Source organism: Bufo gargarizans, chromosome 10 (assembly GCF_014858855.1).
Source record: "Bufo gargarizans isolate SCDJY-AF-19 chromosome 10, ASM1485885v1, whole genome shotgun sequence".
Lineage (NCBI taxonomy): Eukaryota > Metazoa > Chordata > Amphibia > Anura > Bufonidae > Bufo > Bufo gargarizans.
In genome coordinates, this window is record NC_058089.1 from 24,548,850 (window position 1) to 24,683,412 (window position 134,563).

Sequence of the window (134,563 nt, forward strand, 5' to 3'; positions counted from 1 at the left end):
ATTTATCTTCATACTGTCGAATATTTAAACATCGAATTACCAGCGAATCATCATCGATTTTCTTGTATAACCAGGACATACCTTTTCATTCAAAGTCAGATATATTATGCTCTTGTAAGCCAACGCTACTGAACCATTTATGTGTGTATTTTTATAGAGTATTTTTACTGTATATTCAGTTTTATTGTAATTTCGTTTGAATTTTAGATCTATATATTGGTGTAATAAATATAATAATTTTTGAACAGTTTCTGTGTGGTCCATTGGGAGAGTGCTCAGCCTCTCTACATATTATAATTGTCAAACAACAGTCGGAAGTCTTTTATCTCTTCTGTCTGGGCATCTTAAAGTTGGATTTAGAGGAACCAATAATCGTCAAGATTATCAGGAACCACCATTCCTGTGAACAGTCATTCTCAATAATCTGCCCATCTAAATGTGCCGCCGATCACCCGATGAACGAGCAAAACACTTGTTCATGGGAGGATCCTGTCGTTCGTGCAGGCACCACCGATCATCGTTCCTGGGCAGCAGATCGTGTAACCGACACACAAACTCAGAGGGCTACAAGCAATGAGAAGGTGCCTGAGTGTGTAGTGACAATACTTAACCATGAGACCTGAAAATAGGATTGTTAACTAATCTTCATGTGTATATTATTGAAGGTATAGGATCTGAAAAATGGTGGGTGAGATTTTCCCAGGAAACATAGTTTCAGTCATTGCAGAGATCTGGTAATGTCTGCCCTTTTGATAACCAGTGTTGAAGAACTATAGCAACCTAGGTCAGATTGGGCTTGATTGACCCATCTATCACCTTTTTGTACGTCTCCACCAATCAGTGTGTGCTGGTGTGACCACTCTCCAATACAGACAACAAATGCACACTGCCACCAAATATCAGTAAAACGTTTCATCATTATTAAAATAGAAATATAATAGATTGACACATTTTCCACGCAATAGGTGCCATACTGAAGTCATACTTGCGATTCAGCACAGGGCAAGCGAGAGCATCGGAGCATGCCTCCATGGGGCTGGCCGGGTGAAGAAGGGGATATATCCAGGTTCAGCTTTGAATCTTTTCTACACCATGGAACCCAAAAAATTTGGGAGAATTTGCATGTTCTTCTATAAAATGTTTGTCTACTCCTGATGCCTTATTTTTCCCTTTACATACAGTATATCGGACAAATGTTCTGCTATTCTTGTTTTTAACTTCCTAGTGGGGCAGCGCACATTGGATTTTTTTTACATTCTATAGACAACATGTTCGTTCTCACAATTTAGAAAGCTTTTTATTGTAAAAGTATTGTTTTCATTGCCAATAGAAAATGCTGCAGTTTTATTTGCATATTTGCGAAATGTACACCTAGCACCATCACATTTGAAAAAAACTTACTGGTTAAACCAAAACTTAGAATTTTTATTATTAGTTTGAAAAAAAAAAACTAGGTAACAAAATGTCCCCAACCTTGACATTGGAAGAAATAATATTGCTTAATATTTCATCTATATGTAGAATTGGTAGATATTCATAGAAAATGTTTTTATTTCATCCAAGTTTTTGCTATATTCAGTGGAAAACAGTAAAGGGGTACTGTGTAGCCGTGCGGTTCTATGATCATGCATTAGCGCATGGTGTGTTTTACATTCTACTTTCTCGTTAGTTGCCATTTTTTATATCCTCTTTTTTTTTAAACACTTGTTAATATCTGCACACGCCTTCACATATTTTTTTGCTCTTGTGTATTCACCGACTGGAATTGATTTAAAGGAAATGTGTCATTAGAGAATGACCTATTGTTAAATCATGTTTTTATGTTTAACATATTTAAAGAATTTTTGATGATGTAATTTTTTATTTTCCACGTCAATATCTATATTTAAACAAAAACCATAAAATCCTGCAGTTTTCGCAGTGGCCACTATGTCTAATAATCGGTTCTACTTCTTGGTCTGTACAGATCACTTTACTGCAGTAATCTTCTTATTTGTTGTTCTAATCCTGTCTGTACTGATATCACCTCTGTGTACAGATAAGACAGGATCCACCATTCACAATAGGTAATTGTCAGAGCTCATCTATTCGTTCCTTGTATAGTCATCTCTGCACAGGTCACAGAGCATTCCCATGAAACTCTCCCATAGAAGTCAATAAGATCCCTTCGGGACCACTGTGTCTATGGAACATGGGGCTGCCGTAAAGCAATTTTCCTAATGATTTCTAAATGCTGTTAAGAACAACTCAGGCAAGATGGTGCCCCATAATTTTCAGGAGATAGAATAAAAAAAATCTGTAATCAGAAAATAAAAACAGATTAGAAAAAAACATGTGTCACTATGTGGCTTTAACTGGAAGAGAAAAGTTTTGGTGACACATTTCCTTTAAGCCCGTAAATTTGGGCCTTACTGGCCAAGCAATTTTTTTTTCAATTTTTTCATCGTCGCCTTCCAAGAGCTATAACTTTTTTTTTCATATATGTAGCCATATATGTAGTTTTTAATGGTGCCATTGTGGGGTACACATAACTTACTGATTAACTTTTTTAACTCTTTCTGGGAGGGGGATAGGAAAAATAGCAATACTGCCAATGAAGTTTTCCGTTCTAAATTTTGTGGCACTTGTTTTTTGGCACATATAACATAATTAATTAATTCTCTGTCAGTGCTATACTGAAATTGGCCAGAGAGGCCTGCTGTGAAATGCTGGAGGCAGGCCTGAGGCCTACACTAGGCCCTGGCCTGCCTACACTGGCATCAGCACCCCACAATCTCATTTATAGAGTGCCGACGAGATATAAAGGGAGTCTGCTCCCTCTGTAACCGCTTACATGTGGCAGGAGCCATTGCCCGTGGCATGTAAGGGGTCCTGCTCTCCTGCCAGTCCTGTGAAATACAAGTCTCCATTTTGACCCGTGCAGCACTGAGACTGGGCTGCCATGAAAAGGTGGTGACCCAATTTAAGGCCCCTTAGTGACCGCCCCTCAAAGGCGTATTGGTTAAAGGGACACTTCAATCTAAAATGCATCATCACATTGACAGCCTATATGTTAATATTCAAAGTAATTTAAAAAAAGTGGGTTTGCTTTTCTAGATATAATTTTTTAAAGTCACTCCATGTAATCCACTTCCTGTCCTTGCTCTTTAACCTCCTGTTTTATTCGACTTTTAGCACAGCAAGCAGCATTGCTTAACTTTTTCCATGAGACCATCATTACGACCAGAGAGAGTCATTTTTAGTGGCTCAATTAGAGCATCACACAAATAAGATGATCTTCTGTGGGCATCTTTATCTAGTCATAAAGAGAGAAAAATAATAGAGCTGCCATGAAACTACCAGTTGGGGCAGTTGAGTTTTTACGTTATAAATTTTGCGGCAGTCATTTTTTGGCATGAATAACATGATAACTTTGTTCTCTGGGTCAATATGATTACAGTGATACCAAGTATATATATTTTTTTACATATTTCTACTTTTGCACAATAAAATCTCTTTTTTAATAAGAAAATGTTTTTGCATCGCTGCATCCCAAGACTCATAACTTTTTGACGCAATTCTGGCATTTTGTTTATGCCATTCACCATGCATGTCGTTACCGATGCGTCAATACCAAATATGTGGAGGAGATTTAATTTTTGCTATTTTTTCCATTGAAAACAGTTTTTTCTATGAAAAAAAGCATATCTTTATTGGGATTTTTTTTATTTGATAAATTTTTTATTTTATTTTTTATCCATTTAATAGTCCCACAAGGGGACTATAACAGGTGATATTTTGATCACTTCTAAAATATATTGCACTATTCGTAAAAAAATAGAATATGTAAAAAACAAATAAAAGCAGCCAAACTACAGACCGAGAGATTAATTGCCAAAGACAGCAAAACTAACCCTAAAATGTTTTTCAATTATATAAATTTGTAAAAAGTATAAATCTGAAGGTGTCGGCCCTCTACAGAGTAATGAGGGGGGAGTTTCAGAGAGCGATATGGAGAAAGCAAAGCTTTGGGCAGCTATCTTTGAACGCGTGAGAAGCATACCCACTAGCGGCACCAGAGGACGGCGGGCTGGGAACTGGCCCGCACTTGCGCACTGCTCTGCCCATTATGGGCAGCGGAACATCCTTTCATATTGCGCATGCGCCGGCCGGCTGTCTTTAGTTGGCCGGCGCATGCGCAATATGAAAAGCTGTTCATCTGCCCATAATGGGCAGAGCAGTGCGCAGGTGCGGGCCAGTTCCCAGCCCGCCGTCCTCTGGTGCCGCTCATGACGTCCGCCGGCTGGAGGTGTGTTTTTCTGGGCACATCGCCCAGTAACGCCGCCCCTGGGCACCTTCAGAAGGTAATTTGCATAAGTTTAAAAAGTGTTATTTTCATTATCTGGGCGAGGGACACATAAGAGAAAGGTATCATCGTAATGAGGGTTAAAGAGTCTATAACCTGATCTGAGCGGTCTAAAACGCTCAGATTAGGTGAAAGACTCCCTTTAATATTGTAATCCAATCAGTCAGTGAGTTGTAACTGGGAAACGGCGACATCTAGTGGCTAAACAACAAAATAACAGTCTTGAACTTAAATTACGCAGTGTTCATGCAATGAGAGCTGCTTCTCAATCTCACACGGTATTTATCACTACGTCACATCCTCTCACTTTTTATCTCATTGCAAAAAATGTCCTTATAACATTTCCTCGTTATTATGGGCCTGTTTTCAGTATTGCTCAATCATTTAAATACTCATATGCATATATGCAACACACTCATAAATAAAATAAAATAGAACAACAATCAAAACTTTCTCTTCCATTACATGTTCACCTAACTACATTCAAAAATAGCAGTTCCGTGCGAAGCGATACTCCTGAACGGATCAATACCCACATAATTGCCCCACATGGGCTACACATGAATTCCTGGATACTAAGTATCCTGTAGGAAAAATTAACACTGATATAGGCTACATCAATTCTATCAATGCGATCAATTCCAGGAGAGAGTAAACTTGTTGCCTCCTAAAGATGTTTGTTTGCCACCTGTTTGCATTGACTGAAACTGTCAAATTAGCTAGATGCCTGCTCTGAGTTTCCTGTAACGACTTAGGCTGTTTCATCTAGTGTGAAAGTGTAACTATCAAGCGTATTGGGCCACATGAGTACATTAAAAGCTTGCTTTCCTTCCTCCATCCTTATTTGGGGAGCGATATATGCCTCTCACAGTCCAAAATGATCCTATCTGAAAGGCAGGGGGGTACCTACCATAGTGGCAGACTGCTATGGGGCCCAGGTCAAGAGGGGGCTCAGTTGGGATCATCTCCTCTTCTACTGGGGTGAAAACTTGGTTAGGACTCTACCCTCTAAAGCAGGGGTGGCCAACCTTACAGACACAAAGAGCCAAAAAAAAAATCTTATGACTGCCAGGAGCCACGAGCTATCCGTTTACACAAATATGCGTGCACACGACAGTATTACTGCAATTGAGTTATCAAACATTTAAAAGTGCATTTAAACCACCTTTCCTACCTGTAATGTAGACAGCTTTAGTGAGACTTCTGGCAATCTTTGTTTTTCACAATGTGTTTCAAGATTTCTCGGATGACACCCTCATGCTCAGATGACCGCCCATGCTCAGGTGACCGCCTTATGCTCAGATGACCGCCTTATGCTCAGATGACCGCCTTATGCTCAGATGACGCCCCATGCTCAGATGACGCCCCATGCTCAGATGACGCCCCATGCTCAGATGACGCCCCATGCTCAGATGACGCCCCATGCTCAGATGACAGCCCCATGCTCAGATTACCCCCCATGCTCAGATGACCACCCATGCTCAGATGACCACCCATGCTCAGATGACCGCCCCATGCTCAGATGACCGCCCCATGCTTAGATGACCGCCCCATGCTCAGATGACCCCCCCATGCTCAGATGACTGCCTTATTATCAGATGACCGCCCCATGCTCAGATGACCACCCCATGCTCAGATGACCCCCCCATGCTCAGATGACCGCCTTATTATCAGATGACCGCCCCATGCTCAGATGACCGCCCCATGCTCAGATGACCGCCTTATTATCAGATGACACCCCATGCTCAGATGACACCCCATGCTCAGATGACCGCCCCATGCTCAGATGACCGCCCCATGCTCAGATGACCGCCCCATGCTCAGATGACCGCCCCATGCTCAGATGACCCCCCATGCTCAGATGACCGCCTTATTATCAGATGACACCCCATGCTCAGATGACACCCCATGCTCAGATGACCGCCCCATGCTCAGATGACCGCCCCATGCTCAGATGACCGCCCCATGCTCAGATGACCGCCCCATGCTCAGATGACCGCCCCATGCTCAGATGCTCAGGGGTGATTTGACATAGGGGAGATGTGAGCATGGGGTGTCTTATGTGAGCACTGGAGAGGCTTATTTTGTGGGTCTGATGAGGATTTGGGGGTCTTATCTGAGCTCATACTACCCCCATGTCAGATAAGACCCCCAGATCAGTACTTTAATAAAATAAAACTGTGGCTTATCCTACCTCTGCTACCACTGCTCTGAAGACTGTGGCGACCTCTCCATAGTGACCTGACATGCAGGTCAGAGCGCGGGCCTGCATGGTATTAAGGGGGGTGGGCACTACGCCACCAATGAAAACCTTTAATACAGATACAGGGGGCGGGTGCCGGCAGAATCTCATAGCCGACACCTGGCCTCTATGCTGCGTTCCCCAGTGTAAACAGCCCCTCCCCTCCTCTTCCCCTCTTAATTCTCATTGGTGGCAGCGGCAGCAGCACAGGGAGGAGGAGGGGACTGCTTTCTTCTTCCTTCTCCCGTGCTGCTAATATTTTTAAAACCGGCGATATCCCTGGCCCGCTCCCCTGCGAGCCGCATATGTAGATGAGACCGCGGTCCTCTGAGAGCCGCAAGTGAAGGTCCGAGGAGCCGCATGCGGCTCGCGAGCCGCGGGTTGGCCACCCCTGCTCTAAAGGAACAAATTTTAGCAAACGAGGCAGTGGAAAAAAGGATCATTGAAAGGGGTTTAGGTAGAAACCCTTCTGTATTGTGTGGGGGGCCTGGTTTGATCCTTGCTATGAGGCCCTTCTCTATGTACGCCATTGCTGAAAGGTCTGACCCTCCTACACGCAGGCCTAGGCCTTTCATTATATCAACACAAATCAAAAGAAAATGGAGACATTTTTTGCACACAAATTGCCGTTAATAAAGATTTTATGCTGTAAAGAGAAATAAATTGAGGATGGTGGTGGACCAGACAGGAAAAGAAAGTGAAGAAGTTAAGGAATATACACACAGTCCCAGCGAGATATGACCGAGTCACTTTAACCAGGAGTAAGAAATAGAGGGATAGGCAGACACCAGGTGAGCAAGACGGTTCTAACGATAGGAGCGATGTTTTTGGTCCTGCTTGTCAAGCTGCTGGGCAGTGTACCATAGAGAGAAAGGTGGGAGCCTCCACTGGGGAGTATACATGTTTGCCTTCTCATCTACCTGCACCCTCAGGCCTCCAGTCAAAGGTAGCAGGACATTTTTCTAATGCATTGTTGCCTCCAGTGACGGAAAAACATTAAGTTGTGCAAATAAAGAGTCAAATGTGTTATTGGCAGAGAATAATAATAATAGGCGTGTGTGGAGAAGTGCAGGCTACAAAATTGTTTACAAATTCATAAAAATGTGCATCATGGAAAATCCTGCCAGACTGAAACCCACACCGTATTACAAACTACACCATGATGAGCCCATGTCCTGTCTACTATGTAACTATTTATAACAGCCTGTGGTACATCCAATAGCAGCAATTCCAAAGTGCAGTTTCTGGCACCAGTTGAGGAGGTATGGTGGCAGGTTGGATGACTATATATTGGCATTTGTAGGTATAGGTGTCCACTGTAAGGTTTAACCTCAAACTTTATCTGACCTAGAAGTAGTATAGGTGATGAGTGTCTAATCCGTAGTCCCTCACCTTGCAGCAATGTCTGTAAAGCAGTATTTTTCTGATCACTCTGATGTCTTGTCTCTTAGGTGCCTTTTTTAATTTTGTTGGTCTCTCTGAAGAATCTTGTTCCAAGGTTCTTCCTCTCTCTAGCTTCTCACAAACTCCCCCTCCTTGCAGGAAGTAGAACCAGACCACTCCTACCAAGAAGAAAGGAACAGGGTAGTTCCTGCCAACCAATGACAACCATACCGCTTCTTTCTGGTGCACACAGCTACATAAAAAACACATAACATTACATCATATAACTATTTACAATTGCAGATACCCCCAGGTCTGGGGTACTGCATCAACTATGACGTGGGTACATATTACAGGTCCAGATGACATAGTGCATGAGACCTGAAGGAAGTGTAGGAGCCATGAGACCGGCAGCTTGACCCTTTGAGTCCGATGGTCCGATGGTCTGCTGTAAAGCAGGATCTTCTTGTTATAATGTGACCTTGAAATAGTAATTTAATATGAGACTGACATAGGTGAAAAAAATGCAGTCTGTTAATTAAACCAATATTAATGGTAATTATTATCACACATGTATGTCATGTATCTGTTCTAGATAATTCCTTCCTTGTCAGTTTTACCTCCCCTCACTTGATACATGTCACTATAAAAAGGTAGACATGGTAACATAGGTGGATGAATAGGTTGATCAATTATATAACATTAATTATAACTCTCTATGCAATTTCCTACTAGATAAATGTCTAGCTTCTAGAAGATCAGAGGTTCCTCAGGTTCTGATACAACAATGAAGACAGTCCACCAGTGATGTGGTAGAGATGGGGCCTTTTAGCAAAGCTTAACCTTCCCCCATTAGGTGTCTATTTTTTCTGCATGAAGTTTCTGAAGGGTCTAGAGGGGCAATGTATCATGAGTGCATATTAGAAAACTGGCATACAAAATATGCAACTGTTTGTTGTTCTACACCACTCCTGCCATACTTGGGAAAGTGGGCAAAAGGTTTAAAGATGCAATATTGTGCAAGTTTTGATAAATTTGACCCTTTTCCAATGCAATTGCAAAGCAAAAATGTCTTCAAAACATCCCATCATGATACACCCCACCTGCCCCCGTAGAAATTCATCTTTTCACTAACTTCAGTTGGGTTTGTCTTCTGCTGGACTTCATGGGGTCTTTGTGGATTGTAAAGGAATACCTTCCATAAAGACCAGCTGGCTACTATGTGGCTCTTGGAGATAGGGAACTAGCCCCAGTTTTTCCATCCTTTTTGCCACTGGGTGTCGAGAACCTTTACATGAGAATCTACTATGTATGAAACAAGAGATTGTAAAAGCTCATGGAAAGGGCTTGAATGGGAGAAATGTATCATCATGGGACTTTTTGAAGTCAGCGTTGATTTTAAGTAAGAGAAAGGTGCACCAAATTTATCAAAAGTCACACAATGCATGTTTAATTTGGCTCATATTTTGTCTAGAAATGCTGATCCAATTTTCCAATCCCCCCCACACACACACTTTAAATACACTTTTCAAAAGTGGCGAAGATGGTGTAAAATAGCAAAACCTCACAAATTATGGTGCAAAACTGACCCTTTTTTAGCACAGCTTGACAGAAAGGGGTACAAAGCTTGGCAGTTATGACAGTTAAGGTCTCTAAAAGGGCAGGATGTGCAGTCTTGAAATTAAAGTGTTTATTAACAAAGAAATGGCAGACGTACATATAATACCTTTGTCAGCCAAACTTAATGAAAACAGTGGGCACAAGCTTCCAAGTCTCCCCAACATCACCAGGATTAGGCGACTGAACTGTCTGCCCCCTCCCCCTAGCATACATAGACATGAGCCAAACATGTATGTGAATGAGAAAGCCGGGAGAGAGACAGGAAAGATATCTGTCTAAATGGGTATACGGCTTGGCAGTTATAGTCTCTAAAGGGGCACACAGCTTGGCAGTTATAGTCTCTAAAGGGGCACACAGCTTGGCAGTTATAGTCTCTAAAGGGGCACACAGCTAGGCAGTTATAGTCTCTAAAGGGGCACACAGCTTGGCAGTTATACTCTCTAAAGGGGCACACAGCTAGGCAGTTATAGTCTCTAAAGGGGCACACAGCTTGGCAGTTATACTCTCTAAAGGGGCACACAGCTTGGCAGTTATAGTCTCTAAAGAAGCACACAGCTAGGCAGTTATACTCTCTAAAGGGGCACACAGCTAGGCAGTTATAGTCTCTAAAGGGGCACACAGCTAGGCAGTTATAGTCACTAAAGGGGCACACAGCTAGGCAGTTATAGTCTCTAAAGGGGCACACAGCTAGGCAGTTATACTCTCTAAAGGGGCACACAGCTAGGCAGTTATACTCTCTAAAGGGGCACACAGCTAGGCAGTTATAGTCTCTAAAGGGGCACACAGCTTGGCAGTTATAGTCTCTAAAGGGGCACACAGCTAGGCAGTTATAGTCTCTAAAGGGGCACACAGCTAGGCAGTTATACTCTCTAAAGGGGCACACAGCTAGGCAGTTATACTCTCTAAAGGGCACACAGCTAGGCAGTTATAGTCTCTAAAGGGGCACACAGCTTGGCAGTTATAGTCTCTAAAGAAGCACACAGCTAGGCAGTTATACTCTCTAAAGGGGCACACAGCTAGGCAGTTATAGTCTCTAAAGGGGCACACAGCTAGGCAGTTATAGTCTCTAAAGGGGCACACAGCTTGGCAGTTATAGTCTCTAAAGGGGCACACAGCTTGACAATTATAGTCTCTAGGGGGCACACAGCTTGGCAGTTATAGTCTCTAAGAAGGCATACAGCTTGGTGGTTCAATCTCAGTTTAGCTTACAGAGCAACTCAAGATTATCATGGGCTCAGTGCTTTTTCACTCTCAGTTTCTGGTCACTGTTAGGCTACTTTCACACTGGCTTTCCGTTTCTGAGTTCCGTCATGGGCTCTCACAAGCAGTCCAAAACGGATCAGTTTTGCCCTAATGCATTCTGAATAGAAAAGGATCCGCTCAGAATGCATCAGTTTGCTTCGTTCCATCTCCATTCCGCTTTGGTGGCGGACACAAAAACGCTGCTTGCAGCGTTTTGGTGTCCGTCTGACGAGACTGAGCCAAACAGATCTGTTCTGACACACAATGTAAGTCATTGGGGATGGTTAATGACAATGTAAGTCAATGACACAATCTGGCACAATAGAAAACGGATCCGTCCTCCATTGACTTTCAATGGTGTTCAAGACGGATCCGTCTTGGCTATGTTAAAGGGGTTCTGCACTTTGTTTAAACTGATGATCTATCCTCTGGATAGATCATCAGCTTCTGATCGGCCGGGGTCCGACACCCGGGACCCCGGCCGATCAGCTGTTTGAGAAGGCAGCGGCGCTCCAGCAGCGCCGCGGCCTTCTCTCTGTTTACCGCTGGCCAAGTGACGTCACGACTTGTATCAACTAGCCTGGGCGGGGCTAAGCTCCATTCAAGGGAACAGAGCTTAGCCACGCCCAGGCCAGTGATACTAGTCGTGACGTCACTGGGCCTGCGGTAAACAGTGAGAAGGCCGTGGCACTGCTGGAGCGCCGCTGCCTTTTTAAACAGCTGATCAGTGGGGGTCCCGGGTGTCTGACCCCGGCCGTTCAGAAGCTGATGATCTATCCAGAGGATAGATCATCAGTTTAAACAAAGTGCAGAACCCCTTTAAAGATAATACAAACGGATCCGTTCTGAACAGATGAAGACGGTTGTATTATCTGAACGGATCCGTCTATGCAGATCCATGACGGATCCACACCAAACGCGAGTGTGAAAGTAGCCTTACAGCAAAGGGTGACCACTGGCAAAGGAGAATGATTGAAGGGCAAAAGTGCCTTCACATGTGATAAAAATCCACCCAAAAATATGCTGCATGAACATTTCCCCCATGCTATCATATGTTGTCGACAAGTGTCAATCCCTGCTCTGTGTTTCACTGTGGAATAACATTCTGCTGCAGAAATAATGATGTGATAAAGAATATGTCCATAATTCAATGAGGGATGTAATCCGCACAGAAATCTGCAGCAAAATACGTTCCTTGGAGAGAAAAAAAGCAAAAACAAATAAACATCTGTGTATTTTCTGCAACGTGCGAAGGAACCATCGAAAATTAGTATTTCAGCAACTGCAAATACTACACGTGCATAAAAGCAAACGTAAAAAGTGGCTATGCTACAAGTGCCAAGAGTAGTGTAACTGCGCCATCTAGTGGCTAAGGAGTAGAAAGCAATGACTATCTCATTTTTTTTATGTACAGGCAAAGAAAGTCCTATTTTTACTAACTGCCCATGAGTATACAGGCAGTGACAACCATTGAAATTGTCATGTTTGGTGATGTGTTATCACTTGGTGATATGTGTTTTTTTGGGGTAAATTAATAGTCCTACTCCAATATAGTTTTAAATGTTTGTCAATTTGTTTGCATTTTTGCAGTTTTGCAAATTCTCCCATTAAATCAAAAAGGAAAAAATGCTTCCAAAATTGCACGCCGTACAAATATAAGATCCAGTCAAAACAAAAGGTCAGTATAGAACGCCTAAATTCCTTTGGCATTACTCAGAGATTTCTGCTACTGGATACCTGAAACATATTCTAAGCAATACCAGATTTATGTTGGTGCCATGTGAAAGGCTGAAAGATTTTTGGGCATTAATACAACCTTTTTTTGTTAGACCACACCCCAGGGGCGGACTGGGAACTTAAAGTGGCCCTGGAAAAAAACTAAAAGTGGCCCCATGTTGTAGGCAGGTCCAAACTGCCAGAAGGCAGGGCCAATATAAGTAGGCGGGCTAGAGATACAGTAGTGCAGTACAAAATACTGCCCCAGCAGAACCAAATACAGTTGAATGCAGGGGACACTTTCTTCTGCCAGACATCTGAGTAGCAGATTCTCCTACCTTTATTAATGCTAAGAGAATCAGATCGCTATGTACCCAACTGGCGGCCATGAAGAGGGCTTGGATGGCCCCCTGAGCATTTGCCCACTGGGAGATTTTTCCCTGTAAGATCTATGGCCAGGGCGTCCCTGTCACACCCTATTGCCTCTGCCCCACACACCCTTTCAAACGTCTGCATGTGCCCTTTGGCGGACCCATCCCCTCAATAGACATCCAGCCAAAAGGGATGCGTCTTATGAAATTGCATTCTGGCACCACATAACATTGAATTAGGCCCAGTGCACATGAATGCATTGTTGGTCCACATCCGATCCCCATTTTTTGCTGGTCAGATGAAGACCCATTCATTTCAATGGGGCCACAAAAGATGTGGACTGCACATTGTGCGCTGCCCGCATCCGTATGTCTGTTCTGCTGCACCGCAAAAAAAATAAAAAATAGAACATGTACTAGTCTTGTCCGTTTTGCGACAGAAATAGTCATGTCTAGCATAGAGGTGCAGAAGGTGAAAATGCAGGATGCATACGGCTGGTATTCCCCATGGCCATTGTCACTCTCCAGTCCCCGCTTGTAAACCTGGCACGTGACCCAGTGAAGTGCCGCCTGGGTTTCACAAGACCGGCTGCAGTGGCACCCCCCACCCCCCCATCCACTGGACATTTACATGCAGGACCGAAGCTTAGCACTGGCAGCAGGGGACTGAAGGAGCCGGATACGGGAGGCAGGAGCAGGTAAGTATGCTTCCCTCTGAAGGTACCGTGGTGGTGTGGGGGGGGATTCAGCTTAAGGCTCCATTCACACATCCGCAATTCCATTCCGCATTTAGTATTACTGGTAGACTGCTGTTTTACACTTTGAGCAATAGTGCCTTTACTCAAGATAGCCAATACTGTGTGGAATGGGAACCATCTTTTTTCCTGTTTGGGCCTATATCAGTCCATGTGGTTTATAAAAACATTGACTTTGACTTGTTCCAGTCTCCTGCCCCCTGAGAACTATCTTTATCAGACTGTTCTTACTCCTTGTTGAATTTCTACTTTACCTCATCTCCTTGTCTAGCAGTTCTGCTGAGGACATCTCCCATCTGTTCTCCACTGTGCTCTGCTCATTCCTTCTGCCCTGGATTCTAGTAGTGCTCACCAGAATCGACTGTGCAAGGCGCAGCTTTTTTTAATTAGATCATTAAAAATTGATTGTCAATGGCATGCTTATTATAAATGGTGGTTTTGTAGATTTATATGCCTATGCAGGGTTTTGTAGGTTTATTCTCCAGATGGTGCCCACCAGCGTAGGAAAGTTTTATGCAAAAGCAGCTGGCAGTAAGTGGAGGCATACTTCAATTAAGACTTATTATGACCCTAATGTTAATAAATCAGTGGCAGTAGTCCATCGGCTCGTTTTGTTGGGGCACTCAGAAGGTGCTGTTCAGGAGCACAGTTTTTGGGGGTGCAGCAGTAGCTGTTGTACCCATACCTTGTTGTTTGAGGAAGCGCAAAGGCCCTTCTGCCAAACGAGAGTTTACCAATATTATTTAGGACAGAGGTGGGGGACCTGCAGGGGAGGGCTGGCAGCCTTAGTCCTGGGGGGCAAATCCAGTCAAGTGGCCGATTATTATTTTGTAGACTTTTATTTTCTTTTATACAGGAACACATTGCATTTACTGCCCCCCAATGTGGCACAAGTAGCACACTGCGCCAATTATTTTGCCCGCCGATTTTTCAAAGCCCCCTTAACATTTAAAAATGCGGCACGCATTTGCCATTTCTGGCCATTTCAAATTTTTTAGCTCCGCCCATTATTAAAAGCCCCTCCTACATATAATAGGCCACTCCCAACAAACACTGTACAGCTGAAATTCTATTGTTGAGGCCTGTCTCTACACATCATACGGAGAGGGAAGGCTACAGCCAGGAAGCTCCTCCGCTCTCCTCCCTCCCCGATGCTGCTCAAGGCCTGTGGTTCCCCCCACCATCTGCCACCCGCCCGTGGCATGCTGCCCCCTTTTGGCCGTCCTCACCCAGCTCTGAATCCTCCTTCTGCAGATGGCAGGGGATGGAGCCGGAGCATCTCCTCTCCTACATAGCGCTACTTACCTCTTACATCCAGTGATGTCACCTTTGTTGTAGACATTCTCTTTCCTCATCTTCTCCATTCAGACCAGACCGCCATGATGATTTTTCAGCCATCTCCCATCTCTGCAGAGATTGACAAACAGACATTAGTTTCCCACATTTCCATCATCTTTGCATCTTCTGAACACCCTTTACTGCCACCCCCAATACTATACTGCAGAAACGGTCCCCCTGGAAATACTACTACCACACAGATAGTGCCCCCAATACTGTGCCCGCTGTGCCCCCAATACTATACTGCAGAAACAGTACCCCTGGGAATACTACTACCACACAGATAGTGCCCCCTTCAACAGTTATTGGCACACAGTGCTCTAAAAAACAACTGCACCCAGACACTAATAGTATAAAGATAATGTCCCCAAAAATAATTGTGCTAAGCTGATACTATGCCAGGTTGCCCCCCAAAGTAACAGTCCTCTCCAATATCCCACCAATAGAAATAATTCTCTGCCAGAGCCCACTTAGTAGTAATAATGCCCCTATAGTGCCCATACTAGTAATCATGTTCCTCATAGCCCCCCAGGAGTAGTAAAGCTCTGCATAATACCCCCTAGTTGTAATAATTCTCCCTATAATATGACAGTACATAAAATACCCCCGCTTATGGCCCGCAGTTGAGCTAATGTCCCCATAATGTATGCCAGTAAAAAATACCCCTATATAGTGCCCCAGTAAATGCCACCAGATGCCCCAATAGTGCTCCACTCCCCCATAGTGCCCCAAATAATGCCCCATAGTGCCGCTCTCCCCTATAGTGCCTCCCATAATGTGCCAGTAAAAAAGGCCCCCTTAGTGCCACCAGATGCCATAGTCCCCCCCATAATGTACTAATAAAAAAAGGCCCCTTTAGAGCCCCCACTTCCCCATAGTGCCCCCAAATAATGCCCCTAAAGTGCCAACAGATGACCCATAGTGCCGCTCTCCCCTAACGTGCCCCCCATTGTGTGCCAATAAAAAAAAGCCCCTTTAGAGCTCCCAGATTCCCCCATAGTGCTCCTCTCCTCCATGGTGCCCCCCCCATAATGTGCCAGTAACAAATGCCCCCATAGTGCCCCCCAAAATGGCCAAGAAATAAATGCCCCCAGAGTGCCACCCCAAAAAAAATGGGGCTGTAAGAATTGCCAGATGCCCCCATAGTGCCAGCTCCCACCGCAAATAGAAAATAACAAAATACACTAATACTTACCTCCATCAGCAGTGATGCGATGCAGGCCTCTTCCGGCCTGTGTCCCTGCTGTGTGCTGCCCGGCTCAGGCGGCGCGATGATAATGATGTCATTGCGCTGCCTGAGCCGGCCTCTGATAGGCTGCAGGCATTAGTGCCTATCAGAAGAACAGGGAAGGGAGACACCTCTCCCTCCCCTGCCCCGCCGCAGCACAGCCATCTATATCGCTGTCCTGAGGACGGCGATATAGATGAATATGGAGATGAGCGCTTCCACAATGGAAGAGCTCATCTCCTATTGCCCCACCGACGCCGGCAACTAGAACCAGGGCCGCGCCGCCTGTGGTGATCGGCAGTGCGGCCCTGAGGAATAAAAAATAAAATAAAAAATATTCTTTAACCGCCTCCGGACCACCTAACGCAGGATCGCGGTCCGGAGGCGGCTGTCTCAGGCAGAGTGATGCATCGGTGCGTCATCTCGCGAGACGCGAGACTTCCTGTGAACGCGCGGCAAACAGGCGAGCGCGTTCACAGGAACTGCAGGTAAGCGAGCTGATCTACAGCCTGCCAGCGGCGATCGTTCGCTGGCAGGCTGTAGATGCGATTTTTTTAACCCCTAACAGGTATATTAGACGCTGTTTTGATAACAGCGTCTAATATACCTGCTACCTGGTCCTCTGGTGGTCCCTTTTGCTTGAATCGACCACCAGAGGACACAGGCAGCTCTGTAAAGGGGCACCAAGCACCACACTACACTACACCCCCCCCTGTCACTTATTAACCCCTTATTAACCCTTGATCACCCCATATAGACTCCCTGATCACCCCCCTGTAAGGCTCCATTCAGACGTCCGTATGTGTTTTACGGATCCACGGATCGGATCCGCAAAACACATACGGATGTCTGAATGGAGCCTTACAGGGGGGTGATCAATGACAGGGGGGTGATCAATGACTGGGGGTGATCAGGGAGTCTATATGGGGTGATCACCCGCCTGTCATTGATCACCCCCCTGTAAGGCTCCATTCAGACGTCCGTATGTGTTTTGCGGATCCGATCCATGGATCCGTAAAACACATACGGACGTCTGAATGTAGCCTTACAGGGGGGTGATCAGGGAGTCTATATGGGATGATCACCCCCCTGTAAGGCTCCATTCAGACGTCCGTATGTGTTTTACGGATCCACGGATCTATGGATCGGATCCGTAAAACACATACGGACGTCTGAATGGAGCCTTACAGGGGGGTGATCAATGACAGGGGGGTGATCACCCCATATAGACTCCCTGATCACCCCCCTGTCATTGATCACCCCCCTGTAAGGCTCCATTCAGACGTCCGTATGTGTTTTATGGATCCACGGATCCATGGCTCGGATCCGCAAAACACATACGGACGTCTGAATGGAGCCTTACAGGGGGGTGATCAATGACAGGGGGGTGATCACCCCATATAGACTCCCTGATCACCCCCCTGTCATTGATCACCCCCCTGTAAGGCTCCATTTAGACGTCCGTATGTGTTTTGCGGATCCGATCCATGGATCCGTGGATCCGCAAAACACATACGGACCTCTGAATGGAGTCTTACAGGGGGGTGATCAATGACAGGGGGGTGATCAGGGAGTCTATATGGGGTGATCACCCCCCTGTCATTGATCACCCCCCTGTAAGGCTCCATCCAGACGTTCATATGTGTTTTGCGGATCCGTGGATCCGCAAAACACGGACACCGCGGATCTGCAAAACACATACGGTCGTCTGAATGGAGCCTTACATGGGGGTGATCAATGACAGGGTGGTAATCACCCCATATAGACTCCCTGATCACCCCCCTGTCATTGATCACCCCCCTGTAAGGCTCCATTTAGACATTTTTTTAGAACGACAAGTTAGCGGAAATTATTTTTTTTTTGTTTCGTTTTTTCTTACAAAGTCTCATATTCCACTAACTTGTGTCAAAAAATAAAACCATACCCCTCACGGAATCCAAATGCGTAAAAAATTTTAGACATTTATATTCCAGACTTCTTCTCACCTGATAGGGCCCCTAAAATGCCAGGGCAATATAAATACCCCACATGTGACCCCATTTCGGAAAGAAGACACCCCAAAGTATTCGCTGAGGGGCATATTGAGTCCATGAAAGATTTAACTTTTTGTCCTAAGTTAGCGGAAAGGGAGACTTTGTGAGAAAAAAAAAAAAACTATTTCCGCTAACTTGTGCCCAAAAAAAAATCCTCTATGAACTCGCTATGCCCCTCATTGAATACCTTGGGGTGTCTTCTTTCCAAAATGGGGTCACATGTGGGGTATTTATACTGCCCTGGCATTTTAGGGGCCCTAAAGCGTGAGAAGAAGTCTGGAATCCAAATGTCTAAAAATGCCCTCCTAAAAGGAATTTGGGCCCCTTTGCGCATGTAGGCTGCAAAAAAGTGTCACACATGTGGTATCGCCGTACTCAGAAGAAGTAGGGCAATGTGTTTTGGGGTGTCTTTTTACATATACCCATGCTGGGTGAGATAAATATCTTGGTCAAATGCCAACTTTGTATAAAAAAATTTGGAAAAGTTGTCTTTTGCCGAGATATTTCTCTCACCCAGCATGGGTATATGTAAAAAGATACCCCAAAACACATTGCCCAACTTCTCCTGAGTACGTCGATACCACAAGTGTGACACTTTTTTGCAGCCTATGTGGGCAAAGGGGCCCACATTCCAAAGAGCCCCTTTAGGATTTCACAGGGCATTTTTTACACATTTTGATTTCAAACTACTTCTCACGCATTAGGGACCCTAAAATGCCAGGGCAGTATAACTACCCCACAAGTGACCCCATTTTGGAAAGAAGACACCCCAAGGTATTCCATGAGGGGCATGGTGAGTTCCTAGAATTTTTAATTTTTTGTCACAAGTTAGTGGAAAATTTAGATTTTTTTTTTTCTACAAAGTTTAATATTCCACTAACTTGTGACAAAAAATAAGAAATATCTCGGCAAAAGAACTTTTCCCATTTTTTTAAACAAAGTTGGCATTTGACCGAGATATTTATCTCACCCAGCATGGGTATATGTAAAATGACACCCCAAAACACATTGCCCAACTTCTCCTGAGTACGGCGATACCACATGTGTGACACTTTTTTGTAGCCTGGGTGGGCAAAGGGGCCCACATTCCAAAGAGCACCTTTAGGATTTCACAGGGCATTTTTTACACATTTTGATTTCAAACTACTTCTCACACATTAGGGCCCTTAAAATGCCAGGGCAGTATAACTACCCCACAAGTGACCCTATTTTGGAAAGAAGACACCCCAAGGTATTTCGTGATGGGCACAGTGAGTTCATGGAAGTTTTTATTTTTTGTCACAAGTTAGTGGAATATGAGACTTTGTAAGGAAAAAAAAATAAATCATCATTTTCCGCTAACTTGTGACAAACAATAAAAAGTTCTATAAACTCACTATGCCCATCAGCGAATACCTTAGGGTGTCTACTTTCCGAAATGGGGTCATTTGTGGGGGTTTTCTACTGTCTGCGCATTGTAGAACCTCAGGAAATATGACAGGTGCTCAGAAAGTCAGAGCTGCTTCAAAAAGCGGAAATTCAAATTTTTGTACCATAGTTTGTATCGCTATAACTTTTACCCAAACCATTTTTTTTCTACCCAAACATTTTTTTTTATCAAAGACATGTAGAACAATAAATTTAGAGAAAAATGTATATATAGATGTCGTTTTTAAAAAAAAAATTTACAACTGAAAGTGAAAAATGTCATTTTTTTGCAAAAATTTCAGTAAATTTCGATTAATAACAAAAAAAGTTAAAATGTCAGCAGCAATGAAATACCACCAAATGAAAGCTCTATTAGTGAGAAGAAAAGGAGGTAAAATTCATTTGGGTGGTAAGTTGCATGACCGAGCAATAAACGGTGAAAGTAGTGTAGTGCAGAATTGTAAAAAGTGGTCTGGTCATTAAGGTTGTTTAAGCTAGGGGGGCTGAGGTGGTTAAAGATGGCCCAGCGGCCATTTTTAACATGCTTTAGGGCGGCCAGGGGGGCAATTGCCTCTCTGCCCACGTCCCAGCACGCCCCTGGGGACCTGATCTTGACAGAAGTGGGGGACCTGCTCATAACAGAGATAGGGGGATCTGGTCATGACAGAAGTGGGGGATGGGGTTCCTGGTCATGACAGAGGTGGGAGGTCTGGTCATGACAGAGGTGGTGGATCTGGTCATGAGAGAGATGGGGGACTTGGTCATGAAAGAGCTGAGGGACTTGGTCATGACAGAGGTCAAGTAGCTGGTAATGACAGGGGAGGGGCACCTGGTCATTATAGAGGTGGGCAACCTGGTCATTATAGAGGTGGCGACGTGGTCATGACAAAGGTCGTGGACCTGGCCATGACAGAGGTGGCGGGTCTGGTCATAACAGAGGTGGTGGGGTCTGGTCATGACAGAGGTGGGGGATCTGGTCATGACAGAGGTGGTGGACCTGGTCATGAAAGAGGTGGGGGGCCTGGTCATGACAGAGGTGGGGACCTATTCATAACAGAGGTGGGGGACCTGGTCATGACAAAGGTGCGGGCCTTTTCATGACAGTGGTGGGGGGTTTGGTCATGACAGAGGTGGGGGACCTGGTCATTATATAGGTGGGGACGTGGTCATGACAGAGGTCGTGGGTCTGGTCATAACAGAGATGGTGGGGTCTTGTAATGACAGAGGGGGGGGGCCTGGTCATGACAGAGGTGGAGAACATGGTCATAACAGAGGTGGGCATTACAGAGATGACGCATCTGGCCATGACAGAGATGGGAGACCTGGTCATTAAAGAGATGAGGGATCTGGTCATTACAGAGGTGAGAAGTCTGGTCATGACAGAGGTGGGGGACTTGGTCATGACAGTGGGGAGGGAACTGGTCAGGGTCATGACAAAGGTGGGAGACCTGGTCATGACAGAGGTGGGGGGCCTGGTCATGAAAGAGGTAGTGGACCTCCTCTTGACAAAGGTGGAGGGCCTGGTCATGACAGAGGTGAGGGACCTGGTCATGACACAAGTGGGCTACCTGGTCATAACTGAGGTGGGGGACCTGGTCATAACAGAGGTGGGCATTACAGAGATGACGGATCTGGCCATGACAGAGGTGGGAGACCTGGTCATTACAGAGGTGAGGGGTCTGGTCATGACAGAGGTGGGGGGTTTGGTCATGACAGAGATGGGGGACCTGGTCATGACAGAGGTGGGTGATCTGGTCATTACAGAGGTGGGGACGTGGTCATGACAAAGGTCATGGACCTGGTCATGACAGAGGTCGTGGGTCTGGTCATGACAGAGGTGGTGGGGTCTGGTCACGACAGAGGTGGGGGACCTGGTATGATAGAGGTTTTGGACTTGGTCATGAAAGAGGTGGGGAGCCTGGTCATGACAGTGGTGGGGGACCTGGTCATGACAAAGGTGGGGGACTTAGTCATGACAGAGGTGGAGGACATGGTCATGACAGAGGTGGGCATTACAGAGATGACGCATCTGGCCATGACAGAGATGGGAGACCTGGTCATTAAAGAGGTGAGGGGTCTGGTCATTACAGAGGTGAGAAGTCTGGTCATGACAGAGGTGGGGGACCTGGTCATGACAGTGGGGAGGGAACTGGTCATGACAAAGGTGGAAGACCGGGTCATGACAGAGGTGGGGGGCCTGGTCATGAAAGAGGTGGTGGACCTCCTCTTGACAAAGGTGGAGGGCCTGGTCATGACAGAGGTGAGGGACCTGGTCATGACACGAGTGGGCTACCTGGTCATAACAGAGGTGGGGGACCTGGTCATGGCAGAGGTGGGGGACCAGGTCATGGCTGAGGTTGGGGGCCTAGTTATGACAGAGGTGGGGGGGGGGCCTGCTCATGACAGAGGTGGGGGGGGGGGCCTGGTCATGAAAGAGGTAGTGGACCTGGTAATGCCAGGGGTGGTGGCTGCATCAAAGATAATAGATTGAAATATTTTTTGGCATTATGGTAGTGTCTCTAGACTTTTTCTGGGAACCTCCAGATCAGTGCTAAACTACAAACTTCAAAACTTCTTAAAGTTTCACACAGAAACTGAACGACTTCTACATTTTAATGATAGTGGAGTTTCTACTCACATGTAGAAAGGGAATAATAGGCAGCGACTCGAGTTATTTAGGTCCAGCTGTTTCTCCAACCCTTAGTATTACTTATGCTAATTCTATACTCTATGGACCCACCTTCATTACATAGATAGACCTCTCTCAGAAGACCACCACTCCTTCTGACACCATTGAGATGTTGATTTGGAGAGCATAAGAGTTAATGCAAGTGAGATCTGTTGAATGAAAGGCATACACACTCTTTTGTCATCTTCTAAATAGTGACTTAACCCCATAGGGAGCGGGCTCATTTTCACCTTAAGGACCAGGCCATTTTTTGCAAATCTGACCAGTGTCACTTTATGTGGTGATAACTTTAAAACGCTTTGACGTATCCAGGCCATTCTGAGATAGTTTTTTCGTCACATATTGTACTTTACGACATTGGTAAAATTAAGTAAAAAAAAAATCATTTTTATTTATAAATTTATACCAAAATTTGGGAAAAATTAGCAAATTTCCAAGTTTCAATTTCTCTACTTCTATAATACATAGTAATACCTACAAAAATAGTTATTACTTTACATTCCCCATATGTCTACTTCATGTTTGGATCATTTTGGGAATGCCATTTTAGTTTTTGGGGACGTTACAAAGCTTAGAAGTTTAGAAGCAAATCTTGAAATTGTTCAGAAATTTTCAAAAATCCAATTTTTAGGGACCAGTTCAGGTCTGAAGTCACTTTGTGGGGCTTACATAATAGAAACCACCCAAAAATGACCACATTCTAGAAACTACATCCCTCAAGGTATTCAAAACTGATTTTTACAAACGTCGTTAACCCTTTAGGTGTTCCACAAGAGTTAATGGCAAATGGAGATGAAATTTCAGAATTTAGATTTTTTGGCAAAATTTCCATTTTAATCCATTTTTTCTAGTTACAAAGCAAGGGTTAACAGCCAAACAAAATGCTATATTTATTGCCCCGATTATGTAGTTTGCAGAAACACCCCATATGTGGCCGTAAACTACTGTACGGGTACACAGTAGGGCTTAGAGGGAAAGGTGCGCAGTGTGGTTTTGGGAAGGCAGATTTTGCTGGACTGGTTTATTTACACCATGTCCCATTTGAAGCCCTCCTGATGCACCCCTAGAGTAGAAACTCCATTAAAGTGACCCCATTTTGGTAACTACGGGATAAGGTGGCAGTTTTGTTGTGACTATTTTTAGGGTACATATGATTTTTGGTTTATCTATATTTACATTTTTGTGAGGCAAGGTTACCAAAAATATAAATTCTGAAATTTCATCTCCATTTGCCATAAACTGTTGAGGAACACCTAAAGGGTTAATAAAGTTTGTAAAATCTGTTTTGAATACCTTGAGGGGTGTAGTTTCTTAGATGGGGTCTCTTTTATGGAGTTTCTACTCTAGGGGTGCATCAGGGAGGCTTCAAATGGGACATGGTGCCCCCCCAAAAAGGCCATCAAAATCTGCCTTCCAGAAACCATACAGCGTTTCTTTCCTTCTGCGTCCTGCCATTTGGTCATACAACAGTTTACGACCACATATGGGGTGTTTCTGTAAACTGCAGAATCAGGGTAATAAATATTAAGTTTTGTTTGGCTGTTAACCCTTGCTTTGTTACTGGAAAAAAACTGATTAAAATTGAAAATTTGCCCAAAAATAGCTGTTTTGGCACCGTTTTTATAAAAAATTTTGGACCGTGTTCATCTGAGGGGTTAGGTCATGGGGTATTTTTTTAGAGCAGATTATTACGGATGCGGCGATACCTAATATGTCTACTTTTTAAAATGTATTTATGTTTTACACTATATTATCTTTTTATAAACCAAAAAAAACCATTTTAGTATCTTCATAGTCTAAGAGTCCGTTTTTTTTCTTCGTTTTTAGCCTATTATCTTAGGTAGGGGCTCATTTTTTGCAGGATGAGAGGACGGTTTTATTGGCACTATTTTGGGGGGCATATGACTTTTTGATCGCTTGCTATTACAATTTTTGTGATGTAACGTGACAAAAAAAAAACTTTTTTTGCACCGTTTTTATTTTATTTTTTTGACCGTGTTCATCTGAGGGGTTAGGTCATGGGGTATTTTTATAGAGAAGATTCTTACGGACGCGGCGATACCTAATATGTCTACGTTTATTTATTTATGTTTTACACTATATTATCTTTTTATAAACAAAAACATTTTAGTATCTCCATAGTCTAAGAGTCAGTTTTTTTTGTTTTTAGCCGATTACCTTAGGTAGGGGCTCATTTATTTTTTGCGAGATGAGAGGACGGTTTTATTGGCACTATTTTGGGGGGCATATGACTTTTTGATCGCTTGCTATTACAATTTTTGTGATGTAAGATAACAAAAAAATACATTTTTATTTTATTTTTTTGATCGTGTTCATCTGAGGGGCTAGATCATGGGGTATTTTTATAGAGCAGATTCTTACGGACGTGACGATACCTAATATGTCTACTTTTTTTAATTATTTTAGTTTTACTAAATAATATTTTCGAATTTTTTATTTTTTTGTTTTAGTGTCTCAAGTCTGAGAAGCATAGTTTTTTTATCCGATTGTCAGTGGCTAAATTGGGGAAGGGGAATATAAATGTTGTACTCCATGGAAGTGTGGTACTCCCTGAAGCAACGTCAATGCAGAGGCCCGGATGATCGGGGCACGTGTCGCATTGAGTAGTGGTGTCCTTCCATATCCCCCTCCTGTGACACACTCTGCACTTTTTTGGGGTCCGTCCCTTCTTTCCAGTATGGGGGACCACACCTGGAAAGAGTTGGCCAGGGACGATCCGGGCGCCTCCAGTTCCCGAGGTACTCCGGCCTGCCCTTGCCCGGTCAGAAAAGATCAGGGCCTTGAGGTCTGCCTCATAGAACTGAAGGAATGTCCCTGTGTTGCCAGCGCTCCGGGACAGCACAAAAGGACAGCCCGGGTTCTGCGCATGGCATTATATGGCTTGAGGACTTGATCAGAGAGATCAACTCCTTCCATATACCGATTGTAGTCGACGATACAATCGGGCTTGAGGACCGTTGCCACGGTACCTCGCACAGGGACAGGGGTGATGCCGTTACTGTGAATTGTGGACAGTACAAGGACATCCCTCTTGTCCTTATATCAGACCAGCAGCAGGTTTCCAGTGGTAAGGGCACGGGTCGCACCCCTGGGGATAGGTACCTGGAGGGGGTGGGTAGGATGGCCGCGTTGATTTTTCTGCACGGTCCCACAAGCGGACGTGGATCTGGAGGCGAGGGACTGGAACAAGGGGATACTAGTATAAAAGTTATCCACGTACAGGTGGTAACCCTTATCTAGCAGTGGGTGCATAAGGTCCCACCCAAGTTTCCCGCTAACACCCAGAATGGGGGGACATTCTGGGTGTTGAATACGGGAATCTCGCCCCTCATACACACGAAACTTGTAAATGTACCCTGAGGTACTCTCACAAAGTTTCACACTATACCTCGCCCGCTTTGAGGGAACATACTGGCGGAAAATGAGTCTCCCCTTAAAAGCAATGAGAGACTCAACCGCGACCTCCCTTTCAGGTACATAGGCCTGCACAAATTTGGCCCCAAAGTGATCGATGACCGGCCTGATTTTGTACAGGCGCTCATAGGCAGGATCACCTTGGGAAGACATGCTGCATTATCTGCATAATGCAGGCATTTCCGGATGGCCTCAAACCGGGTATGTGTCATGGCCGTACTGTAAAGTGGGGTCTGGTAGAGGACGTCCCCACTCCAGTAATGCCTGACACTAGGTTTTTGACTAGGCCCATGTGCAGCACGAGGCCCTAAAACGTCCTCATGTCGGCTGCACTGACCGGAGTCCAACCTCCGGCCCTAGCCAAAAGGAACGAACTGTTGGGCGTACAGGTTCATCTGCTCCACCATCAAATTTACAAAGTGGTCACTGAAAAAAAGACTAAAATAGTCATATTGAGTGAAGCCCACTGTGGAAATCTAGATTCCTGGTTGGCCCTACAAAATCAGGAATCGCGGGCTAAAAATGCTCTGGGGTACACCAGACAAGTTTACCGGCAGGGGGCTCAGGGGGACTGATCTGGTGGGCTGGAAAACTAGTACGAGCCCCAGAGCTTCTCGTACTAGTGTGGGCCACAGGGTCCCTAGCATGGCGGTCCCCTTGCTCCGCCGCCTTGGGGGGCTCTAACAGTGGCCGGACGCTAAGAGTGCCGGCCACAGTCAGTGTACGCAGAAAAAAAAAAACTGCTTGCGCTCCCAAACAAATTTGGGGGGGGGGGGGGCGGGGGGCAAGCTGCAGCACCACAGGGGGGGGGGGTCTAGGGTCACACAGCTGTGCTATGGACCCCAGACACCCAATTTAGGGTGATGCAATCAAAAACAGTTTTGTTTTTTTCCCCACTAACTTTCCCTTAATATCCCTGCCTAACCTAACCTGTCCCTAAATACCTTGGTGAAGGTGCACAGATGGGGGTGCTGGGCACAAATAGGGGTGCTGGGGCACAGATGGGGGTGCTGGCTGATGATTCCTGCAGCTCTGGAGATCCACGTGCAGCGATCCTCTCTCCTCGGCTCCCGGACACAAAAGGAGGAAGAGAGGAGCACTGCAGTAATTAGAATGGCCTGTCCACCCCCAGCCGACTAATCATAGCCGATCCTGAGAGGTAATGTCACACCACCAATCACCATCCTGTTCTGGGTTATCGGGTTCCCAGAGACCCGAATAACCCGGAAACGCAGCAAACCTGCGATCGCTAACACGGGGGTCACAGGACCCCCCGGCACATTGTCCCAGGGTGCCTGCTCAATGGTTTGAGCAGGCACCCAGTTCCGATCACCGCTCGCCGCGCGGCGGTGATCGGAACTACTCAGGACGTGTAGGTACGCCCTGTGTCCTTAAGTACCAGGACATCAGGGCGTACCTGTACGCCCTATGTCCAGAACAGGTTAAAGGGGTTGTCTAGGATATTAATCTCTTACTGACCAGCCTGTCTTGGGCCTTAGCAATCAAGCAATTTTTTCATTGTTTTCAAATTTCTGATTGTCGCCTTCCAAGAGCTATACCTTTTTTATTCTTCCATTGGTATAGCCATATGAGAGCTTGCTTTTTGCCGGACAAGTTGTAGTTTTTAATGGCACCATTTTGGTGTTACATATAACTCACTGATTAACGTTTATCAGCTTCCTGGAGAGGGAAGGGGGGGGCAATGGGAAAAAAACAGCCATTGAGTTTTTACATTGTAAATTTTGGTCAGTTCATTTTTTGGCATAAATAACATAATAACTTTATTCTCTGGGTCAGTATGATTACAGCTATACAAAACATATATCGTTTTTTAAGCTTTACTACTTTTTCACAATAAAAACCCTTTTTAAAAAAAAGAAAATGTTTTTGTATTGCCACATCCCAAAACCTGTAACTTTTTTTTTCTACAGAGCTGTGTGAAGGCTTGGTTTTTGCAGGACAAATTGTAGTTTTTATTGTTACCATTATGGGGTCTATAACACTTTTTGATTGCTTTTTATAGTTTTTTTGGTGTGGCAAATAAGCACAAAAAAAAAGCTATTCTGGCATTGGTTCTTTGTTTTTTACGGCATTCACCGTGTGTGATACATTACATGAGTGCAGTAAGGACGTGTGCAGTCCGTGTTCTCCACTGACAGCACATGTACCCATGGATTTGAACATGTTTATTCACACATCTGTGATATCAGACTGGCTGCGGGACATGAGCTATTTTAGACCAAAAAACGTCCATTGAAGTCTATGGGGTTTACGAAAACCACTGACACAACATAGAAGGCATACGTGTTCTGTCAGTGGCTTTCACAGACCATTGGTAGGAGATGCTCTGGAATATAATTTTCAGCCTAGCAGTGTTCATAGAATACGGATGACACACAGAGAGCAAAAATTGACACATGGACCAAACATGGATTCTATTCTTGCATTTTTGAGTTCGCTATTGTTGTACGCAATGATCTGCTACTTTAATTTGGGGCTTGTTTTGGGGAATTCTGCTTTCTTGTGAAGGAAGTCATTAATAATAGTTTTTCACCAATGTTTGAACAATTTCTAGTAGATGTCAATACTCAGAAACCTAAAAAGACAGATCTACATGAGATGACGACATTGAAAACCAACCATTGTCCAATGAAGTTTCCCCCGAAACTTTCAAAACTATTGACAAGACAATTGTTGGTTGTCTTATGTAGTATGCTGTGAGTATACAAAAGAAAACCTGTAGGAAAACTGAAAGAATCCTATTATGCAGCACACTAAAGCTCAAGTAACATGCACATATTGCCAAATGTTTTCCTCCAGGACCACTACACAGCAATTTACATCAGAATGGGATCTCACTGAGACGTCTCCAGAGGGGAGGAGATACTATTATGTCCATATTCTATGCCGAAGACCTACCGTCCATATAAAGAGAGCTCTGGACTTTCATATCTTACTTGAGTCCACAAGGAGAATCACAATGCACCTTACTGTCCTACTCACCCTCATCATCTGCGGCTTCAGTCAGATCTTCTCATCTCCAGGTAAGTCCTGCCTACATTGTTGAAGTATACTTTTTTTATTCAACACAATTTTTTACATAAACTATAACTTTTTATTGTATACTCTGTATCACATAATGTAAGTCTGTTTTTTGTTGTAATCTTGGGATCAGCAACCACTGGCATTCCAACTGTGGTGAAACTACAACTCCCAGCATACACACTTGCTTGGCTGTTCTCAGAACTCCAATGGAAGTGAATGGGACATTCTGAGAGTTGCAGTTTCACAACAGCTGGAGTGGCGGAGGTTGCTGAACCCCTGTTCTAGGATTTCTTTTAATGCCAGTTTTTAGGGTAGTGATTCCCAATCTTATTATCTCCCTAATCGCAGGCATCCTCAAACTGCGGCCCTCCAGCTGTTGCAAAACTACAACTCCCAGCATGCCCGAACAGCCTACAGCAGGGCATTGTGGGAGTTTTAGTTTTACAACAGCTGGAGGGCCGCAGTTTGAGGATGCCTGCCCTAATGTCATACCTACCTCAAAAGAAAAATGGGGGTAATACTATTCCACAATTTTTGTCCAATGCTGTAATATGGCTCCGTTGCAAAGTAAAATATCTGAGCAGCTGAAATCCATTTGCCTTCCCCATGATAAAAGGGGCAGGTCTCGTTTTTACTTTTTTTCTCAGAAACTTCTGATCAGGGGTCATGGAATCCCGGGTGACCCTGGTTGGAAAGCATTGCTTTAGTTGTGAAACTTGTGCAGATGGACTATATAGGGCACATGCGCCACAGAGGTCTTGGCAGCTGAGGTTTGTGACTTCCATGAATTTCAATATTAAAGGGGCTGTCCAGGTTCAGAGCTGAACCCGGACATACCTCCATTCCCCCCTCCCCTGGCAGCCCCCCTGACTTGAGCATCAGAGCAGTTCATGCTCCGATGCTCTTCTTTGCCCTGCTCCAAATCGTGCAGGGCAAAGGCATTTTCTGGAGATCCTGTGATGTACCGGGGCTCCCCATGGGGCTGCCAGGAAGCCCGGTGACATCACCGGCACTGATGGGCGGGATTTAGCATTGCCCTAGCATGTAAAACGGCTAGGGCAGCGCTAAAGCCCACCCATCAGAGCCGGTGATGTCACCGAACACACTGCCGGGCAGAAGTTTCCGTCCGGCAGTGTGTTATGAGAAACAAAAGAGCCCTTGCCCTGCGCAATCTAGCGCAGGACAAGGGAGCGCATCGGAGCATGAGATGCTCCGATGCTAGCCTCAGGGGGGCTGCCTGGGTGAAAATAAGAGAGGGTATGTCTGGGTTCAGCTCTGAACCCGGACAACCCCTTCAATGATATAACAGTTTATTCAGACATTGAATGACATGGTTATATTAGATTATTTTAATGGGGTTTTCCCATCTCAGACAATGGGGGGCATATTGCTAGGATATGCCCCCTTGTCTTATAGGTGCTAGCACTCGGCTATTTTCAGCGGTCACATAGAAATGAATGGAGGGCAGGTGCGCATGCGCAGTGCGCCCTCCACTACTTTCAGGCCTCCGTTCTCGGGTCCCACCTCCTAGCTATATGCCCCTATCCTCTGAGATGAGACAACCCCTTTAAGTCAAAGTATCTTAGTATTATTTGAGCACTGTATGGTGATATTGTATCTGTGGCACTGCTGCATAGGCACAATACAGAGTATTCAGCAAAGATTATGCAAGTTTTATTTGACCAATGTATAGTACTATTATTAAAGGGGTTGTGCAGTGCCGGTATATTAAATAGCTGATCGGTGGTGGTGTCGGACCCAGGGATGTACCTAGCCTTTCTGCTGCCTGAGGTGAAAACTGAAACGGCGCCCCCTACCCAATGCCAACTTCTTAACTTTACCCCTTCCCTTCAGACAATAGCCCTTCGGCTGCCCTTACCTGGTGCTGCCTGAAGCTATCGCCTCTCCTAGCCTCATTGGTGGTACACCGCTGGCCGGACCCCTACTGATCAGATATTGATGATCTATCCTGAGGATGGGTCATTAATATAACAGTGCTGCACAACCCCTTTAAAGGGGTATCTCATGAAGACTATCCCGTCCATACACCCAATCCATCTCCCCATTTGTGGGCGCCTTAAGTCCTTGTATTACATGGACATCCATTCATTTAAATTCCCACCATATAATATAATACTAGTGGGCACTGCAGGAGAAATGCTTGGCTGGCCATAAGCTCCACAAGATATGCCATGAATGTTTTATAGATGCAGGTCCCCGTTTGAGGTCGGCACCTATGTGGAGAATGAACTGCACCAACCTGCATGATGATACAGCTGCTGACTGTCGCATCCAGGTGGAGATGGAATGGAGAGTTGACCATCCATGTGCTCAATCCTCTCCATTCGCTTCTGTGGGAAGTTACAGAATGGCTCTTCTTTTCAGGCTCAAAGATGAAGGTCCCTATATGCTCTTCATGAGACAATCTATTAAGGCACCAGGGGAACGGCCAGATTCTAACATACAGGAAAATATCCCTTTAATTGGGTTGTCCTACAAATAAATATTTTACATTTTTCAAACCAGCACCTGGATCTGAATACTTTTGTAATTGCATGTAATTAAAAATTTAGCATAGCCACTGACTTATTCAATAAAACTAGTCTGTACAGCGCCACCTGCTGTTTATACTTTTCCTTGTTTCCCTGTCCATCTCACCGATATGATCGCACATGCTCAGTTCCATCCTTCAACTGCCACCAGTTAGATCTTGTTATAAGGAGAAAAGGGCATGCCCCCGGAGATGCCATAATAAAAAACATTTAGAAGAGCAATGAATGAGGAGATCTCTGGATCCATGTGTGGTACCGGGCTGGTTCTAGCTTTGTTAGATAGAGATTGTTGATTGATTTTTATTTTTTACATTAATTGTGGGATAACCCCATTAAGTACATTTTTCCCACACTACGGATACTAATCATTTTCTTTTTCTTTCCTGTTTAGTGCCATCTGAAGACCCTACATGTCTTTGTAAATGGACTCAGTGGTATAACGTTGACCACCCAAGCCAAGATCCAAATGGTGGAGACTGGGAGACACTGGCTAACATCACCACTCATGGATTTGATGTGTGTCCAGCACCTAAGGACATTCACTGCCGCTCTATGCGATTTCCTTATGTCCCCTTTAATATACTGCCGTACAAAACGGTGTGTGACCGGAGCAGAGGGTTGATCTGCCTCAACGAGAACAATGAGCGTGGGTGTACAGACTTTGAGGTGAAATTCCTCTGTTGTCCTTGTAATACCACCGCGGAGATGCCAGCACCGACCTCCCAGATAACGACAGGTAAGAAATTAGGCATTGATTTACAATTTACAGGTTTCTGGGATTTTGATATTGATAATCGATCCTCAGGATAGGTCATCAATATCAGACGGACATAGGTCCAACACCTGTTACCCGCACCGATCACCTGTTTGAAGCAAAGAGAACGCAGCAACCTCTTCCCAGGCATGTGACGTCATGTTCATCGCTTAGGCGCAACTCAATCCCATTAATGTGAACGGGGCTGAGCTGTAATAGCTAGCACAGCCACTATCCAAGGTACGGCGCTGTGCTTGGTAGTCTCTGAGGAGGCTGTGGCGCTTATTGGACCTCCACGCTCCTCAAACAGCTGATTGATAGGGGGCTCCCGGGAGTCAGGCATCAATATCAGAAGCTCAGGAAATTCCTTTAAGGGCTCATGCACATGAATGTATTTTCTTTCCGTGTCCGTTTTTTTTTGCACACCGTATGCGGAACCATTCATTTTTATGGATCTGCAAAAAACACAGAAGTTACTCTGTGTGCATTTCATTTCTGTATGTCCGTTCCGCAAAATAATAGAATATGTCCTATTATTGTCCGCATTACTGAGACGGATAGGACTGTTCTATTAGGGATCAGCTGTTCCGTTCCGCAAAATACGGAATGCCCTAAGTCCCTTTTACATAGACCCATAATTGGCTGGACACTTGTCCCATGCAAACAAAAACTCATTAGTCCTTGAGCGCATCTTTCACCCCTTCAGTTGTATGACATTCGCATTCTCGTTACATATTTACCAACAACGCGGTTAGAGACAACTAAACCCCGCCCTGGTAACACCCCAAAACCAGATGGGACCACCCATTTGTGGGTGGAGTTTACATAAACCATTTTGAGCCCCTGGAACGTACGTGCTCTTCTTCTTGCTTGGGTTAGATCTTTAGCCACAAACAGGAATTTTCTTTGCAGACACTATGTTGGAGCCGCTTGAATTTTGGCATAATTTGCGCAAAAATTTGGTACGCTGTTGGCTCAATTTGGCAAAGCTTATTTTAGAATGGCGTGATTAGTTGACATTCAGTATTGTATTCACTGTACTTTTTTTTTTTTCAGAGACCCCAACTACGTGCCCCAATGCCCAATGTACCTGGTCAGGCTGGTTTAACACTCACCGTCCCACTCCTGGCCCTAATGGCGGAGACTTTGAAAACGTCACAGCAGTTATTAAGCAGGGTCATCCCATATGTACCGATCCACAAGCCGCGGAGTGCCGCTTAGTCAGGTTCCCCTATGTACCGATAGACCAGCTGCGCTCTACGCAGGAGTGCAGTGCGGACCGTGGACTCGTGTGCCACAACAAGAACCAAAATGGACAAGACTGTCTGGATTACGAAGCCCGCTTCTTGTGCTGTACTTGTGACGTCACTGACAAGAGCACCATGGAAGAAACGACCGATCAAACGTCTGACGTGTGCTACGACTAACCCTGTAGACGTGGAAGGCTGGATGCACACGTGTCATTTTACATCGCAGACAAATGTGGCACCAAATGTTTTATGTGAGGGACTCCCATACAAATTTGTCGCTGACTTGCATTTTTTTGCATTGCAATACAAAGGGCGAAATCAGCATCAAAATCTTGCAGCGGATTCGTCTGTAGCATTCCAGCTCGAAAGGAAAAACCTTTTCCCTGGACGCCACATGGTGAAAAAAATAATAGAACTTATACTTATGCCGTTCATCACCTGCCACTGCCAGGGTCTCCGCTGCGCTCCACTTCCTTTATCGACACGAGGAAACGGCTGGGCAATTCCCTGCTGTGTTGGGATGCCAGCTGGAAGTGGAGAGCAGCAGGGTCCCTGGCAGAGGACGGGGGGAGTATAAGTATAAGTTCTGTTTCTTTGAGCTGGAATACCCCTTTAAAGGAAATCTGTCAGCAGCGACCTCCCTATCTAACCACATAGACACATAGCTGGGCTTTACCTGATTAAAACGCTGTTTTTATTTTGTTGATCCGAGGATCTGTTCCCTTGTTTTGATACTTTTACTTAATATGCAAATGAGGGCTTTGGTGCAATAAGAGCATCGCCGTTGCTCTTGTTGCACCCAAGCTCCGCTCCTTTCTGTGGCCAGCCCCTCCCTGGCTACTTTGCCACTGCCTGTTTTTCTTGTCAATCAAAGCAGCCAGGGAGAGGCTGACCACAGAAAGGAATTGGAGCATGGATACAACAAGAGCAATAGTGACGCCATCATTGCACCAAAGACCTAATTTGCATATTAGGAAAAGGTATCATAACTCGGGAATAAAGCCTCGTTTCCCATGTAATAATAATTTTGCACAGTTATTCTTATAACGCTATGTTGTGCCAGCCCTCTATTATTCCTGTTGGAAGGTACAACGGGATGTTTCCAGTTAATGGCGTGTTCCTGCACCATCTGACACGGTCCAATCAGTGCTGCCAGTGTCCTGTCCAGAAACACACCTCCCAAAGGGAACACCCAGATGGACTTTTATACATAAATTGCTAACAGGAATAATAGGGGACTGGCACAACATAAAGATATAGGAAATGATGCTTAAGAATTGTGATTACATGGGGAATGCAATTCGCTACTAAAACACGTCAGGAGAGGTGACAGATCTTCTTCAATATAATCTCAGATGAAAACATTGTTGTGCCGAATCCTCTAATGCGAGACCCTCGGCTCCCTACTCTAGAGAGAACGTCCCGAATGTGGGACCTCCCCCCGTAACTTTCATATCCACGGACATGCGTTGCTCTATTTGGACGACCCTTTCTTAATCAGCATTTGTCTTTTTTATGTTTATAAATAAGGTGAAAAGAATTAAACTTTATATCAAATTCATTGTCCGGGGATTGATTATCCATTATTACATAGTCCTGCTGGTAACAATTCTGAAGCATTAGGTACAGGTATGCGCTGTATCCTCCCGTTCTCTACCTCCATCTGTATCTAGTCCTTACATCTTCGACATAGGGCTCATCCACACAAACGTTTCCGTTCCGTATTTTTTATTTTTTTTGCGGCCCATATGTGAAACCATTCACTTTAATGGGGCCACAAAAAATGGAAATGATTCTGTGTGAATTCTGTGTCCGTGTGTCTGCATGGCCGTTCCGCAAAAATGTCCTATTATTGTTTGAATTACGGACAAGGATAGGGCTGTTCTATTAGGGGCCAGCTGTTCCGTTTTGCAAAATGCAGAATGCACTCGCCCGGTATCTGTGTTTTGTGGATCTGCAATTTGCGGACCACAAAACATTCAACGGTCGTGTGCATGAGCCCATACACATAGTAACACCATGCGTAAGGCTGGAAAGAGACATCCGTCCCTCTAGGTCATTAGGACCCTTTCATATGTCAGTGAACCAAGGACGGCTCACGTATCCACACATCAGTTCTTTTCCACGGACTGTGGGTCTGTGGTGAAACCACTGAAGCGTGCACTATTTTGTCAGGGATTACGGATCCCTAACACACATTAAAGTGTATGGGCCCATGAAAACCAAAGCATCTCCTACCATTGGTCCGTGAAAACCATTGACTAAGGCCTCATGCACACGACCGTTGTGTGCATCCGTGGCCGTTGTGCCGTTTTCCGTTTTTTTTCGCGGACCCATTGACTTTCAATGGGTCCGTGGAAAAATCGGAAAATGCACCGTTTTGTAGCCGAGGCCGTGATCCGTGTATCCTGTCCGTCAAAAAAATATGACCTGTCCTATTTTTTTGACGGACAACGGTTCACGGACCCATTCAAGTCAATGGGTCCGTGAAAGAACACGGATGCACACAAGATTGGCATCCGTGTCCGTGGCCGTAGGTTGCTTTCATACAGACGGATCCGAAGATCCGTCTGCATAAAAGCTTTTTCTGATCTAAGTTTTCACTTCGTGAAAACTTATATCCGACAGTATATTCTAACACAGAAGCGTTCCCATGGTGATGGGGACGCTTCTAGTTAGAATACACTGCAAACTTTGTACAAGACTGCCCCCTGCTGCCTGGCACCACCCGATCTCTTACAGGGGGATATGATAGCACAATTAACCCCTTCATGGTGATGGGGACGCTTCAAGTTAAAATATACCATCGGATTGGAGAAAACTCCAATCCGATGGTATAAAAGAACTCCAGACTTTACATTGAAAGTCAATGGGGACGGATCCGTTTGAAATGGCACCATATTGTGTCAACATCAAACGGATCCGTCCCCATTGACTTGCATTGTAATTCAGGACGGATCCGTTTGGCTCCGCACGGCCAGGCGGACACCAAAACGACTTTTTTTTCATGTCCGTGGATCCTCCAAAAATCAAGGAAGACCCACGGACGAAAAAACGGTCACGGATCACGGACCCCGTTTTTGCGGACCGTGAAAAAAAACTGTCGTGTGCATGAGGCCTAAACATGGATGGCATCAGTGTTTGGTCAGTGGTTTTCACAGACCACTGGTAGGTAGGAGATGCTCTGGAAATTATTTTTCAGCCTAGATGTGTCCGTGGAATACGGATGGGCAATACAAGGACCAAACACAGATGTTTCACAGCCATCTTGTCACCAGTGTCATCGGGGAGGCCATGACGTAGAAGCCAATTTTCCTAATTTTCCGGAAAAAAAAAACATTCCCGACTCCAATCAGAGAATTTATAATAATCTATAACATGTCATATAAACTATAACTTACAACCAGTAAACTATAAAGTAATCTTATTATACTTCCCATTTGAATTCATCCACATTTCCGTTTTCCCCTGACCTTCTGTCCGCCTTTTCCACGGACAGCACACGTACCCATTGATTTTAATATGAGACATTCACTACTTTGGTCTGTGATGCGGACCAACTCACCCATTGAAGTTTACGGGTCTGTGAAATTCTGGGGCACAACAAGCATGGCATCTGTGTTCCGTCTGTTTTTCACGGAGGACTGATTGGAGATGCTTTGGGAACAAATTTTTTACAGTCGGTGGATTACGGATGACACACGGAGCAAACACGGATCCTAAACGTACATCTTAACAGATGAAAAACATGGATGCTTTTTTTCGCAGATGTAAAACGGACACGGAAATGTGGACGAGGCCAACGTTTAGGTCATGGAAAGTTTCTTCTGCATGTAATACCGTAATTGTCCTGAGACCGCTAGATCGAGGAGAGAAAATAGCTCACATCTCTCCTTGCTGCAGAGGAAAGTCGAGATGGGCCCATAGACTTCTACTGAGCCAGTATGCAAGTGCTTCTCTCTCCTCGTTTTAGCGATCGGTGCTCTGACCCCCACCGATCAAAACCTTTGATATATTTCTCTATGACATAAAAGTTTTCTAAAAACTCAGTGACCCTTTAAGTGTCTTAGTGGGTTGACCATCGCCACCTCCTCTGGCAGACAGCTCCATAGTTCCACAAGGGAACCCCGTCATCAGTTTCATTCTGCTCGAAGCACGTACAGCGTGAAATCCAAGTCATGCTCTTAAAGGGGTTGTGCCATGATTGAAGTAAAAAAATTAAAATCAGACACCATATAGCACATGACAAAGCTAGAACCAGCCCTGTACCTCACATGGATCCAGAGATCTCCTCATTCATTGCGTCAGTTGCTCTGCTAAACTCTCTTCAGGCTGGTCGCTCAGGAGGGGTGTGTGCTTTCTGCTGTAGCTTTTCCCCTGTAACTGCCACAGCTTCTAACAGAAGCTATGACTGGTGTCAGTTGAAGATTTAAACTGAGCACATGCGGCCACCTCAGTGAAGTGGACAAGAAATAAGGAAAAGAGCAGACAGCAGGTGGCGCTATGCAAATACAGTTTATTGAATAACTCGGTGGCTATACTAAATTTGTAATCACACGCACTTACAAAAGTATTCAGTAGAATATATTTAGTGGCACAACCCCTTTGATATATAAAAGGAATGCTGAAAGGGTTAATGTCGAGTATAATCATCCATTTATTACCTTGGACAGCTAATTAAAATGACGGACAGACATGAACAGCACAGTGTGAATCCATTGACAACTAGAAAAGTAAATGCAAATGGTCAAAATTAGGTTTTACAACTTTATGCACGTTACAGATATATATATATAGGCACCACAGAACACCCCAAAGTACACAGCGGACTGCGGACGGCAGTATACATACAGAGCAGAGGCCATGGTGCAGAGTATACAGCGGATAAACACAAGAGACCCTGCAGATTACTGACCAGCCTTGTATCTACCAAACCATTGGGAGCAATGAATGATGAGAGTGCACGGCACCGGCCTGGTTCTTTGCGGCTTTCTCCAACCGGATGGACTGTGAATGGAACAATTTCCATAAATTGACAAAATTCCTATTCCGTAATACAGTCATAAGGCATAAACCGGAAAGAGTGTGCACCCGAAGGCAAACTCTGGCTTCACGAGTACACGTCAGGTAAGGGTTCCTCCACGCGTGGCTGAAATATTGTGGATTTTACGCAATGGGTTTCCCAGCGGTCAGTCCGCAGGATTTTACAGTAGCAGCACAGTGGATGAGACTTTCAAAGATTTACATAAACGGAATCCGTACATGACTTGACATGCGGTGCAAAAGGTAAAAATCAGCGTCAAACCCACAGCATTTAAGCTACGAGTGCGGCAAAAAATATGCTCCGTGTTATGATTCATTTGCTACTGTGGAATTCGAGCACATACATGGGGGATTTGTAGGTGGACGTACCCTAAAAGTGTTGCCCAGGACTAGAAAAAGAAGGACCTGCATTTTTTTTTTAACCCAGAAACAGTGCTGTCGGGACCCCCGACAATCATGAGAACAGAGAATCGTGGTGCAGGCATGTGTGTCCACCACTCCGTTCAATCTATAGGACTAAGATAGAGACAGTCCCCTATAACTGCCTGCTCATCGGAGTAGGTGAGAGCTGCAGTTACATGCAGCAGTCATCTACGATGTACAGGTCCTTCTAAAAAAATTAGCATATTGTGATAAAGTTCATTATTTTCAGTAAAGTACTGATAAACATTAGACTTTCATATATTTTAGATTCATTACACACAACTGAAGTAGTCCAAGCCTTTTATTGTTTTAATATTGATGATTTTGGCATACAGCTCATGAAAACCCAAAATTCCTATCTCAAAAAATTAGCATATCATGAAAAGGTTCTCTAAACGAGCTATTAACCTAATCATCTGAATCAACTAATTAACTCTAAACACCTGCAAAAGATTCCTGAGGCTTTTAAAAACTCCCAGCCTGGTTCATTACTCAAAACCGCAATCATGGGTAAGACTGCCGACCTGACTGCTGTCCAGAAGGCCATCATTGACACCCTCAAGCAAGAGGGTAAGACACAGAAAGAAATTTCTGAAGGAACAGGCTGTTCCCAGAGTGCTGTATCAGGGCACCTCAGTGGGAAGTCTGTGGGAAGGAAAAAGTGTGGCAGAAAACGCTGCACAACGAGAAGAGGTGACCGGACCCTGAGAAAGATTTTGGAGAAGGACCGATTCCAGACCTTGGGGGACCTGCGGAAGCAGTGGACTGAGTCTGGAGTAGAAACATCCAGAGCCACCGTGTACAGGCGTGTGCAGGAAATGGGCTACAGGTGCCGCATTCCCCAGGTCAAGCCACTTTTGAACCAGAAACAGCGGCAGAAGCGCCTGACCTGGGCTACAGAGAAGCAGCACTGGACTGTTGCATGTCATTCGGAAATCAAGGTGCCAGAGTCTGGAGGAAGACTGGGGAGAGGGAAATGCCAAAATGCCTGAAGTCCAGTGTCAAGTACCCACAGTCAGTGATGGTCTGGGGTGCCATGTCAGGTGCTGGTGTTGGTCCACTGTGTTTTATCAAGGGCAGGGTCAATGCAGCTAGCCATCAGGAGATTGTGGAGCACTTCATGCTTCCATCTGCTGAAAAGCTTTATGGAGATGAAGATTTCATTTTTCAGCACGACCTGGCACCTGCTCACAGTGCCAAAACCACTGGTAAATGGTTTACTGACCATGGTATTACTGTGCTCAATTGGCCTGCCAACTCTCCTGACCTGAACCCCATAGAGAATCTGTGGGATATTGGGAAGAGAAAGTTGAGAGACGCAAGACCCAACACTCTGGATGAGCTTAAGGCCGCTATTGAAGCATCCTGGGCCTCCATAACACCTCAGCAGTGCCACAGGCTGATGGCCTCCATGCCACGCCGCATTGAAGCTGTCATTTCTGCAAAAGGATTCCCGACCAAGTATTGAGTGCAGAACTGAACATAATTATTTGAAGGTTGACTTTTTTTTGTATTAAAAACACTTTTCTTTTATTGGTCGGATGAAATATGCAAACTTTTTTAGATAGGAATTTTGGGTTTTCATGAGCTGTATGCCAAAATCATCAATATTAAAACAATAAAAGGCTTGAACTACTTCAGTTGTGTGTAATGAATCTAAAATATATGAAAGTCTAATGTTTATCAGTACATTACAGAAAATAATGAACTTTATCACAATATGCTAATTTTTTTAGAAGGACCTGTATAGTGGGGATTTGCAATCGTTACAGCGATCGTTCCTTCCCATAGAGCAGGCATGTCCAAACTGCGGCCCTCCAGCTGTTGCAAAACTACAACTCCCAGCATGCCATAATAGCTGTAAGCTATCCAGGCATGCTGGGAGTTGCAGTTTTGCAACAGCTGGAGGGCCGCAGTTTGGACATGCCTGCCATAGAGGATCACTTATTCTAAGCAGATCCCAGCTCATGCAGAACTATAACAACTAGGACCCCCAATGATCATCCGTTTGAGAAGGCACTGGCGCTTACAGCAGCGCCACGTCCTTCTCCAGCTATTCCTAGGCCATGTGATTTCACGTTCATTGGTCACATGGCCTAGGCGCACCTCAGCCCGATTGAAGTGAATCAATACCAAGCATAGCCAATGTACAATGAATGGCGTTGTGTGTGAGCGCCGATAACTTCTCAGACAGCTGACTGGTAAGGGGTCCCAAGTGTTGACCCCAACGAATCAGATACTGATGACCTATCCTAAGGATGGGTCATCAGTTAAAATAAATCCCAGAAAACCCCTTTAAGGCTCTTTTAAACCTGGGCAATTACTGGAAAGTCATTTTTATACTAATGATTATTCACAACTTTGGAACATTTGGACATCCGATTTACACGAGGGAACATTATGCTGACAAAAACACAATTTTTAGGTTTTCATAAAAGAAGCGATCATCCAGAAACAAATGATCATTCCGTGTTCGATCACTTGGGCTTGGCTTCACTTGAATGGGACTGAGCTGAACAAAGGCAATGTGACTGATGGACGCGATGTCACAGGCTGAGAACAGTTGATCACCAAGGGTGCCAGGAGTTGGACCTTCACCGAGAAAATCCCAATCCATTCAAAGCCACCCTTCGATACATCAGCATGCATCAACCTATTAAGAGGTATTACCACCGCTGTCGTGAGGATAAGGTCTTATGCCACAAGACACCTCTCCTCCGAACAAGTCTCCTCCTGACAACCAAGCACTAATCGGGGCTGTCATACCTAAAATGGTCCACGTAGCAAAACCGGAAAGAACATTTTTTGTCAACGAGATCCACGTTCATCAACATTATCATTAGTCCAGAAGACCTCCTCAGTCCTGATGAAGGTGGACTCCATTCCCACCAACATGTAGATTGTACCATCTCACTACTACGGCAATAGCTGGCACTTGCCAGTTTCACGCAAATAGAAATACAGCCGTGTGACGCTGGTCATCGGGTGACTGGTGTAGCCCCCCACCTTTTCCTGATCTTCCGGTAATCTGTAAATCTTCTAGCATTCCACCGTCTTACCATAATTATTAGCACTTACAATAACTAATACTGTCCTAAGGTTAAGATTACTGGATACATTACAATATATTCACTGTTATCACTTCCCCTTTTTAAAGCAATGAATGTGCATCCCAATATACAATATCTTAAAGGGGAACTCTTTATATACAAATTCCTTGCACAAAATAGTCCCTGCAATTAACCAGTGGCAAAAGAACCGAGCGACCATTGGCAAATCCCCTGCCAGGAACCAGCGACAATGTAGTAAAGCTTTGTAAAGAACAATAAATATATTAATAAAATTCTAAATTAATTTTTTTTTGTTATAATAAATCGATTGCCATTATTCCTGTCTCACAGCCTGGCACCCCGGCGTCGCTGCACAGATGAGTAAACCCTCAAAGAACATTGGTTCTATTAAAGGACATCTGTCTGACCTGTTACATGTGCGCTTGGCAGCTGGAGACATCTGTGTTGGTCTCATGTTCATATGTGCCTGCATTGCTGAGAAAAATATGTGCAAATGAGCCTCTAGGCGCAATGGAGGCATTGCCATTACACCTAGAGGCCCTGCTCTCTCTGCAACTGCACTTTGATTGACAGGAACAAGCTGTGTAAAACATGCTGGCCTGGGCTTGTCAATCACAGAACGTGGCAGTTGCAGAGAGAGCAGAGCCTCTAGGTGTAACAGCCACGCCTCCATTGCTCCTAGAGGCTCATTTGCATATATTAAAATCATTTTTCTCAGCAATGCGGGCACATATGAAGATGGGACCAACACAGATGCCTTCAGCTGCCAAGCGCACATGCAACAGGTCAGCCAGTTTCACAGGTACAAAACTGCTGACAGATGCCCTTGAATACTAATCACAGTAGAAACTTAAAAATAAATAAAAACATTTAAAATACATCGGCAAAACAATGCTTGCTTGGACAACATCATCATCACTGCCACCCGTTTTAATTTCTGGGATAACGCCTTGCCAGATCTTTAAAATCATGGATAATTACCAACAATGCCAAACAGATGCCACTGATGAGAAGAATACGCTGCGTGCAGGTTATTCCACACATCAAATCTCACAGGGTTTGCAACTTCCAGAGTAAATTGAAACAGACCCTAAAGGGTTGAATTAAGCAACAGCAGCCGGCTTATGGGCAGCTTGGCGGGACTACATCACAACGTTCTTCACCTCTTACTGCATGGATTTAGATGGAGAACCTAGGTCACAACATTGGATGGCACCTCCTACTAAGCACAATGTAATGGCACATTTACACATACCAAATGTCACCCAAAAACAGGGGTAAGCAAAACAAAGTGTGACCATACCACTAGCGATCAGTCAAATGACCATGACTTATGCATGAGAATTTAGGTCCATAGCGAAAAAATGACTAGATTGGTAAAAGAGGTTTCCAGGAGTTTGATATCGATGAACCATCTTCCGGATAGGTTATCAATATCCGATTGGCGGAGGTGCTGGGAGTTGGGTCTCTACCAATCTTCAAATTTGAAGAGGCCATGGTGTTCCTGTGAGCGCCAAGGCCCCTCCTCACAGATTACCAAGCACAGTGCCATACATTGTACAGTGGCTGTGCTTGGTACTGCAGTCCATATGAATAGGACAGTGCTACACATAGGCCATTTGAGTGATGAACGTGATGACACTGGCCTAGGAAGAGTCTGCAGCACTCACCGAGCAGCATGGCCTCATCAAATAGCTGTTAGGCCCAGATATTGATGACATCTTGAGCAGAGGACATCAATATTCTACTCTCGGAAACCCCCTTTGTTTGTCATTTCCAGAGGCCAACAGTTGGCATGATTGTTTAAAAGGTGCAGTGCAACCCAGACCAGAGGAATAATAAAGATCCAGCATCTCATGGCAAAGTAACGCTGCATACCCTGATCTGGCTGCTGTGTTCGTACTACCCCAAGAAGAACATGTCAACAGTCCTTTTTTGCCAGGACAAAATCACAAGAAATGGACGGCAAAAGGGGCGGAGTTTAAGCAAAGCCTGGCCCAAAATGGGGGGTGAGGCTTAAACATCCCAAATTTTGCAACTCAAATGTTGGCAAGTATGGAGATCTCATAGTCTAGCTAGGCTGTGCTTTATTCAACTTCGGTACGGGTCATTACAAGAAAGAAATGCAGAATAACTGCATTTAAGGTTTCACGCACACGAACGTATTTTCTTTCCGTGTCTGTTCAGTTTTTTGCGGACCTTACGTGGAACCATTCATTTCAATGGGTGCGGAAACCCCCCCCCCCCCCCCCAAGAATTGGACTGTTCTATTAGGGGCCAGCTGCTCCGTTCTGCAAAATGCAGACGGACATCATCCGTATTTTTTGCGGATCCGTATTTCGCGGACTGCAAAATACATACGGTTGTGTGCATGTGCCATTATAAAATGGCTGCCTCAAAAACACAAACCAGCGATAAGCTGTTACGGACGGGGAAGCCACGTTTCTGCTGAAGTGTGTTGATGTATCGCTTGAATGGACTGGGTCCGCTAGTGTGAGAGCGGCCGTGCAGCGTGGCTCACAGTTCTGCCTTATAGAGAAACCCCATTTATAAAAGCCCTTTTACAGTAGCCAATGATCAGGACAATTATTAGGAAGGAGCATTCCTAGGAACGCTCCTTCCCAATAACAGTGCAGTGTAAAGGTGCTGTCAATTACCCGATGAATGAAAAAATGTTTGCTCATCAGGTGAAAGCAGCGCTGGTGCAGTGACCCAAATCATTATTTCTGGGCAGCAGATCGGTGCTGTGTAAACAAGCAGGCAATTATAGGGAACGGAAAAAAAATCATTCCCCATAATTGCCTGCTGTGTCAGCCCATGTAAAGAGGCCCTAAAACAACCCCTTTAAGTGGATGTATTACCCAAGACAATGCAATAAGCTATACTGTCAATAGCAAATAATAATAAGAGTTAAGCTGGCTATACACATTAGATCCATGTCGACCAAACCCACCTACTTCAGCATGTCCTCCCGATGGCTGATGTTGGGAAAGATAAGAATTGGGCATGCTGGATTTCAACTGCTCGATCCTTTTCCTCTCTCCTTACATATGCATGTTCGGCTGAGCAGAGCATGCATATGTATGGGAGGACGGGGCGAGAGGGCTGTCGGCTGAAAAGCTGTCTCTTGTGTATGGCCAGCTTTATTCTCATAAGGGCTGGGTCAACTAATAAAAAAGGTGGTCAAACCTGAAAACAGACAGCATGGGGGTCTTCTGAGACCAATAAGCATTACATTGTCAGCAGATTATGCCTCCACACCCACCTCTCCTGGGTATTCTGGTTGTGGAAAATAATGACTGTGACCGTGGCCAATGTTTGGGCTTTTTCAAGCAGCAAAATTCTTACCAAAGACGGGAACTAATCCTGGACCCCCCCTGAACACGTGCATTCAGCTTATCCACGCACATATTTCAATAGCTGATGGCGATGAGACGCAGACAAACATTTCCAGCCATGTTTATATCTGGAATTGTCTGGAGGCCAGCCTGAAGTTTAGATTGTCAACCAGAATCTAATGGAGCTTTGCTTCGGCAAGCTTGGGCTCCACTTTGATATCTGGGTTTTGCACGGTGACATGTTCAGCCTGTTGTGTAGACTCATGGCATAGGGTTCTCCTGCTAGAAGGAAGATTGGTAAGGTGTGTAGGACAGCCCCACAAATACTTGATAACCTTGAATAAAAACCTAGACTTTATGCATTTTCTTAAACGTTCACCGAGCCCATAGATGGGTGAGAGTACACGAGGTCCTCTGGCAGGTTTCAGCCATATTATATTCATTTTGACTACGGCACAATACAGATCACATTCCACATAGGACAAATCTTCTCAAGAGTCCCAATACCAATATCTTTACACTTTTGAACATTCGTTCCCATTTTAAGTAGGCAGCTGTATAATACGCTCAGGAGCTGACGTAATGACAGTAGGGTAGGGTCAATTATAATGTAAAGGAATCCATAAATCTCTAAGTGGTGGAGAAGATTGACAGAGCTCACAATGAACAGCCAAACATAACAATTCGAGTCAAAGAAGAATAAAATAAAAAAAATTAAGATTAAAAAGAGATTCCAACTTGGCAAGTTAAATAGGACAGTGGCAGGGATGGGAGGGGGGAACCGCTGGGCGAGATTGTCACTAAGAGTCTTCGACCATCTGGAGTAGGGAGTTGACTGCAGCTTCTCTGTTGCCTCGATGTCCCTCCAGAACAGATTTAATGACTTCTTGGTCAATGCCTGGAAACATATCTATGAGGTCTTTTAGGTCTTCTTCTCGTGGTTGGTGCTGTGGATTTACGGCAGGTTGCGGTAAAGTCACTGGCATTCCGGGGTTGTAAACAGAAGGCATACCTATAGGAGGAAGAAAGAAGTCTTGGTTATTATTCCCCATTATTTATTCCCTTTAAAGATAAGACTTGAACGAACTATCACAAAATTCAACTTTAGTTGGATTCAGATGTGTCAAAAGGATCACAAAAACAGCAACTTTTATTCTATAGAGGTTTCCAGAAAAACATAAAATGATGCATAAAAGTAAGGTTCCTTATTAGCTGTGACAGTCCTCAAACTCCTAACGAAAAAGAACAAAGCACCTTCTTCAAACGGGTCACTCCTGGAGGAGGCTTTGTACGGTGCACTATCGCGGCGGAGGCATTAGAAGCTGAATGAGTGAACAGGCTCTGAAGAAAAAAAATATATATAAAAATGAGAGAAATCTGAACCTATGGATGCAGAGGGGACCTAGTAAGCTTTATATACGCAAAATTCTTGCAAGATAAGTCTTAAAAATAAATAAATAAATCAGTCTATGTCCTTAAAATGTTATTCCCAAAGGTAAAGTCTATCTGTCTTCTCCTCGGACAGCCCCCCTTTCCTGTTCTACAGATGACCCCTGGAGAAGCACGTGAAATGATCCTGTCCATCAGCACCTCCCATTAAAATGCACTAATCTGGGGTAGTGGCCTGGACAGTCTGTGCAGATGGCGGCGTGAGCACTGAGCTCCACCGCCTTTCCATAAAAGCAGTGCATCCCATGGGGAAGAAATTGATCCTCAAGAAGACCAGGAGCCCTCTGATCCCAGGTTTGGCCTACCATACGCTGGATTCATACCTTTAAAAAAAAAAAAAAAAAAAAAAAAAAGGGCCCAGCATCCGTGCCTTCCGTCTGCGGCCTATGTCCACCTCCGGCCCCTGTAAAGTTTGGAGGCGTGGCGGCTCCGGCGCTCCTTCAGCCGCGAGGAGCTGAAATTTCCTCACTACGTCAGGATTTTAAGCAGATGACTGCCCGCATTGACCCCATAGAATCGGATCATGACGATACACGTCGTTATATAGCCCACTTACAGTCTATTATTACTAGTCACTCTCAGTCCGTTAAAGATTATTCCTGCCACTTGGAAGATTTAGACAACAGAGGGCGGAGGAATAATATCAGAGTTAGAGGACTGCCAGAATCTGAGTCAGAAGAGACCTTAAACGACCTATTGGGAGAACTTTTTAATATGATGTTGGGTTCTCAGCCGTCAATGACTATTAAACTGGATCGAGCACACAGAGCATTGCGCCCCAAGGGCTTCTCCACAATACCACGTGATGTGATTTGCTGTTTGCATGACTTTCAGCTTAAAGAAACCATCATGACTATCATGGGTTATTTATTTTAGAAAAAAAAGACGACTGAGGGGAGATAAAATTACTATGTATAAATATATCAGGGGTCAGTACAGAGATCTATCCCATCATCGATTTATCCCCAGGACTGTAACGAGGGGACATTCTTTACTGTAAGAGCAGTGAGACTGTGGAACTCTCTGCCTGAGGAGGTGGTGATGGTGAGTACAATAAAGGAATTCAAGAGGGGCCTGGATGTATTTCTGGAGTGTAGTAATATTACAGGATATAGCTACTAGAGGGGGGTCGTTGATCCAGGGAGTTATTCTGATGCCCGATTGGAGTCGGGAAGGAATTTTTTATTCCCCTAAAGTGAGGAAATTGGCTTTTACCTCACAGTTTTTATTTTTTTGCCTTCCTCTAGATCAACTTGCAGGATGACAGGCCGAACTGGATGGACAAATGTCTTTTTTCGGCCTTATGTACTATGTTTTTATGACTAAGGCCCGTTCCCTGCGCTGCATCTAATTTCAGGGCACAGTTGTGCAGCTCTACCAAGATCTGTCCCGACTAACACTTTAGAAAAGGAGAGCTCTGCAACCCCTACTAGCATGTCTCCACAACAAGAAAATACAGCACCGTTGGGGATTTCCATTCGCTTTAATGGCCTCTAAGAATGGCAAAACGTCTACCCTACGGACCCATGCAGACCTGCAGACTTTTTGTTCAGCCTTGGGCATTTCTGCACCATCCATTGGTGATTGGAGATTCCAGAGTCAACACCTGACCCAGCTCCAGTGCGGCACACTGTCCGTCAGAAACAACACCGTTCCCTGCCACAACATGACCTGTCTAGGCTTGGGAACCGGGATGCACCTCCATGAAAATGACAAATTATGGGCTTACACCCACTACAAGTCCCCCGCTTGAAGCTCTACTAATGAGCAGCATCTACAACACCTGAAGAAACTGTAGAGTTATTTTAGTTATTTGCTATATCATTGTCTTTTTTTTTCTTTTTCTTCTCTTTTTTTCCCACTGTACCCCTAGTCTCTATGGGCGTGAAGTCACACCCCAACAGACGGGGCTCCTGCTCCGGCCCCTCCTCCTCCACCTGTGACATTGATGGATGGGGAGAGATTTCAGGGTTGTTTTTTTATACCCTTCCGACCCCAACTGGGTGTGTATATATAGCCAACGATAGTAAAGCTATCTGGATTATGTTATGTGTTCAGTATTGTGCGTCTCCCCATTTCCCTTTTGTGTCTCTTGTTGCCGTTCTCAAAAAGCGGACGTGGTTTTCCTTCAGCAGACTCATTTTGATCAAAATGGCTCCTTTAAATTTGCAACTGGGTCGTACGTACCCTCAAATATACTCTGCATGAAATGACAAATAAAAAGCGGGAGTAGCTATCCTATCTACAAACTGCCCCTACAAGTTGAATCTTCAGTTTTGGATGTAAATGGCAGATATGTCATACTCAAAACTACTCCTCATATTATGTAACATTTATGCCCCTAATTCGGGCCAAATACCCTTTCTGAATAAAGTGCTACTGAAGCGCTCTCGTTGCCTCCCTGCTGCACTGATCATAGGGGGAGATTTTAATATCTACTTCTTGGAACACATGGATAGAAATTCCCTTAGCGGGGTTACACCTTTGCATTCCCAGCGCAGACTTTCACGCCTATTTAGACGGTTGATCCGAAGGTTTGCATTATATAACCCATGGAGAATAAACTGCCCCACAGCCAGAACATATACTTTTTATTCCCATCCGCATCGCACACATACCCGTATTGATTACTTTTTTGGTAATATCCCAACCCTTAGGCTCCATTCACACGTCCGCAGAATGTGTCCGCATCCGTTCCGCAATTTTGCGCAACAGGTGCGGACCCATTTATTCTCTATGGGGACGGAATGGATGCGGACAGCACACAGTGTGCTGTCCACATTTGCGGCCCCGATCTTTAGGTCCGCAACTCCGCAAAAAGATAGAGCATGTCCTATTCTTGTCCGCAGCTTGCGGACAAGAATAGGCATTTCTATGGGGGTGACGGGCTGGTGTGTTGCGGACACGCAATTTGCGGGTCCGCAACACACCACGGACGTGTGAATGCAGCCTTAGACTACTTAATAATGCAGAAATAGGCGATATCACGTGGTCAGATCATGCCCCAATCTCTGTCTCCATTAAAACATCTGCTGTGCCTACTAGGGTGTGTCGCTGGAGGTTAAATTAGACTCTACTCACTACCCAAACAAGAACTTCAAACCGCTCTTGCTGATTACTTTTCTCTTAACCACCTCCCGTCTCGCTAACGCCGATCGGCATCAATGCTGCGGCTCTGCCAGGTCACACTAACGCCGAACGGGAACCGGAGGTAAACTAGCTGATCTACAGCCTGCCAGCGGCGATCGTTCGCTGGCAGGCTGTAGATGCGATTTTTTTTAACCCCTAACAGGTATATTAGACGCTGTTTTGATAACAGCGTCTAATATACCTGCTACCTGGTCCTCTAGTGGTCCCTTTTGCTTGGATCGACCACCAGAGCAGACACAGGCAGCTCAGTAAAAAGTAGCACCAAGCACCACACTACACTACACTACACTACACTACACTACACTACACTACACTACCCCCCCCCCGTCACTTATTAACCCCTTATGAACCCCTGATCACCCCATATAGACTCCCTGATCACCCCCCTGTAAGGCTCCATTCAGATGTCTGTATGTGTTTTTCGGATCCGCAAAACACATACGGACATCTGAATGGAGCCTTACAGGGGGGTGATCACCCCATATAGACTCCCTGATCACCCCCTGTAAGGCTCCATTCAGATGTCTGTATGCGTTTTACGCATCCATGGATCGGATCCACAAAACACATACGGATGTCTGAATGGAGCCTTACAGGGGGGTGATCACCCCATATAGACTCCCTGATAACCCCCCTGTCATTGATCACCCACCTGTAAGGCTCCATGCAGACATTTTTTGGGCACAAGTTAGCGGAAATTTTTTATTTATTTTTTTTTTCTTACAAAGTCTCATATTCCACTAACTTGTGTCAAAAAAATAAAATCTCACATGAACTCACCATACCCCTCACGGAATCCAAATGTGCAAAATTTTTTAGACATTTATATTCCAGACTTCTTCTCACGCTTTAGGGCTCCTAAAATGCCAGGGCAGTATAAATACCCCACATGTGACCCCATTTCGGAAAGAAGACACCCCAAGGTATTCCGTGAGGGGCATATTGAGTCCATGAAAGATTGACATTTTTGTCCCAAGTTAGCGGAAAGGGAGACTTTGTGAGAAAAAATAAATAAAAAAATAATCAATTTCCGCTAACTTGTGGCAAAAAAAATAAAATAAAAATTCTATGAACTCGCCATGCCCCTCATTGAATACCTTGGGATGTCTTCTTTCCAAAATGGGGTATTTATACTGCCCTGGCATTTTAGGGGCTCTAAAGCGTGAGAAGAAGTCTGGGATCCAAATGTCTAAAAATGCCCTCCTAAAAGGAATTTGGGCCCCTTTGCGCATCTAGGCTGCAAATAAGTGTCACCCATGTGGTATCGCCGTACTCAGGAGAAGTTGGGCAATGTGTTTTGGGGTGTCATTTTACATATACCCATGCTGGGTGAGATAAATATCTTGGTCAAATGCCAACTTTGTATGAAAAAAAAAAAAATGGGAAAAGTTGTCTTTTGCCGAGATATTTCTCTCACCCAGCATGGGTATATGTAAAATGACACCCCAAAACACATTGCCAAACTTCTCCTGAGTACGGCGATACCACATGGGTGACACTTTTTTGCAGCCTAGGTGGGCAAAGGGGCCCACATTCCAAAGAGCACCTTTCGGATTTCACCGGCCATTTTTTACAGATTTTGATTTCAAACTACTTCGCACACATTAGGGCCCCTAAAATGCCAGGGCAGTACAACTACCCCACAAGTGATCCCATTTTGGAATGAAGACACCCCAAGGTATTTCATGATGGGCATAGTGAGTTCATGGAAGTTTTTATTTTTTGTCACAAGTTAGTGGAATATGAGACTTTATAAGGGAAAAATATAAAATATTTTACGCTAACTTGTGACAAAAAATAAAAAGTTCTATCAACTCACTATGCCCATCAGCGAATACCTTAGGGCAGTGATGGCAAACCTATGGCACGGGTGCCAGAGGCGGCACTCAGAGCCCTCTATGTGGGCACCCAAGCCCTTGAAAAAGTCTATGGCATAGCAATATGCTTTAGACTTTTCCTTCTATTCATCATCCCCAGGACACACTATGAACAGCACAGGCAGCGCATTAAATGTAGGCTATTAATCTATTATAGATAAATGATAAAGGACATGAAAGATATATTATATTGGTATCTAGGTTAAATTGCCGTGTCGGCACTTTGCTATAAATAAGTGGGTATTTGGTTGCAGTTTTGGGCACTTGGTCTCTAAAAGGTTCACCATCACTGCCTTAGGGGGTCTACTTTCCGAAATGGGGTCATTTGTGGGGTTTTTCTACTGTCTGGGCATTGTAGAACCTCAGGAAACATGACAGGTGCTCAGAAAGTCAGAGCTGCTTCAAAAAAGCGAAAATTCACATTTTTGTACCATAGTTTGTAAACGCTATAACTTTTACCCAAACAATTTTTATTTACTCAAACATTTTTTTTTTTATCAAAGACATGTGGAACAATAAATTTAGAGAAAAATTTATATATAGATGTCGTTTTTTTAGAACAATTTTACAACTGAAAGTGAAAAATTGCATTTTTTTGCAAAAATTTCGTTAAATTTCGATTAATAACAAAAAAAGTAAAAATGTCAGCAGCAAGGAAATACCACCAAATGAAAGCTCTATTAGCGAGAAGAAAAGGAGGTAAAATTCATTTGGGTGGTAAGTTGCATGACTGAGCAATAAACAGTTAAAGTTGTGGAGTGCCGATTTGTAAAAAAGGGCCTGGTCACTAGGGGGGTATAAACCTGTGGTCCTTAAGTGGTTAATCAATCTTCTGTCTCCTCTATCTCTACACTGTGGGAGGCGCATAAAGCGGTGTTTAGAGGCAGCTGTATTACTCTGGGCTCAAGACTGAAAAGGGATCGTGCTCTACTTCAAGATACTATTAAGACTCAGTTGAAGGAGTTGGAGTCCCAGTTGGAGACACAACGCTCTTATCATTTGTTACGTCGAATAGTGCTCCTACGAGCTAGACTGCGTGAAATAGCCTTTGCAAAAACAGAAAAGCTCTTACTATATTCAAGGCAGAGTTTCTATGCTTGGGGTAATAAACCTCACACTATGTTAGCAAGAAAACTTCGGGACTCTAACCTCTCAGGATCTTCTACAGTCCTGATGGAACTAAGATATATGATCCCAGTGCAATCTCGGACCTTTTCCAGGATTTTTATGCTTCTTTATACCCCTTCCCACAGCAAGTATCATCTGACCAGGTGGAGATCCGAAATCTATTCACCTCCTTCCGGAATCAATGCAATCTGCCGAAGTTATCAAGAGAAGCATTATCATCACTCAATGCTCAGATAACGGCGGAGGCGATTCAGGGGATGATTAGTCAGTTACCTAATAATAAATCCCCTGGGCCAGATGGTTTACCCGATCTCTATTATAAGACTTTTTCTTCTATCCTCCTTCCACATATGTTACCGCTTTTCAACTCTTTCCTACAGGGTTCGCCAATTTCTACGTCTATTCTGCATTCATATATTACCCTCATCCCAAACCCTGGTAAAGACCCGTTGGACTGTTCAAACTACTGACCTATAGCTCTCAACTCAGATTTAAAAATCTTCACCAAAATCCTGGCCAATAGACTTGCGTATGGTCTACCACAACTAGTGCATAAAGACCAAGTGGGATTTGTGATGGGTTTCTAGGGTGGAGACAATACGAGGAGAACTATAGATCCGATAGATGTTGTTAAACAAAATCACCAGGCTCTATTGTTAAGCCTCGACGTTGAAAAGGCGTTTGATCGCCTGAGTTAGCCTTTTAGGTTCTCCACACTGGGAGCCTTTGGTATTGCAGGGCCTTTTGTCACAGCTCTCTGCGCACTTTACACGCAGCCAACGGCTACCATTAAAATGCCTCATGTCCAATCTAAACCATTTTCCATCTTTAACCCCCTTAAGGGCACAGCCTTATTTCCCTAGAACCAGGCAATTTTTTGCAAATCTGACCAGTGTCACTTTAAAGTTGTGATTATTGTTTATTCGTCACATATTGCACTTCATGACACTGGAAAAATAAGGTCAAAAAAATTAATTTTGATTTATATATAAAAAAAAAAAAAAATTGTAAAAAATGGCAAATTTCAATTTATCTACTTCTATAATAATACATAGTAATGCCTCCAAAAATAGTTATTACTTTACATTCCCCATATGTCTACTTCATGTTTGGATTATTTTGGGAATTATATATATTTTTTTGGGGATGTTACAGGGCTTGGAAGTTTAGAAGCAAATCTTGAAATTTTTAAAAACCCAATTTTTAGGGACCAGTTCAGGTCTGAAGTCACTTTGCGAGGCTTACAGATTAGAAACCACCCAAAAATGACCCCATTCTAGAAACTAAACCCCTCAAGGTATTCAAAACTAATTTTACAAACTTTGTTAACCCTTTAGGTCTTCCACAAGAATTAATAGAAAATAGAGATACCATTTCAAAATTTAACTTTTTGGGCAGATTTTCCATTTTAATATTTTTTTTCCAGGTACAAAGCAAGGGTTAACAGCCAAACAAAAAGCTATATTTATTGCCCGGATTCTGTAGTTTACAGAAACACCTCATATGTGGCCGTAAACTGCTGTCTGGGCACACAGCAAGGCGCAGAAGGAATGGAGTGCCATACGGTTTTTGGAAGGCAGATTTTGCTGGACTGTTTTTTTTTTTTTTTTTTACACCATGTCCCATTTGAAGCCCCCTTGATGCACCCCTAGAGTAGAAACTCTAAAAAAGTGACCCCATTTTAAAAACTACGGGATAGGGTGGAAGTTTTGTTGGTACTAGTTTAGGGTACATATGATTTTTGGTTGCTCTATATTACACTTTTTGTGAGGCAAGGTAACAAGAAATAGCTGTTTTGGCACAGTTTTTATTTTTGTTATTTACAACATTCATCTGACAGGTTAGATCATGTGGTATTTTTATAGACCAGGTTGTCACTGACACGGCGATACCCAATATGTATACTGTTTTTTTATTAATGTAAGTTTTACACTATGATTTCTTTTTTGGAACAAAAATAAATAAATATTTTAGTGTTTCCATAGTCTGAGCGCCATTTATTGGCACTATTTTGGGGTGCGTGTGACTTTTTGATCGCTTGCTATTACACTTTAAAATGGTTTATTTAGCACATTTTTTATTTTAAATTTTTTACGGTGTTCATCTGAGGGGTTAGCTCATGTGATATTTTTATAGAGCCGGTCGATACGGATGCGGCGATACCCAATATGTATACTTTATTTTTTACAGCTTTTTTAAAACAAAAAAATATATATATATAAAAAATTATGACGTTTTAGTGTCTCCATATTCTGAACCATATTATTTTTTTGGGGCCGATTGTCTCAGGTAGGGGCTACTTTTTTGCGGGATGATGCAACTGTTAGATTGGTACTATTTTGGTGGGCAAACGCCTTTTTGATCGCTTACTGTTGTACTTTTTGTGATGTAAGGTGACAAAAAAATTGTTTATTTACGGTGTTCATCTGAGGGGTTAGGTCATACATATTAGGCATCGCCGCATCCGTGACAACCTGGTCTATAAAAATATCACATGATCTAACTTGTCAGATGAATGTTGTAAATAACTAAAAATAAAAACTGTGCCAAAACAGCTATTTCTTGTTATTTTGCCTCACAAAAAGTGTAATATAGAGCAACCAAAAATCATTTGTACCCTAAACTAGTACCAACAATACTGCCACCCTATCCCGTAGTTTCTAAAATGGGGCAATTTTTTGGGAGTTTCTACTCTAGGGGTGCATCAGGGGGGCTTCAAATGGGACATGGTGTCAAAAAAAACAGTCCTGCAAAATCTGCCTTCCAAAAACCATATGGCATTCCTTTCCTTCTGCGCCCTGCCGTGTGCCCATACAGAAACATATGGGGTGTTTCTGTAAACTACAGAATCAGGGCCCTAAATATTGAGTTTGGTTTGGCTGTTAACCCTTGCTGTGTAACTGGAAAAAAATATATATTAAAATGGAAAATGTCAAAAAAGTGAAATTTTGAAATTGTATCTCTATTTTCCATTAATTCTCGTGGAACACCTAAAGGGTTAACGACGTTTGTAAAATCAGTTTTGAATACCTTGAGGGGTGTAGTTTATAGAATGGGGTAATTTTCGGGTGGCTTCTATTATGTAAGCCTCGCAAAGTGACTTCAGACCTGAACTGGTCCCTAAAAATTGGGTTTTTGTAAATTTCTTTGCTTCTAAACGTCTAAGCCTTGTAACATCCCCAAAAAATAAAATGTAATTCCCATAATGATCCAAACATGAAGTAGACATATGGGGAATGTAACGTAATAACTATTTTTGCAACTTGGAAATTTGCCATTTAAAAAAAAAAAAATTGGTAAATTTGGTATTTTTTTATAAATAAAAATGATTTTTATTTTTTTACTTCATTTTACCACGTCACGAAATACAATATGTGACGAAAAAAACTATCTCAGAATAGCCTGGATAAGTCAAAGCGTTTTAAAGTTGTCAGCACTTAAAGTGACAGTGGTCAGATTTGCAAAAAATGGCCAAGTCCGTAAGGTGAAATAGGGCCGAGTCCTTAAGGGGTTAAACCATGGTTCTCTAGTAAGTTATTTAGATTTGCTGATGTGGTAGATTATAGAAACTTGCAAATTTTACCATTCGAAACACTTAAAGCCTCATTTCAACTACCGGATTCTGCCAATTACCAGTATTTGCAAATACGACCCCTTCTCCCTAGCCTATTCGGTTCCTCACAGGTTTCCACACCGACAGCATTTGAGAAACTATGCAAACTTTCGGATTCAACTAGAGGACTCATCTCTGAGATTTGTGTTATACTTTTTACCTCCTCTCCCTCCACAAACACTAAACACTCATATGTCTAGGTGGGAGTCGATTTTACATTGTCCCATTTCCTTGAAAGACTGGGGGCTGATTTGGAAGAGAGCAGCACTATCTTCCACTTATACTACCCATAAAGAGAATTCTTATAAGATACTGATGTTTTGGTATCATACCCCACAATTGCTTAGGCATCTCAATCCCAATATCTTGGATAGGTGCTTGAGATGTGGAACAGGGGTGGGATCCCACATACATATTTTTGGGGAATTCACATTACTGGTTCCATTTTGGAAATAGACTCAAAATCTCCTCCTCCAACTACTAGATATTAGAACAAAGGGTCTAGACTCAGGAAACCCATCTATTAAACATGCCTCCTACACCTTTGAAAAAACAGGTCTTCATTTTGATTCTACACATATTGACGGCAGCTAGCAGTCTTGTAGCTAGATTCTGGAAGAGGACGGGCACACCTACCCACTTAGACTTATTGGCTGGTGTATTGGAGGTCAGAGGTATGGAATACCTCACAGCCACCATAACTAATCAGATTGACAGATTTAACCGAATATAGCAACCCTGGGATGACTATCCCGATACACATATCTAGAGTTTTTCTTACCCCTCTCCCTAACGGTCTATCCCTTCTGTGTTTAGTCCTGTCCTCGTCTGTTGATTTAATAGGCGATTCCCTCAATTTTGTCGCTTGTTCTACATCTCTATTGGTTTATTATTGTCACTATAGCAAGACCTCTTACATAATGGTCTATGGGTTTTGATGTAATATTGTGTTATACCAGAGAATTTTATGTTTATCCGTCAAATCTGTTGTTAATGTTTGGATGACATTACTACTAGTAACATAGTACATAAGGCTGAAAAAAGACATGTCCATCCAGTTCGGCCTGTCATCCTGCAAGTTGATCCAGAGGAAGGCAAGAAAACCCTGTGAGGTAGAAGCCAATTGTCCCCACTTTAGGGGAATAAAAATTCCTTCCCGACTCCAATCAGGCAATCAGAATAACTCCCTGGATCAACGACCCCTCTCTAGTAGCTATAGCCTGTAATATTATTACACTCCAGAAATACATCCAGGCCCCTCTTGAATTCCTTTATTGTACTCACCATCACCACCTCCTCAGGCAGAGAGTTCCATAGTCTCACTGCTCTTACCGTAAAGAATCCTCTTCTATGTCTGTGTACAAACCTTCTTTCCTCCAGACGCAGAGGATGTCCCCTCGTCACAGTCACAGTCCTGGGGATAAATAGATGATGGGAGAGATCTCTGTACTGACCCCTGATATATTTATACATAGTAATTAGATCTCCCCTCAGTCATCTTTTTTTCTAAAGTGAATTACCCTAATTTTGATAATCTTTCAGGGTACTCTAGTTGCCCCATTCCAGTTGTTACTTTAGTTACCCTCCTCTGGACCCTCTCCAGATTTACAGTTCTTACTTAGTGCACTGTTACTTACTTCAAAAGAAATAAGAAAACAAGCATGATGACACTATTGTATTATGTTTTGCAAAAGTACTTTAATAAAAAAGACAATTATAAAAAAAATATATAATTATAGTGCACTGATACGGCATCCAGCAAACTGTCACAGTGTTTCAATAGGACTGCTGATATAAAAGAACAAGGCGCCACAAAGCGCAGTAAACCCAAAAAGCAGTAGTAGCTGCTGATATTAGAGCCACCCATACAAGTTGTGCATATTCCAGACACACTCTGAGGGCTTGGAAGATGGAAGAATTTTCTCCCCGCTGCTGCACCTTTAGCCTAGGTGGTTAGTGGATACGTCTGCTGTCAATGTAAGTAATATGGGGAAAAATGGGCAAATGCACGGGCACTGCTGGCAAAAATAATAAAAAAAAAAAAAATAAAAATGGGCAAGAAGTTCAGGAAGAATGGACAGGATTTTTTTTTTTGCAATACATTGCGACTCCGATTTGGCATCTTGTGCAATGGGAGCTGCTAATGGACAAGGTGACATCAAGCGCCTCTTCATCTGAGGGATGTCCATGGGTGTAGTTTAAAAAAAAAAAAAAAGGGAGAAAAACGGGCAGGATTTCTGAAGACTATGAGTATGATGCCAAATTCTCTAGCCAGAACATGCCATGACTTTATGACTAGGGAGAATATGACATCTGGGACCACCACCGATCCTGACAACGAAGGCTTGGAGTGCTGATTCAGCCCTGCGTCCCCTTCACTGTGCTTCCCTGCAAGGCAGTGCTCCTGGGGACCCAAGCTGTGCAAGGAACCCCAGTCAGCTCAATTCACTTCATTGGTGGGGGGTTCCAGAAGTTAAGTGCCCAACAATCAGGAAATTACTGCATATCCTAACAATATGCCATCGCTGCCTGGGACGGGTACAACACTTTAATGCAAACTTATTAAAAAATCTTTATGATTACAGAGCACTAGTTAAAAATACTGGACAGAAACTCAGAAAAAAAAAAATATTATATACACACACACACACACACACGTGTATATTGGGTAATAAACTGAGCTTACGCATTTCAATCAGACATTCTGCTCTTAATCATAGGAGCTATAAATTATAAAAAAAAGCGCAGTGTCCGCTCGTAGTATGCAAAAGGTAAATTTTTTCCCTGATTTTTCTATTTCTGAGGTTTTTATATATTGCACGTTAATCAAGAAAATTTACAATTCAAAGTGCAGTCAATCTAATAGGTTTCTGTGCTGTATTCAGCCTTAGGAGTGTTGCCAGGAACACAACCTCCGGAGCGGGGAGGCAAGATGGCTATTTGCTCTTTGCTTTTATACCAGGGACAGCCCAAGTCTTTTTATAAGTATACCAAGTTCACATCTCCAGTAACCTGATCTGGCACGTTGTTACGGCCTGCTGGAGTTCACCGGATCTGGCATCGTCTCATACTGCCGTTCACCACCGGACCTCAGACTATAATGGGATCCAGCAGGGATCCGTCCGCTTTCTGGCATGAGTGCCAGGTTTTAGCCGGATAAAAAAAACGTTACATGCACATCCCATTATAATCTATGGGATCCAGCAGTGAACGGCAGTATCGTCTGGCAGTAGCCTCTGCTGGATCAGGTTACCGGAAATGCGGACTTAGCCGTACTTAGAAATAGTATATAATGGTCTCCAGAGCTCAAATGTGTGGAAGATCAGTTAGGACTGCAGCTGCCAGGAGGTCTACAGCATCAAGACTACACAGGGATTCTTTTGTAGTCTGTCCCCATGGAGACACACAGCTATGTGTAGGTGCTGTATGTACACAATGTACTGTCCTACAACAGGGGGCAAAGAACTATCAGCCATCTCAGCTAAGTTCCACACCTAAGACACCAGTCAGCCAAGATGGTAGAGATCAGAAGAAAATGAGTGCCTGTGTTTTCTACAATACAGTTCCTGCACATGGAGAAAATCCTCAGCTTGACAACTGTGGGGTGCTGTTACCTTTATCTTCCGATTATTTTATTAGCTGCCCTTAAAAGGTGCCGATATGGACAGTTGCGTTCAAAATGTCAAATTTGGGAATCTAATCTAGATTTTATTTTATATTTTCAATCTTATGTCTGTCAGAATACTAAAAGGGATCTGGCAGGTTGGATACATGTTCACATCCCCTAATCCTGTCATGGCCAACCTCCGGCACTCTAGCTGTGGTAAAACTACAACTCCCAAGATGCACACTTGCTTGGCTGCTCTCAGAACTACAGTCGTGGCCAAAAGTTTTGAGAATTACATAAATATTGGAAAAGTTGCTGCTTAAGTTTTTATAATCGCAATTTGCATATACTCCAGAATGTTATGAAGAGTGATCAGATGAATTGCATAGTCCTTCTTTGCCATGAAAATTAACTTAATCCCCAAAAAAACTTTCCACTGCATTTCATTACTGTCATTAAAGGACCTGCTGAGATCATTTCAGTAATCGTCTTGTTAACTCAGGTGAGAATATTGCCCTCTTTCCGATTGTTTGGGGCATCAGGAAAAAGGCTTGTCCGGAGAAGAAAAGGTGAGCGCTACCATCAGTCCTGTGTCATGCCAACAGTAAAGCATCCTGAGACCATTCATGTGTGGGGTTGCTTCTCATCCAAGGGAGAGGGCTCACTCACAATTTTGCCCAAAAACACAGCCATGAATAAAGAATGGAACCAAAACACCCTCCAACAGCAACTTCTTCCAACAATCCAACAACAGTTTGGTGAAGAACAATGCATTTTCCAGCACGATGGATCACCGTGCCATGAGGCAAAAGTGATCACTAAGTGGCTCGGAGACCAAAACATTGACATTTTGGGTCCATGGCCTGGAAACTCCCCAGATCTTAATCCTATGAGAACTTGTGGTCAATCCTCAAGAGGCGGGTGGACAAACAAAAACCCACTAATTCTGACAAACTCCAAGAAGTGATTATGAAAGAATGGGTTCCTATCAGTCAGGAATTGGCCCAGAAGTTGATTGAGAGCATGCCCAGTCGAATTGCAAAGGTCCTGAAAAAGAAGGGCCAACACTGCAAATACTGACTATTTGCATATATGTCATGTAATTGTCGATAAAAGCCTTTGAAACGTATGAAGTGCATGTAATTATATTTCACTACATCACAGAAACAACTGAAACAAAGATCTAAAAGCAGTTTAGCAGCAAACTTTGTGAAAACTAATATTTGTGTCATTCTCAAAACTTTTGGCCACGACTATACACAGAAATGAATAGAGCATGCTAGGAGTCGTAGTTTCATCACAGCAGGAGTGCCGGAGGTTAGCCATCACTGCCCTAATCTAACTCTTCTCCATTCACCGCCCCTTCAGCATCATTCTTCTGAACCTGGTCCAGAGTCAAACATCTACACCCCATGCACTCAGAAGCACTCCAGATACTGGCCGCTGGCTGGCTCATGCAGCCTTATATACACTGCCCTATTTTAATACAGCTGCATCATTGTACAATATAATGACTTACTTGTTTGTTGCTACGTAATTTATGGCTCTGGTTGGACGTGAACCCCCTTATTGTAAAGCACAGCAGAATATGTTGGCGCTATATAATAAGATCATAGACATGACCAGCTTTTTGGCTTGTTCCGTCATTTTAGAACCTAAAATATTCGGGATGGATCAATATAAAAAAATAAATGAATATTAGGACAGAGAATATATTTTAAAAGCGTGTAGGTACAGATCTCATTCATTAGGTAACCAGACAGAAAACATACACTAATGTAGAGGATGATGGCAGAAACAAAAACTGGGCTGGTAGCCCGCTTATCACACCACACAGATGCCTGGGGCCAAACGGAATATTTTGCCAGCCGAGGAGGGTGACGCGCTGGCAGCCAGCATTCAGATTAAACACAACTAGGACAAATTCTGCCTTTTAAGTTGGATCCATTATCCAAGCGGTATATGTGACTTTCACGATTAGGACAGTAATGTCTGCATCGATATACGTCCGACACACAAACACCATTGCTTTATGGTTAATAAGACAGGATCATGCAACGAGCTATACAGACTTACCCAGAGACAAGTAATCAAGTCCTGGGTGGGTATGTATGCAATAGAGATAGAAATGAGCAAGTCAAACAATGTTATATACATTACAAGCTGAACATGCACTTCTAGGATACTCAACATAAAAAAAGACAAGCCAGAATCGGACAAACCAGTATGCCTGAAAATAACCACATGGTGAATGGGCACGCTGGTTCGTGCTCCCAGGAGATGGCTGTAGATCACCCCCATCAGCTTCTGAGTGTTTTCTGGTTCAACAGTTAGGGCTCTTTCACACTTGCGTTCTTGTCTTCCGGCATAGAGTTCCGTCGTCGGGGCTCTATGCCGGAAGAATCCTGATCAGTTTTATCCTAATGCATTCCGAATGGAGAGAAATCCGTTCAGGATGTCTTCAGTTCCGGAACGGAAAGTTTTTTGGCCGGAGAAAATACCGCAGCATGCTGCGCTTTTTGCTCCGGCAAAAAATCCTGAAGACTTGCCGCAAGGCCGGATCCGGAATTAATGCCCATTGAAAGGCATTCATCCGGATCCGGCCTTAAGCTAAACGTCGTTTCGGCGCATTGCCGGATCCGACGTTTAGCGTCCCGGCAGCCATGGTAACCATTCAGAAAAAGCTAAAGTCCTGGCAGCCATGGTAACGTGTAGCGGGGAGCAGCATACTTACCGTCCGTGCGGCTCCCGGGGCGCTCCAGAGTGACGTCAGGGCGCCCCACGCACATGGATGACGTGATCGCATGGCACGTCATCCATGCGCATGGGGCGCTCTGACGTCACTCTGGAGCGCCCCGGGAGCCGCGCGGACTGTAGGTATACTGCTCCCCCGCTCCTACTATGGCAACCAGGACTTTAATAGCGTCCTGGCTGCCATAGTAACACTGAACGCATTTTAAAGACGGATCAGTCTTCAAATGCTTTCAGTACACTTGCGTTTTTCCGGATCCGGCGTGTAATTCCGGCAAGTGGAGTACACGACGGATCCGGACAACGCAAGTGTGAAAGAGGCCTTAAGATGTGTGTCCACAAGATGCTTAGGCACAAATAGTTGTATCTGGCAATAACACTATGAACACCGTCTATCTCCGTATTGGAGATATGCTTTACAGCAGTCACATGGACCGTAGCACAATAGACAGGAGATCACTCACTGACTTCTGTGGCATACTGTTGTGTGCATGCTCGGTGAACAGTGCTGTACAGAGGTTATTGAGCAGGGAGGAGGAGTAGATAAGTTGCAATGACGGCTGAGAAGTAATCTCTAACAGAAGAAGTATTATTGTATTATTAGTCTTAGGCTACTTTCACACTGGTGTTTTGGCTTTCCGTTTGTGAGATCCATTCAGGGCTCTCACAGGCGGTCCAAAACTGATTAGTTTGCATTCTAATGCATTCTGAATGGAAAAGGATCCGCTCAGAAAGTATCAGTTTGCATCAGTTCAGTCTCCATTCCGCTTTGGAGACGGACACCTAAACGCTGTTTGCAGCGTTTTGGTGTCGGTCTGATGAAACTGAGCCAAATGGATCCGTCCTGGCACACAATGTAAGTCAATGGGGACGGATCCGTTGTTTACGGACACCATCTGGCACAATAGAAAACGGATCCGTCCTCCATTAACTTTCAATGGTGTTCAAGACGGACTCATCTTGGCTATGTTAAAGATAATACAAACGGATCCGCACAAAGCGCGAGTGTGAAAGTAGCCTTAGTGTGAAACTGCACAATTTTAAGACTTTTTTTATAACACGATAGTAAAATGGGAAAACCTCTAAAAATTATGTTTAAAGATTATTTGTCAGCAAGATCAACGCTATAAAATCACGCATAATGCCTGGTATGGCTGATCCCGCTAACTAATAGCACACCTATACTGTGCAAATCCATTGTGGCGTTCTGTAAAAAAGTGCGTTTTTTATTTTTATGCAGAGAGGGGGGAAACCCTAGCCCCTTGGTGCATCCCATCTCTTTCATTTTCAAGCTCTGCCTACTTCCTCTCCGCTTAATCTACAGTACTGGACGTCCTCATGCCTGGCCCCCGAACTCCATGCCACTATTTCGGAGCAGCATAAAAATGGGGCTTGACAAAACCTCTATTGACTTGCACTGCCGGGGAGCTTGTAGTGAATTTTTGGGAGTGGATTTACCAAAAAGTTAGGATACATTCACATCTATGCTGGCAGGCTGTTCTGGCCTCCAGCACTGTATGCAGCACTGACGGACACTGCCGTTCACTGCCAGATCTCCATTGTCTATAATAGGGTCTGGTCTCTTTACGCCATAAATGCCAGGTCTCGGCCGGACAAATACCACTGCGTGCATTGGTTTTTGACAGGCTGACATTTATGCCGGTATAGGCTACCAGAACGGACTGACTGATATCCAAACGCTGCTGTGAATGAAGCCCAACTTGTGAATTAAGTCTAAACCTGCCCATACATTTGCAATTTTTACGACCGCTGGTTTCCAAACAACCTGTCGGTCACGGCTGATCTGTGAAGGCTGTTGTCTTGGATGACAATTCCATCCGTTAAAACGACAAAATCGGACCACGCGACCGCTGCTGTGATCTGTGGTCTGGGCTTCTATTGATGGGATACCGACCTATTGTTTGACATAACCGACTTTACCAGACAAATCCATCACATCATAAAGTATATCTGCCAACAATTGGCAGAAAATGGTCTAATTTCGGTATTTTTGTATGGCCAGCTTTAAGGCTAAGCTCACATCTCTGGTTGCTGGACTTTTTTTTTTTTTAAATCACTCATCATTCTGGTTTGACAGGTCTGACCATAGAGAGTATCAATGCTGGCTCTTAAATTTTGGAGTTGGCCAAATGTTTGAGTATGGTCACTTTCTAGTGGACAATATTCCCTAATGAAGACCGTAAACCCTACTGATTTCTAGTGTCAAGCAATGTGTTCCCAAACACAAGCGCCTCCTGAAGCCCATGATCGCTGTAACAATACTCACCCGCGATGGGTACATAGCCGACGCCTTGCTGGAAAACTGTAGGCATTAACACCACCGGCTGAGGCTGCATCATCATTGTGGCAGGCATCGACTGCAAGAGAAACCAATGGAAGGTGAAGTCATGAGTAGGTTTGGATAAGGTCATGGATCATGGCTGTTGGCTATTAAGCTCCTTCCAGAAGGATACCATTGGTTCAGTTTTTAAAGATCTATGACCGATCCCATCGGCCTATAATGGGTCCATCAATTTATTTATTTATTTTTTTCAGTGGGCATAATAATGGTACAGCAAAGTACAGTATTCTGCCCGCCATTACAAAAAAAAAAACAAATAAAAAAAAACTGATGGAACAGAACCATAATGCCAGGGTGAAGAGAGCCTGTGTCATCTATACTATAGTAACCCCAAATGGCCATAATTGCTGATTTTTATAAAACATACACAAGCCTCGAGGAAATCCAGAATCGATGAAAGCTCATTGAGTAGAGAACATGCAGCCCACTCATAAGCAGAAAGTATCTAATACACAACATGGCATTTGAAAAGGGGTGACCACTTGCTTGAATTAATGTGCCCGGCTGTATGTTTTATAAGCGCGTTTCCAGCCTTATGAAAGATTCTACGCAACAGAGTGAAAAAGGCAGAATCTGACAGAAAATAAAGGACTGTCCTCAGTTTTTGGCACACACCATGATATACAATGGTATGCACCGCAGACAATGTATGCCCTGCGCCATATAGTCTGTGAATGTATAGTTAGTGCATCGGTCAGCTGTGCCATGTCTCAACACGACATTCCGAACATCACCGCCTTAGGCTACTTTCACACTGGCGTTTTGGTTTCAGTTTGTGAGATCCGTTTCAGGGCTCTCACAAGCGGTCCAAAACGGATCAGTTTTGCCCCTAATGCATTCTGAATGGATAAGGATCCGTACAGAATGCATCAGTTTGGCTCAGTTCCGCCTCCATTGTGCTCTGGAGGCGGACACCAAAACGCTGCGTTTTGCTGTCCGCCTGACGATGCGGAGGCAAACGGATCCGTCCTGACACACAATGTAAGTCAATGGGGATGAATCCGTTTGACTGACACAATAAAAAACGGATCCGCCCCCCCATTGACTTTCAATGGTGTTCAAGACGGACCCGTTTGGCCAATGTTAAAGATAATACAAACGGATCCGTTCTGAACGGATGCATGCGGTTGCGTTATCGGTGCGGATCTGTATGTGCAGATACATGACGGATACGCATCAAACGCAAGTGTGAAAGTAGCCTCATCTATTGAATGACATCTGCTCTCACCGTGTAGGACATCACCAAGTTAATCATGCCTTCCTTGTCATCGCCTTGTCTTCCGCTCAAACTGAACCACTCATCCACCACCTTGCCCTCCTTCAGCGTTTCTGGGATAGTGATGTGAGTCCACGCTATACGATCATCCATGGAGAAGGCTCTCTGTGAAGAGGTAAGCAGAGGGGCAGAGGGTAAGTCAGTGTACAGTCAGTTAAGGAGGAGTTCTGCTACAAATGACCACTGAGCTGTATAAGAGAATATACTTGGAATTTGTCAATGTGCTAACATATCTGTCTGAACCTCTTATGGTGGCCACACACATTAGGTGGACCCTGTCATTTCAGTGGGACTAGTTCACCAGTAATGGCGTCACAACAGATGGAGATAAAAAAGGTCCAGCATTTCGAATTTCAACATGCCTGATCCTTTGCTCTCATGGTAGATAAACTGCTGTCTGGCCACCAATAATTCCACTCTCCCTATTGAGAACACGAGCGCTCAGTTTGTCCGTGGGGCTCAAAGGAATAGCCGAGGAGTCTCAGTCCAGCAGAGGTGCCAAGATGGCTAGGTTTAGGCATTTGCCCACCTCAGACATGTTCTCAGCATAAACATGAAGGAATTTCCCATGAATATGCTGAACCTGTCACCTATACCATGCTGCCCTCGCGGAGGTTTCTTTCCTATGCGCAACAGGAGAGAAGCCTTCCAGTCATGGGCAGGAGGTGCGGGGCACAAGTCTAATAGGACTCCAGCCTGTCGCTACTGTAGAAAGTACTGAATGCTAGCCTAGAAGTGACAGCCCGCTGAAATCAGTGGGTCTGTCACTATACTATGCGGCCCTTCATTATTCCTACTATAAGTTTATGAATGAATTGCCAGCAGTCTGCAGTAAGGATCCAACTCTGTGTTACCAGTTACAACCAGTGCCGCCAGTGTCAGATAATGCAATGACAACCCCCGCCCAAACTGGTAACACCAAGTTAGACCATTTATTACTAACTCTGCTGGCAATGTTTTCATAAACTTACAGTATGTGTAACAGAGGAAAGAGACAACATACAATTATAAGAATAGATGCTCCAGCATTGTCAATACATTGAGAATGCAGGTAGTTACTATAACAGGCTATCCTTCATATAAGGCCATCCTTCATATAAGATAGAGCCAGGGACTATCCATAGTATTCAGTATATTGGGCAGACTAGATGGGCCAAATGGTTCTTATCTGCCGACACATTCTATGTTTCTATGTAACAGACATGAGGAGCGGTGACAGCTGCTCTTTAAAGGGGTTTTCCTTGACCTAAACATGGATGACCTTGTGGCCTGTGATGTCCAGTCCATCGTGGAGCAATACCAGGCAGAGTCACTCTACAACGTATGGTACTGTGCTCCGTATAGTATGAAGAGGCTGCAGAGCTCGGACAGGCACTGCGACCTCTCCAAACAGCCAATCATTGGGGAAGACAGGGGTCCAAATCCCAAAATCGGAGGTCATCAATCTCCAGGAACAACCCCTCTAATGAGTGCTGCACGTCTTTGGGGCATGCAATCGGCAGTGAATGCAGAAGCTCCCACTGGGTCCTCTCCATTCACAAGTCTCACAGATGCGCCATGTTAATGGAGACATAAGAGCGCAGGTCATGACGTCAGTAGAACAATTCAAAGCGTCTTCCCGCTTACTGACCTCATCAAAAATTTCCAGGTAAAAAGAATCCACCCCTGGCGGGATGGTGCACTGGATCACTTTGTTCCATCGAGGATTTTTGGCTCCATTATGAGCCGTGGGAGTCTCATATACTGCATATCCCAAACGTATCCGGCAGTAAGGATCCATTCGGGTCATGCCATAATTCTTGGCTAGCTTGGCCTGGAAAGAAAATGGGAACAGATTAACCAAGAGCAAAATATTTGCATAGATCACCACCAAGTGAATACTGTCATGAAGCTGGATTCATCGACCACACAGTTTTTTTTGTGTGTTTTTTTTTCTTTTTGCTTCAACAATTTTCACAGTTCTCACCAACTAAACACCTACTATTAAGTATGAAAGGGGCCTACGGCAGGCATGATGTTCCTGTAGTGAGCCAGCAGGTAGGGACTGTTCACATATAAATTGTAGGCTCTGTCACAGATTCTGCAGTTTGACAAAAAAATTGGGTCCGTCAGGAGCTGCTGGAGTAAACCCTCTAGGGCAGGGGTGCACAACCCGTGGCCCCCAGAGCCAAGGTTTGCGGCCCCCGTCCTCCTGGACAGAAACACAGATGGTGTGATCAGCTGCGTTTCTGCTCCGAGCACCACAGAGCATTACAGCTCCTGCTCCCGCACTGTAGCAGGACTGGTCCTCCGCTGTCAGTGACAGCACGACACCCGGGGAGAGGGCAGAAGCAGTGTATCAGCGCTTCTGCCTTCTCCTCGGATAGGCGAGCGCTGTGCAGGGTGGACCCGGCTTGGGGGCAGAGGAGCGCAGAGCTGCAGGGTCAGGAGACACTGATCAGCTCCGCCTTGTACAATGCCCCCACAGCATGCTGGTTTAGCCTGTAACTGGGGCTACTTTGGATGTCCCAGTTTTTTTTTTTTTTCAGTTATACGGTTCACCCTATGGGATACATATTTTAATAGTGATAGCTTTTTTTAGAAAGCAGCGGTGCCAAAGATCATTTATATTTATTTTTATCTTTACTTTGAGGAAAAAGGGGTGATTTTAATATTTAAAAAAGCCCTCCTTATTTAAAAGCCCTCCTAGGGGATCTGAACATGCGATCCTTAGACTGCTTTTCCTATAGACTGCTGTGAATTAGCATTTGCAGTCTAAGGGCTCATGCGCACAAGCGTGGGTGCCCCATGCCTGTATTGCGAACAGCAAACATCCCATTGACGTGACTGGGTCCACAATCCGTAAGAGCGGAGGCACGGATCAAAAGGCCACAGAAGCACTACAAAGTGCTTCCAAAAGGGTTTTGGTCTGTGACTCTGCACCGCAAAAAAATATTTTTGCAGTGTGGAAGGTATCTTGCGGATCGCAGACCCATTGAAGTGAATGGGCCCACATCTGCAAACTGCCTGCACTTGGCTGGTACCTGTGCATTGTGGACCACTATTTGTGGCGCAGTACTCTTGGGGAAAACCACCTCAGATGCCGTGGTTACAAAAGACCATGGCATCTGAGGATTAAAGGGGTTCTCCGGGAATTAGGAAAATGAAAATAAATTTTATATTACTTTATTATAAAATTTATTCCCAAATTCTTTTCAGTAATTATAATGGCTTGTTTAGTCTCTAGATAAATCATTAGGAGAAGTAAAATGGCCGCCGTCCTATTAATGCACACAAAACCGGTCCTAATAACACAGCAGGACAAGTTACTCCAGAGCAGCGAGCTAAAGAGCTGCCTCAGCCTCCTCTCTGCTCTGCTTGTCAGGGATTAAGTTTCTAAATACAGATAAGATCTTCAGCTGAATCTCTGTAGGAATGGAGTTCATGAGGAGACATGAAGTACAAAGATAAGGGTGAGGTGTGGCTAATGAGCAGCAGCACTTGTATGCAGTCTCCATTACCACAGTCTGTCCTCTGTATACTTCATGTCTCCTCATGAACTCCATTACTACAGAGATTCAGCTGAAGATCTTATCTGTATTCAGGATCATAATCCCTGACAAGTAGAGCAGAGAGGAGGCTGAGGCAGCTCTTTAGCAAAGTGTTATGAAGTAACTTGTCCTCCTGTGTGATTAGGACAGATTTTGTGTGTACTAATAGGACGGCGGCCATTTTATTTCTCCTAATGATTGCTCCCCAGACAAAATGAGCCATTATGACTACTGAAACGTATTTGGGAATAGATTTCTTAATTCCCGGAGAACCCGTCTAATGTCTGCGATCGGTATTATGGTCAATCCGTGTACAGGGAGAAGCAGCAGCGGCAGTCACCATTTTCTGACCCCCCATAAACTTTTTTTAAAGTTATGTCTACTGAGCTGTATAGGGGCTCATTTTGTGTGGGACAATCTGTACTTTTTATTGATACCATTTTGGGGTGTGTGTGACTAACACATTTTATTTAAAAAGAATTTGGGTAAGAGAAGCAATGAAAAAACGGCAAATTGGCCATTTTGACCCTTTTTTCCATTACGCCATATTGGAAAATATTTTTATATTTGAATATGTTAATATTTTTTGTTATTTAGGTATATATTTTTGTATTATACGGAAAGGGGGTTGATTTAAACTTTAATATATTTTTAACTTTTTTTTTTGTAATGATTTTAAAACTCATATCTAAGCCTATAAAATCTGTTTTTTAAAGTGTAACTGCCATTACACTACCAAAAATGAAATTCCTAACATATGTGATGCTGAAGGGAAGATATTCATGAAGCTGCATTTTTCAGCTAATTTCACCTTTCTGATGTCTGTATTCAGCCCCTAGCAACCATATTTCTCTGTGCCTGCATTTCAGCTTCTTCCTAAAATGGCATCTGCTGCACTTCCTGTGGCGATGTTTGCCCTTTCTTGAGGCCGTCCTGTATTTCCCTCACTTCCCATAAGCCCTTGCTCTCCTCACATGCACTAGCACAAGCATCATATTTTTGCAGCCAGGTGCCCCTTAGATCCTATTTTTGCAGCCAGGTGCCCCCTATACTTTAGTAACACAGCCAAATACTCACCTAGTTCCTCCTAGCAAGCTCCAACACAGCTCTCCCCTCCAGCAGCGCGATCTACACTTACACATCGCGCTGCTGTGAATATAGAACAAGCGGTGCCGATTCCCTCCAGCAGCGCAATGTGTATAATGCATTTTCACTTAGGGTAGGTTATTAATATGCCATACCTCTTTAAAATAAGACATAGGAGTAGGCATCACAGACGCCTTGCAGGCATGAGGGCTGGGAGGAGGAGCCAGTGTCCTACAACACTGTGAAGGCGCATCCAGGGCTGAGCTCCTCCTCCCAGAGCTGATCCGCCTCTTGTTTTGAAGATAGAGGACGGACTGCACATGGCAACGCACTGAAGGGAGGGCTGCACATGGTAAAGTGGCACACATTTGTGGGAGTTTTTATCATGTAAAACAGAAAATGATTAAATTTTAAAACACAAAAATGCACATATACTGTAGGGTACACTATACCATTACAGTATAAAAAAAAATGAAACGGCAGTTACACTAATTTTTCATCATGTATTTTTAAAATTACTTCATTACTGTGAATTGTAATATTTTTTTTTAATTGGCCTGCCATCTGGTGGCCAAAATAAGAATTGCAGCATGAATGCAGTGAGCCTCGTCAGCGAGACTCACAACATTAAAAGCAACTACTGACAGCCCCATTGCCCGCAGGGGGTGTCGGTAGGAAGCCAGAGCTTAGGTGAGGCATCTAAAGCCTTTAATTACCGCGATTGGCTAATTACCGTGACCGGCAATAATGCCAATGACGCCCGCTGCATGTGCGAGCGGGCGCCATGTTTGCCTATCGCTCCAGCGCCGTACATGTACTGGTAGCAAACTGATTAAAACAGCAAAAACCCAGAACAGAATCATACATATATACATATCCACACACGTATGAATTGTATAGATCACATTGTGGGAAAAGCAGTAACCTTTTATTGAATGCTGGGAATGTAAGATTGCTATCATTACGTTGATATCTCTGTGTAGTTTTTTGACTGGAGGACTGATGAGAGGAGATGAGACCTGAGGTGCTGTTGTCACTATGGCATCACAAGTAGGCAGAGAGGTCATGTGACCGCTCCTCTGAAGACGCTTGTTGTGAGGCCCCTTGCAGACGAGCGTATGTCACGCTGCGAGTCCGCAGCGCAGCTCCCGTCCTGGCCTCCTAGCACTGCCGGGGTCACATAGCATTATACTGATTTAGGATGCTATGTAACCCTTACAGTTCTGGAATGTATTGGATAACACTGACAGCATTATGTCAGTGTTATCTAATACATTCCAGGACTGTAATGGTTACATTATAGCATCATAAATCAATATAATGCTATGTGACCCCGGCAGTGCTAGGAGGCCAGGACAGGAGCTGAGGATTCGCAGCATGACATACGCTCGTCTGCAAGGGGCCTGATGCATGCTGGGATTTTTACTGTCACTTTGCAGCTGCTCCGCCCACACAGCCTCTCATTAATGGGAGCATGCTATGCCGAATGCAAAATAAAAATTATATATACAAAGTATATCTGTCATGATGGCTTTAGTTATTGTCTGTGGCACCTTATTGTTTTTTATACTGATGGTGGCCAACCCCTTTAAGCCAGTTTCTGGTGTAATATATAGTAAATGCAGTGAGCAGTGTGAAGACCCTCCCCATTTCACTTTTCTAAAGTGGCGAGAAGCTCATAAAAAGGTCCAAATTATGGTGCACCATAAGTTGTGTCTTTTTTACGCTACAATAAGAAGAGGCACAAAACTTTTAGTAAGTATCCCCCACTGTCTTTTGAGGGTGTGTGATGCAGCGGAGGGGGGGTTGCTGGTATCAGGAGGGCATCTGCCCTAGAACCAGCTGTTACCAACAGCTCCGATTTTTAAGCGTGGGCTCCTGCTTCAAGCTTGGAAAGGAGGAAGCTCTAACGCTTTGATTGCCACAGTCCATACCGCGGCATGATCAAAGTGGACTCCCTCCGATGACAGAGTCACTGGGTTTTCCAGGGACCCGATCAGAGACTGGGTGAGCCATCTGCAGTCAGCCCTGCGACCCTACAATGGAACCCAGAGATGTCCTTCTGTAGGGTACATCAGCGGCCTGTCTCATAGTGACAGAGTATAATGCGTTGGCATACAGGAGTAAGCCGAAACATTATAAGCTGGGAAAAAAAAAATAAGATAGTAATTCCATAATGGGATTTAAAAGAAAAATGTTATAAATTAATAAATTACAGTGTCATTTATAGGAGTGGTGTTTTCTTTTTCTGTTGCCTTTCTCAGTTTTTTATGCTCTTCACGTTTCACTCTAAATAACCTGATAAATGAACAACTCTTCTGGTTATTTCCATCATGTGGATACCTAATATGGGTATTTTTTTATTATTTTTTTATTTCGAGGGTTTATAAACCCCCTCCTCCCCAAATGCCCGGGTCCCTCATATAGATTATACTTACCCCGCTCCCCACCACGGGTGACTCTAGGGAGGCTTGTCCCCGTCGCGGCCTGCTATTGGCTGCTCCCTCCCGTCGCCGGGGAGATGCAGCGGCGGCCAAATGGGGATCAGAAATGCCGGGGGTGCCGGGGTCAGTATAACCTATATGAGGGGCCAGGGCATTTGGGGAGGAGGGGGTTTATAAACCCTCGAAATAAAAAAATACCCATATTAGGTATCCACATGATGGAAATAACCAGAAGAGTTGTTCATTTATCAGGTTATTTAGGCTGCTTTCACACTAGCGTTCGGTATTCCGTTCGTGAGCTCCGTTTGAAGGAGCTCACGAGCGGACCCGAACGCAGCCGTCCACCCCTGATGCAGTCTGAATGGAGGCGGATCCGCTCAGACTGCATCAGTCTGGTGGCGTTCAGCCTCCGCTCCGCTCGCCTCCGCACGGACAGGCGGACAGCTGAACGCTGCTTGCAGCGTTCGGGTGTCCGCCTGGCCGTGCGGAGGCGTGCGGATCCGTCCAGACTTACAATGTAAGTCAATGGGGACGGATCCGTTTGAAGATGCCACAATGTGGCTCAATCTTCAAGCGGATCCGTCCCCCATTGACTTTACATTGAAAGTCTGGACGGATCCGTCCCAGGCTATTTCCACACTTAGCTTTTTTTTGCTAAAATAATGCAGACGGATCCGTACTGAACGGAGCCTCCGTCTGCATTATTATGGGCGGATCCGTTCTGAACGGATCCGCCCGAACGCTAGTGTGAAAGTAGCCTTAGAGTGAAACGTGAAGAGCATAAAAAACTGAAAAAGGCAACAGAAAAAGAAAACACCACTCCTATAAATGACACTGTAATTTATCTGTACATTTGCTGGTCTTTTCAGAACTGGTCATTATTGAGTTAAACTGGATTATGTAGAGCACCCAAGCTAAAATCCTTGACTTGATGGGTTTTACCTGCACCACGGTGATGCTCAGTCTGCCCATGGTACCCATGGCTCCGCTGTACTGCAGCTGCTGCGCAGCCTGGGCGTCCAGCTGGATCTGCTGCTGTTGCTGGGTGGGAGTGATGCGCAGAAAGTCTTGGGGCAGTTCACCGATGAACACCTATGGACGGAGGCACGAGAACAAGCAGGTTAATCACACATCGCTGATAACTTGGTTTTCTTTTGCGGGGAATCCAACATGTGATCTAAACCTCCAGAGATAACCCCTTTCAGAATGTGGCCCCCAGGGTGATCCAGCGATTGTCCTCGCTGCACTGCCAGCAAACAACTCATTTTGCCAGTGGAAGCCGCGTCCAGCCAGTCATTCCTCCTGCAGGCTATGTAATATTATATGGTGGCCCATGCTTATATATGTACAGAGCAGCCCTTTAACCCCGGTCCCGCTTGTACCCCCCCCCAAAAACCAGAACAGAGAACCTTCAATGACCTGCAGTACAGAGCTGCAGATTCGGTCTGTATAGGTGTCTATCAGAATGGCTGCCATGCAGTATTTAGCAGGTTCAAGCTTTCTCCTGCAGCTGTAGGACGCCTTCCACGTCCCATAAGGCTCCTGGAGTTGTGACACCATGCTGTTGGTCCCACCACGCCTTTCATCAACTGCGTCAGAAGGTGCTTTAGTGCTCTGAGCAGTAGGTGAATCACTGCCGCTTTCCTTCACCTGAAAAAGGATGGAGAATGACGCCATCCCTGACTAATACCGCGCTCATTCCTTTCACTACGGTGGGGGGGGGGGGGGGATGTGCATCTTTTTGAGGTGTGGAAATGTAAATACTAGCAATAAATGAATGGGGTTGTCCGATCCCCAGATCAATTTTACTTATGGTTCCAAAAGCGCTTGCATATTCCCTGGTTCCCTTCTTCAGTGCCGTCCTCGCTGCTTACGGTGCCCTATGAACCAGAAGCACGCAGTCCGGTCTACCGCTGCAACCATTCACTGGCCTCAGCGGTCATCTGCGACAGGGGACTGGACCCTTGGCATTGGAACAGACCACCGGTAAATAGGCAAGTGTTCTTTTTAGTTTTAGTTTTTTTTACACAAGTGCTTTCACAACTAAAATTGCTTGTTGGTCGGACAAAATCTTTTACAGGGACAAAAGATAGATCAGTCACTAGCAATTGTTGCTACAACACAGATAGATACACACAAGGATAACTGGATGGATGGTCAAAAAGACCCGATCATTGTCTAACTTGGTGCCATCATTATGGTCGCTACCATAGCAGATCCAAAAAAGGGGAAGCAAGACTTTATCCCACTATGCAGGCGGTAATAACGCAAGTAAAAGGGAAGCACATAGGGAAGAGGTGACCAAGTCTTCACAAGGGTCAGATCGGCACCGGACCAGACCCTGGTGTCAGCAATCAGACCAAGATTTAGATACCTTCCAAAAGCAGTAATACCAAGGAATGACCTATACCCAAACTTACCACCAGATGTCACTCTTTCCCTGCAGAAGCAGACACCGCCACAGCAATGGTTACGTGTATATGGCGATTCTGTCTGCGACCGAAGAACGCAGCATAGAGGTCTGCCACAGAAATGCAGCGCAACTCGCACATTTACTGCGACCATAACACTTCATCATTCACATTGCAGCTAACGCGCGACGACCCTATTCATTCCTATGACAGCCCTACTACACTGCGATACTTGAGTAAGACGAGTGTCAATCGCCGCGTAGACGTACCCTAATAGATAAGCATATGGAAACGTTAGGTATACGGAATCACCACCAGAAATAGTGGAGGGGGATTTACTAATAGGGGAAGTCTGTGTTGCTATATGTTTCATAATTTTTTTTACACATTTTGAGCATCTTTAGGTCTAACAATTCTGAGTGCAGTTGTTACCCCACTATCTACACCGCTCCTTTGCAGAGTAAAAATGCGACAATTTTTATGAGTTGCACTTAATAAATCTGGCATTAAAAGGAAAAGGGTCACCAAAAATCTTGTTACCTGCCATTTACAAAGCATTAAGAAAATTGCTTTACGGCAGCCCCTTCCATGGACACAATGGTCAGGAGGGGAGCTCAGTGACTTCTATGGGAGAGATTTGCTCTGTGCCCTGTGCAGAGGTCGTTGTACAAGGAAAGAATAGATGAGCTCTAACAATCATCTATTGTGGATGGTGGATCTATGTCTTATCTATACACAGAGGTGATATCATTACAGGCAGGATAACAATGACAGATAAGCAGATAACTGCGGTAAAGTGATCTGTGCAGACCAAGTGGCGCCTATTTTTAGGCTCAGTGCATTTCTGATCAGTTGTACCAGTATTTTGATACCCAGGACCCACCGACGATCAGCTGAGACCATGGCCTTCTCGCAGCTAATCGGATCGGTCACGTGGCCTTGGAGCAACTCCGTCTCATTCAAGTGAATGGGCCTGGGCTGTAATACCAAGCACAACCACTATACAATGTATGTACAGTCTCCTAAAATAAGCTGATCAGCGGAGTTCCCAGGTGTCGGACCCTCACCGATCGGCTGCTGGTGACCTATCCTGAGGATAGGTCATCAGTATAAGGGTCCATTCACACGTCCGTAATTTGGGTCCACATTCGTTCTGCAATTTGTGGACCCATTTACTTTTAATGGGGCTAGAACGGATGCAAATCCACATTTACTGGATCCACATCCGCATTTTCGGGATCCGCATCCGTTTTTTCAGGATCCGTTTTTTTTGGGATCCGCTATTTCGTTCCTGAAAGAGATAGAAAATGTCCTATTCTTGTCTGCAATTGCGGACCAGAAAAGGCATTTTCTATTATAGTGTCTGATGTGAGGTCCGCAAATTGCGGATCGCACATTGCAGGTGTCAGTGTTTTGCGGATCCGCAAAACACTTACGGACGTGTGAATGTACCCTAAAAATAGTCGGAAAAAACCCTTCAAGCTTTTGAGCAACAGGTAGAATGGGACCAAAGTACAATAGGGAAAACTCAAAACTAGCCGCCATGATACAGACTGCAGGGACAGCAATCTGTTACAGACACACAGCTTTTCACAGAATCAGCAATAAAACTGCGGCTTCAGCAACATAAATGTAATTGCAGCTAATGAAATGGGAAGCGTTAGCTTTGATTATTGATTAAAACGTCCATATATTAAAAACGATAACCAGAGCGCGTTTAATACCAGGTCCCAGTACATAGCCGCTAAGCCAAGAAATATAATGTTCATCATCTTTAGACGAGATCATTATGGAGGAACCTGGCCCTGTCACATCAAGGAGATGGGGGGGGGGGGGGGGGGGGGGGAACTCGCAGAGGAAGCGGGAGGTGCAAGGGTGCACAGAGTGGCGTGGGTCTGGCCTCAGTGCACTTAATGGCTCGTTTGTATAACGCTTGAAAGTACTTTAATCGCCAGAAGACGCAACAAATCGCTAACTGAAAGGTGATCTATAAGATTAAGCTGGTTTTCCAACTGTCCTGTGGATATAGGTCATCAGTATCTGATCAGTGGGGGTCCAACACCTGGGATCCCGCCGATCAGCTGTGGATAGGTCATCAGTATCTGATCTGTGGGTGTACGACAGCTAGGACCCCCACTAATCACCTGTGGATAGGTCATCAGTATATGATTGGTGGGGGTCCGACACCTGGGACTCCAGACGATCAGCTGTGTGAGAAGGCACCGGCGACCTCAGTATCGCCACGGCCTTCTCTCTGCTTACCAAGCACAGCGCCGTACATTGTATAGTTCAGTGGAAAAAAGGAATATCCCACTACGCAAAAACCACCCAGTAGTTGGATTGATGAGGGTTCTTTTAATTAAGCAAGCGGTACAACGCGTTTCGGGGCTGTACCCCTTCTTCAGGTACAATTGACTTGCATACACAAAAAGTAAAATTACATACATTTAAATACAATGTAAAAAACCGCCAAAAACAAAGGGGGGCGGGTCAGTGGGCGGTGCTGGGTGAGCTCTCAGAGCTCAGCAAAGAGGGGGCAAAATTGTTAGCTGACTTGCAAAATTGCCTTTAATCCGTCCTCTTTGAGTCCTTATGCTTAAGAACGTACATTGTATAGTGGCTGTGCTTGGTATTGCAGCTCTGCCCCGTTCACTTCGATGGGGCTGAGCTGCGCCTAGGTGATGTGACCAATGAAAGGGACCTCACATGGCCTAGAAAAAGCTGGAAAAGGCCTGCGAGCGCCGGTGCCTTCTCAAAGAGCTGGTCAGTGGGGGTCCTGGGGGTCAGCAGTATAAAAAACACTTGGAAAACTCCTTTAATTAAACATACAGTAATTAAATCCTGGATATACCTGGGTTGTAATATTTGGTAAAAAAAAGTACAAATGGCGGTGGAAATGTGGCCAAAAACTGCGTTATGGCAGTTTATAACTTATTCATTATAAACGCTTGCTTACTGTCCATGAGAGCACAGTTTCTTCTGGAAACTACCAATAAGTAAGCAAGCTCTGCTCGCAGGACCCTGGGGTTTTCAATGTGGCCTGCCACGTCAAAGGGTCCTTGCAAAAAGACAACCTCTGTCTCAGGAGTGGACCTCACTCTATGATCCAAAATGCAGAGCAGCACCGTACGAGACCACATATAAAGTGGATCTGCCACCACACGACGCTGTTCTGTTTAGGGTCCATTCACCCCACTATTTCTCGGTCCGCAGTTTTGCAGAACGGGTGCGGACTCATTCATTTAAAAAACAGTGTGCATCCGTAGTTCTGTTCCGTGGGCCCGGAAAAAAGACAGAGCAGGTCCTATTCCTGTTCACAATTGCAGACAAGAATAAGCATTTGTATCATGGGGCCGGCCGTGTGCGTTCCACCATCTGACCAGATATTTTTGTGATGCCCTCAAAGTCACTTGCGACTTTTCTTCACATTAATGCCACAATTTCAGCGACCGCCATGTCCCTACAGAGCTCTTGTCTGAGGGTCTATTCACATTCTAATTTTATTATTGCGGCAGACGTTCTGGAATTTTTGATGTCAAGGAACCTGATGGGTTTGTCAGGGTCCCTCAGAATGAGAATCCAGAATAATTTGTCATGGTTCCATTATGACTGTAAACCATGAGGCAAGAGTGAACAGAGCCTTACACAGATCCCCCCCAGAGTTCAGTGACAAAAGGACGCCATCTTTGTTTCTGCTTTGGATTGGTGAGGAATACCGAGCATGCTGCAGTTGTGGGTATGCTCAGTATTCTTCAGAGCACCCGCCAGTAGTAGGATTGCGTATTATGGCTAAACATATTATCGACTTCCTCAATAACCTGGTACAAAGGTCTTGGTGTATTAGTGCGGTTCAGACCTCACACGTCTGGTTATCTCCTTTTATACAGCAGTTACTATTACACCATGTGAGCGGCTCGTAGGACACGACAGTCTCACATCATAACCGCCTATTGCTATCCTCTCTACAAGTGTCACAGAAATGACAAACTCACAGGATGGCAGGAGGTCACGGCCGGATGACCACCAATGATTGGACAGTCTGTGGACATGACAAGAGGTTACAGGAATCAAATTTAACCAATTTGCATGTAGGGTGGAAAAAGGTTCAGGCTGCTGCAAGAGGATGCGTAAAGCTGGCCAAATCTAGGCAGAGTCCACTGAGTTTGGTGCTTTTGGCCACAGTCTAATGCGTATGGGGGCTGATGTCAGGAGCAGATAAGGATCAGGGCATGTAGGATTTCAACTGCCTGATTCTTTTATATGTTAAAGTGCCTTGCAGATTGGAGACCCACAGTCCGATCTATAGGCATGTGCAAGCCGTACATTAGATGGTCCTCAGCCTCTGGTGGGCTCTGTTCACGGTGTAGTTTCTGCGCCAGTGTACTGAAGCTCAGCACCCATTCAGTTGAACAGAAGCTGAACTCCAGGCCCACGGCACGGTGGACAGAGCCTTCTGCGGTTGCTGGATGTCGGACCACCGATCTGATATAGCCGTACTTCTTCTCAGGATAGGACATCATCAATATCCAAGTACAACAAAACCCGTTTACGCTTCGCATACATTATTTTCCCCAGAACAATGGGGAATGTTGAAATCCACCAGTGAGATTTTTCTCCTCTCCGACCTCTGCGAAGAGTCAGGAGGCCCCATACACATTAGATGGTTGGTCGATCCCACCAAAACAACGGGTTCAACCTACATTCATCTAACGTGTATGGCCACCAGGTTTATGGAGATAAACAATTTTGTTGGAAATGGCAGATAATCACACAAAGGCTATCACACACACATGAGATTGTCAGGGTGATACAAATTTCGAGGAATCCATTATCAGTGACGTGACCTTCCGTCACGTCACTAGGTTGGGTGATGTCTGGGGGACACATCACTTGCTGCGGCCAGTCATGGGCTCCAGAGGGACACGTTACATCCGTCAAAACGGAAGTCTATGAGCGTGGAACCAAAGGAGCTGGAACTCAGTGGCGCGGAGCAGGAGAGTGATGGGGGTGGGGCAGAAAGGCCCCCAAAGCTGGACAACCCCTTTAACCATAAAGCAGATTATTCCAAATGTACAGGATAGGTGATAAGTGTTTGATTCGGCCCAACCGCTGGGGCCCCATGGCACTGCTGACAATAGAAGAGTACAGCATTCAGTCATCTTTGGCAGTCCCATACACGCTGCATGCTCAACCGCTCCATGGAAACAAAAAAATGTGGGAACCCGGCTCCAGCTATCTGCGGTGAACCCAGCATTCAGACCCCCACGATCACACACACACATCGATCCCCAGTCAGTCAATCTTGGTACAACCCTTTTAAAAAGGACATAGACACAAGACCGATATCAGACGGACAAGCCATCATTTGTACACGAGGCCCCTATAAAACATTGCACAATATGTACAAACTGTGAACACCCCTTGGGGCAGAACGATGAGTGATGGCCAAGTAATAGAACACAATGTCTTGCAGGTGGGAGCCATTTTTTACAAATATAAAAAGAGGGCCTCCAATATTCCCCATTTCTGAGCCAAAGGGGGCGGCAAGGATCAAGGACTGGGGTCAACCATTGCTAAAACTACAGGATTGGGACAACGCTGGGGACAGATATCTAGGGGTGAAGTGGCAGATATTTCATATAAAGTAGTATAATACAACATAACAAATCCCAAATCCCTGCCAATAGCCTCCTTACCATGAATGGCCTTCTCTACTTCTCCACCTTCTGCAGAACCTGGCGAGATATTGGAGGATGAGAGAAGCGACGGGTCACCCTAATGTCCTCACTGCAACGTATTGCCTTCTGCCTACAAAGCTGAGTTTTCAGCCCTGCAGTCACAGAACAGGCTCAGGAATGCGGAGCTGCCATCTGTCTCTGAGGTGTGGACGCAGGGCTTGTATCAACCGTTTGCAATGGTTATTAAGGCGAAAACTATGCCAAGAAGAGGTTTTTCAAGTATACAAAAGACATACAAAGTAATGTGAGTAAGGCACTCAGTCTCGGCTGAAGAGAGGTCACTGCTGTTACACAACTGGGCGATTACGAAGAGTCTAGGCTTTTTTTTTTTTTTTAAGAGAACCTGTCACTAGGGGGCGACAGAGTAACCTGAAGTAGCATGGGACATTTTAGGGTAAAAACACACAAAAGGGGCTGGTTTTTGCAGCTGCATTGCTGCCATGGTTGTCAGGTATTCCACTGCTTTCAACCCGTACATTGCAAAGGTTGAAAGCTGCAGGTAAAACCTGCAGCATAAGGCCTCATGCACACCGCCGTATGCGTTTAGTGATCCGCAAACCACTGACACCGGCCGTGTGCATGCTACCATTTTCTTTTCCCCTTCTGTAGAAATGTCCTATCCTTTTCCGCAAAACGGAGAATAATAGGACATGGTCTATTTTCTTGTTTTGTGGGCCGGCAGAACAGACACTGTGTGCAGTCCACATTTTTTTGTGGCCCCACTGAAATGACGCGGTCCACATCCGATCTGCAAAGAATGAGGAACGAATGCAAAAGAAATTTACAGGTGACTGCATGGAGCCTGCAGACTGAAAACCCGAGTAGTGTTGAGCGAACTTGTGTTTTAAGTTCGGCGTCTAAAGTTCGGGTTATCGAAGAATCGCGTTATGGATTCTAAATTCCGTTATGGTCCGTGGTAGCGGAATCCATAACCCGAACTTTAGATGCCGAACTTAAAACACAAGTTCACTCAACACTAAACCCGAGGTATAAAAGTCAGTTTACGCTGCGGGCCTTCTCCGCGGTGCATGGATGACATTTCAGAAAATCTCATTCACTTTGCCGAAACGGTAAAACTCTGCGGCTCTGCCACGTACAAACCTGCTGTGGCAAACCCTCCGCATTTATCGCCCCGCGTTGCTGTATCCTAATGGACGTCATCTCCAGAACCTGCGCCTCATATCCACAGCTGGACTTCTACCGATTGATCTGTTAATCTTTACGAGTCATCGGTTAAGGCTAGGGGCCAGGGTTGCGGACTAGCGGTGATCCCATAGTAATGAAATCATTTCTATGGGATCACCGCTACTCGGCGATCCTGGCCACAACCAGTGTCGCCCTAGCCCTGTGATGGCCTAACCTCGCTCCAGCTGTGGTAAAACTACAACTCCCAAGATGTACACTTTCTTGGCTGTTTTCAGACCTCCACAGAAAATAATGGAGCATGCTGGGAGTCGTAGTTTCACCACAGCTGGAGTGCCGGAGGCTGAGGACAGCAGCTCACAGTTGCTTACACTTTTAGGCCTCATGCACACAACCGTTTTTTTGCTCCATGCCCAATTTACATTTTCGCACATGGAACCATTCATTTCTACAGGTTCGGAGGCGGGGAAATCGACAGCACAAACAAGAATAGGCTTCTTTTTTTATACAGTGGGTCCCGCAAAAATTACGGTATGCACACGGACCTGATCCATTATTTTGTGGATCCGTGATTTGAGGACCACAAAACTGATACGTTTGTGTGCCAGACGTCCTTACATGCGAAAGAAATCACTGTAAGGAACAACCTGGAGTGGCAGGGGTTTTGACAACTGCACGAAAAAAATGAAAAATAAAAAACATGATAAATGATTCAATCCGCATCTTACGTCATGCAGATAATTATAATCTCTATTTAGCAGTTCCTTCCTTGTGGAGGAACTGAGCGACAACCAATACGATCACCCGCAAGGCAAATCAGTGACAGCTACAGCGAAACATCTCCCCCCCCCTCCCCCCCCCATCTCCTTAGTCAGAACAGAGGGGTACTCCATCTTGGGCATTTAGGGCATATCCACATACACCACACAGGCCTCTAATGTGTGTGGGGGTTCGGGCGACTGTCTAATGTGTATGGAGAGCGAATGATGTGGCGAGAGAAGAATCGGGCGAAATAAATATTTTCGTCTTTTGTTCTCCCGAGAGATAAGCCGCCGTCAGAAGTGTTTGGCAGCAGCTTTCTCTCCCCACTGAATACACATAGACGTAACCAATACAAACATGTCTGTGTATGGAGGGAGGGAACCACCGAACATGGGTGGCTGGCCTTACCGTGCGTAGGGAGTAACCTGTCAATCGGGGGCTGCAGCGTGCATATCGTTGGACTCCTTGTTCTAGTGCCGGCCGTGTGCCGCAAGGACCAAGATGCAGGTTCCTAAAAACTTCTGTACGAATACAATAAGTGACAGACCGCCTAAATCAGAGTGCCCGGCATTATTTAAGGCTGCCCTTTAAAAAAAGAAATGCCTTGGTCACCAAAACATGGATATGCCATAACCGTCTAAAAAGGGAATCCCCTCCCCCCCCCAAAAAGGGAATACCCCCCCTTCCAAAAAAAAGGGAATACCCCACCCCCCACCCCAAAAAAGGCGTTCCTGTCCCTTTAATTTGCCTATGCCCTACCTATATCTAATAAACACAAGGTGCGGGATGATTTATAACCTTGCCTCTGCATAAACCTCCCTGATAAGGCCTCTTGCACACGAATGTTGTGTGCCCATGGTCGTAGTGCAGCCCGCATACAGCGGGTCCGCAATATATGGGCACCGGCCAGTGTGCATTCGGCATCGCGGATGCGGACCCATTCACTTGAATGGGTCCGCAATCATGGTGATGCGGAACAGAAGCACGGATCGAAACCCCTCGGAAGCACTACGGAGTGCTACCGTGGTGTTTCTATCCGTGCCTCCGCACTGCAGAAAATAGAACTTGTTCTCTTTTTTTTTTTTGCTGTGCGGACGGATCATGGACCCAATCAAGTTAAATGGGTCTCGATCCGTCCCGGCCACTGCCCGTGCATTGGGAACCGCAAATTGCGGTCCCCGATGCACGGAACGGATGCACAACGTTCGTGTGCAAGAGACCTAACAGATATGATCTGAAGAAGGTTTACAGTAAAGCAAAAAGCCTGAGTGTCCTTCAACAGGAGCTGAGAATTGGGACAATTAGATAATCCTGTTCCCGAGAGGAGGCTCGAGTAACGGTGCCACCGATCACCCAACGAATGAGCAAATGGGGCACATAAAATCAGCCTTTATGGGCAGCACATTGCCCTGTGTGAACAGGTATGTGCTGCCCACCAACAGTGAATCTGTATGGGGCCCTTAGTATACTGCAAGCAATTAAAGGGGTTGTCCGTTTTTTTACTATTGATTACTAGTGTTGAGCGAACCGAGCTTCGGATCATAGATTTGAAGTCTATTCGCTCAAAACTTTGTTTGAATGCTGTACGGACATTTGTCTCCGTCCAGCATTCAAATCTATGGGCTCCAGCGAGGGAAATTAGTTTTGTGGGATTTCGGTGAATAACTTCAGACTTTGACTTTAGAACTTGAAAACCATTTCAAAATCGTGGATCAAAAGCTCAAAACTACTGATGACCTATCCTTCATATAGGTCATCAATATCAGATTGTGGGGGTTCAGCTTTTTGAAGAGAGGGCAGCACTTGTAAACAGAGCAAAGAAGGCAGCGCTCGTACCTGCTCGCCTCAGCAACTGCAGCGGTGAGGGTGTAATTACAAGTATGGCGTCCCCATTCACTTCAATGGGGCTGTTCAGATGAGCGTTAATTTTCACGCATTACTTGTGCGTTGCGTGAAAAATCGCAGCATGTTCTAAATTCTGCGTTTTTCACGCAACGCTGGCCCCATAGAAATGAATGGGGATGCGTGAAAATTGCAAGCATCCGCGAGCAAGTGCGGATGCAATGCGATTTTCACGCATGGTTGCTAAGGAGACGAGGGAGGAGTTACCCGGGACCCCCCATTTACTGTATTATTTTCCATTAGAACATGGCCATAATGGAAAATAATAGCATTCTTTAATTCACAATGCTAAGTAAAAGGTTAATTGTGGGGTTAAAAAACAATAAAAAAATTTAAGTCACCTCATCCACTTGATCGCGCAGCCAGGCTTGTCTTCTTTCTTCTTCTTCTTGCAGGACCTGGCTGGAAAAGGACCTTCGGTGACGTCACTGTTTAATGAATATAGAAGAACCTTCCATCTTCATTAAGCAGGACTTGCGCTGACGTCACCGCGCTCACCACATGGTGAGCGCCATGACATCACCAAAAAGGTCCTTTTCCAGCCAGGTCCTGCAAGAAGAAGAAGAAAGAAGACAAGCCTGGCTGCGCGATCAAGTGGATGAGGTGACTTACGTTTTTTTGTTGTTGTTTTTTTTAACCCCACAATGGATTTTTTACTTTGCATTCTGAATTAAAGAATGCTATTATTTTCCATTATAGCCATGTTCTAATGGAAAATAATAAAATATACAGAACACCGATCCCAAACCCGAACTTCAGTGAAGTAGTTCGGGTTCGAGTACCACAGTCAGTTTTTTTATCACGCTCGTGCAAAACGCATTGCACCCTCACGATAAAAACTGAACATCGGAACGCAATCGCAGTCAAAACTGACTGCAATTGCGTACCTACTCATGATTTTCACTGATCGCAGATACAATGCATCCGGACCTAATCCGGACACGCTCGTCTGCAAGGAGCCTTAAACTGGAAACGCAACTCTTTTTTGGGAAAACAATAAAACAACTAAAAGCGGTCAGTCCTGCAGAGCATGTTTTTTTCCACACCCTGTAACAGAATTGAGCTCCGTGGCACCACCCAGTCGTGAAGGAGGCGTACGCCCAGAATTTGTAACCAAACTACATTGTGCTCACGTGTTATAATAGGTGTGAGGAAAGCTAAATATATGCGGCCCCAACCCTGGTTCCTTTCCAAGTGATATACGTACGGTACATAGAAAGTACAATTTCATATCACATTTTTAGCACGGCAGAAGATGACGGTTTTTACTGAGATCAAAGGCTACTTTCACACTTGCGGCAGAGGAATCTGGCAGGCAGTTCAGTCGCCGGAACTGCCTGCCGGATCCGGCAAAACGTATGCCAACTGATTGCATTTTAAGACTGTAACCTGATCAGTCTTAAAAATGCATTGCAAGAACGGATCCGTCTGTCTGTTTGTCATACGGACAAACGGATCAGTTTTGTTTTTTTCACATTTTAAACAGGCTGCGCATGCGCAGACCGGGAGAACGGATCCAGTATTCCAGTATTTTGAATGCCGGATCCAGCACTAATACATACCTATGGAAAAATGCTGGATCCGGCATTCAGGCAAGTCTTAAGTTTTTTGGGCCGGAGATAAAACCGTAGCATGCTGCGGTATTATCTCCGTCCTGAACAGTCAAAAAGACTGAACTGAAGACCTCCTGAACGGAATGCTGACCATTCAGAATGCATTAGGATAAGGCCTCATGCACACGACTGTCGTGTCCCGTGTCCGTTGTCCGTGATTTTCTGTGGACCCATTCCGTGGAAAACTCGGCTAATGCACCGTTTGTCAACCGGACAACGGTTCGCGGACCCATTCAAGTCAATGGGTCCGTGAAAAAACACGGAGGCACACAAGATTGTCATCCGCGTCCGTGTCCTTTTTTATTCCTATCATTTGCATGGCAAACTTGACTTAGATTTTTTTTTTTTTTACTTTCCTTCATGTCTGGTGATCCTCTAAAAATAAAGGAAGACACACATCACGGAACAACGGAACCCATTTTTGCAGACCGCAAAAAAATACTGTTGTGTGCATGAGGCCTAAAACTGATCAGTTCTTTTCCGGTATAGAGCCCCTAGGACGGAACTCTATGCCAGAAAAAACCGCTAGTGTGAAAGTACCCTAACTGCCAGGGGGGGGGGGGGTCTCATGTAGAAATGATATGACAGATATACTGAAATTTTTTTTTTTTTAAAAGAAAGCAGGCAAACGGAGCACACAAGACAACCATACGTGAACGCCCTGAACCTGCTGACTTCGGAAGGATCGGCTAACCATCTAAACTGCATAGTGGTGTCCCAACTATCTCATGAAGGCAGATGGCAAGAGAAAGGATTGGGCATGCCAGATTTCAACATGCTTGATTCTTTGTACTCATGGGAGATGAGCCTCCACCATAGGTGTTTGGCAGTGGCCTATTCCCTTCTCCCTACTGAGAACACACGCATGTGTCGGGTCGGGCAGAATAGCCGTCAGCCAAGTGGGCATTCGTCTGACAGCTGCAGGGCACTAGGCATAAGGCCTCGTGCACACAGCCGTATCAGATTTTCGGTCCGCAAAAAAGGATCCTTGAAAAACAGCTTCTGTGTGCATTGCAATTTTTATTAAATCGATGACTTATCCTCAGGATAGGAAATCAATATCAGATTGGCGGAGGTCCGGCACCCCGCCGATCAGCTGTACGAGGAGACGGCACGCGTCAACCTTCTCTCTTCCCGTCTGCTGTTGCAGTCCCATAGACATACAGTGGAGAGCAGGAAGAGAGAAGGCATGTGCGCACTGCACTGTACAGCTGATCGGCGGGGGTTCCAAGCGTCGGACGGCCACCAATCGGATATTAACGACCTATCCTGAGGATGGGTCATCAATATTAAAAAGCCCGAAGAACCTTTAAAATCTAAAAATGAATTGCACACTGAAGAAAAATATTGTGTGCACGAGGCCCAACAAAACTTTTTTAATCACTTATGTAAAGTGGTTTACATTTTTCAATATGCAAATCGCCATTTCCTGGGATTTCCACATTAGGGTGCATACCCCCTTCCCCATGTATTTTGTGGCCCACAAAAAGTACGGATGACGTCCGTGGCTGTATCCATTTTTTCTGCATCCGATCCGCATTTTTTGAGGATTGGAGGCGAATCAAACATACGCTCGTGTGAATGTGGCCCTCAGACAGTAAGGTGTCTGGAATAGGTCAAGCACATGTGAATGCCACAGCTCCCAAAACCAGGGGGGCACAACCTGAAGGGTTTGCGGATCAGGATCTTACTATAGTCTGTTATACAATTCTCTTTTTATCCAGCGTGTTCGGCCTTTCAGGAACTGGGAGGATTCGGGTACGAGGTCTTACACATACCATGCCCCTCTATCTCCCACATATTAATGAATATTCGCCTCATTCCTTTCGGCAGTCATTTTGGCCGCTGGAAACAGAGGCTTTGGGCACTTTTGACACAATTTGCCCGAACTTTTAGGACTAGTTATGGGCTAAACGCTGTGCGACTAGGGCTGCAGCTATCGACTATTTTAGTGACCACGGAGCGCGAGTAATGGCAAGCTCTTCACTCACACTCTGTGGTCACATGGCACAAACGAATCATTGACACAAAAAATTTGCATCGAGGATTTTTTTGTGTAGAGTTAATAGATTAATTCGAGTAATGGTTTCAGCCCTATGTGCGACGTCTTCACAAAGGACTGAATTCTACCTGCTGAGAGTGAGTGATCGGCGTGCCGGCTTGTGCGCCCTTGCTCTGCGCCGATTTGCAGCAGCAGCAGCAGCTCTGTAGGGTAATAAATGCACTGGACAGATAGGTCAATGAAAGGGCCGTTTCCCCTCTTTTTCCCCAGAGTATTTGCCCGCTCCATGCAACAAAAAACGTAATCCAAACCACAGCTCTACGCGATCTGCAGTAAATCAGTAATAAAGGGCCAGGACTGCAACATGGAGAAGACGCACGGACGGGCGTTCCACTACCCAATTCGCAATAGCGGCTCGTCTTACATCAAATGCTTAGGGAATCGCTATATATATTACTATACTAATTCATAATGAATGCATCAGTAAGGCCTCGTGCACACTACGGTATTTTTCATCAGTGGGCTATCCGCATTTTTTGTGGGTTGCACTGACCCCTTCCTTTCTATGGGGTCACACGCCTGTCTGTATGTGGCCATTCCGCAAATTAGAGAACAATTCACACGGATCCATAGTTTGTGGACATGTGCATGCGCCCTAAGTGAGATTCGGTAATATCCATAAAGCTGCGTGAAGCCGCAGCACGCATACTCCACCGCACCTCCATTCATGACTCCTGTACTCCTAGACGGGGTCCCAGTGATCTAACATTTACCACCTATTCTGTGGGCTCTCTTTTAAAGGGAACCTCACAGGTCCCTTATACTGCCCTCTCCGAGGACAGTGTGGTACACAGGCCAGCTGATTTCAGCAGTTAGTCATTTAGGATAACATGAAGCGGTTTTTTCACAAGGTAAGGCCTCATGCACACAACAGTATTTTTTTTGCGGTCCGCAAAAAGGGGTTCCGTAATCAGTGTCCGTTTTTGTTTCCGTGTGTCTCTTTATTTTTGGAGGATCTCCAGACATGAAGGAAAGTAAAAAAAAAAAAATCTAAGTCAAGTTTGCCATGCAAATGATAGGAAAAAAACGGACGCGGACGACAATCTTGTGTGCCTCCACGTTTTTTTACGGTCCCATTGACTTGAATCCGTGAAAAAATAAAAAATAAAAAAAATAGGACAGGTTATATTTTTTGGACGGACTGAAACCACGGATGAGGATGACAAACGGTGCATTAGCCACGTTTTCAACGGACCCATTGAAAGTCAATGGGTCCGCAGAAAATCACGAAAAATGGAACAACGGACACGGAATGAAACAACGGTCGTGTGCATGAGGCCTAAAGCTCATGGAGCATGGCCGGCAAGGAGTCCGGTGTAAAGAAGGAGTCTTATGTATTCATGATATGCGAGCTTAACTCTGCCCTCTATTAGAATCTCGTAGTGACCACAGCAGTCTATCTATTCTGACTGGTTTGGGTGCACGTCGTGGTATGTCCCTAGCTCCACCTCTTGGAAAGTATAATTATTCAACAATTTAGACAGCACTCCAGATTTTGCTTAAAGGGGTTGTCCGGGTTCAGAGCTGAACCCGAACATCCCTCCATTTTCACCCCGGCAGCCCCCCTGACGGGAGCATCGGAACAGTTCATGCTCCGATGCTCTCCTTTGCCCTGCGCTAAATTGCACAGGGCAAAGGCATTTTTAGGAGTTCCGGTGACGTACCGGGGCTCTCCATGGGGCTGACAGGAACCCCGGTGACGTCACCGGCACTGATGGGCGGGATTTAGCTCTGCCCTAGCCAGTAAAACGGCTAGGGCAGAGCTAAAGCCTGCCCCTCAGAGCCAGTGACGTCACCGAACACACTGCCGGGCGGAAAACAAAAGAGCCCGTGCCCTGCGCGGTTTAGCTCAGGGCACGGGAGCGCATCGGAGCATGAGATGCTCCGATGCTAGGCTCAGGGGGGCTGCCGGGGTGAAAATAAGGGTATGTCCGGGTTCAGCTCTAAACCCGGACAACCCCTTTAAGTCGTTTTTTTTTTCTTAGCCGGACATGGTGGTCCTTTTGGCGACAACGTTTCTGGCAGAAATAATGCCCTTCATCAGGCTAGTCGTATGCACAAGGGGTGTGGATGGCCGGCAGCTCTGCCCTCTAGCTGCTGATTGACATGTGCACAGTAATATGGAGAAAACTGTAATTTAGAGGCTAAATGAATACATTAGACACTTTGCTTCAGTGCTAGTTGAACACTGCAGCCTGTAATTCCTTAAAAGGGGATGTCCCATGAAAAATATTCTACCGTTTTCAAACTAGCACCTGGATCTGAATACTTTTGTAATTGCATGTAATTAAAAAAATTTGCATAGCCACTGAGTTACTCTATAAAATGCATCTGTATGGCGCCACCTGCTGTTTGTTCTTTTCCTTATTTCTTTGTCCTGCTCACTGAGAGGGCCGCACATGCTCAGTTTCATTCTTTAAATGCCTCCTGAGCTGTGATAGGGAGAGCTGAGACACGCCCCCTGAGCTGCAGCAGAAAAGACACGCCCCCTGAGCTGTCAGCTTGAAATAAATCTAGCAGAGCAATGAATGTGGAGATCTCTGGATCCATGTGAGGTCCAGCGCTGGTTCTAGGTTTGTTAGAGATTGTCCTGTACTGTATGAGGTCTGATTTTCATTTTTTACATAAGTCGTGGGATGACCCCTTTAAGTGAATAGTCCTTATCTTCATATGTAACGCCTTAAGTCTACAAAATGGCTGCTTCTACTGTATACGTGCTGGGATACGCTACAATCAGCTCCCATCCTTTTGTTTGGTGTAACAAAGCAATGGGTGTGCCCCCAGCCACTCGGATCTTATTATAGGAGTCTAGAGGCAGAGCTCTGTGCTTCAAAGTGACGTATAAATGGCATGTCACTGCAAATTGTGCATTTTACAGTCTGCTAAATGAGATAATTTCCCCCCAAATCTGTGGGTGACAAACACCATAATTATGACACAATCCGCCGGAATTGGTTAATGTAACTAAGCAGCCGTACGAGGATCATTACCGAGGGAGCGTGCAATTTTTTTCCTCTCCTAATTTACCTAATCAGGGTAGAAAAGGAAGAAAAGAAAAGATCAGTTTACATTAGATCACTAATTGGGGCAGTTCCCATAGACAACACCGTGTGAACACAAACCTCCCAGCACAGCGGGAAGAGAGGGCGAGACCTTCTTAGGCCTCACGCACACAAACTTATTGTCTTTCTGTGTCTGTTCCGTCTTTTTTGCGGACCGTATATGGAACCATTTATTTCAATGAGTCCGCAACAAAAAAAAAAAAACGGAAGTTACTCCATGTGCATTCCGTTTGGTCGTATTTCTGTTCCGGAAAAAATAAAATAAAAAATAGAACATGTCCTATTATTGTCCGCATTACGGACAAGGATAGGACCACTTTATTAGGGACCAGCTGTTCTGTTCCGCAAAATACGGAATGTACACGGACGTCATCCTTATTTTTTGCGGATCAGTTTTATGCGGACAGCAAAGTTCATACGGTCATTTGCATGAGGCCTTAAAGGGGTTTTCCAAGTGTATCCACAGAATATGTTATCAGTATCTGATCGGTGGGGGTCCGACAGCATTGAAAGTGATGCAGGAGATGAAGGGTTTGGGTGTAGAACAGGCCTTACATGCTTCGTAATATGTAGCGGTAGACACTAAAGCTAGACTACTTTCACACTTGCGTTTGGTGCGGATCAGTCATGGATCCGCACCGATAATACAACCGCATGCATCCGTTTGTATTAATCTTTAACATAGCCAAGACGGATCAGTCTTGAACACCATTGAAAGTCAATGGGGGACGGATCCTTTTCTATTGTGCCAGATTGTGTCATAGAAAACGGATCCGTCCACATTGACTTACATTGTTTGTCAGAATGAATCAATTTGGCTCAGTTTCGTCAGACGGACACCAAAATGCTGCAAGCAGCGTTTTGGTGTCCGGCTCCGAAGCGGAATAGAGATGGAACGGAGGCAAACTGATGCATTCTGAATGGAAAAGGATCCGCTCAGAATGCATTAGGGCAAAACTGATCCGTTTTGGACCGCGTGTGAGCCCTGAAACGATCTCACAAACGGAAACCAAAATGCCAGTGTGAAAGTAGCCTTAAAGATTCAAAAAGCCATGGCATAGACTGGTAAGCCATGGACAGAGTGCCTGCTGGTAGCCCTCTTTTCAGTGAGGTATACCCCTAACGGTAAGACAGGCCTTAGTCCCTTTCTGGGTCAGGCCCTAGGACAGGATTGTATTTCCCACAGCAGCTCCAGATGCAACATGGTCGTCTGACAGGTTATGTGATCAGTTTGCACAAGCATTTGAATAAAATACACACTCGAGTTTTTGCTTCACTTCCAGATCTTGATAAAGTACCAGGAACCCACTTGTGTCTGGAGATTGGGTGGTGGTGAAAAACCCAATTATTTAGCGGTAATGTTTTTGTGGTTTCTAGATAGAGTAGAACAGCCCTAAGCACGTCCAACCTGTGGAACTTCTCTTCCCCTTCTGTTTTTGGGTTTGAACAAAACGATGGGACAATAATTTCCTCTTGTCTGTGGAAAATTGAGACAACTTTGGGAATAAATGAATTATCTAATCTGAAAACACGATACAGAAGGGTTCCACTATTTTTAGAGCTTGAATATCACTTACTTAACGTGCTGAGGTAATTGCCACCAAAAATAAGGTCTTTAGGGACAAATACCTCAGAGAGGCTTCTGACAAGGGTTCAAAGGGAGCATTTATCAGTCCTGATAGAACTAAATTGAGGTCCCAGGGAGAAACAGTAGTTCTTAGGAATGGTCTTAACCCGTCTGCCACATAACCCATGGGTGATCCGCAATTTTTTCATCAAATACAGCGCTTAACGCCGATATGTGTATCCTCAATGTATTTGGACATAATCCCTTCTCAAGTCCTGACTGCAGGAATCCTAAAACAGCTTGAACCGAGAACTTCTGGGAAAAGATTCTGGCTTCAACACACCAGTTACAGAAACACCTCCAAACTTTAGTGTAAACTCTGGAAGTCACTTCTTTCCTGCTGGCCGTCACAGTGTTGATAGTGGCATCTGATAAACCCCTAGACCTCAATATCACCCTTTCGGGTTCCATGCTGCCAGATGTAACCTTTCTACTTTGGGATGACAGGTAGGACCCTGTGACAATATATTTTGTTTCCAAGGAAGAATCCATGGGCTCTGAACTGACAGGGTCTTCAGCAAGGGGAACCATGTTTTTTTTTTTTGGCCACAGAGGAGCTATCAGAATAACATGGGCCTTGTCTAGCCAGATCTTTTTTAGAACCCTGGGAATTAGTTGAAGAGGGGGAAAGTTGAAAATCCCACTTTTGTGACAGTGCATCCACACTTATGTTCCCATCGAAGAGGTTCAGGGAAAAAAAATATTTTAAATTTTGCGTTGAGTTCCCCGTAATTCTGTGATTTGGAGAAAAACCTGTTTTTCTAGACTCTATTCTGTCGATTTTAAAGAAGTTCTGCTTAAGAAATCCGCCTTTGTGTTTAGGGATCTTAAGTGAACTTCCGCCCAAGAAAATATTTTTTCTGTTAACTGGCTCAGAGCTAGGCTTCTTGTTCCTCCTTGACGATTTAGGTAGGCAACTACTATTGTGTTGTCCGTCCTTTCCTTTTATGTAATGAGACAATGCCTTTATCGTGTCCCAGATAGCCGTCAACTCCCTCTGACTTGGAGAGGGATCTCTGACTGTCGAACCATTTGCCTTGGAAAGACATGAGGGCAGTGCGCTCCCCATCCCCAAAGGCTTGCATCTGTCGTAACAATAAGCAAATGTTCGGGATTCCATGGAACCCCTCATCAGATGTTCTGTAATTTTCCACCACTGCAGGGACTAATTTACTAGTTAGGGAATTTGAACTTTCCCCTCTAATGACTCCTGACTTCTGTCCCAACACCCCAATATCCACTGTTGCGGGATCCGGGTGTGGAACTGTGCCCATTTTACTGCCGGGATGCATGAAGTCAAAGAACCCAGTAGCCATCGCCTCCTTGATTGTACATACAGATTGATTTTGAAATTTCGCGACCTTTTTGCTTATGCCCATCACCTTCTGGGTTGTAAGAAAGGTTTCTTGACGAGTAGTTTCTAGACGGACCCAGTCTTAAATTCTGAGATGGGCAAGGATTTGATTTTTTCCAGTTTATTAACCAGCCTGTCCGATAAAGGGTCTGACAAGTTATGAACAGATCGTTCTCCAGTGTCTGTTCTGAGTCGCCTACAATTAACAGATCGTTCAAGTTGGGACGCCTTCTTAAATGAGCCACAAGCTCTAGCATTACTTTTGTAAACACTCTCGGGGCGGAAGCGATGCCAAAGGGAAGTACTTGGAGCTGGAAATTATGTAGTTTTTTCCCCCAAAAAAATGCTATGCGGAGAAATTTCTGAGAGTTCTCACATACCGGAATATGGCAATAATATGCATCTTTTAGATCTATTGATGCCAAAAAATCTCCTTCTTTTAACAGATTTATTGTGTATCTTATGGTCTCCATTTTGAAGCGGTCCTATTTTGTGAACCTGTTTAGGCTTTTTAAGTTTATTAGTCGGAATTTTCCATCCGTTGTCGAATAATAGCACTTTCTTTGTTGTGAGAAAGGAAGCGGGATAATGGCCCTTTAAGCCAATAGATTCCGAATACCCTCTTCCATTTTTTCTTGCAAGAAGACCGATCACTGACCTGGAGTTACTCTGAAGACGTTTAAGGGAGGAGGAAGACGAAAGGTAATATCGTAACTTTTCGCAATAATATTTAATACCCAAGGATTTACCGTGAGGTTTTCCCATTCTTTTATGAAAAACTTCAGTCTTCCTCCCACCTGAACCCTGGCGTCGTTTGGAAGATTCTGTGTTTTTGGGGGTAAACAGGAAGCCTCTGTTTCCAGTCTTCAGATTTTTTTCCTTTGGACCAATGTGTTTCCCTAGTGGCTTTTTGCCTGAAAAGGAACCCCCTTTTTTTAATTTGTCGAAAGGAAAATTCTCTTTTATTTGTATCCTTAGGGAAGGACTTTTATGAGTCCGAGGCCTTCTCTAAAACAGTTTCTAAATCTTGGCCAAACATCAGTTTTCCATGAAACAGTAAACTACATAATTTCATCTTGGAACTGATATCACCAACCAAAGAGCTCTCCTAGCCACTACTGCTAGTCCAGTGGCTTTTGCTGTCATTCTGACTGACTCCGCTGTAGAGGCTGGTGCGGCACCTGAGGGGGTTAACTGCCGCTAATTGCAGCTCCACGCCAGCTCCCGCCTCCGGGATTTGTATTAAGAGAACCTTTCATTTGGCAAACAATTCTAAATGAAGTATCATGATATGTACAGCCACTCCATTCTCCCGCTATGTCCTCTGGTCTCTTCGGGGACTTGGGTATACTGGGCGGAGACTGCCCTTGTTCTCCTGGGCGTCTCCTTCTCCCAGGCTGTAGCGCTGGCCAATTGCAGCACAGAGCTCACAGCCCAAGACATTTTTTTCTCCCAGGCTGTGAGCTCTGCGCTGCGATTGGCCAGCGCCAAAGCCTGGGATAAGGAGACTCCCAGGAGAACAAGGGCAGTCTCCGCCCAGTATACCCAAGTCCCCGAAGATACCGGAGGACATAGCGGGAGAACGGAGTGGCGCTCAGGGATAATAGTAAGTGCAGTGAGATCCCTGGGGGCGCCGCGCCACATATCAGGATACTTAGTTCAGAATTTTTTGCCAGATGAAAAGGTCCTCTTTAAACATTTACTTTCATTGGTGGCACAGTGCGCCCGCCCCTCTCTCCTCATTGGTGGCAGCAGCGGCACAGGGGGGGAGGGAGAGACTGCTTCCTACTCCCCTGTGCTGCTGAGGAGAACACGGAGCGCACCGAGAGCAGCGCGCTCCATGCTCTGTGATACTAGACTGTGCAATAGTGAAGCCTGGTATCAAAAAAAGGCAAATCCTGGTATCGAGGTCGATACCAGGCAAAAGTATCGATTGGCTATTGAAAATTCGATACCCGAAACAACCCTGGTTTGATGGTCTATTCCGAGTGTTGTAGACCACAAGCACATCAGTGAAGCTCAAAGGAAAGCCTAATTAGATCTACGCCAATCATTGCAAAAAAGTGTTGAGTCTGGAGACTTGAAAGGATGGTGTTTCTGGTTCCCCTTGTGTGACTGCTGATCCTGACTCAAAGAATATGGATTTCAAATGAGATAGTACAAATAGGATTCTGGGCCATGAAAAAGTTGTGTAAAAGGAAGAACAAAGCTGTTACAGTCCGATATTTCCAGCTCAGTGACCAATGGATAGTATTGCCCAAAGATTCTCAGTATTAATAGTTTTTATGTTCACAATAATCGAGAAGTTGAAGACTAAAACCGAACTAAGCATCCACCACTCATCATCGCCCCCATATATTCTGTATTAAAGGGGTTGTCCGGGTTCAGAGCTGAACCCGGACATACCCTTATTTTCACCCCGGCAGCCCCCCTGAGCCTAGCATCGGAGCATCTCATGCTCCGATGCACTCCCGTGCCCTGCGCTAAATCGCGCAGGGCACGGGCTCTTTTGTTTTCAATAACACACTGCCAGGCGGAAACTTCAGTTTGGCAGTGTGTTCGGTGACGTCACCGGCTCTGAGGGGCGGGCTTTAGCTCTGCCCTAGCCGTTTTACTGGCAAGGGCAGAGCCAAATCCCGCCCATCAGTGCCGGTGACGTCACCGGGGTTCCTGTCAGCCCCATGGAGAGCCCCGGTACGTCACCGGAACTCTGAAAAATGCCTTTGCCCTGTGCAATTTAGCGCAGGGCAAAGGAGAGCATCGGAGCATGAACTGCTCCGATGCTCATGTCAGGGGGGCTGCCTGGGTGAAAATGGAGGGCTGTCCAGGTTCAGCTCTGAACCTGGACAACCCCTTTAAGGATAGGTGAGAATCTGACCTCCCATTGTATAAGTCCATTACGAGGGAGTCTCTCCAATAGAGATAGGTTGTCTCTAAAGTGGTGAAACAACCAACAGGTACAATGGGATTGTAGAACCTACTTAGATTAGGGACAGCATTAGGGCAATTGAAATGGCTTCAAAGGGGGAGACTGATAGAGATGTGGAGATCATTCTTGATTAAGTAAGATGGCCCCCATATCCTCCAGGTCTCAGCTAACGCCTTAGGGTCCATTCACACGTCCATAGTGCATTGCGGATCCGCAATACACCCAGCCGACACCCCCATAGAAATGCCTATTCTTGTCCGCAATTGCGAACAAGAATAGGACATGCTCTATTTTTTTCCGGAGCTGCGGACCGGAAGATCGGGGCTGCGCTCCGGAAATGCAGATGCGGAGGGCTCGCTGCTCCTTCCTCAGTGCGCCTGCGCCGGGTGTAGATGGGACGTCATCGGCGCAGGCGCACTGAGGAAGGAGCGGCCGAGCGAGCATCCTCCTCTTAGTGCGCCTGCGCCGACTGAAGACCGGTACGGCCCAGGCGCGAGATTTGGAACACAGACAGGGCCAGCCGAAGGAGGAGAGCGCTCGCTGGCCCTGTCAATCAACAGGAGGAGGGGGCGTTTTTTTGAAAGGAGGATGCGGCGGCTACCAGCAAGCAACCGCCCTACTTGCTGGTAGCCAGGTCATTAACATATTATAAAAGTGCAGTTTTTAAAGAAACTAAACCACAGAAAAATGAAAGAGCATTATATATTGCATAATCGCAATATAAGGATTTTAATTAGCCCAAAAGTGAAAAATGACTTTTGGGGGGTGACAGAAGCCCTTTAATGCATTCAAACAAATCTAAGAGGAATAATAGAGGAACAGCACAACGCAGAGTGCTAAGAAAACCGGAATCAGGATTGTTATTTACGGAGACAGACATGTCAGGAGAGATGACAGCTCCTCTTTAATATTCTGCTCAATGTGACTCTCACAAAGCTCTTCCCTGTTTGTTAAACATAATTAACTTCCAGGAGGAAAATCTCTTAATCCTCGGGTACATTATAGTAAATGGAGTCGATGATGCCTCCGTCAGCCATAAACGGTGCTGAATGCTTTATTTCGGAGGCGCAGCATCACTTATGCCCCATTACGAAGCAGCGCTTCTACATCCTTTTTAATAGGCATGTCATTCTGCATCATAATAATAATGCATAGTTTCCAAATCCAATTACTACAGGGATTTTCTGTGGTGTTTAATTAGGATATGCCAAGTATATTTAACAGGGGCCAACTGCAGGGGTGTGGATATAGAGTATCTCGGGGAGCACAATACTGATGACCTATCATCAGATCAGTGGCGATCAGACTCCCACCAGCCCCGCCCATTAGCGGTTTATAAAGGCTGCAGCCCTGGTCGCTTTGGTCTCTTCACAGCGCCGTACATTGTATAGTGGCCGTGCTTGGTATCACACTCAACCCCATTCACTTAAATGGGATGGAGCTGCTCTTAGGCCATGTGACCGATGAACGTGACGTCACTGGCCTAGGAAGAGGTCACAGCGCTACGGTCTCCTCAATTGGGTGATCCTGGAGGGTGTTGGGAGTCAGACCTCCACCGATCACATACCGATGACCTATCTAGGGTGCGCTCCATGTTCTCTGATGCTAGGCTGCGCAGTAGGGCAGCCTAGTATCGATAAAGGTCAAATCTCGGTATCGCATCGATACCAGGACAAAAGTATCGATTGGGTATCGATATTTCGATTTCCACAACAACCCTAATTTAAAGGAGTTGTGCAAGAATGGTGGGTTTTGGCAAAGATCCCCACTTGGCCAGACCTGTAAAGGGAAGATGACTTTCCTGCTCCTTCTCCTCCAGGCCTGAGATGCTCTTCTGGGCTCCCTCAATGTCAACGTCCGGATTGACATCACTGGCCATGGCGGAGACCGGATCCCCTTACGTCATGTGACCATTTACCCTGACGTAAGACGAGGAGAGAACTAGAACGAGGAGAGAGAAGTGCTCGGCTAATTTCAGAAGTCCTATAGTGGTCAATAGAGAGCAAACTGCGCAAGCCCAGCAACCTCTCCGTTCATCATATGGGACTACCGGAAATAAATGAGCCAGGGGTCGGCTAGTAAGGGGTCCGCACACTCTCCCTTCTCCCTGGACACAGGAGCGGATCCCACAGGTGGGAGCTGCATTTGACATCTGTGTCATATCCTAGCGATAGGCCAGAAATGTTTATATGGGACAACCCCTTTAAATGGGCTGTCCACTTTTTTAAAAAAAATTTATTTTTATTATTGATGACCTATCCCCAGGATAGGTTATCAATATCTGATCGGTGGGGGTCCGACAACCGCCATCCCCGCCGATCAGCTAGTTGAAGAAAAGGCCATGCTCTGTGCGAGCGCTGGCTTCCCTTCACCGTTTACCTGCTCGCTGTCGACATCGCAGCGGTGAGCAGGAAGCCGGCTCTGTAGTATACACGTGAATAGGAAGGAGCCGTCCCATAGAAGTGAACGGGGCGGCCTGTAATTACACCTGCTCACCGCTGCGATGTAGACAGCGAGCAGGGAAACAATGAAGGGAAGGCTGCGCTTACACCGATTGTGGCCTTCTCTTCAACCAGCTGATCGGAAGAGGTGTCGGGTGCCGATCTGATATTGATGACCTATCGTGACTGAGGACAGGTAATCAATATAAAAAAAATATAAAAAAGCAGACAAACCCCTTTAAATCTGGTTTTCACATCAGTCTTGATCTCATTCGCACTGGAATGTACCAAATTTACTAAGAGGGAGCTGAGAATGAGACTTAGGGCTCATTCAGACGGCTGTATGAATGATTCTGCATCCGTTCCGCAAAATTGCGGAATGGGTGCGGACCTATTCATTTCAACGGGGCCGCAAAAGATGTGTACAGCACAGCACACCGTGTGCTGTCCGCATCTGTGGTTCCATTCCGCGGCTCAGCAGATAAGATAGAACATGTCCTATTCTTCTCCGCAATCACAAGAATAGGCATTTTCTATTATGGATAATAAAAACTATTTGATCCAAAAAATAAATAAATAATTTACCAAGAGGTAAAAGTTACGTCCCTGGCCCTCAGTGCACCAGAAAGTCAATTCTACGACATCTATGAGTTCATGGTGTAAATCAAAGGAGATCTGCTGGGGTTCAAGAGGCCTAAACCCCATCCCCAACAGTGGCGAGTGTGGTGTAAAACCCCCAAAAAGTCGCACCAGGTTTTGATCCAAGTGCTGAGACCCCCACCCATGTCTAACAGAAAGTGCTCCGAGTGCTAGAGACGGACTCCTCACAAGTCTACAAGTCCGTCTCCAGTAGTGAGGAGACTTCAGTGCTTCTCTTTGTTTTAGGAATCTGTGGGGGTCTCAGCACTCGGACCCCCGATGGTCAGAAACTTTTTTTTTCAACAACACGAACACTTTCAGCCTTCAACGGTGCTTTCACACGTGCCAAACAGCACCGCCTTCTTGCCACATGGCCAGAGCCACGTGTGTTTTACCGCAATTTGCTATAGATTTAGGCCTAGTTCACACGAACGTATGGCTTTTATAGTTTTTTTGCGGTCCGTTTTTCACAGATCCATTGTTCAGTTTTTGAGTTCCGTTGTGTTTCCTTTCTGTTTTTCCGTATGCCATGTACAGTATACAGTAATTACATAGAAAAAAATAGGGCATAACATTTTCAATAGATGGTTCAGAAAAAACGGAACGGATACGGAAGACATACGGATGCATTTCCCATTGACTTGAATGGAGCCACGGAACGTGATTTGCGGGCAATAATAGGACATGTTCCATCTTTCAACGGAACGGAAAAACGGAAATACGGAAACGGAATGCATACGGAGTACATTCCGTTTTTTTTTTTTGCAGAACCATTGAAATTAATGGTTCCGTATACGGAACAGCAAAAAACAGCCCGTACAATCGCAAAAAAAAAAAAAAAAAACACGTTCGTATGAACTAGGCCTTATAATGTGGATTTCGGTCACCCGTCTTCTGCAGGTGAAATAAGAAGAAAATGCTCCAAGAGGAACACACAGTGATGGGGTGAACCCTTTAGGCAGAGTATCCACCTGCTCAGACTGCAGGGAAATCAATGCTGAAGACCTCAAGGCCCCCACACAGCCACCGCAGCCTGTGGCACCGCTATCCTTACTCCCTGATTAAAATTCACTTTCATTTCTAATTTTATTGGAAACATATATTGGATTCTTTGCCATGTAATTATACGACTGCCGCCCCCTATGACATTGCTGTCCCTGACCTCGTCTGACCTGTGGGACCCACTACACAAGCCCATGCATTGCTGACCTTGTGCAAGCAACAGGTTTGGCCAAACCAGTAATGAAGGGGCGAGATTTTGGAACAATTTATTAAACTAGATCTATAGAAGGTGTGAGAACATGACCTGACCGCGCCACCTCTTGACTCCACGACCAGGGAGTAGAATGTGGCGTCAAATGTGTTGTGCCGAGCACTCACAGCCCACACTAAGGGCTCTGCTCATCACCGTGTGCCCCCCCCCCCCCCCCCCCCCCGTGGGCACCGGCCGTGTGCATTCCACATCACGGACCCATTCACTTGAACAGGTCCACAATTAGTAGTGTAAATCGGCTGAACACTTCTCTATAGATGCCCAATGCAGTTTGACAGGTGGCACAGAGACATTTTCACCAAAAACAGAAAAAAAAAAAAAAAAGGAAGGAGGAAAAAACTGAATTGGTTTATGCATAAAGCGTCTGTCACACGTCAGCGATTCACATACACGCGCTGTCCGTGTTCTCCACAGCCACTCACGTATCCATCGACTTAAATGTGTGTATTTAATCACAGAAGCACGGATCCCTTGCACACTGTATATAGTCTATGGGTCCATCAAAACCACGGACAACATATGGAGGACACCCTTGTTTGGTCTAGGGGTTTTCACGTATCGTTGCTAGCAGACGCTCTGAAAACTCATGGTCAGCATAGCAGTGAAACGTGTATGACACATGGACTGAAAAGCGCCAATGAGACACAGGCCCCGTGCCGTTATGGACAGGCCATGAACCGGTGAGTGAGGCCTTAGATTAGGTTTAGGGTACTTTCACACTTCCTGACGCAAACGGATGGTATGTCAGACTGATCCGGATCCGTCTGACAAATGCATTGAAATACCGGATCCGTCTCTCCGGTGTCATCCGGAAAAACGGATCCGGTATTATTATTTTTGCTTTTTAAAGGTCTGCGCATGCGCAGACCAGAAAACCGATTCCGTTTTGCCGGAACACTTAATGCCGGATCCAGCACTAATACATTTCAATGTAAATTAATGCCGGCTCCGGCAGGTGTTCAGGATTTTTGGCCGGAGAGAGAACTGCAGCATGCTGCGGTATTTTCTCTGTCCAAAAAACGTAAGAAGGACTGAACTGATGCATTCTGAACGGATTGCTCTCCATTCAGAATGCATTAGGGTAAAACTGATCAGTTCTTTTCCGGTATTGAGCCCCTAGGATGGAACTCTATGCCGGAAGAGAAAAAAACGCTAGTGTGAAAGTACCTTTAGGGATTGTAGCTATGAATTGCAGTACTGTACATCTACATAAGTATGGAAAAACCAGCTGGCGCACTCCTGCGGTTTTCACGCAGCGCTGAATGTAGACGCGTGTGGTATGTGTGAACTCCCCACGTCTTACCCTGGGTTCACACCTGAGCGTTCCTCAAACGCGCGTTTTACGCGCGTTTTTTGTAATAGTAAACGCGCGTTTGACGCGCGTTTGTGTCATTGACTGCAGTGTCCTATGGCCACAAACGCGCGTCAAAACGCCCCAAAGAAGCTCAAGTACTTGTTTGAGCGTCGGGCGTTTTACAGCGCGTTCGTACGCGCTTTAAAACGCCCAGGTGTGAACCCTTCCCATAGGGAAGCATTGGTTTTCATGTCTTAAGCGTTTTACAGCGCGTTTGAACGCGCTGTAAAACGCTCAGGTGTGAACCCAGGGTTAGGGTTTTTGCAGAGTACATATTTCTTGTAAAGGTTCTGCCTGAGCAAGTGTCCTAACCAATTGTCTTACCTGATGCAAAGTTGCGTGAAGGTGACTGTATGTGTATTTTTATACACGATATGCTCTGTGCTTTCTCAAAAAAAATAAAAAAATAATAAAAAAATAATAATAATGTAGATTTTGGGGTAAGCACTATATATTTTTAGCACAGCCAAATATTGCATGCCTTTGTTTCAGTACAATTTCTTGTTAAAGGGATTATCCAGGAAAAGATATTTATCCTCAGGATAGGTCATCAGTATCAGATCTGACCAGTGGGGGGGGGGGGGGGCGATACCACCGATCAGCTGTTAGAAGAAGCCTTGCGCGCCGCAGCTTCTTCCTAGGCCAGTGACATCACTGTACATCGGCCACGTGGCATAGGTGCAGAGCCGCAATACCAAGCACTGCCACTATACGATGTACGGCGCTGTCCCTGGAAATCTGCCGAGAAGCTGCATCGTTGACCAGAGCTCTGGCGCGTCCTGAAACAGCCGATCGGCAGGGGTGCCGGGACTTGGACCCGCACTGATGCGATAATGATGATCCATCCTGAGGATAGGTCATCATTATCAATTCCTGGCTAACCCCTTTTATTCAAATATAAATTAACTGGTCCCATTATTCGTACATTGTACGTGAGGCCTCTTTCACACGTCCGCGATGACGTCCATGACAAGACAGTCAGAGTTTTATCTGTGACAATATCCATGAAGGGTCCGTGTGTCAGTTTTTTGCCCTCCACCCGTCATCCGTATTACACGTGCACTGCGAGGCTGATGAAGGGATCTCCACAGCATCTGCTTCCAATAGTCAGTGAAAACCACTGACAGAACAAGGACGTCATCCACGTTGTCACTGGTTTCCATGGACTTCAATGGCCATTTCTGGACTGCATCACGGATTATAGCAGAGCGAGTTTCCATTGTTTTCCCCTCTGCCCCACACGGATGTGTGAAGAAAGGCATGAACGCCTCATACACACCACTGTATTTTGGGTCTGCATCCAATCCGCATTGTCTGAGGTTTGCACGCGGGTGCATTCATTTCTATGGGGTCACAAAACATGCCATTAGTGTGTTGTCCGCATCCCTGCAGCTGTTCCAAAAATTATAGAACGTGTCATATTCTTGGCCATTTTGCAGACAAGAACAGGCATTTCTATAATCGGGACCGCGGGAAGCACACGGCCGGTATCCGTTTTTTGCAGACTGCAAAACAGCAACAGTCGTGTGTGTGTTGTCTGTGGAGAACATGGAAAACATACATCTGCGATTTACTTTGTGTAGGAAGGCACAAGGGTCAGTCATTGACGGAAGGTATGCGTCACCGAGATTCCTGGCCTCGGTGAGGTAAGAGCCGGTAATTTCATGTGTCAGCGGCAGCTAGTGCTGTCTGACATGGTTTTGCTATTTAGTATGGCGGTAAAGCCGATCCGGGCCGGCTCTTACAGGGAGTAGCCAAAGTGCAGGGTGGGTGGCTGCTCCCCACGTTCCAGGCCGGGTCTTGGTTTGGGCTATAAAACAGAGGCAGCACTGTCAGGTGGGAGGAATTTACTCCTCTCTGACAGTGAAGCTCTGTCAGTCTTTGTGTTGGGACCTGGGAGTTTGGGCCTGAGTAAAGGTCTGCTACCTTGTTTGCGTGAGAACAGGCGGTTTCTGCTATGTCCAAGGACTTCTGCATTGCTGCATGGTGTGAACAAACACAGAACTGTTTAAGTTAAAGCCGTTGTCTCTATACTGCATCCGCTAACCTGTCTACCAGAGCAAATCCCCACATTTGGTACAAGGTGCCTAATGTATTGTGATTCTCCATATTGCCTCCACTGCTGGCTTCATTCATTTCTCCATCACATTATACACGGCTCGTTTTAAGGGGTTCTGGCCACTGCTGCAGCGCAGATACGAGGTGGCCGGGACGGGAGCTGCTGCACACGGGTGCCCATGCGCACTCCCACAGTCCATGCCACCAGAGAGGCCGGCACTTTTTCCTATAGTGTTCAAGCACGACCACCGCTGCTGGATCACAGGGTGGTCGTAACCCCTGGATGCAAGCAGTGTATAATGTGTTGGAAAAATTAATCCAGCCAGCAAAGGAAGCAATATGGACAATCACAATACATTAGTAAGGGACTTGTATTAACTTTCTCTACATGATAAATGCCATTTGCTTTAAGGTTTGGGGCTGCGCTGTTTTCAAGTAAACTTCTGTTTTTTGTCGGGGGGTCTCGTTTTATAAATTGCTTTCGGCCAGACACCTGAGCGAGTTCAATAGAAGAACCTTGCAGCGCGCGTCAGTGTGAGGTCCTGTTCTGACCTCTGCTCCTCTGACAGCGTCATTATGATTTATAATGCTGTGTGTCCCTGCCAGACCTGGAACCTACTGAATTACAATAGATTCCAGGACTCTCAGGGTAAGGGCTCGTTCACACGAACGTGTGCTGCCCGTTGCCGTATTGCGGACCACATTTGCGGATGCATTCTGCATCACGGATGCGAACCCATTCACTTCAATGGGTCCCCAAATCCGGAGGTGCGGAACAGAACACTACGGAAGTGCTTCCTGGGGTTCCGTTCCATGCCTCCGCACCGCAAGAAGATAGAGCATGCCCCACGGACGGTGCCCATGCATTGCGGACCGCAATTTGCGGTCCACAGCATGGGCACGGGTTTCACGCGTACGTGTGAACAAGCCCTAATAATAATGTTGTGCGATCCTGTCAGACCTCGCACTGACACCTGCTCCTCGCTCGTGTGTGCCTGACCTTAGGCCTCTTTCATACATCCATGACAAGCTGGTCAGGGTTTCGTCAGTGAAGATGTCTGAGAAGGGTCCATTCTTGGTCCCCGTGTCCACTTTTTGCCCCACCTGTATCATCCATATTCAACATGCACTGCTAGGCTGCGGAAGGGATTCCCAGAGCGTCTCCTACCGATGGTCATGTGAAAAAACACAAATGCATACGTCCTTGGAGAACACGGGCGGCACGCGTTCATGACTCACGGACACGTAAAAGAGGCCTCTTTCATTAGAGCGATACGGATTGCATTGGGATCTGTGCAGTTTGAATGCAAGTTAAATACGTTTTTTTTTTCTGAAAATGTGTTTCCGTTTTTCTGTCCAGGTTGTATCCACACTGCATGCGAAAAACTGAAGAATGACAATGTACATCTCCTAGCAACCATAAGTGAAAAACACATTGGGGGGAGATTTATCAAAACGGGTGTAAAGGAAAACTGGCTTAGTTCCCATAGCAACCAATCAGATTCCACCTTTCATTTTCCAAAGCAACTCTGAAAAATAAAAAAGGTGGAATCTGATTGGTTGCTGTGGGGAACCAAGCCATTTTTCCTTTACACCTGTATCCGGATGACTTCCGTTTTTCATGCCAGCCCCACTCACTTCTATGGAGCCAGAGCTGTGCGAATGCTGAACAATATTGAACATGCCGAGACTTTTCCTGAACGCAGAGCTGATGCGTGAAAAACAACCAACACTCATGTGTACAGACCCCCTGGAAATGAATAGATCAGGATTCAGTCCGCAGAGTATGCGCTCACTCCACGCATCGCAAGCGGACGCAAGACTCGTTCGTGGAGGTCTTACAGGGGAGATCTGAGCCCTACAGCCTATCCGGCTGTCAATGTAAAAGCAGAAGGGAATTGCCCGTCATGTGATGGTTGTTAGGCAATCACAAGGCAAGTATTCGTCCTCGCCGGTGGCTCCAGAGCATGGTCATGAGACATAGGGTTCAGCCTGTGGCTCTGTACGTGCCCCCTCCCATTACTCTAGGTTGTACCGCCACCATCTTCATTCATTCTTTGGAGATGGGGCGCTAATTTTAACCCTCTGAGATACCGCATGCATCTCCTGTCTACTGTATCTGCCTGACGGTATATTCACACTAAGCAGATCTCCTGCGCCACGTTGTGGGGGCCAGCCGTGGATTTCTGTCATCAGGATGTGGCATCGCTTTTTTAATGAGCGGTGGTCAGACCTCTAGGACGCCTTAAGATCCGGAGAATGAAGGCGCTCAAGAGCGGCCGACATGTAGTCCGCCCCTTGTACTAGATGCAAAGCAGACGTAGCACTGTGGACCCTTCATTCTCAGGATCTGCGGGGGTTGCAGGGGTCAAATCCAGGGGCGTAGTTAAAGGGGTTGTCTGGGTTCAGAGCTGATGGGCGGGCTTTAGTGCTGCCCTAGCCAGTAAAACAGCAAGGGCAGCGCTAACGCACGCCCATCAGAGCCAGTGACGTTACCGAACACAATGCCGGGCGGAAAAGAGCCCGTGCCCTGTGCGATCTAGCGAGGGGCAAGGGAGCGCATCAGAGGATGTCGGGGGGCTGTCTGGGTGAAAACTGAGGTATGTCCGGGTTCTGCTCTGAACCTGGACAACGCCTTTAAAGGCTCTTGGGCCCTGGCACAAGAACTCCGCTTGGGCCCCCCTTCCCTCAATGCTTTGCGGCCGGGGTAGGGAAGCACACTGCCTTCCTGCTGCCTGAGGCAAAAATTGAAATGGTCACCCCCAATGTCAAATTCTTGACCTGACCCCTTCCCTCCAGCCAGAGGTGTAACCAGCATGCACTTTCTACAATACCAGTGTCTACCTTTGCGGCACAAGGGTCTTTGGGCCCCTCAGGCTCCTGGGCCCGGTAGAGACTGCTACCTCTGCCCCCTGATCAGATCCCCTCCCCCAGCCCCTCCACAAGAGGGGAATCAGTGGCCCCTGCTAACAGCTGCTCAGCAAGGACACCCTGACAGGGCCCAGGGACCACCCAGGTGACACTCATCACTCGCCTCACTTTCTGATGGTCATTTCTATAGTTACCTTTCTCAGAGGCGCTGTAGAACTACAAATACCAGCATGACCACCATTGGCTGTAATGGGAAGCATGCTGGGATTTGTAGTTCCATAGCAGCTGCTCTCCCCCGGGCTGTCACATCCCCTCCAGTCTGCCCTCCCCTCTTACCGGTCCTCGCTGCGTGCTGACACTGGTCGCCATGGTTTTCGGGCGGCTCCTGTCCCCACTTTGCTCTCCTGCTCTCTCTCTCGGACACTTCCTGTTATGCCTGCGCCGTCTGACACACGGTCACATGATCCGGCGTGGTGCGCATGCGTGGAGCCCAGCAACAACTTTATGTGCTCGGACAACGGCGCCTCTGCTGACAGCGGGAGGAGGGCACAGAGGGCATGGCAGCCTCAGGAGATACCAGATAGGGACGGGTATCTGTGCTACACCGTGTGCAAAGTTATCCGAGGCCACAGTGACTGCCAGAGTACCCCCATAACATTGCCCGCCACAATGCCCCCATAGTACCACAAAACAGTGCCCACCACAATGCCACCATAAAAGTGCTGCCATAGTACTACATAACAGTACCTGCCACAGCACCCCAATAAAAGTGGCAACCATAATATGTGCCACAATACCACCATAACTGTGCCGTCATAGTACCTCTATAACAGTACCCGCCAGAGTGCTCCCATAACAGTGCCACCATAGTACCCCCATAATAATGCCACCACAGTACCCCCATAACATTGCCGATAACAGTGCCCACCACAGTATCCTCATAACAGTGCTGCCATACTACCCCCATAACATTGCCCACCACAGTATCCTCATAACAGTGCTGTCATAGTACCCTTATAACAGTACCCGCCATACTACCCTCATAACAGTGCCCACCACAGTACCCTCATAACTGTGCCGTCATAGTACCCTTATAACAGTGCCCACCACAGTACCCTCATAACAGTGCTGTCATAGTACCCTTATAACAGTACCCGCCATACTACCCTCATAACAGTGCCCACCACAGTACCCTCATAACTGTGCCGTCATAGTACCTCTATAACAGTACCCGCCATACTACCCTCATAACAGTGCCACCATAGTACCCCCATAATAATGCCACCACAGTACCCCCATAACATTGCCAACATACTACCCCCATAACAGTGCCCACCACAGTACCCCCATAACATTGCCGATAACAGTGCCCACCACAGTATCCTCATAACAGTGCCGCCATACTACCCCCATAACAGTGCCCACCACAGTATCCTCATAACAGTGCTGCCATACTACCCCCATAACAGTGCCCACCACAGTACCCCCATAACAGTGCCCACCACAGTACCCCCATAACAGTGCCCACCACAGTACCCTTATAACATCAGGCTGATCACATTTTTGCATGGTATGTGGCAGAGCATTGTATTAACGAAAGCCATAACCCAAGTGTGAGCAGGGAGTAACAGAGTGGTGGGCACAGAGTTAGCCGCTGTGCTGTTTTAACCCCTTTAGGACTAAGACAGTTTTTGGGGCAACATTTTAGTTTTTTTCCACCCCGCCTTTCAAGAGCCGTAGCTTTATTCCATCCACACAACTGGATTGCAGGACAAGTCCTAGTGGTTTGATGGCGCCATTTAATGTTCTAAATAACATTAGAGAAACTGGAATAGAAACGACACAATCCGGCCGTGGTATTTCGGGCTCCAGGCGCCTTTCATCCCTGCTTCTAAATTCATAGAAATATACAGCCATATCTCTCCACAGACAGCTGAAAAAGAAATTGTGGCGGCGCCACAGGCCACGTGTTGCGTATATCTGGGGCTGTAGGGGACTATGAGGGATTATTTTCTATGCAGGAGAGGGAAGGGTTAACAGCATCTAAGTTCAATGCATCCTGGGAGATGCAGTTGCTGGAGGAGCTGCTGGGCCGCCCTCCAGGTCCTCCAGATAATGTAAGAAATCAGTTTTGAATTTGTGAAAACCGGAATACCCCTTTAAATGTCCTGGGCCTCAATGCAAAGTCTGTACCAGGGCCCCCAAAGTATGATGGCCCATTTCTAATAATTATTATTCTTAGTTGGGCCCCTTCCGCCACTAGGAGAACTGTGACCTCGGCACCATCTATAGTCACTCTCCTGGTCACAGATATAGCGCCCCCATAAGGCCCTAGTTCACACGTGACACAGAACAGGTGCAGAGCTTTCTATTGTAGCTCCACTCCTCAAACGCTGACTGTGTGAACTGGTCCTGACTGTAACATCCAGCTTCAGTGGCCTCGTACTGGTGACGTGAGTAAAGCTTCATGCTCTCATCGTATCGCCATTCACTTGGAGGAAGACGCAGATGAACATCTAATCCACTGCTGCTTACAGCGACCTTCTCTTCAGCCCGAAAGATGTGATCCTTTAACAAGACGCAAGCCTGACGCCATGGTACATATTATAATTATTATGTGTGGTAGTGAGCGACCACGATCTTCAAAGGGCATCTGTCAGCAGTTTTGTACCTATGACACTGTCTGACCTGTTACATGTGCGCTTGGCAGCTGAAGGCATCAGGGTTGGTCCCATGTTCATATGTGCCCTCAGTGCTGAGAAAAATAATGTTTTAATATATGCAAATGAGCCTCTAGGAGCAACGGGGGCGTAGCTGTTACACCTAGAGGCTCAGCTCTCCCTGCAACTGCTGCGCCTTCAGCACTTTGATTGACAGGGCCAGGCAGTGTAAACGTGATCACTTTTAGGCTCCATTCACACATCCGCAATTCCGTTCAGCATTTTGCGGGACGGAATTGCGGACCCATTCATTTCTTCCGGGTCCTCAATTCCGATCCCCCCAAAAAAATAGAACATGTCCTATTCTTGTCCGCAATTGCGGACAAGACTAGGCATTTTCTATTAAGTGCCGGCGATGTGCGGTCCGCAAAATGCGGAACGCACATTGCCGGTGTCTGTGTTTTGCGGATCCGTGGATCCGCAAAACACACACGGACGTCTGAATGGAGCCTTAAACTGCCTGGTCCTGTTCATCAAAGCGCAGAGGACTCGGCAGTTCCAGAAAGAGCAGAGCCTCTAGGTGTAACGGTAACGCCCCCATTGCTCCTAGAGGCTCATTTGCATATATTAAAACATATTTTTTCTCAGCAATGCGGGCACATATGAACATGGGACCAACACAGATGTCTTCAGCTGCCAAGTGCACATGTAACAGGTCAGCCAGTGTCATAGGTACAAAACTGCTGACAGATGCCCTTTAAGGTGGCCATCAATGGAAAAAAAAGGAGGGCACCACAAAAAATCTGCTGACAGATGCCCCTTAAAATGAGAAATGCCTTGACGACCTCCAGTGATTGTTTGGAAATCCGATATTAATAAAGCTAATGAGGGTACAGCCGCATGGGGTGGAATTTTGCATCGTTTACGGAGAGGAATTTCCACTGTGGATTCTTTTACGGATTTCTGACTAATTTCATTCTATGCTTTGGAAAGGGTGAAGTCCGCAGGTCTGTTTACGCTGCAAATTTGCGCGTGGATGAGATTTCTTAGATTCTCATCCACGTTGATGGTGCTGTAAAATGCTGCGAATCCACCACGCACAACTCCATGACTGCAATTCTGCAGCATATACGTCCCTCAGGGTTCATGCTCAGAAGTGTAAATATACCATGTGTGCTCCCTTTGCGGAAGCGGACCCATTAACTTGAATGGGTCCACGATCCGCAAGATACGGCCAAAGGCAGAACATGTTCTATCTTTTTGCGGTGCGGAGGCACAGACCCGAAAGCCCATAGAAGAGCTTCGTAGTGCGTCCGATCTGTGACTCCGCTCCGCAAAAGTTAGGTGAAATCCTATCTTCGGTCGTATGTTGCCGATCGTGGACCTATTCAATGGGTCCTCACCGCAATACGGAATGCACATGGCTGGTGCCCGTATATTGCGGATCGGCCCTTTATGGTCTGTAGTATGAGCACTGAGCCCTTACTCTCGTGGGCATGAGCCCTTATGGATATATCCTGAACCTACAAAAATGAAAAGCTTTGTAATATACTTTCTATCTAAATTTTTCTTTTGTGTCCCACAGTTGGTCTCCGTTACTAGGCATCAGTGATATTGGCTCCACATTGTAACATCATTTAACCGCGTCATCCATATACTTTCCAACAAAAGTTAGAATGGTAAGTATATATAAATGCATTATTATTTACATGTTTTTTTCACAATTTTTAAATTTTTTTAAATTTTTTTTGAATATTCCAATCCCAGACAATATGTTATTTCCATAATTGGATTTTTATTGTTTTTTAAAGGGGTTTTCTGAGAGAGATGTTTTTTTTTTAAATGGTTAGAATGAGTTAAAAAAAATTGTATTTATTTGCTCACTGATCCCCTGCTGCTGCCTCAGTCCCTCCTTTCCACTTACTGGCCTCAGCTTAAGGGGTCATGCACACGAGCGTATGTATTTAGCGGTTCGCAAAAATGCACACTTAGTAACTTCAGTTATTTTTTTTGCGGACCCATTGAAATGAATGGTTCCACATACGGTCTGCAAAAAAACCGGAACGGTCACGGAAAGAAAATACATTCGTGTGCATGAGCCCTATAGGGGTTGTCTGGCCGTATATATTGATGACCTATCCTTAGGATAGGTCATCAATATCTGACATGCGGGGGTCCGACACCCGGGACCCCTGCTGATCAGCTATTTGAAGAGGAGGCGGCGCTCCATGTAGCGCCACTTCCTGTTCATTACGCTGCACTTCATCTCGGAAGTGCAGTGTAATATAAGTACTCACTCCTTTAGGCCAAATGCACACGGCCGTTGTTCACGGCCGTGAGCGGTCCGTGGAACCGCGACCTGGATTCCTGCTGAGTGCAGGAGCGCACGGCGTCATGGGTTGCTATGACGCCGTGCGCTCCCTGCTGCTGCCGCAGTACAGTAATACACTGGTATAGATCATACCAGTGTATTACTGTACTGTGGCGGCAGCAGGGAGCGCACGGCGTCATAGCAACCCATGACGCCGTGCGCTCCTGCACTCAGCAGGAATCCAGGTCGCGGTTCCACGGACCGCTCACGGCCGTGAACAACGGCCGTGTGCATTCAGCCTTAGAGTGAATGGAGCCAGTACTTGTGCCGCTCCACAGGAGACGACGCGTATTGTAAAGACCAGTAGGAGGCGCTCACATGGAGCGCTGCCTGCTCGTCAAACAGCTGATCGGAGGGGGTGCTAGGTGTCAGACCCCCGTCGATCTGATATTGATGACCTATCATGACGATACGTCATCAATATTGATGGCTGGACAACTCCTTAAAGGCCTCATGCACACGACTGCATTTCTGGCCCACATACGATCCTCATTTTTTTGTGGTTCAGACGTGGACCAATTTGTTTTTATGGGGCTGCGAAAAATTCAGCGCAGGGCAACGAAGAGCATGCTCATATTTGGGGGGGGGGGGAATGTCCGCTTTCAGCATATGCATTTTTTTTTTTTGCGACTCTGAAGGATGGAAAAGCATAGTGTAAAATGCCCTTTCAACCTTTTTTCCTCCAATGCATATTTTAAACATAGGGCAAAAACAGGATGTGGACCCAGCCTTAGTCTAAACTTCCTCGCAGCGGTCCGTGTTGAACAATGGGAGGATCCAATCCGTAAGACTTGGTACCTCACTTTAGTCAGAGTCTGACTGATTGCAGAGCCAAGGTTTTACTGGATGCTTACAATCGTGCTGATCAAGTAGCACAGTAAGGCCCCTTTCACACGGGCGAGTATTCCGCGCGGATGCAATGCGTGAGTTGAACGCTTTGCACCCGCACTGAATACCGACCCATTCATTTCTATGGGGCTGTTCACATGAGCGGTGATTTTCACACATCACTTGTGCGTTGCGTGAAAATCGCAGCATGCTCTATATTCTGCATTTTTCACGTAACGCAGGCCCCATAGAAATGAATGGGGTTGCGTAAAAATCGCAAGCATCCGCAAGCAAGTGCGGATGCGGTGCGATTTTCACGTACAGTTGCTAGGAGACAATCGGGATGGAGACCCGATCATTATTATTTTCCCTAATAACATGGTTATAAGGGAAAATAATAGCATTCTGAATACAGAATGCTTAGTACAATAGCGCTGGAGGGGTTAAAAAATAAATAAAAAATAATTTAACTCACCTTAATCCACTTGTTCGCGCTGCACGGCATCTCTTCTGTCTTCATCTTAGCTGTGTGCAGCAACAGGGACCTTTGGTGACGTCACAGTCATCACATGATCCATCACATGATCTTTTACCATGGTGATGGATCATGTGATGACTTGACGTCACCAAAGGTCCTTGTTGCTACACAAAGCTAAGATGAAGACAGAAGAGATGCCGGGCTACGCGAACCAGTGGACTAAGGTGAGTTAAATTATTATTTATTTATTTTTTAACCCCTCCAGCGCTATTTTACTATGCATTCTGTATTCTGAATGCTGTTATTTTCCCTTATAACCGTGTTATAAGGGAAAATAATACAATCTACAGAATAACGATCCCAAACCTGAACTTCTGTGAAGAAGTTCAGGTTTGGGTACCAAACATGCACGATTTTTCTCACGCGAGTGCAAAACGCTTGACAATGTTTTGCACTCGCGCAGAAAAATTGCGGGTGTTCCCGCAACGCACCCGTACATGTTTCCGCAACGGCCGTGTGAAAGAGGCCTAAGGGAAGTGCCAGCAAGAAATTATGCAGGGTTACTTTCACACTAACGTTTTTTTCTTTTCCGGTATTGAGATCCGTCATAGGGTCTCAATACCGGAGAAAAACGCTTCAGTTTTGTCCCTATTCAACATAACTGAACAGAGTCCAGAGTGCTCCAAAATGCATTCCGTTCCCTTTGGTTGCGTTCCCACAGCAAGCTGTGGTTGTCACGGAAAGGTGTACAGGAAACAAGACAATGCAAAATGAATATATGACTCACTGGATCCAAAACTAAGGAACAAAAGGGAGACCCCTGCATAAGACCTGGCACTCTCCCTGACTGCTCAGCCTATGCAAACACCCCAATGGTGGATGATCACATATCCTCGTACCTCGACTATCTAACACCTGAACACCCTACAATAGTGAGGGGACACGACCACCGGCTCCCTACTCTAGACACGGAGGGAGTCAGGGTCACCTGGGATCCAGCAAACAGCAAATCACAAATGAATGTACAGCACTTATCTTGTAGAAGACTGGGAAATAGGATCAGCATGCACACACACTCCAGGAAGTTGTATAAGCCGCACACTAATGCATTATGGGGAGGAATTTAAAGGGATGCAATCAGTCCAACTACAAGACAGCTGAGAGAGGCTAACGAGATGAGGAACTGAAAACCAAAACAAAGAAAAGCTCAAGGAGGAGGTTCTGAAAGGCATCTGTCAGAGCTTCTCAGATGTCTGGTTGTGACAGTGGTTTTCTTACCGTCATGCGATGCGGAGCAAGACATACTCCGGCATGACCCATAATGCAAGTCAGTGGGGACGGATCCGTTTTCTCTGACACAATAGAAAACGGATCCGTCCCCCACTGACTTTTAATGGAGTTCATGACGGATCCGTCTTGTGTATGTTAAAGATAATACAACTGGATCCGTTCATGCAGCCGGTTGTATTATCAATAGCGGAAGCGTTTTTGCTGATCCCTTCCGGATCAGGCAAAAACGCAAGTGTGAAAGTAGCCTTAGTCCTCCAGAGGATCTCCTCCTGTCTGAATGCTTTCCAGCAGGCACCTGCTGAGCCTCCAGAAGTGCTCACACCTGCCACAGTAGGAGCTTCAGCTAATGGTGCATTTACACGGTCCGAGAATCTGCAGATTATTGGGAATGACCGTTCATCGTTCCCGGCAGGTAATTGTGCTGCCGATCACCCAGTGAACAGGGAAACGCTCGTTCATCCTGTCGTTCATCCTCGGCGATCCTGTCGTTCATGCAGGCCCCACTGATCGTGGCTTCTGGGCAGCAGATCGTGTGGTCTAAACAGTCATCTGCTGTTCAGAAACCATGATTCTGTATGAGGACGAGGGATCACTATTGCATACAATAAAGGAGATCGCTGCATGTAAATGCAGCTTTCTCCTTCACTGAACGAAGAGCTGACTGTCAGGAAGAAACGCTTCCTTCCGTGTAAATCCAGCTTAAGTCTACAAGCCCAATTGCACATCTTCCTGCTCTCCTGAGATACAGCAGAGAGCCGGGGAACTGCCGCAAATTTTTGAGTCATTATTTTATTGACTTTGAACTCCATGCTGTGTAATTGCCATCTGAATGGGTTAAGATTTTGTATATTATTTCCTTGCTCTCCAAAGGACCCCTGGCCTTGATGTCACCTCCCTGGGGAGGTAATTAACCTACCATCTCCTCGCTACAGCCTTTCAAGATGACGTTCTTTTTTAAGGTGTTCAAGGAACCTGGGAGCATGTCTACAGCCACTTCTATGATGTTCCAACCTCAAGACAGGGCTATGCCTTTGTTTGGTAATATACCATCAAAATCTGTGCCCTGGCCTAAGATTTATCCTGGGACAATAAACTCTGGTAGCTGCCTTCTGGGAGAGGCTGACAGGCCATATCAAAGATCAACTCCCCTTTTTTCTGGACGACATTATTACTCTGGATATCCTCATCAGCCAGATGGCTCAGGGGAAGGAGCACTCCAGGCTCTTCCAATGTCTGGACCAGTCTTCAACAATCACCCAGTGCCTTATGTTTTTGATAAACCTGTGCAAGTAGACCAAACTACTCTGTGTTTGAAGGAAAGGTCCAGGAGCCTGTCTCAAGGTTTGTGTCTTTACTGTGGACAGAAGAGTCATCTGTGCCTGAAATATCCCATCCGACCTCCTGGACCATGAAACTTCTTGGCATGAAGTTGTTATCCAAGATAACTGAACATCTCTAACAAGCCCTAAAATGACCTAATGGGGTATTCTGGTTGTGACAAGTTATCTCCTATCAACAGGATAATAAATAACTATTAGATCACTGGAGGACCTCTGGAACACCAACCAATCACGAGAACGTGGACCCCATAACCCTCTGCTTTATATTTTTATAGCTTTTCTGAGATTTTTAATTATCTTGGCCAACCCCTTTCAGCTTGGCATAGAGAGATCACCTTAGGTCTGACTGACTCTGTGAGTTTGCTTATGGATTCTCCTTCCCTGCTTAAGCCTTCATTGACTTCACAACTGCAGGGACCTTCTTGGACTATGATTTGGCCCAAAAAGTTGCAGATTCCTTTGTTCATTTTGTATTACATTTCTAAATGGCTCTTCTATTTAAAGGGAACCTGTCGTCATGAAGATGCAGCGCAGTATGCAAGCAGCTGGTTATAGAGCCGGAGGAGCTGAGCAGACCGATATATCGTTTTATGCAAAAAAGTTTCAAGAAGCACCCCTGGATCTCTTCTTTGCCTGTATAGTGCAGAATAGGCCATTATTATACAATAAGATAGACGCTCTTGTGTATTTTGTGTGCCACTTCAGACATCTTGATTGCTCTCGGACATGGTTTTACTAATGAATCCTACATTTCCCATCATGCCTGACTTTGCAGAGACAGAGAGGGCAGAGTCTCATCACACCGAACTGCTCTGTGCAATGGCAGCCATGACAGATCAGTGACACAGAGCCCTCACACTGCTGGGTCTCCATGTTTTCCTTTAGAGAATCGGATCATTATGTACCTGACTGGCGGCCCTCCTAGGCATCGGCCCACTGGGAAATTTCCCTGTAGAGTCTATGGCCAATTCGCCCCTGATCCCCACCAATCTAATAGCTAACCCCTTTCCTGTAGATAGGGGATAACTTCAAACAACCAGAATACCCCTTTAAGCTTAGAGAAATGCTGCTTTGAGTAGTCAGGACTTCGCTTACTTGGACACTCCACCTCTAGGCAAAATTTGAAGATAGATCCAGACAGTAATCTTCCATCTTTCATTGGCCCCGACCTACTAATCTGAAAGTGCTGCAGTGCTCTCTCTTAATTTCTCTTCTGTTCTTACACGTAAAGGGGCTTATTGTCATTCTTGGTTTGAAGTAGCAATTTGTGGCTTCCACCGCAACAGAAGACACTAGACCATTTGCGTCACCATGTGAGATCTTATATAATCCTGTCATGCTTCGTGCATTTATATATTTTTTTACAAATTCACGATGTAGTAATCCCTTCCTCATCATTAAGTTTTATGACATTTGTTAGAGAGAAAATGTAATTTACTCATTTTTGTAAGCAGCATAGCATTCTTTCTGAATTAAATGTAGATATTTTTATTCCAATTGTATTATAAAATAGGCAAATTACAATATCCATATTTCCCAGTTTTGTCCCAACTACATTTTGTATGAACGGGCATTCTGCCTGACTGGCACCCTTACTTGATCTGCTATCTCTTCAGCTGTTGCAGAGAAGAATACAATTCTGCACACAGTTTCAGTAAGAGGTCCTTGGTCTCTTTAAAGGGCATCTGTCAGCAGATTTGTCCCTATGACACTGGCTGACCTGTTACATGTGCACTTGGCAGCTGAAGACATCTGTGTGGATCTCATGTTCATATGTACAAAATCACTGAAAATAATGCACTAATACAATAGATGCAAACATTATATATCGACTAAGCCCTCACTCTGATATGATAAAATCTGAGACTCTGATCCAACATATTTGGTTTAAAACACATCTGTGCCCGCCTACCGGCGCCAAGGTGGTCTCAGTCAGGCAGGTTCTACGATAAACCTACCTATGCCGTTGGGCATCCATATCATCACATCTGATATGGCAGGTAACAGACATGCGGCGAAGAGGGGAGGAAAGGAGAGTGCCCTTTCACTAGGAGTGGTGACCCCACCACTGGCACCTGGATGCCCTTACATACCTAGACGGGCTACTAACCCGTACGCCGCTGACATGCCTCGTCCCTGGCTTACCCTGAAATAAGCCCTAGGTAGTGAATAGGGTGGTGGGAGCACTAGTCCTCACCACTGACACCTAGGGGAACAACAGGAAAAGGACAAAGAACACAAACACAATCCCCGAAGGGAGACAACAAGCAGGAGTGAACCGTAGATCCAACAGCTCCATAGCAACTCCAACTCCACAAGAGGTCAGAATAGAAGATCTGGAAAGAAGGTCTATATCTGGCAACAAGGGAAGCAGAAAGGGAGAATATATAGTGGCTGACAGAGCAGCTGAAAGGAAAAGCTACAGGTTCCTAAATGGGACAAAAAGGATTGCAAACCTAAGCAGGAAAACCTGGACCGGAATCCATTCCCCCCACTAGGTCATAGAGCGATCTCTTGAAACCGAGCGAGTAGCCACCCGCTGCGACCTTCTGACCCCAGGCACAACAGGGTCAGCGATAGGTTGTGAGACCCTCGTGACATTTATCCAGGAGAGCAGACCCTGCACATATAGTGCGCTGCTCCTAGTCGCCTCCATGTGCATCAAGCAACCAATGAGAGGATGAGCAAGCACAGCTTATATGTACCACCTAATCAAGGTCGCCTGGGGAGAGGCGGGGCAAAAGTGCACAAGAATGCTACTCCCAAGATAGAAGCGCATTCACACCTGACATTTTTTTCTGCAGACCCAGAGAACGAGTCTGTAAAAAATGCAGATTGGACACTTATGCAAAATATGATGGTGTGCATGATGTCATCATGCACACGGCTGTATGTTTTTTGCATTCCACACAACGCAGGTCCACAAAATACGAGTGACATCCGTTTTTTTTTTTTGCAGACACATCTGGTCCGTGGATTGCATTTTGCGGCCAAGAACATGACATGTTTTATCTGTTGTGGAACAAAAAGATAGAACATGTCCTATTCCTGGCTGCAAAATGCAGACCGTAGACCTAATGTGTCCATAAAAAACGTATGCAACACGGACGTCATCCATATTTTGCGGGTCCACATTTTGCGGAATGCAAAATGCATGAGGCCTGACAGAGGTAGAGTGACAGAAGCCGCATCCCCCTCCTCCCTGCCTTCTGATTACCGTGGGTAGGTTTTTGGTGACTGAGGACATTCGGGAATAGTTACATACAAGCCACTGGAAGGAGAAGAAGATGTAACTTACAAAGTTTAATGTACTCACATTCACTATTGACTTATAAAGCAAAATAAGAATTGGTGCACTTTAAAGGAAATGTGTCACCAAAAATGTCATCTGCCCGTAAAAACAAGATACACATCCTTTTTTTCTCATCTGTTTATATTTTCTGATTGCAGATTTATTTGTTTCCTGAACATGATTATGGGGGCGGCCATCTTGCCTGAGCTGTTCTAAACCGCATTTAGGAAGCATAAAGAAAATTGCTTTACGGCAGCCCCATGGTCCATGGACACAATGGTCAGGAGTGGACCTCATTGACTTCTATGGGAGAGTTTTCTGGGCATGTTCTGTGCCCTGTGCAGAGGTCCTTGTACAAGGAAAGAATAGATGAGATGTGACAATCATCTATTGTGATTGGTGGATCTATGTCTTATCTATACACACGGGTGATATCATTACAGGCAGGACTAGAAGGACAGATAAGCAGATAACTGCAGGAAAGTGATCTGTACAGACCAAGAAGTGGCGCCTATTATTAGACTTTTATGGTTTTTGTTCAAATATAGATATTGACGTGGGAAATTAAAAATAACAAAAAAACATAAAACATAAAAACGTGATGTAAACAATAGGTCATTTTCTGATTCCCTTTAAGCTCCCCCGGTAGATAGTTCTCATGTCAGCAGCTTTTACTAAATGCTAAAAATCTGGTGTATTTAGGAAAATAGGGGGACTGGTTAGTTTGGAGATGTTTCCCCCGTTACAGATAGATGTCTCTATTCTGATGTGAGGTCTGATTTCTGTCTATACGGAACTTTGGTTTCCTCCAGTAACGTAAAATACAGCGTACTAACTGGTTAAAGGAAATAGACAACCAGAGGACATTTGCATTACTATACAATTGTCTTGCTCACAGCATGCACGACATGATTCTGCCCACTTTGAAGGAGATCATCATAGCGGCAGGCAGGCAGCACGCTGAGATTGGAAGACTGACGTGAAGTTACTAGGACGGTATGTTCACACGGCCCTTTTTTCTGCACAGATTTCAGACTGTGTTCTGTGCCGAAATCCGTACACAGTCCACATCCCCTTGTCACACCATAGTTTATGTCTCCGCACATAGATAGGCCCCACTGAACGGGTTTTTTGCCAATGTGTATTTTTACCATGTGAACAGGCCCTAAAACATTTTATCTTTCCTATCTTTGAACAGGTACATGTATGAGAGAGATGAAAGATACTGGCTGAGATTTACTAATGTGTCTGCTCCCCAGCCTCTTGCTTGGCCCGTCCTGTAAGCCCCTTGTGTCATCCAGTGTGCTGGCCGAGATCCCGTGAGTGCGCAGTTCACCGCCGGGCCCCTGCATGCGCACTGTGAGGACCATTGTGAGCTGTTGCATCGCTCCATGCAGGGCGTCTGCGCCGGCGGGATCTCGGCCAGTACACTAGAGGACGCAAGGGGCTTACAGGGCGGACCAAGCAAGAAGCTGGGGAGGAGTTCTATAAGAAGAAGGCAGAGCGGCCTGGGCACTTACAGCCCAAACGCCGCCCCTGGGCACTTGGAAGCCCTTATTTGCTGCTGTTTTTGCTGCTGGTTAAAGTCAGAACAAAAGACCAAAGGTACCATTTGAATCATGTATATTTATGCTCCAGCACCATGTAAGTAGTGTATAAGGTCCAATTGTTGTGACAGACTCCCTTTAAGACATTATATAGTAGACACAGATAGGGCTTTGTATACATCTTCCCTATCAATCCCTGGTCTCTGGGGGAAGAGGCTGTGCTTCATGACTTTCTGGAGACTGTAATAGTCTATGACTTAAAGGGGTTATCCCATGACCAACGTAAAAAATAAAAATCATGTAGCACATGACAATCTCTTTCTAACAAAGCTGGGACCAGCCCTGTACCTCACACGGATCCAGAGATCTCCCCATTCATTGCTCTGCTAGATTTATATCAAGCTGACAGCTCAAGGGGTGTGTCCTTTCTATTGTAGCTAAGGGGGCGTGTCTCAGCGCTCCCAATCACAGCTCAGCAGGCTGTTGAAGGATGAAACTGAGCATGTGCGACCTTCTCATTGAGCAGGACAAAGAAATAAGAAACAAACTAACAGCAGGTGGCGCTGTACAGCTGGATTTGCAACATTTTTAATTACATGCAATTACAAAAGTATTCAGATCCCGGTGCTGGTTTGAAAACTGTAGAATATTTTTCATGGGACAACCCCTTTAAAACATTTTCACCAAAAGAGACAGACATTTGAAGTTTACAGTAGATGTTGATGACTTTCACAGCTAAAGAGGGTGATCGCTTGCTTACTGTTAGAGCGATCAGGTGCAGTGATGGTCAGTTTGCAGTGTTTGCCAGCGAACACATGCGGGCTGCCATCTTTAGTAAGGCTACTTTCACACTAGCGTTCGATCGGATCCGTTCTGAACGGATCCGATCATATTAATGCAGACGGAGGCTCCGTTCAGAACGGATCCGTCTGCATTAAATTGGCAAAAAAAAGCTAAGTGTGAAAGTAGCCTGAGCGGATCCGTCCAGACTTTTACCTTGAAAATCAATGGGGGACGGATCCGCTTGAAGATTGAGCCATATTGTGGCATCTTCAAACGGATCCGTCCCCATTGACTTACATTGTAAGTCTGGACGGATCCGCACGCCTCCGCACAGCCAGGCGTACACCCGAACGCTGCAAGCAGCGTTCAGGTGTCCGCTCACTGAGCGGAGGCTGAACGCCGCCAGACTGATGCAGTCTGAGCGGATCCGCTCCATTCAGACTGCATCAGGGCTGGACGGAAGCGCTCGGGTCCGCTCGTGAGCCCCTTCAAACGGAGCTCACGAGCGGACAGCCGAACGCTAGTGTGAAAGTAGCCTAAGGTAGATTCACCTGTCCGGCGATGCACAGTTAAGCCCTTACCTGTGCCGCGAGCCGGTTTGAAATCAAATGCGGTAACCAGGAGCAGGCAGTTCCGAAAACAGCCACCGGGGGCCTTCATCGGGCTGTTCTCGGAACTGCCTGCTTCTGGTGACCGCATTTGATTTCAGACCGGCTCGCGGCACAGGCACAGATAAGGGCCTACCTGTGCATCGCCGGACGGGTGAGTCTATTTTACTAAAGATGGCAGCCCGCATGTGTTCACTGGTGAACACTGTGAACTGACCATCACTGATCAGGAGGACAAGCTAGTAAGTAAAGGGGCATAAGCACCATGAATTTATTTTCCTGCGCAGTTCTATTTCCGACAAGCACTGTGCAGATATTGCAGCATAGCCCCATTCATGTAAATGAAGCTGTGTAGCAGTTCACTGCAGAGTGCCTGAGGACGGGCAATGTACAAATCTGAAGCCCAAGAGGTTGTAGCCCTTTCAGTCTAGAGTGTTGGAGGTCCCAGAGGTTAGAGCTCTATCAGAATGTGAAGGTATATGGCTGGGTTCAACAACTTTTAAGCACTCCAGCTGCTGTGAAACTACAACTCCCAGCATGCACACTTGTTCTGGTATCTCCCATAGAAGTGAATGGGGCATGCTGGGAGTTGTAGTTTCATAACAGCTGGAGTGGTTGCTGATCCCTGGTATATGGTAATGATACGCTATGTGAAGTGGAGCCATTCGTGACTTGATTAAAATAAACATCATCTTGTTCAATTTTCTTAGAGTATCTAGTATGATTAACCAATATTGATTTAAAGGGGTTTTCGAGTACCATAATCCTCATGGCCTATCTTATATGTGATCGATGGGGGCCCGAGAGCTGGGAACTGTAGATTCCATGTAGTAGAGAAGAATAGGAGGGTGATGTTGGAAAGTAGACTGAGCACTGGTGGACTACGTCTTCCGATTAAGCTAGCCGCCCTTATTTACTCCTCTCAACTTATGACTAGATGGGAACAGGAACTGACCAACCGTTCGCTGAAATTAATGTCTCTTCTCCTTGAGGAGGAAAATAAGGTTTTTGAACAGACCTCTGTTAAACTAAGAGAACTTACTGATACTGCACTTAAATACAAATCTGATTCTGAATGTAATCTTCTCTACAGACATCAGTTCAAAGATTTCAGAACCTCCTCAAGGAATGAAAACATAGACAATTTACTAAAGACCTAGGCGAATTCAGGGACAGTAAGGCTTATAGCTTTGATACTAAAGCAACTGTCCACTCTGAGTCCGAGGTATCTTCCTCTGAGGTGGAACTTTCTGACTCAGAACCATCAGTCTGTGGAGGTTCTCATTTATCCAGGTCATGGTATATCTGTAAAGAATAAATCAAGGCAACTGGACGTATACTGTTATTTTGGGTTTCCCATTATCCTTTGAGTTAACCCCTTTCTTTTATTCTTGTTTACACTTAGGAATATTTGCTGTCTCCCTCTAAAACTTAGTTGCTAGCGAATTCTGCCTATTTGTCTTCAACGTTTTCGTATATATGCCCCTCCAGCACTTTTTATTTGCCTGTGCGCTTTGTATCAATGGCTTGGGGCTTGTGCGTTCCATTTGCCGGAAGTTACGTGTTGCGCTCCATCCTTGCGTTCCATCTCGCCGGAAGTAACTTTCTCGGCGTGCCGAAGTTCCACGTGTTTCCTAGCGCTTAAATTCTGAGCTGGTGTCCACTTACTAGCCACATCAGCTCCTTATCCATCGGACATACGTTGTGGGTTCCCCGGCCAGTAAGTAATCAGTATCTTGTATACTGACCGCACTTCTTCTCCGTCGGTTTACAGAGATGGTCATTCTTGGTGTTTTATTTTCAGGTTGGCATCTGCTGGCTGGGTTATCTATATTTGGGCATATTCCTTTCCCACATATTGTCCTGTGAGCTAAGTATCGTTCCCATATCTTTCTCTTTATATTAGTTTGTTCCTCCCTACAATTTTTCTATATATCTTTTCTGCCTTATCACCCCCTGATGAACCGCCAGGTGCAGGTGAAACGCGTTGGAGTCTTATTCCATTCTTATATTATTTTGTTCTTTTTCTCTTCATACCTACTAGGGGCCATCTGTGCCCCATCTGATATGTATCCTATTTATTATTATCATACATTGATGTAAGGTCAAAATAGAGTAAGGATCGGGTTTAGGTACGAGGACAGGGAACCTCTACCATCAGAGGGTGTCCCTGGGCATAGGACCATTTAGGGTGTTACAGGGATAGTTTCCCCTTATCCCCTTCTCCTGATTCCTATACCATTTTTATTTTCCTATGTTTGCTTCTTTTTTTGTTTTGGCGGGAGTCTCTCCTGATATTTCTTATCACTGGGGCAATTTTTGCTCATTTACCCATCTATGATTTATAATAAAGGTAGCTTTTAAATACCATGCTTACTCTAAGTTACTGAGCACTGGTGAAGCAGAATTATCTTGGAAACTGGTATACAGAGAAATGTAGCAGAGTGGTTGTTGTATACTGAGGACTGGTATAACAGAGTGATATAGCAGGGTAGTAGCAGAGTACTGAAGACTGGTAAAGCAGAGTAATGTAGCAGAGTGGTAACTGCATACTGAGGACTGGTGTAGCAGAGTGATATAGCAGGGTTGTAGCAGAGTACTAAGGACTAGTATAGCCGAGTGATGTAGCAGCGTATTGGAGACTGATATTGCCAATTGATGCAGGGCTCCAGATGGTGACCAAAACGGTCGCCAATGCGCCTTAAAATTTGCAGATGGTGACCAGACTTTTTAGTCTTGTCGCCATTTGCGACTGGACCGCCGCGCTGCTGGGCAGCCTAGTATCAGTTAAAGAACATGGCACGAGCCACATTCTCTTCACTAGCACAGTGGAGAAGGAGGGAGTATAATAATAGCAAAGACAGGTGCACTCTGCGGTCTTACTAAACCCTCAAACTGATTTTAAAATTGACAGATTAGCCAACATGTCCTACTGTGCAGGACATGTCTGAGCCCGAGCACCGTGCCAAGGTTTCTCAAGTAGCTCGGGGACCTAACTCTCACCTACAGTGGGATGCGAAAGTTTGGGCAACCCTGTTAATCGTCATGATTTTTCTGTATAAATCATTGGTTGTTACGATAAAAAATGTCAGTTAAATATATCATATAGGAGACACACACAGGGATATCTGAGAAGTGAAATTAAGTTTATTGGATTTACAGAAAGTGCGCTATAATTGTTTAAACAAAATTAGGCAGGTGCATAAATTTGGGCACTGTTGTTGTCATTTTATTGATTCCAAAACATTTAGAATTAATTATTGGAACACAAATTGGCTTGGTAAGCTCAGTGACTCCTGTAGGGCTGCAGCTAACGATTATTTGAATAATCGATTAGTTGCCGATTAATTTCTTCGATTAATCGGGAAAAACGACAAAATTACAAAACAGAGGTTTATATGATCTTACTTGAAAAATTATGTTCAAAGGCCATATTAAAACAAATTGTGGGCGACACTATTATGGGGGATCTGTGGGCGACACTATTATGGGGGATCTGTGGGCGACACTATTATGGGGGATCTGTGGGCGACACTATTATGGGGGATCTGTGGGCGACACTATTATGGGGGATCTGTGGGCGACACTATTATGGGGGATCTGTGGGCGACACTTATGGGGGATCTGTGGGCGACACTTATGGGGGATCTGTGGGCGACACTATTATGGGGGATCTGTGGGCGACACTATTATGGGGGATCTGTGGGCGACACTATTATGGGGGATCTGTGGGCGACACTATTATGGGGGATCTGTGGGCGACACTATTATGGGGGATCTATGGACGGCGCAGTTATGGAGAGGGGGATCTGTGGGCGGCGCAGTTATGGAGAGGGGGATCTGTGGGCGGCGCAGTTATGGAGAGGGGGATCTGTGGGCGGCGCAGTTATGGAGAGGGGGATCTGTGGGCAGCGCAGTTATGGAGAGGGGGATCTGTGGGTGGCGCTGTTATGGAGAGGGGGATATGTGCACTGTTATGGGCATAACAGTGCACAGATCCCTTTCCCCATAACAGTGCACAGATCCCCCTCCCCATAGCAGTGCTATACACAGACCCCCCTCCCCATAGCAGTGCCATAGACAGATCCTCCCCCCCTCCCCATAGCAGTGATATACACAGACCCCCCTCCCCATAGCAGTGCCATAGACAGATCCTCCCCCCTCCCCATAACAGCCCCGGCCCCGATGCTTATAAGTCGGACTAATCACTGCATCTTCATTTTACCTTTTTACAATGACGCTCCTGTAACAGCCAGGCAGAGCGGACGGCGGCGCAACGTCACTCACTCATGTGACGCACCTGCTCCGCCCACCTCATGAATGAAGGAGGCGGAGCAGGCGCGTCACGTGAGTGAGTGACGTTACGCCGCCGTCCGCTCTGCCTGGCTGTTACAGGAGCGTCATTGTAAAAAGGTAAAATAAAGATGCAGCGACCGCCCGCCCGCCCGCATAGCAACGAATCGGCGATTATTCGATAACTGGATTCGTCGACAACGAATCCAGTTATCGAATATAATCGATTACATCGATTAATCGTTGCAGCCCTAGACCCCTGACCTACATACACAGGTGAATCCAATTATAAGAAAGAGTATTTAAGGGGGTCAATTGTAAGTTTCCCTTCTCTTTTAATTTTCTCTGAAGAGTAGCAACATGGGGGTCTCAAAACAACTCCCAAATGACCTGAAGACAAAGATTGTTCACCATCATGGTTTAGGGGAAGGATACAGAAAGCTGTCTCGGAGATTTCAGCTGTCTGTTTCCACAGTCAGGAACATATTGAGGAAATGGAAGACCACAGGCTCAGATCAAGTTAAGGCTCGAAGTAGCAGACCAAGAAAAATCTCAGATAGACAGAAGCGACGAATGGTGAGAACAGTCAGAGTCAACCCACAGACCAGCAACATAGACCTACAACATCATCTTGCTGCAGATGGAGTCACTGTGCATCGTTCAACCATTCGGCGCACTTTGCACAAGGAGATGCTGTATGCGAGAGTGACGCAGAGGAAGCCTTTTCTCCGCCCACAGCACAAAAAGTGCCGCTTGAGGTCGGCTAAAGCACATTTGGACAAGCCAGCTTCATTTTGGAATAAGGTGCTGTGGACTGATGAAACTAAAATTGAGTTATTTGGCCATAACAAGGGGCGTTATGCATGGAGGAAAAAGAACACAGCATTCCAAGAAAAACACCTGCTACCTACAGTAAAATATGGTGGTGGTTCCATCATGCTGTGGGGCTGTGTGGCCAGTGCAGGGACTGGGAATCTTGTCAAAGTTGAGGGACGCATGGATTTCACCCAGTATCAGCAGATTCTGGAGACCAATGTCCAGGAATCAGTGACAAAGCTGAAGCTGCGCCGGGGCTGGATCTTTCAACAAGACAACGACCCTAAACACTGCTGAAAATCCACTAAGGCATTTATGCAGAGGAACAAGTACAACATTCTGGAATGGCCATCTCAGTCCCCAGACCTGAATATAATTGAAAATCTGTGGTGTGACTTAAAGAGAGCTGTCCAGGCTCGGAAGCCATCAAACCTGAATGAACTAAAGATGTTTTGTAAAGAGGAATTGTCCAAAATACCTTCAACCAGAATCCAGACTCTGATTGGAACCTACAGGAAGCGTTTAGAGGCTGTAATTTCTGCAAAAGGAGGATCTACTAAATATTGATTTCATTTCTTTTTTGTGGTGCCCAAATTTATGCACCTGCCTAATTTTCTTTAAACAATTATAGCACACTTTCTGTAAATCCAATAAACTTCATTTCACTTCTCAAATATCACTGTGTGTGTCTCCTATATGATATATTTTAACTGACATTTTTTATCGTAACAACCAACGATTTATACAGGAAAACCATGACGATTAACAAGGTTGCCCAAACTTTTGCATCCCACTGTACCTGTGCCATATGGGCAATACCAGGGGTCAGTGGGCGAATTACAGGAGTGTGAGGTCCGACTCACAGACAACTCACCAGTTACCTCCAGCATGAAACCATGCTAGCAATGGGAGGAGGGAGTAGTCTGCAAGTCCCTCTCAAGACTGGCTGGTTTAGTAAGACCACAGAGTGCACCTGTCTTTGTTATTATTATATTGTTATACTGATTATCACATCCACATAATTGCTATCTTGTGTAAGATGTCTATTGTGTTACTTATGGTTCGCTGCGGGCATCCTCCACTGTATGCATTTTTGCTGGGGATCGCCATTAGCAACGGGCTACAAGTGCAGGATTTGCTCCCCTGTATATATATGCACAACTGCATGTGGGTTTGAGAACTTCCTGCTTGTTTAATACCACGCCATTCTTTTCAGTTTGTATATAGAGAAGGAGGGAGTCCTTCCCTCCCGACTGTGACGCGGCCGCCGCTGCCACCAATGGGGAGATAGCAGGGAGGAGGAGGGGAGGGGCTGTGGTCACTGCGCCACCAATGAATGTAAAACATATTAATACAAGTATAGGCAGCGGTATCACAGACCCGGCCTCAATAACAGGGCATGCGATACACGGCAATTAACCCCTCAGGTGCCACATCTGAGGGGTTAATTGCCACGGATCGCATGCCCTGTTATTGAGGCCGGGTCTGTGATACCGCTGCCGACACTTGTATAAATGAGTTAAAGAGGACATTTTTAATGGGTCTAAAGAATATGAACTAAGTAGCAGGCTTCATAGAGCGTCATCCAGGGATCTAAGTGCACTTACTATTATTCCTGGGCGCCGCTCCGTTCACCCGCAGTGGCTCCCGGTATTTTCAACATTCAGAGCAAGGAGGAGGAGACGCCAGTGTGTCTCCTTCTCCCTGACAGCAGCGCTGTCCAATCACAGCTCAGAGCCAGGGAGTTTTTTTTTTCTCCCTGGCTCTGAGCTCTGCTCTATGATTGGACAGCGCTGCTGTGAGAGAGAAGGAGACACACTGGCGTCTCCTCCTCCTTGCTCTGAATGTTGAAAATACCGGGAGCCACAGCGGGCGAACTGAGCGGCGCCCAGGAAGAATAGTAAGTGCACTTAGATCCCTGGGCGCCGCTCTATGTCGCCTGCTACTAAGTTCATATTTTTTGGACCCATGAAAGGTCCTCTTTAATTACATTCATTGGTGGCACAGTGCCCCCCCCCCCCCCAGTATTAGTATCATTGGTGATGTAGTGGCCACAATCCCCCCCCCCCCCCCCCATTACACTGCTGGGGCTCCGATCGGTTACCATGGCAGCCAGGATGCTACTGAAGCCCTGGCTGCCATGGTAATCTCCCTGCTGCTGTGTGTACTATGCACAGGGCAGCAGGGAGAGTGTGAAGTCCTAGTCACCCTAATACAGCTCTATCGGGATGAATAGGACAAGGGATGAAAAGATCTAGGTTATAGCCCCTAAGGGGGAATTGGTTATTAAATAAAAAGTTTTTTTTAAAAAGTTACAAAAACACCAAAATACTAAAAGTTTAAATTACCCCCTTTCCCAATTTTACATATAAAATTTACAAACAATAAAAAATAAACATATTACATACCACCACATCCGAAAAAGTGTGAGCTATTAAAATATGAAAAAATATTTCCGCTCTGGTGAAGGCAGAAAAAAAAATCATAACCGCGCAATTCACAATTTTTAGTCACCTTGTCCCCCAAAAGATGTCACTGGAAGTAAGAGTTATGTGGTGCTGTATTCTCCTATATGTAGTGCTGGCTCACTACTGTGACCTGTGTCTCATCTTCTCCGTCAAGTCCTTTTTTTAATTATATGCATTTTAAATTAATTACATTTGGCTCCTAAATTTTTTAGTTTAGGAGCCAATGGCTCTTGGTTATTTTTTTTAGTCTGGAGCACTGTGATGTAACACAGTTGTAGCGGCATACTAGAGACTGGTATAGCAGAGTGATGTAGCAACGTACTGAAGACAGATAAAGAAGAGTAATGTAGCAGAGTGGCAGCAGTATACTGAGGACTGGAAGGTCAGAGTGATATTGCATGGTTGTAGCAGCATACTGAAGACTGGTATAGCAGAGTGATGTAGCAGGATAAAACAAATGTTGCAGAAAGGACACTGGAGAGTAACCTAAATCATTAGGTGTCCCACCAGCCAAGCAGGGTTCCAATAACCCAGCTAGATGATGTCATCACTAAACGCCACTGCAGAAGGCAGAAGAAGCAGCTGAGCCAGAGGAGGGTAGCAAGGCAGTGCATGATACCGGATCCAGGAAAGGTGAGTAACACTGTGCCCTCATGGTGTTGTTGCCTGACCAATCAGACTGTGTAAGCAGCATCACATGACCCCAATTGGTAATCGATTTAGAAGATGCAAATATACACACTGGCTTATTTCTATGTGGGCAATTTTTAGATGTTGTAAAAAGACTCAAGATTAGAAAAAAATAAGTCTGCAGAGAACAGCGCCACTTTTGTCCAGAGGTTTTGTCTGGAATTGCACATGTGAATGGGAAGAAGCTGCAATGGCGCCCGTAGATAAGAAGGGTACTGTTTTTGAGGGAGGGGGGGAGCGAATCAATTTTTTTTTTTTCGGTGCCTCTATTTAAAAGATTTATTTTTGTCCAATATGTATAAAAATTGTTTCAGGTTTCTAACTAATTTATGTAGCATTAATATCCTGGCATTCATTTTGTTTAGTGACTAGCCCGGGCATAACAGATGGCACACGAATTAAAAATAGATAATATGGAAGAATCTCTGATTTAATTCTTTCTTGATGTGGCTTGCCGGGATCACATTCAGTAATGTTAGTATCAGTACAGCCTGCACAAGGTCTGTTTCATCATCCCTGTCACTTTTCTATTTCAGTTATAAATTACATGAAAATTGTGTCGTTTGCACAGCTTTTTTACGGAAGGACTCTTTTATGGTATCCTTTTCTTTTACACCTAAAAACGTTATACCATGGGTTCACTTGCAGTAACAACGGTGTCATATTGGTCTTCATCTTAAAATATGCCTCTTTATTGGGATTGCGGGGGCTCCAATCGGCATCCAGAAGAGTTTTCTGCCCCATAAATTCTGTCGTTTGACGTTATACTATAGCGGGGCTCAAGCCATGAATATATATTGCATGTATTGCTCGTGAGCAACTTGACAGCCGTGTTTTACATGCCAAAAATTTATTAACCACAATGTTGTATTGGCAAGAATAGTAGATATCAGAATAGGGCATCTCAAGATATACAGTGGTTGTAATAGTATAAAAAATATAGCAAAAGTGTCTGATGTAAATGTGCGTATAGAGAGAGGGGGCAGCAAAATGGCATGAGCTATAACACACTATATGGCATTGTAAACCACAGCATTTATGTTACTGCTCTCCTGTTTGGACAATCTCTTTTTGTTACAAGGATCCCTCAAGTGACCCAGCCATCACCTGCAAAATATAGCGGAAGCGGGCAACAAGTATTCAGATCACCTAAGAACTTACCGTAAGCATTAAAGGGGTTATCCAACCCCTATAGTGTCCCTCCTAATGCCCGGGCCCCTCATGTAGGTTGTACTTACCCTGCTCCCCAGCACCTGCGTTGCTCCTGCTCCCCGCACAGCCGCCGCTGAATCTCCCCATCGCGCGGATCAAAACATCCGGCAACTGGGGGAGAAGCTAATAGCAGGCCGCAACGGGGGCGAGCCCCCCTAGCGTCACCCACAATGCTAGGGAGGCTCGCCCCTGTCGCAGCCTGCTATTGGCTGCCCCCCTCATCGCCAGATGTTTTGATCTGCACGACGGGGAGTATCGGCTGTGTGGGCATCAGGAGCAACAAGAGGAGCGGGGTAAGTACAACCTACATGAGGGGCCCGGGCATTAGGAGGGACACTATAGGGGTTGGATAACCCCTTTAATGCTTACGGTAAGTTCTTAGGTGATCTGAATACTTGTTGCCCGGTTCCGCTATATTTTGCAGGGGATGGCTGAGACACTTGAGGGATCCTTGTAACAAAAAGAGATTGTCCAAACAGGAGAGCAGTAACATAAATGCTGTGGTTTACAATGCCATATAGTGTGTTATAGCTTTTGCCATTTTGCTGCCCCCTCTCTCTATACGCACATTTACATCAGACACTTTTGCTATATTTTTTATACTATTACAACCACTGTATATCTTGAGATGCCCTATTCTGATATCTACTATTCTTACCCCGCTCCTCTTGTTGCTCCTGATGCCCACACGGCCGATACTCCCCGTCGTGCAGATCAAAACATCTGGCGATGAGGGGGGCAGCCAATAGCAGGCTGCGACAGGGGCGAGCCTCCCTAGCATCGTGGGTGACGCTAGGGGGGCTCGCCCCCGTTGCGGCCTGCTATTAGCTTCTCCCCCAGTTGCCGGATGTTTTGATCCACGCGATGGGGAGATGCAGCGGCGGCTGTGCGGGGAGCAGGAGCGACGCAGGCGCTGGGGAGCAGGGTAAGTATAACCTACATGAGGGGCCCGGGCATTATGGGGGACATTATAGGGGTTGGATAACCCTTTTGAGCTGCCCATACACATGAAATAGAAGTTGGACGAAATGAGCAATTTTGGATGACCAACGTTTGCAATGGGTGACAGCAAGCTTTTTCCATCTGGTTGGAAAA

General features: G+C 45.4%; 1 protein-coding gene across 2 annotated transcripts; it reads right to left on the reverse strand.

Moving 5' to 3' along the window:
- Positions 1-45,698: 45,698 nt before the first annotated feature.
- On the reverse strand, positions 45,699-109,258 carry LOC122920265 (toll interacting protein). 2 transcript variants are annotated; one of them, XM_044269642.1, is made up of 6 exons: positions 109,129-109,258; positions 74,496-74,645; positions 68,124-68,306; positions 66,446-66,598; positions 65,143-65,233; positions 45,699-46,292 (listed from the first exon to the last, which is right to left on the reverse strand). In XM_044269642.1, exons 1-6 carry the CDS (start codon positions 109,159-109,161, stop codon positions 46,081-46,083), a joined length of 822 nt encoding a protein of 273 aa, XP_044125577.1. In that variant the 5' UTR covers positions 109,162-109,258; the 3' UTR covers positions 45,699-46,080. The 2 variants fall into 2 exon arrangements, with proteins under 2 accessions (XP_044125577.1, XP_044125578.1); XM_044269643.1 differs by lacking the exon at positions 109,129-109,258 and adding an exon at positions 81,661-81,812.
- Positions 109,259-134,563: the final 25,305 nt, after the last annotated feature.

Coding starts and splice junctions, on each gene's coding strand:
- LOC122920265 (XM_044269642.1), bottom strand. CDS start 109,161: ATGGCGACCAGTGTCAGCACGCAGCGAGGACCG. Junction 74,646..109,128: donor TCAGCACGCAGCGAGGACCG/GTAAGAGGGGAG, acceptor CTCCGTCCATAG/GTGTTCATCGGTGAACTGCC. Junction 65,234..66,445: donor ACTTGGTGATGTCCTACACG/GTGAGAGCAGAT, acceptor TTTCTCTTGCAG/TCGATGCCTGCCACAATGAT.